At 38.7% G+C, this 144,179-nt stretch overlaps 2 protein-coding genes across 5 annotated transcripts in view; one reads left to right on the top strand and one right to left on the bottom strand.

Moving 5' to 3' along the window:
- Positions 1-41,309, top strand: part of LOC136885877 (uncharacterized) — a 56,228-nt gene extending 14,919 nt beyond the window's left edge. Inside the window, exons 1-3 of one of the 2 annotated variants that reach the window (XM_067158559.2) lie at positions 8,548-8,791; positions 26,189-26,289; positions 35,559-41,309. In XM_067158559.2, coding sequence (XP_067014660.1) covers positions 8,588-8,791; positions 26,189-26,289; positions 35,559-36,021 — 768 coding nt within the window. In that variant the 5' untranslated portion in view covers positions 8,548-8,587 and the 3' untranslated portion in view covers positions 36,022-41,309. Of the gene's footprint in view, positions 1-8,547; positions 8,792-26,188; positions 26,290-35,558 lie in introns of those variants that run through there. The other variant, XM_067158560.2, reaches the window with a different exon arrangement.
- A 24,847-nt stretch (positions 41,310-66,156) lies between these two features.
- Positions 66,157-143,910, bottom strand: LOC136886382 (CXXC-type zinc finger protein 1). 3 transcript variants are annotated; one of them, XM_067159147.2, is made up of 11 exons: positions 143,747-143,910; positions 120,109-120,230; positions 111,980-112,070; positions 108,104-108,227; positions 105,556-105,716; positions 100,766-100,993; positions 97,625-97,762; positions 92,261-92,422; positions 84,484-84,642; positions 84,250-84,387; positions 66,157-67,640 (listed from the first exon to the last, which is right to left on the bottom strand). In XM_067159147.2, exons 1-11 carry the CDS (start codon positions 143,774-143,776, stop codon positions 67,437-67,439), a joined length of 1,557 nt encoding a protein of 518 aa, XP_067015248.1. In that variant the 5' UTR covers positions 143,777-143,910; the 3' UTR covers positions 66,157-67,436. The 3 variants fall into 3 exon arrangements, with proteins under 3 accessions (XP_067015248.1, XP_067015247.1, XP_068086816.1); XM_067159146.2 differs by lacking the exon at positions 143,747-143,910 and adding an exon at positions 143,155-143,426; XM_068230715.1 differs by lacking the exon at positions 143,747-143,910 and adding an exon at positions 142,532-142,575.
- Positions 143,911-144,179: the final 269 nt, after the last annotated feature.

Raw genomic sequence — 144,179 nt, 5'->3', positions numbered from 1 at the left:
ATGATCATCCTCTGTATAGTCCTGACTTAGCGCCTAGTGACTATAACTTGTCCCTGCACTTAAGAAAGCATTTATGAGGTCAGCGTCACAATGATGATGACTAGCAGTGGCTGGCACATCAGGCAGCATATATCTATGTGGATGGCATTCAGAAGCTGGTTTCATGATATAACAAGTGCCTTTACAATGCTTGGAACTTATGTTGAGAAGTAGTTTAAGGTACAGGCTTACATGTAAACAATTTTTTTTAAAATTGCATTACTTTTTTCTATATCAAAATGGTACTGACTTAAAAAACATGCCTTGTATATGAACAGAATGGACCATAATTTACCTTATACCTCCTTTATTTAATAAATAAAACAAATGGCTTTTTATCATAACAGACATTGATCATTATAAGTAATGGAAAGGAGCAAACGCAAATCAAGCCGTATATAGAAAAGAACCTGTAAAGGAACATGTAATAGGATAAACACAATGATGGGAAGAGGGAGGAATAGAAAGAAAACAAAATGACAATGAACCGTTTCCATATCTTCATACACTGCTGTCTTCACTTGGATTTGGCTCTCTCCTCATTGATCCCACTTCTTCCCAGCTCCCAACAGCCTCATTTCTGCTTGCCAGTTTCATCAGAAGGGGAAGATTAACTTCACAAATAAAATGTTCTTATATTGTCCTTTTCAATACAAAAATCCATCTATATTAGATGGAATAACGTCTAAACATTCAGCTTATCTAAAGGCCATCTTCAGTAGAAGCTAAAATGTTTCATGTATATGCAAACAAATAAAAACATTGAAAAATGTGTGGAATTAAAAGATAATGATCATGATTAACATATTAAAAACACATGTGAATGTTGAGGTAGAAGAATCCTCTCATCTAAAAGCTCTTCTGGTTAACATAAAACTTGCTAGTCCTTTAACACGTTGACTGCCAGGACACATAGCAAGAAATGTCCCGGTGGCCAAAGCATTTTTTCTTCTAGTCATGTAGTAAATAAGCAGTAAAGCAAAATTCGAAGTGATATTTCACTTAAGTGTTCAATGTACGTACGAAATACAATAAAAACTCCCAGCACCCCGAGGTACCGCCGTGGCCCCACAGAAAAGTTCACTGCATGGTTTTGCCTATACGGCCAGAGCGGTACATTCTAGCGGTACTAGAAGCTTGCATTGCTTGATAGTACACATTGTAGAAAACAGAGCGTGCCACGATTTGTTTACTAGTGCTTAGGACTACAATCGCAAGGCACTCATTGCTTTACAGTAGGGTGTGTGTGAAATACCTGCAGGATATTTGTAAGTTATTTTACCAGTGAACGGAGAAGTTAGTTATAAAAATGAAACCGCTTTCCTCTCGAACTCGGAAGATAATGAAGCTAGCCCTTCAGTATGATAATTCTGGTAAGTAGTGTCCATGTCAAACTGATCTCTTACGTTTTGCAACACCAAAACAACTTTTTACCAAATTAAATTTGAAATATATTTATTTCCTTTTTACTCCTTGCCAAATGCTCAATGGTAATGTAAAATGTCGCTATGTCGTCAATGAATTTTGTCAATTTAGAAAATGCAAATACGCTCATGTTTACGCTATATTTATTGCGATATGCGTAGAAATCAGTTCACGTATGGGTGCAACAACTTGGAAGGAATCAGTGTGGCCTATTGAATAGGTAAGCATAAGCTTGGGGTGAAAATGGGAAATTACAGAAAACCATAACCAGGTTTCCCAGCAGTAGGATTCAAACCCACAATCTCCAAAATCTTGAACTTGCGAGTTAGCAAACCCGGCACACCTAAGCGCATGGCTAAACTGATTGGGCAAATACATATTGCTAATAAAAGGAGGCTGGATTAATAAAAAATACAGACTATATTTTGGAAACCAAGCACGCCAGGATTTGCTCCGAGGCCATAGCGGTACGCTATCACAGCATTTTTAACAGCTCAGCGGTCCGCCGGCCCGGCAGGGAATGTCATATAGCAATACCTGTCAGCGGTACTTTGTACCGCCGTGGCCTCATGAGACACTCACTGAGCGGTACAATGTACCGCTCTGGCAGCCAACGTGTTAAAAGTGGAAATCTGTGTTGCTCAACATAATGAGACCATGAAATGGAATGGCATATGGCTTTTAGTGCCGGGAGATCTCAGGACAGGTTCGGCTTGCCAGGTGCAGGTCTTAAGACAATACATACACCCAGCCCCCCGTCCCAGGGAAATTAACCAAAGATGGTTAAAATTCCCGACCCTGCTGGGAATCGAACCCGGGACCCCTGTGACCAAAGGCCAGCGCGCTAACCATTTAGCCATGGAGCCGCACAATGAGACCATCAATAGGGAAATGCAAGTGCACATCACTTGTCTTCTTCCTTGAGAGATTGGCCCAGCTGACCCAATTGTGTGTTCCTCTACGAATATTTCATCCTTAACACCTGCAAAAGGCTCAAATGTGTTCACCTGTATTTGTCCTGGCTCTGCCAACTCTAATTTGGTTCCTTCTTTCAAATATGTCTCCACTGATATAAGTTCATAATTGTTGAAGGATGTTCTTGCTGTTCCTTCAACCCAGTTTGGTTCCAACTTGATCTCTACCCGGAAGAAACCAAATCAGAGTTGGTAGAGCCAGGACAAATACAGGTGAACACATTTGAGACTTTTGCAGATGGTAAGGATGAAATACTCGTAGAAGAACACACAGTTGGGTCAGCTGGGCCAAACTTTCAAGGAAGGAGACAAATGAACCGCACTCTCATTCCCCTTATTGATGGTCTCACTACATTGAGCAACACAGATTTTCACTTCAAAAAAAAAAGGACTAGCAAGTTTTATGTTAACTTGCTAAGATAATAATCTTTTAATTCAACACATTTTTCAGTGTTTTTATTTGTTTGCATATACGTGTAACATTTTATCTTCTAGATGGCCTTTAGATAGGCTGAAACATGTTTAGACATTATCCCATCTAAAGATGGATTTTTGTACTGGAAAGGACAGTATAAGACATTTTTATTTATAAAGTGATAGGCCTTACAACAGAAGACACCAAAAATAAGATAAAATTGAATACAAAACTCAAGAATACAAACCTCCGCTTTACCCTTACACAAAACAAACCAACAACACGCACATTTTCAACTGAGGAAAGGGCACGAAGATCGGAGCGTCTGAAGAAGTACTGGGAGGACCGCAAAGCCCGAACAATCCCTTCAAAGAGACCTGAACGACGGACTGACTAAAGTGATCCTATGAGGTCATAAAAGAAGAAGAAGAAGAAGATAGCTGTCAATACCGAATGTGATTTATAAATTGCAAAGGGAGGATTCATCGCTCCTAGAGGGAGTCATTGTGACATATCTTCAGTCCTGTTGCGAAAGGTGTATGTAAGAAGAAAGTTGAACTTTCTATACATGACTAGGTATTTACTACTGTATATAAATCAGTCGCTACTGATCTGAATTTAGGGCAGTCACGCAAATAGCAGATTCCCTATTTGTTGTTTTCCTAGCCTTTTCTTAAATGATTGCAAAGAAATTTGAAATTTATTGAACATCTGCCTTGGTAAGTTATTGCAATCCCTAACTCCCCTTCCTGTAAATGAATATTTTCCCCAATTTGTCCTCTTGAATTCCAATTTTATATTCATATTATGATTTTTCCTGCTTTTGGAAAGATCACTCAAACTTATTCGTCTACTGATGTCATACCACGCCATATTTTCGCTAACAGCTCGGAACATACCACCTAATACCTTTTAGCTTGACCATGATTTGCCGACTGAGCTCATAGTGCCCACACACCCACTAGACCTCTGCATCTAAACAAATGAAAAGTCCAATTTAACCTGGCAGACATGATCTATAAATAATAGAATTACAGTACTTTCTGTTAAGATATTGTAATGGATAAGCAGACGGTCTCAACACTATGCTGTGGGACTAATGAAAGACCATAAATAACACCACATACAAATATATTGGATCAACAGTCAACGAGCTGAAAACAGACGTTTTATAGAATTCAGATATAACATGAAAGATTTTCATGTTTGAATTTTTAATGCTGTTGTATTTTCATTTTATTCGCATTCTGTTGGGACATAAAATGTTTTCAATAAGATCTTCAAATGCATGTGATTTTATCCATAAGCTGAAGAAGAGAATTTAACATTTCTCGAAACATGTACTTGTATGTGTAGATGTATTTGATGGTTCAGGTATATAATACATTTTGAACTGTATTGACGAGGCAAAACTTGGACACAATTAATTTTACATACCACTTAGTCGAGCAGCTCATCTCCTTTCTCCCAAGTCTTCCCAGCCAAAACTTTGCAAAAATTTTGTAACGCTACTCTTTTGTCGGAAACCACCCAGAACAAATCGAGCTGCTTTCCTTTCCAGTTTTCGAATTGAGTAATCCTGGTGAGGGCCCCATACACTGGATTCATACTCGAGTTGGGTTCTTACCACAGACTTATATGCCCTCTCCTTTACATCCTTACTACAACCCCTAAATACCCTCATAACCATGTACAGAGATCTGTACCCTTTATTTACAATCCCATTCATGCGATTACCGCATTGAAGATCTTTCCTTATTTTAACACCTAGGTACTTACAATGATCCCCAAAAAGAACTTTCACCCCAGCAATGCAGTAATTAAAACAGGTCATTTTGCAGTTGCTCACAATCTTGTAACTTATTTATTACTCTATACAGAATAACATCATCCGCAGAAAGCCTTATCTCTGATTCCACTTCTTTACTCATATTATTTATATCTATATAGGGCCTATAGGAAAACATAAAAGGTCCAGTAATACTGCCTTGAGGAATTCCCCTCTTAATTATCACAGGGTCAGATAAAGCTTTGCCTACTCTAATTCTCTGAGTTCTCTTTTCGAGAAATATAGCCACCCATTCAGTCTTTTGTCTACTCCAGTTGCACTCCTTTTTGCCAGTAATCTCCCATAATCTACCCTACCATACAGCTTTCTCAGACAACTTGACGTAGTTCATGGGGGTGAGACAGAAAGGCGAGCGAGAGAATCTGTGCGCATGGTCAATTGCCTACTACATGTGATGGAGATATTTGTTTGGAATATAGATCAGTCTCTCGTGAGTGAATGAGCGTACATGACGATGTGCAGGAATGTATACCTTAGTGCAGGAAAAGCAATGTCATGATTTGTGGTGGGGGAAGGAATATTATCACAAAGGTTGTGTCCGGCTCCATGGCTAAATGGATAGCTTCTGGCCTTTGGTCACAGGAGTCCCGGGTTCGATTCCCGGCAGGGTCGGGAATTTTAACCTTAATTGGTTAATTTCGCTGGCATGCGGGCTGGGTGTATGTGTCGTCTTCATCATCATTTCATCCTCATCACGACGCGCAGGTCGCCTACGGGTGTCAACTCAAAAGACCTGCATCTGGCGAGCCGAACATGTCCTCGGACACTCCCGGCACTAAAAGCCATACGCCATTTCATTTCATTTCACAAAGGTTGTGAAACATTGGGAAGAAGGAAAGACCAGAAAATAACTTAATCTTTAATAAGCTGTACAACAGAGTAATGAAGCACTTGTGCAAGAGCCTAAGTTCAGTTAAAATTATTAATTTTGTATTCATCACGATTTTTAATAAAATATCAGGCACAATTAAATTGTTCCTGCAACTCAGATACAAGAAGTGTCTACATCGCTTACCTTGCCACTCGACAATGTATGATGTTCTCTTTTTGTTTCTTTTAAGCAGAGAGCAAGAACAATGTACTGTTTCAAGTTTAGTGGAGTGGTATTTCAGTAGTCATGATCATTAACTTTTGCATGTGGGGTATTTTTATAGTGCCTCCGTGGCTGAGGCGGCAGCGCGTCGGCCTCTCATCGCTGGGTTCCGTGGTTCAAATTCCGGTCACTCCATGTGGGATTTGTGCTGGACAAAGTGGAGGTGGGACATGTTTTTGTCCAGGTACTCCGGTTTTCCCTGTCATCTTTTATTCCAGCAACACACTCTATCATTTCATCTGTCAGTCATTAATCATTGCCCCAGAGGAGTGTGACAGGCTTCAGCAGCCGGCACAATTCCTATCCTTGCCACAAGATGGGGGCTTCATTTTTCCATCCCTGACCCATTCACTGACTGGAAAAAAAAAAACGTTGTAGGTTTTGTTTTCATGTGTGGTATTTTTATGTACCGTACATTTTGGCTGTCATATTGAAATGATTGTTGTACAGTAGTTATTGGTGGTGTTTGTCTTGAGTAATTAGCATTGCATAATATAAACTTCATGTTATCTCCATATTGCCACTTAATAGGCTTGTAAGAGAGTTGCAAAGTTCCCACCTATACAAGTTTCTTCAATTTATTTACATTGATGAGTACATGTTTCGTCCTAGAATATTGGACATCATCAGCTAAAACTTGAATAAGATTTAGAACTAAAACCAAAAGGTATCATGGAGCAAAACGTTAAGCTAAAACTATGTTGAGGCTAAAATAACAAATTCAAGTTTGTTGAAAATGTCTTCTGAAGGTCATGTGATGCGGCATTGACGTAAGTTCTTGAAGTGAACCGGCGTTGTTGTTGACATTAAAATGCACCCTTTGGTATGGCTTATGTTATGTGGGACGTTTTTGTGAACTCGTAATGAAGTCCGACTAGTAAAAGTTAAGGTGTAGAAAAGAATATATCTGTAACAAACAAAAAGTGTTTTGAGTGTTGGTTTTTACTTTCTTTTGTCCTCAACTGTTTCGTCTTGTTAAGTGTACTATTTATCAACTGACAAGCCCAAATTAGCACACTGGGGTGAAACACTGGCAACAGGAATGAGTTAGCCTGAAAATTTATGTCTAATAGCGGACCCATTATATTGGTATTAGCTATAGGTTTGTTGTAAAATGTATGTGGACGATGATTATCGTTACCCAGGGATAGGAAATGAAATTTTACTATAGGCTGTAAATATCTGTATCTGTTGGAGCTTTAATGTGACTGTTAAGTTTTTTGCCCAGAATTTAAAAAATCAAAGTTTTGGTATTTTAATCTCACAAAAGGTGTCTCGTAAAAACTTAATGCAACATTTTTATGTCAATAAGATACTTTTAAAATATTTAATGGATATATCAGTGATGTTTTAAGTTGTACCAAGTATGTCACTAAAATGACATATTCTTTATAGAGCTGAATTCAAGACATGATTGAAATATATAATCCTCACAAATGATAAAGGTAACCTACAGAGCAACAAGAAAATAGATATTCATTATACTATTCCTCCTTAAGTTAAAAAGGTATCAGAATGGGTTGCATTACAGTAGTATTTCAGCACATAAATAATTTGCTGTGCATTCACAAATTAGACAGATCAATACTACTAATTTACTCAGGTACTTCATGAATTTTAAAAGTTCTATTTCACTGAATTCACAGATTAGTGAATAGCATTTATATTAATACTGTGGACAGCTATACCAATGCATTGGAAGTTCTACCTGCAGCATTTATCTTTATCCGATGTTGGTGGTTTGTAAGGCTCTATTTTAGGCAGTGTGGTACTATACGGCATATATGCATATTTGGTACCAGTTAGATTCTCTGTATGGTCTGCCATCCACGGATGCTTCACTCGACAGGGGTCTTCAGTTGGTGGAAGATCAGTCTTGTAATGCAACCATCCATACCATTCTGCAGGCACCTGGCTGCCATCGTAATCTATTCCAACTTTGTTTGTATATGCAATCCATCGATTGCGAGCATAGAAATACATGTTATTCTCATAATACTTGTTGCCGTATTTATCTTCTCCTACAAATTTGCCGAGTTTCGCTTCGTCCATTTTGTACAACACGAAAAGCGTTTGTCTTATACCACCATTAAATCGTATAATATCAAATATTCTTTTAACCTTATCAAAACAGAGCAGTTCACTCAGTTTAGCAGTCATGTTATAATGTTTGCACTTTATTCCATCAACACAACCCAACCCACAGAACCCAGCCTTATTAAAACACCACTATTCAGGCAATCGCGTAAGAAACAACTTAAGATCGCAGAGCGTGAGCTGCTTTTGGTCTCGGAAGGAGTTTGATTTTGTATTTATTTTATTTTTTGGACCCATTAAAGAGTTCATTGGACCGGGAAAGAATTTCCAATTACTTTTAAAATGGAACGGGAAGCAGGCATAATTAAGGTTGGCCGGTTGAGTGCAAAGAGAAATGAGTGCCGAGTGGGCACCGCGGTGCGTCCGGTGTGAGTAACTTTATATTGAAAACCCGTATTAAAATACGGTTAAAAAAAATGATTGCCTTGCTGGCACCGTAATTTTATGGTCTGTGAAGAAGGTACTGGCTTTGTGGATCAGTTCCTGGAACACTACTTCACCATTTTTGACAACAAGTATCGTCTGTATCTACTGGGCGTAAACCCGTATTGTGTGTTGGTGCGACTGCTTCGTGCTCCGACCCCGATATTCATCTAGGTGGCCGACCCGACACTTGTTTATAGCATAGTGCCTCCAACTTGCATCCTGAATAACTTGGGTGTATGTTCTTAGAGGTTTGTGTGTTTCATTAGAAAATGACTGAAGAGATTTTAGAAGAAAAATTGGAAGAGACTATAACGTCGGTTGGAAACCTGCCGTGGCCCTTTCTACATAAATATTTCAAAGTTGTGGGAGTCCGCGGCAACAGTTTAAGAGTACAGTGTTTGGTATGTGTCCCCGCCATCAAACTATTGTACTCTTCCATGAGAACATGGGCTAACCTCTCCAGACATCTGAAGGTGAGTTTAATTTATGTTTGTGGTTAAGAAACAGCAGAGCTAATTTAATAATGTGAAACAATACTGCATTTTCAGTCGTATTGCAAGAGAGGCATTTGATTATACTGACCGTAATCGGTCGGTTTTTAAAAAGATGAATGAGGTAGAATGTTATCATTACTTGGCGGTCGACCAGTTTCTGGGCTAATGCAAAGAACTGGCTTAATAATAGCCCAATTTATGAAAATTAATTCAGTGCCATGAATTCTGCTTGATCTCCGCTGTGAGGCGGTTCTCTCTTGCCTAGGGATTAGTTATTTTATCGCTATTCTCTTGTTCATGTAAACAAGCACTGCGTAATGGCGGCGATTGTTCCTTTCTATCCTGCCTTTCTGCTGTTTTTGTTTGGCATTGACGCTGTGGTATAGTTTGTTTACACGTACATAATCTCCATTGTTGATGGACGATGGTTGAAGCAAAGGTTGAAGTGGAAGAGAAAGATGTGCAGCTCTTGCCGTTCCCGCATTTGCAACAGTATTACGAGGTGTTACCCCCTTCGATTGCAGGCTTAAAACCAAAAGTTCAGTGCTTACTTTGTCTGCCTCGAACCAATTATTTAAATCTACGTAAAACATGGTGGAATTTAATGAGTCACATTAAGGTATTATTAATTTCCTTTCGATCCCAAAGATTGTCTTTTCATGCAGTTCTGTTTTGTGTACTTATTTGCCATTAATTCATGCTCATTTAAAAATGATATACCTTCCTGTTGTACAAAATAAGCAATTTGAGCTTGTAAAATAACAGTGAAATAAGTATACCTTTGGAAAAGTATTTGAAAAGGGGTTTGGTAGTCTACTGTTCAACTTGCTAAGTATATGCAGAAACTGGGTTGAAATAGTCTCTTAGTACCTAGTTTCTGTATATACTTGATATTGTAGTTTTCCGAAACACTTTTAACAACAGTGTGTATAGTATTACCAACATTTCTTTTTTGGTGAATTGTATAATTAGGAAAAATGTCATTATTTGCTCAGTAGTCTTTATTTTGACTCGCCGTTCCATTTTGGACTCCGCTGATCTTTTGTGGTGGTATTGAAGTAGGCTATCTTGATATTAGTTAAGCCCATGAGCCAACATATTTCTGATGTTACAAGAAAGTGGAAATTACTGCAGTCTTACTTGGAGAGCGTCTCAGAGAAGAGATGTGCCCAGAAACCCCCCATCCCAACCCAAGAAGTATGTTTACTTTTATAACCTTATTAAGATTATTATACACTATTTTCATTTCTGAAGTAGCTACTTGTATTCCTATTGGCCAATGTAAAGTGGCACGTGATCTCCTTCCCACGAAGAAAGTTAATCATAATCCGTTACCAACTGCAGCACGATAAAAGCGCAAGTAAATGTAACATGCCTAGGGCCACTTCGCGGCTTCTAACCGCCCAGACCCAATGGTCTCGTCCAGATCGTATCCTAGCCATCCGCACGGCAAGAATCTTGTCCGGATCCTATCCTAACCGTCCAGACCAATCGTGTTTCCTCATGAAACTAGAGGCCTAGGGCCGCTTCGCTGTTTTTAACCGGCCAGGCCAATGGTCTTGTCCAGATCCTATCCTAACCGTCCGCACGGTAGGAATCTTGTTCAGATCCTATCCTGATCGTCCAGACCAATCTTGTTTCTAACGAAACTAGAGGCCTAGGGTCGCTTCACGGCTTCTAACCGTCCAGACCAATGGTCTTGTCCAGATCCTATCCTAACCATCCGCACAGCAGGAATCTTGTTCAGATCTCATCCTGATCGTCCAGACCAATCGGATTTCTAACGAAACTAGAGGCCTAGGGTTGCTTCACGGCTTCTAACAGTCCAGACCAATGGTCTTGTCCAGATCCTATCCTAACCGTCCGTACGGCAAGAATCTTGTCTGTGTAGCAATAGTGCAACAATAATCACCACCACCAGCTATCGAAGCATAGTTCCTAAATACAGAGGTTGGCAGCACTGAGCACTGCTGGAGAACATCCTTTCCGAGAAGGCCGCGAGCGAGTAAACAAACGACAGTTGTTAACATGTCTGTGTAAATGTTGGCTCACGGGCTGAACTAATGATGATAACTTGAACAAATTTACAAAGATAGCCGGTATTACTTCAGCCCAGCTGTCATCTTATTTGTAATGTTATATTAAGTGGAAATTAATGATATCTTACTTGGAGAGCATTTCAGAGGAGAGATGTGTTTATTGCGACGTCCAGGAACCCACCATCCCGCCCAAAGAATTACATTTACTTATATAACCTAATGAAGACTTACATGCCATTTTCATTTCTGAAGTAGCTACTTGCATTCCTATTGGCCAGTGTGAAGTGGCACGAGATCTCGTCCCCGTCAATACTGTTAATCATAATCCGTTACCAACTCCGACCAGTGGTCTTGTCCAGGTCCTGTCCTAACCATTCGCACGGCAAGAACTAGTCCAGACCAATCGTGTTTCCGCATGAAAGTAGAGGCCTAGGGCCGCTTCGCGGCTTCTAAAGTGGGGGGCTTACGCCCCCAGACCCTCTTTGATTATCCCTACTGTATATCACTGGTCTTGTCCAGATCCTATCCTAACCGTCCGCACGGCAAGATCCACTCCAGACCATTGGTTTTGTCCAGGTCCTATCCTAACCGTCCGCATGGCAAGAACCAATCCAGACCAATCGTGTTTCCACTCGAAACTAACGGTCTAGGTTCGCTTCGCGGCTTCTAACCTGGGGGCTTACGACCACAGACCCCCTTTACTTGTCCTTCCAGCTATCGAAGCACCACTCACTCATTAGTTCCCAAGTACAGAGGTTGTCAGTACTGAGCCCTGTTTGACAACATCCTTCCCGAGAAAGCTGTGAGCATGTAAACAAGCGAAAGTCAAACAGCAGTCGTTGCGTGGGTGTGAAAATCTTGACAGCCGGGCGAATTAATAATGAAGACAAATTGTACAAACGTTTGTAGCCTTACAATTTATAGGTGGGCCGGCGTAAGGTTGCACATGACAGCTGCGCACAATATTGGTCACACTGCAATGGTGCACGAAGCGATGTTGCCGCTGTAACAACAGCTGATTGCACGACACATGTGTTTTTAAAAACATGGGAGAAATGTTTTTAATGTCATCGCGATGATACACAATACAAATGAAATCTGCCGACAAAAATTGAACTTTCAACTCACCGGTTATTCATCGCACAAAATTATACGAGATAATTATACTACGAAGTTCTTATTATCGCGATGTTAGAAAACGTGGAAGAAATCGGCCGACAAGGATCTCACTTCATGTACACCTTCACCAATAAATGTTAGAATGATATACACCGGTGCTAACACAAAATGTTTCAAATAAATTCTATAAAATTTACGAAAATTCAGAAACCTTATTTTCATACCTGATTCACAAAGGCAGAGGGTCGATACCCTCCAGTTCACTGCCATCACTACCGTCGCCTTCGTTGTCACTGTCATCATCGTCTAGGCAGATCAACTCCTGAGAGTCACTGATGATGCCATGTATTGCCATTGCCGAATTAATGAATGCTGCGACATGGCTAAATTTCTTCCTACACAAAGCCGCATCCATTGGAGCAATACTCTGCCGGAACAGTCCTTCCACTTCAGTAACTGTGAAGGACGTTTTATAAGTGCGTCGTAATGTTTTACTTCACCCTATACCGTACCAACTCAGTGAGGTTGAAGTGACAGTGGTACGGCGGCAACCTAATAACCTCGTGCCCTTGTTCCTTCGCTACCTCGTCGACTTTTTTTTTTTTTTTTTTTTTTTTTTTTTTTTTTTTTTGCTATTTGCTTTACATCGCACCGACACAGATAGGTTTTATAGCGACGATGGGACAGGAAAGGCCTAGGAATGGGAAGGAAGTGACCGTTGTCTTAATTAAGGTACACCCCCAGCATTTGGCTGGAGTGAAAATGGGAAACCACGGAAAACCATCTTCAGGGCTGCCGACAGTGGAATTCGAACCCTCTATCTCCCGGATGCGAGCTCACAGCTGCGCGCCCCTAACCGCAGGCCAGCTCGCCCGGTGTCGACTAATTTAGTCGTACACATATGCGCTGGGATATTTCTTTACTGCAGCCATTCCACTTAGTTCTTTACGAGCGCTCGAAGAAGGGGTCTTGTCCATTATTACGGAGTGGTAACGTGCATTGTCCATAACAATGACAGAAGGGACTTTGAGCTGTAAAAATCGTACTCGTGTCTTCGTATTGCATCAGCCTGGAAATAATTAATTCCTATTATAGGAGATAGCTTAATTCGTTTCTTTCCCGGAGTGCTGTGAAACAAGTCCCTACTATCAGCCCCGTTTTCGCTATTGCTATGTACCCCAGTCACATTTTCCTTCTGTTTTTTTTTTTTGCTTTACGTCGCATCGACACAGATAGGTCTTATGGCGACGATGGGACAGGGAAGGGCTAGGAGTGGGAAGGAAGCGGCCGTGGCCTTAATTAAGGTACAGCCCCAGCATTTGCCTGGTGTGAAAATGGGAAACCACGGAAAACCATCTTCAGGGCTGCCGATAGTGGGGTTCGAACCTACTATCTCCCGAATACTGGATACTGGCCGCACTTAAGCGACTGCAGCTATCGAGCTCGGTTTTTCCTTCTGTTCTTGGAGGCGAACACCTGTTTGAATGACAGTACGCTTTGAAAGCCCTAATGTTTGAGATATGCGATCCACATGATCTACAGGAACGGAGAGATGGCTATACAAGCGTACGAATTTAGTCTCCCTCTCGTAAAACTCACGATTTCTCCGCACTAATTCTAATGCCTGACTATTAAGGGACACTCCGCGGCTCAAAGGATTATCACTTCGCGCTTCATGACTATGTTGTCATTTCCGAGACATCGCACTGCATTCGTTAAAATAAAATTTCACAATTATATCAAAATGAAAATAAAACTTTCATAAACGTGCGAATCACACCTGACCACGTGCTAGCGGCGACAGACAAAACGGCAACACTTCAATATAGTAGTCAAGCTACTTATAGATGGCACCACTATACTACCTATATTGCCAACAACAATAAACTGAAAATAGTTCGTATTTATTTTGTAGCTCGCTTAAACCTTATAATATATTTTAAATGCTCATATTTTTGTAGGCAAATAAAAGATTATGAACACTATACGGAGTTAAATACAGATTAACATGAATAAAATGCGTAACTGTATCTGACATAAAAAGTAGTGGATTAGTGATTCTGACTGACGGGTACGTTCTTCATTTTATTTTTGTAGTGGTGCCAACATGACTTTACAACTGTCAAGTGCAACCTTGTGCCGGCCCACCTATAGATAGTGTCAGATGTATTTGAGGGTGGAGAATGCGGACAGTGTAGTCGGACATTGAAATGAAGAAGAATGTATCCCTTACTGCATGTACAGAGAATTTTGTATACTCCAGGATGTAAACGTGGGAACAATTTGTCCTTGGTTGGACTGTGAGCAATTTTAGTGACTGTACCAAACGTAACGTCTAAATTCAAACTTTCATCCTTGGAGAAGTCTTAATCGTGAACAGTCAATATATCCTTCTGAAGATGCAGAGAAAAATTCTCTGCGAAATGTAAAGAATTTCACCTTATTTTCTTGACACGGCATAAGCCCAAAAAAAGCCTATGTCATGTTTACAGTTAAGGCCTCTTAAAATAACTTTCAAGGTTTTTAATAAGGGTGCAGGCTTTCATGGCAGATGTCATGTATACCTTTTTAGGTAGCGCTTGGAGGGGGGGTATGTAAAATATTACTTGGCGAGATGTGTTCAAATGTTACTGAAAATGCATATAGATGAGAGATGTGTTCGTCATTGTTAGAATCTCACCCTCCCACTTTTTTTGGGCAAGTGAGTCGGAAAAATCACTGCTTCTGTTCTGGTGAGGAGAAAATCAATCTGGCTGGGAGGCGGTACTTCCCTTTCATCAGGGAAGAAACCCCTTCTTTGCTGAGCATCGAGTTAAAAGTTTTGAGTCGGAGAGCTATTGGGGGGTGTGAGGGGAAAATGCTGCCCTCCTTAAGAAATGGCCTCTTTCAGGGGTTTAATTTTGAGATTTATTTAGTGAGAGATTTGTTTGAATTTGGAAAATTTCCTATTCGACCATTCAGCATATTATCACAGTGTGCAAAAAGGAAGTACAGTGGTGACATGAATGATTTTGTTCATGGGTGTCCAGAGACAACCTGGACATAAAGATTTCCAAAATCATGTACAGATGTATTGTATCTGTAAATCGATACACTAAATAAATATGAACATGGTGCTGCTCCCATAATTCAATGCAATTACACATAATGAGTACTTCGCGCTGCTAATGGGTTCTAAGAAAATGGTCCTCTGCACCAACAATGTGGGCCAGTGACTGACCCAAAAACCCCTGTGGGTGGGGGTGGTAGAATAACACCCACGGTATCCCCTGCCTGTCGTAAGAGGCGACTATAAGGGGCCCCAGGGGCTCTGAACTTTGGAGCGTGGGTTGTGACCACGGGGCCCTTAGCTGAGTCCTGGCATTGCTTCCACTTGCTTGTGCCAAGCTCCTCACATTCATCTATCCTATCTGACCTCTCTTGGTCAACTCTTGTTCATTTCCGACCCCGACGCAATTAGGCTTGCGAGGGCTAGGGAGTCTTTCATTTTCATGCCCTTCGTGGCCCTTGTCTTCCTTTGGCCGATATCTTTATTTTTCGAAGTGTCGGACCCCTTCCATTTTTTCTCTCTGATTAGTGTTATATAGAGGATGGTTGCCCAGTTGTACTTCCTCTGAAAACAATGATCACCACCACCATCACCACCTGACTGACATAAAACGCCCTCGCATAGTTGGGGCTCATTCCCTTCAAGGGGCTTTCTGCTAAACACCCCTGATGTTACCATTTATGCTTTCACGACCCGTACTTGTAGACATGATATAGGCTTATGCCGTGTCAAGAAAATTCTTTAAGTTACGCAGAGAACTTTGCTCTGTGTCTTCAGAGGAAAATCTTCACTGTTCACGAGGAAGGTTAGACCTATGGTTTTTTGACACTATCCAGAATGTGCTCAAACCACGTGAACAAAATCAGTACTGAGAAATGAAACAAATATAGCCTATACACACGTAAACAGACTTAACAAATATTTCAAACCTACTACAATGCAGAGGAGGAGCACAGTCTCCTTAAAGAGAAATGCACTTTTGAACATGTCTCAGCCCAACTTATGTCGCGCGCGGCCACCCTGCTTTAACCCATTAGTGCATAAAGTTAATTTGTTGTGATTATTTCAGTCTATTTACACATTTCTACTCTTAATAATAGCAGAAACATGTTACAACAATCAGAAAGTTCATACAAGTGACAGTTTTATTTACACAGGCCGTCTGATATATTGGACACTATGCACTCAGTTCAGTACAACACTAGTTACTCAGCATTGTATTGTACAATAATGTTGCAAGCTAGGTATTGTTAGGCCGGCCCCGCGGTGTAGGGGTGGCGTGCCTGCATCTTACCTGTAGGCCCCAAGTTTGATTCCCAGCCAGGTCAGGGAGTTTTACCTGCATCTGAGGGCAGGTTCGAGGTCTACTCAGCCTACGTGATTACAATTGAGGAGCTATCTGATGGTGAAATAGCGGCCCCAGTCTAGAAAGTCAAGAATAACGGCCAAAAGGATTGGTCTTGCTGACCACACGACACCTCATGATCTGCAGGCCTTTGGGCTGGGCAACGGTCGCCTGGTAGGCCATGGCCCTTAGGGGCTGTTGCGCGATGGGGTTTGGTTTTTAGGTAGTGTTAGGGAGTTGGATTACCTTATCCAATTTGCACTGGCAAGTAGATCTTCAGTTTCCACTAAAGACTTATCCCAGTAGTGTAAACTCTATTTACAGTTATATATTTACTGATTATGATATCCACAGAAGCATTTCAGATGAAGTCCAAACTGGTCAGGCAGATCCACTCTACGGTTGCCACTATAGAGCTTGAACAGCTTTCATTGCGGTACAGTCATTTTGCATATTTTTTTACGCTGGACCACCTTGATGCACCGTGTATCTCCATCTGTTTGTAGTTCTTACCAGCAGTGACAATACTGTTGTCATTCCAGTGCACCAGCAACGCACCACCAAAACTCCTGCACTCGTATGATATCCTTCTTCTTTTTCCTGTCTGCCTTTCTTTGAAGGGGGGTACTTTTCTGTCTGGTTTTCTTGAAATGTCCCTGTTGCACTTATTCCCTTCGAAGCCAGATGTCTTACCAATTTCAGGAATATAAATTCTTTCAGCCTTTCATTTTACATTGCTGTATACACTTGGAAAGGAGGAAAGGTATCCTATAACCACTGGCAGAGAAAGAAGTCCAGCAGAATTTCACAATTTTGGCATCATATTGGAGGGGGGGGGGGGGGGGTGGAGACAGGAAAACAGTCGGTTACTAATTGAGACGTAGATTGTGATCTTATCCACTATGGGGTTGCTTCTTTTGTGTTACAATTTGACCTACCATTGCTTTTGAATTTTCTATCAGGGATATATCGGAAACATGGGTACTGGCCCAATGTTACGTATGACTCTTTATTTTTGCATGACAGCTTCCTTTTGCATAGTTTTCTGGATTTTCAGTTCTCTATGTAAACTTTCAGTAACATTTTGACTACCACTGGACGTAGCCTTCACTTTTTCATATTTTGTTGAAGCAATTTTCCCTTCATATTTACTCAGAAGTAGGTTTCTACCAAGGTAATTTAGATTACCCTCGTACTCATCTGTCTTTATCATCAACCGTTTCACACCCGTCATCAGGAGGTTTGATGTGCTGCTCCTCTCCAAACGTCTATTCTTCCTCCAAAATTTCCGGCATTACACTCACCATCAAACTAGTAAGGGAATACAAATGTCTGAGACAGTAGGACCCCCTGTGCATAGCGTCCAATTTTCAGGACAGCTATATTTACAAACCTCTGTCACGTCAATAATAAAACATTATTGACATCTTTGTGTGTCGGTAGATTCATAGGAGTGTCAACAATATGGTCCATACCAAAGTTTACAATTATTGGAAATATTTGTTAATTCATAAATAAAAATCTCGACTGTTGCACAGAACTTTGTACTATCTTGCTGCCATGCTCGTAATAAGTGAGATTCAACAATGAATGATAAGGATAAAGAATTATTTCTTCTTGGTTCTTGTTAGCTACAGCCTTTCTGAAGCACTAGAATGTATTGCAGGCTTAAAACCATGCATAAATATCACACAATTTTTTTTTTTTTACGACGTCCAATTTTTCCGACGCTATGCACTAATGGGTTAAGCTTATATACAATCTTATATGAAATCTTACCTTAAAAAAGATGCTGGAAGTGTCATCTTTCATAATGAGGGACTTCATAAACACCATTAGAATTTTCTGCACGCCAGTAGCGAGAGTTATGACTTTTCACACGACTATTAAGATGAAAACAGGCCTTATCTGAAAAGAATACAAACTGAGAGTCTATTAAACGATCATTCAGTGTTGGGTTCGTGTAAACGTGAACGGTTTGATGCGTAACAGCTTTATAGCAGTGTATGCAAGAGAAACTGAAACCCCTATTTATTGTGCTAATTGGTGACCATGCAAGATTTGCACCAATATCATTTAACTTTTCCTCTGTCAAAACTGTTTGTGTGCGTGCATGTATTTTATTGAACACTGAGCCAGTAGTTTTCATATTTATTTACAATTACATGAATCTGTTCTTATGAAGGTGTCACTTCTCCAGGAAATTGCTGAACAAATGGATCGCGTACCTTTCGAGCTGACTCGTACTTAAAATAACTTTTACATACGAAAATACGATGTTGGTACCGAACTCGATAGCAGCAGTCGCGTAAGTACGGCCAGTATTCGGGAGACAGTTGTTTCGAACCTTACTTTCGGCAGCCCTGAAGATGTTTGCCCATGGTTTCCCCATTTTCAAACCAAGCAAATGCTGGGGCTGTACCTTAAGGTCACGGCCACTTCCTTCCCACTCCTAGTCCTTTCCTATCCCATCGTCGCCATAAGACCTGTCTGTGTCGGTGTGATGTAAAGCGGCTTGTAAAAAAAATTACCAAATGTGAAAAGTTATTATCAACTTCACAATAGAGCTTAAGAGAAAAATAAGGAGATATGAGTTGTGTTTAGGTGTGATATATGGCTACTGTGCTTGAAAATGGGGATAAATTAGTTTTTTTACTAAAATGGGATTGTGTCTACATAGCTTCTTCTGTATGTGAGAATAAGGGGTTAAGTCAGTGCTGGACAAATCGGAAACAATTCTAGGAGCTAGTAAGATTTCTTGCCTCTATAATATTAACTGGTTCAATCACTCGCTTCATCTTAATCACTCTTAAATTACATTTCCTACTTTGGCATTCTTTTAATGGGCTCAGAAACCTAAGCACTGCTTATTACATAGTAGTGCAGTACACATAGAGCGTAACGGAGAAAATTTGGTGTCAAGTGTGGCGAAAAGCAAAAGTTTAACTTGTCGATGTAATTGTTACGAGCTATTTGCGAGATATATCGTAGCTCATATCGATTCAGGCTGATGTTCAGGTGTAGCTGATGCTCATAACTGATTCTAAACCTTATAATCTCAATATTGACATACGCTAGATAGACAACATGAGCAACAACAAAAGAAACAAAACACTTTGGGAAAAAAAATTACTGCCAAGCTTTTTAAAATACCATCAGTAATTGTTTATACGTTATATTCAGAGTGGAAATAAATTCCAAAAATATTGTTTTTCCTCAGTGTGGAATTTAGCAGTTACAATTTGAAAATATTAGGCATCTGCATATTTCTTTTCGTCACTGTGGAGACAAGGCACCTGGGATTTGTCCAGCGGTGGGTTAAATGAATAGTTGTGTTTCCACAAAACAATGACAAACTCTCGTGCAGTCTATGGAAATTAAAACTTGTGATTGAAAAACTAATCAATTTATCTCCTTATACACCTTCCTGTCTCAGTATTTTATGAGTGAATACAGAGACAACTCAGGTCTGTTTTCAGTGTCTGGTTCACTTCTATCCCCATAATCAATTCAAAACATATTTCCCAGAAAAGGAACTGACGAGGACACTTGAACGAATGCCTGTGTTTAATTTTATGAACATCATTGGAAGAAATATGTCTTTGGAAGTACTGGAGATGTTAGAAAGAACCGCATCCAGAATTAATGGAGCTACTGATTCTGCTGTAGTAGAGCTGAAAATGTTTTCTTCAGACATGCCAACTCCCCTAATCTAAGCAGGAGATTCCCGATTTTTTGTCCTTCCTTCCTCTCTCCTTATCGCAGAGACTTATCTCCCGATTTTGAGAACAGATTTAGTATTCCTTTATTTTTTGAAAATCCCAGGTTTTTCCTCATTCTTTAAGTAGCTGGATTTCCAAATAGCAGTGCAGACTGTGAAACTATTTCTTAGCATATTTATAAGGGCAGAAGCTCAATTCAGATTCAAAGCTTCCCGAAAAAGAATTCTGGAAAGATTTAAACCTTAAAACCCCTTCAACAAGGCCAGTGCTTTGAGCATAAACCTAGTTCAGAAAGTTATGAAGAGGCCAAAGGCTGTTACGATGAAGAGTCATGTGGTCTAAAGCTCAGATACATTGTGTTAAATATTCTTCAAAGTTAAGTCATCAATGATGTGTCATATATCTCGGGATATACCACAAAATTATTATTATTATTTTTTTCTTTTGAAAATTGGCACGTCTATATCTTCATTTGTAGAGCGAAAGTGCTAATTGATCCGAGTGCCAAAATGTAGTTTAAAAATAAAGGTTTTTCATCTTCAAGCGATCTATGTTTGTTTTAAACTAATTTCCCCATTAGGAGGCTGCCACAAGGACAAAGTATGGTATATCGACAACAAAATATTATATCTTCCAAGTCGTTGGTGAATTTGTTAGAATGTGCCAGATAGAACTAGCAAAAATCTATTTGGAAATATAGCATGATGTGCACCTCATCAAATGCTATGTAGGTGATTGCAGAGTATGGTTATTGAACCTCGTATTGCGCCAATACCAATCTCGTGTGAAGTCTCGTCCGGTTGAGACCAAAGAATTGTCACCAACCAACAATAGTCCTGCCTGAGTTTTCGCGTACAAAACTGCAGAATGAATAAAGAGTGATAATTAAATCAGCATGTCCAACATGAGAAGTCAAACTTTACCTGCCCCAAAAGAAGATAAATGTAGTCTTAGCCAAGTAAACGAACCTTGTCTCATTTTGCATCCTCACTTCTAAGAATATATAAGCTAATCCAGGAACTTGTCCCTATTTGCAGTCTAGGTGATTGGTGTGTGCACTTGTCCCCTTCTGCTTCAGAATTGGCATTGGACTTGTCCCATTCTGCAAATTTTTGTAAATTTCTAAGTGAATTTAAAGCTAGACTTATAATGTTTTGTAGCATTTCGATATATCCTTCAGTATGTCTTGGAAAGACAAACAAAATGGCACAAAGGGCTACAAAAGTGGAATTTTTGGACTTGTCCCCTTCTGCAAATGGACGACAGATATGGTCCAACAAGGGGGCATTACCTACTCATCACTACCGATTTCGCTCAAATTTATAGAACATGCAGGGCTTGGCTAGAAATGAAAGTACCCAAAGTGGGAACTCCAGATGGCCAAGCGTATAGAAAATAAAAATGAAAAAGTTGACGCGGCTCTCGCACCGTATAAGCCACTTCCGTTAGTGCGCACACCGAGCAGTAGTTGACGAAGCGGTAAGAGCTTGGACTAGTAATTCGATGGTCGTGAGTTCGACTCCCCGTGTGGAGGATATTTTTCTCAACTTTTATATTATTCATTTATTTTAATTGCTTTTATTTATTTATATGAAAAAGGCATATATGACGTCATTTTTTTAATGAGCGCACAATTGTAGCAAATTTGGAGTTGCTAACTTTCCTGATGTGTTCAAACAGAAATTCTTCTTTCTTTCTCCTTTATTGGCTATCTCCCCTCCTTGGGGAATGTGCCATAAACGTGAAGTCGTTTTGCTGTAGGATTCGTTTCCACGTGACAAGTAAAGGTTGCTCCTGCCAACTGTACACAAACAATAGATTCTTCGTGCAGGTAGAAAAAAGTCTGACAATGATATCCCAATTTTTTACCTTTTCAGTGCCTTTTGCGTATAAATAAATAAAATGAATTATTCACATTTTTGCTTAATTGGAAAATGAATAATATAAAAGTTGACAGAAAAAAAAACATTCTCCGCACAGGGAGTCGAACCCACGACCATCGAATTACCAGTCCGAGCTCTTACCGCTACGCCAACAACTGCTCGGCACTAACATAAGTGGCTTATACGGTGCGAGAGCCACGTTAACATTTTTATTTTTATTTCCTATACACTTGGCCATCTGGAGTTCCGACTTCGGATACTTTCATTTCTAGCCAAGCCCTGCATGTTCTATAAATTTGAGCGAAATCAGAAATGCCCCCTTGTAAGTTCCAATTCTTTTCTTGGCAGTTGTAATAAGAGTCTATAAATAGCTGAACCTGTATGTGCAGAGCTCTGCTGTGCTACTTGATCTGTCATTAGTGTCATGTCTGTTGCAAGCCATAAATATGGAACTGCTTACAACTTACTCTCCTGGTGCTGAAGTGGATAGTGATCACACACTTGTGATGGCATAGTGCAATTTCAGACTTAAAAAGATTATCAGAAGGAAGAAAGTCAGATGGGATTTAAACAGATTGCAAAATGAACAAATTAAACAAATATGCAGAGGATACAAATGCACTCATGGAGTATAATAATTGTGAGATGGACTGGGAAATAATGAAACAAGGACTCTTTTGAGATAGTACATAGAACTTTAGGTAATAGAAGACTAGAGCCAAGAAAACCATGGATTACTGAAGAGATATTAACCTCATTCAGAAACGAAACCAGTATAAGAATATACGTACAGCATTAAGCCAAGATCAGTACAGAAAAACAAAGAATCTCATTGTGACAAAATGTAGGGAGACAAAAGAAGTATGGATGAAGGAAATTACACAAGACTATAAAGAATGGTATAATAGGAGGAAGAACAGATAGAGCATATGGCATGATCAAATCACTCCAATATAAACCCAAAACAAGTAGTTCACTTATAAAGGATAAGAATGGGCAACTACTTATTGATAGTGAAGATATCGCAGAACGCTGGAAGGAATATCTTGAAGACCTGTACTGGGATGAAGAAGTAATGGCAATTCCAAACTATCTTGAACCTGAACAGATGGTGATAGAAGACAATATAGGCCCAATAATCACATAGGAAGATTTTGACCTAGCACTAAAAAAATTAAAGGACAAGACAGCAACCGAACCGGACAACATACCAGCAGATCTTCTCAAGGGAATTGGAGAAAGAATGAAACAACTGTATAATATCATTGCAAGTTGCTATTACAGTGGCAAAATTCCTGGAGACTTCACTGAAAGTAGGACAGTTACCTTACCAAAGATAGGAAATGCTACCGACTGTTCCAACTATAGAACACTACCACTGCTATCGCACACATCCAAAATACTGCTTAATGTAATTAAGAACAGGATTAAAAAGAAAATTGAACAATATACATCACAGGATCAGTTTGGTTTTACAACAGGGAAGGGAACAAGAGAAGCTCTTCTAGCATTAAGAACTATTCTAGAAAGAAGACTTGAGTGTTAACAGGAAAACATACATTGCATTTGTGGATATAGAGAAAGCCTTTGACAAAGTAAACTGGAAACAAACTCTTTAGGGACATGAAGAATATAGGACTGAACAGGAGGGACAGAACTCATTTTACTCCTGTACAAAAATCAAAGCAAAACAACAGAAATCAATGGTAATGTTAAGACAGCATCCATTAGAAGGGGAGTGAGACAAGGTTGTGCACTATCTCCATATTTGTTCAACATGTTCATTGAGGAGGCCATATCAAAACTTTAGCAAAAAACCAAAGGAATTAAAATTAAGACAACAAATCCACTGTATAAGGTTTGCTGATGACATTGCATTAATTGCAGATTCAGAGAGGGAAATAAGTAAAATGCTATGAGTTTTAACATCAACACTACAAGAATCAAAATTAAAACTGAACACCTTGAAAACAAAAGTATTAGTTGTCAAGAAATCAACTCAGGAAATACCAATAAACATTAAGGCACGTGATGAAAATGTATAACAAGTAAGTCAATTTTGCTACTTAGGAAGCATTATCACTCAGGACAACAGGTGCACCTCAGAAATCAGGAGGATTGCTCTAGCTAAACAAGCCTTCAGTAACAAGAAACAGCTTCTGACAAGCAGGAACATTAATATTAAAGTTAGGAAAGAATTTGCCAAAATGTTTGTGTGGAATGTTTTGTTGTATGGTTGCAAAACATGGGTATTGGCAAAACAGGATATAAAACGCCTGGAAGCAATGGAAATATGGTTACGGAGGAGGATGCCGAAAATTAGTTGGACAGAGAAAAAGTCAAACAATAGGGTCCTTAAGGAAATAGACAAAACAAGGGAATTGATCAACACTAAAGAAAAGAGGAAAATCAAAATCCTTGGCCACACACTTCGACATAACATGTTCCTCACGACTATGCTGGAAGGAAAAGGTCTTGGTAAGAAGGGAAGAGGAAGGCCGAGGAAGAAGTATCTGGATTCCGTGATGGACGGGCTGAATTTGAAAAAATATGTTGACCTGAAACACTCAGCAGAGTAGAGACAATGTGGTTGCAGTGACGTATGGCTTTTAGTGCTGGGAGTGTCCGCGGACATGTTCGGCTCGCCAGATTCAGGTCTTTTGATTTGAATCGGCGACCTGCGCGTCGTGATGAGGATGAAATGATGTTGAAGACGGCACATACACTCAGCCCCCGTGTCAGCTGAATTAACGAATGATGGTTAAAATTCCAGGCCCTGCCGGGAATCGAACCCGGGATCCCTGTGACCAAAGGCCAGCACGCTAACCAGTCACATAGTGGAATGAGAGGAATTACTGTAAATGATGTGTTGGCTCAACTTGACAGCTTACCTGAAGTGTAACCATTGTCTGAAAACAAATATACATTTCCACTATGCTTGAGATAATCAATGATGAAAATAGGGTTTTTTACAAAGATATTTTGAGTGTTTAATGCTCAGCACCCCCTGCACTTAAATTAGTTAGCAGATCATTTCAATTTTTTGTTTTGTTTTTATAATTTATTTTTCTTTTGTTTATCGAATTGAAACTGTGGTGCTTTGGATAATATTGATGCAGATGTTTTGCAATGCTATCACTAGTGAATAAATTTTAAAATGTATTTTTCTATAGTATACCATTTTTACCTTTTTATTCAAAAAGTACTTTTTGGCACTTAGATCAATTGGCACTTCCACTCTACATTTCTGCTTCCATGCGATGTATATCAGTTACTAGAATGTAACGGTTACAATTTTATTTCAAGAATTAGATTAAAAGTAAAAAATTACATTTTGTAAACAATAATAATCAACAAATTAATTTTAAAAACCACCTAATCGATGCTTTTTAAAATTAATTTGATTGTACTCATCGATACGGTCATGAAGTGAACGGCTTGCAAGACATTAATGATTTCAAGCAAAAATTTCATTGTTATAAGTACTGTAATTAGATTACTTTTACTCATTTACCTGCCAACTCTGAAATGCTGAAGAGATGTTATATAGAACAAAAATGACCAACTACATATCATTGGGTTCCGGCAGTAGTGCCATACCTGTAACTCGCATCCCTTCTAACAGGGCAAATATGGCCACAATAGCTCAATCAGTGGAACATCAATCACAAAATCGGAAGGTTATGAGTTCAGATACCATAGGTGTGTGGTTTGTTGTTCTGTACTTGACATCTCTTCGGTATTGTCATCTGTACACTTCGTCTTCTGTACACAAACTGTGCCATGCACCAGTCAGACCTCGCTTTCACTTTAAGTTCTAAACTGTATGCCATACGAGTTTGAAACTGTGTTACATTTCATTTCATTTTCAAAGACGTTTTATACCTCTTTATACCTACTCTTTAGTGGACTTAGTGGACATCCTGTTACATGTAACAATCGTTTTTTTTCTTGGATCAATGTTCAAGAGGGCTTAATTGATTTTCTTAGTAATTTTTAGCAACCTCATTGGTTTGAGAAACAGTAAATACTTTTTAAAATGCTTGGGTCAGAAGATTCCCAGTAAAGGGTACCGACAGTCATGTCCGGCCAGTAATTATTTGTGTTGGATAGGTTATAATGATCATAGCTTTCGACATGTAGATTTTTTTCTAGTTATTTATGTTTTTTATTCAAGCCTTGGATGATTGTAAATCTGTTTTTCTTTTTGTTGTTGCAGCACAGGCATCCCAAAAAAGCTCTTGCTATTGGGAATATTGCTAAAAGACGTACATGGAAGAAGAAAACTGTAAAACCTGCTGTACCAAGGAATATAACTAGGTAAATTGATTGAATAATTGCTTTACAGTTAATGGAGTCCATGTTTATAAAAGCCTCTAATAGGATAACCCTTTCGGACCCCATCCACAGATGTGTATGTCAGGAACATACTTTCCTGCTAGGCAGTTCAAACCAGTTCCATGTGGGGTTTTTTTTTTTTTTTTTTTTTTTTTTTTTACTTTGCTCTGTGGTTCCAATGGTTAATCTTTTAAGTACAGAGTTAACAATATACTGTTTACTACCTCAGTGCTGAGTTTTCTCATTTGCATATAAAAAATAAAATTAGAAGCTTTAATTTTTGTTGCTGAGAAGAAGTACTGTAAAATAACTAGTTCTACCCCTACAGCAAATTCCTGCAGCAGTTAGACCACGCGCTGTCTCCTGTTCTTCAGTTGGACTAGGTAAGCGGCTGCCAGCTAGTGGTCACTGTAGCATCCCTCGGGCGCCCCCACGATTTCTTTGTACACATTGCCCAACCCCCTCCTCTGGGGTCCACCCATTATGGTTGGCCATGCAGGCCAATGTTTCTAGGGCTGTCATCCTATGCTGGGGGTCAGATTCAATCTTGTCGTCGTACTAAATATGCTTCATATTTAACCTTTTGATCAGTGAGTTTTTTGTGACACTCACGGGCCACCAGGAGTGAGTTTTTTCTTGAAAATTTTGTACTCTTAATTTTAAGTTATTTTAATTCTAACTTTTCTCTACTAATAAATTTACATAATTTACACGTACGGTACATAACTAATACCTTCAGTTTAATTGAAATCAGTGGAGTAGAAAATATTTTTCTCAAAATATTGAAAGGAATAGTAAAATCGACAAAAATATAATTACCGGGCGAGTTGGCCGTGCGCGTAGAGGCGCGCGGCTGTGAGCTTGCATCCGGGAGATAGTAGGTTCGAATCCCACTATCGATAGCCCTGAAAATGGTTTTCCGTGGTTTCCCATTTTCACACCAGGCAAATGCTGGGGCTGTACCTTAATTAAGGCCACGGCCGCTTCCTTCCAACTCCTAGACCTTTCCTATCCCATCGTCGCCATAAGACCTATCTGTGTCGGTGCGACGTAAAGCCCCTAGCAAAAAAAAATAAAAATATAATTACTCTCTATATGTAATCAAGTTTGTACCATTAACAACACATTGACTTTATTTTACAACAGTTTCACCAATCAAAATATCTTTTAGGGTATGGTAGTGACCCATGCAGTAGTTTTTCATCTTGGTAAACTTCCATAACCTTTCCAGTACACACAATAAACAAAACAGTTGCCAGGAAAGCATAAAGAGTCTCTAGGTTATGCCTTGCCACTAATGCAACTTCGACTTTTCCTTCACGTCTGTATTTTCCGTAACGAATAAGTAGTACTTGTTTATTTCTGACATTCTGAAGTTCATAATATTACGATCAACAACTTCTTTGAAAATCAACACTTCAAGTCTTGAATTATTGTAGTCTTTCAAATGAAGATTATCGCTTAACCCCTGGATTTGATGTATCAAAATGACCAAAAAGCGTAGGAAGAAATCTGCCTACAGAACTCCACTTTCTTCCATCGGTTTGACAGCTTAGCCTTCGTTGCGACAGTGGAGCGCTGAACTTCGTCCTCAATTTCTGTGTTGTCTTCCGAGGAATAACCTCTTTCACTCTCATCGGACACACAATACAATCGCTATCACTATCATAAATATCAATTTCATCGTCAGACCCCTTGTTAGTCAAAATATTACACATATCTTGCGGAGCAAGCTCACATCTTCGATTCGATCCCGTCATTACGACGTGTATTTGTTTACGATCAGAGAGTGGTTGTTTCTACTGAAACCAGAGATGGGGGGAAAAGAAAAATAATGTGTATTGTCAAGGAATAGTCATACAGTGCACTCAACAGAAACAACATAGAAAACATTTTGTGGGTGTTGTCGTTATTTTCAGCACAATCGCATACAAATTTAGGTTACGTAACTACAGATGCTTCGACAGAACTTCATCACAGAACATATGCGATATGATAAAACATGGAATAATGTTCACTGAACATGTCAAATATCCCCCCAACTTTTTTCTAAAAACCTGCCAGAACGATGTCACGAAAGAATTTCAAAGGTTCAACATGTAACGTGAATAGACGGCAGTACTTCTGTGGGCCACGAACAGCACTGCCGTAAATAGACGACAGTACTGCTCATTGGGTTAATATTGCTACAGACACTAGTTATACCGTGTTATCAGGGTCCTTTAAACTAAAATTACTGATATATTCTACTATCCACTAATTTTACACTTAACCACATCTTCACTTGCATTTTAAGTTTTCCACTCGACACAGCTTTTTCTTACAATTATTATACACACCAACACATACTCGAACACTGGTGCTTTGAACTTAAGTTCTCCACTCACCTTCTCACAACGTAGTGCTGTTCTGGAACAGTTCGCAGCCAGCAACAGACTCGCTCCCAATGAATGACTCATTATGGAGGTGTAGGATGGAGAAAAGTCCCGTATAAGAAACACCACAGAGCGAACCGGAATCACTGTGGCTGTCAGCAGGTTAGTGTCCTCGCGCTAGTCATCTGGGGGACCTGACATGGGACAGGAAGGAGGAAATTCCACATAAGAGGGTGAAACAATTATTAAGAGATTGTTATAAATTTAATACCATAGTAGCCAAAACTCGTCAAAACATGGCCAGTGGAGTAAATATTTAGTGAAGGATTTCCACATATTCTTTGCACAATTACTTTTTGGCACTATTGTAACACATGCCATGGCTGAAAACTGGCTGAGGTAAATTGAAACCTGCAGGTTGCAGTGTTTCCCCTTGAGTTTTATTGATTATGATACAAAATGCCAAACGAATTGTCATTCGGTTCAGCTGTCTCAAACTCGTAACAAAAGCAGCGGAGTGTTTTAAATATATAGAAGATGATATAGGGAGAGTTACAAAGATGCAGTAACATTGTGCTGAATAGCTTTTTCTCGACTAAGCAACTCTGCAACACAGCACAGGCTGGAACAGCTGACCAGGAAGATGTCCGACTGCACATGCGGCTTGCCGTCTTCCACCTCCCCTCTTGCATTGGATGCTTCAGCGCTTCCACAATTCAGGTGGCCTTGAAGTACTGGCAAGTGCTTTGGCCAATCAGAATGCTACATTTTTCTTTAATAATAAGACACTCCACAAATCTACAGGCTAGGCGCTTTCATCAGAATTCTTTACAGTGCCGATCGGTTCAGCCATTCTCTCAAACTCACTGTAACAAATCATCCTAGGGCCGAATTCATAGACAGCACTTATACATAAGTGCCCCTTATAAGCCAGGTTTCATTTCATATTACCTACTTAAGTGTCCCACTTATTGCTATAAGTGGACCTTCCACACACACTTAAGTGACTCACTTACTGTATGTTGCAGCAAGATGGAGGATAATGATTTTGCTGAATATGTTGCATTTCATTCACAAAATGTTTTCATGCACACAGTAGAGAGGGAAAATCCTGTCGAAATATAATGTAACCAACAGTTTAAAAAAGGTTTCGTTTTAGTAAAGTGAGAGTTATGAATATTCTTGTTCCTTTGTGTGAGAGAGTGAACATAACCTCTAGAGGACTCACAATCTCACCATTGATGGTGATATTGTTTTGAGATTTTATGTTACCTCTTAATTCCAGATTATTATTATTATTATTATTATCACAATCGTCATTACCGGTATTTCGCTTAGTTAATTGGAAACGTGTTACAAGTTGATAAGTTATCAAGACTGTAGGCCTGTGAAATAGTAAAGAACTATACGGTATTGAGTTATAAGAAAATTTAACGTGTTGCACTACCACCATTTATGTTAAGGTTGATTTGTACTACTTGTATATCAGGTTAGTCAACCAATCGTTTGCTGGATTATATCGGAAGTTTCTGAAATTATGGCATTGCACATCAAAACATACTATTTGCAGACATGATACTGTATAGGCTTTTGGGCTTATGCCGTGTCAAGAAAATAAGGTGAAATTCTTAACGTTTCGCAGAAAATTGTGCTCTGCGTCCTCAGAAGAACTCTCGACAGACCACGAGAAAGGCTTCTTAAACAATGACACTTTGAAATTTGGACGTTATAACAGAAGTGGAAATGGTACTTTCATTCGCCACCAGATGGCCCCCAGAACGTGGCACAACGCTGATGTTCGAAGCGGAAGCTGACCGAACCGTCACAATCCGACTAAGCAGTTCACATAACATGTTTGCATAACATATGACATAGACAAGTGTATGATACAGACACAAGCCTGGAATGAAACATCTGGCGACGAGGAACTTACGAATTTGGAAAACACAGGGTCGAAATAACAATAGTGAAGGAGGCAGGGAAGGGAACTACCTATGTAAATTCTTAATGGCTGGCAATCAGGTATTACTTAATTGATAGCTGGTGTCCCTGGTGAAATTCTTAGGATTTCTACGTATTTCCACAGCTTCCCGTATAATCCTGGACCTGTAGTGTCTAGTGTGGGTAAGAGATCGAGCATCTTGGAACATGACATCATGACCCGACGATAGAGCGTGCTCAGCTATTGCCGATTTGTCTGGTTGAGACGAATATTACGTTCATGTTCTTTGATACGGGTACCAATGGACCGGCAGTTAAAATTGAAATAATTGATAAAGAGATTCAACCTGTTCAATACAAAAGAATAAGAAATGTAGTGAATTACATTCCCATTTAATAATTGGTAGAAATGGTACCGGTTTCGACCCTAGTCCAGGTCATCATCAGCCGATTAAGACGAAAAACAATGCATAGGATCAGTAGAAAAGGCGATATAAAAATGAAATGGGGGTAGACACTGTAAAACTTAGAAGAAGTAAAATGCAAATCACTCAAAAGAAAACGGTGCGCAATCTGCTACCCCATTTCATTTTTATATCGCCTCTTCTACTGATCCTATGCATTGTTTTTAGTCTTAATCGGCTGATGATGACCTGGACTAGGGTGGAAACTGGTACCATTTCTACCAATTATTAAATGGGAATATAATTCACTACATTTCTTATTCTTTTGTATTGAATAGGTTGAATCTCTTTATCAATTATTTCAATTTTAACTGTAATATTCTTTAATACGGAACAATGAAATTTTTAACTTAATGGACCGGCATGTTTGGCCGATGTATACCTTACCGCACGTACAGGGAATTTCGTATACCCCAGGATGTAAAAGGGGAGACAATTTGTCCTTGGTTTTACTCAGACTAAGCAATTTTAGTGGCGGTGCCATATTGTATTTGCGGAGGACCTTGGCAATTCGATCTGTGGTGTTGTGAATGTAAGGCAAGTAGGCAGTTCCCTTCACTTCTTCCTTCAGTGAGCTTTGCTTGGTCGTTTCTCTGGGATGTAGGGCTCTGTGAATCTGCAAATCGCTGTAACCATTACTCCTGAACGCGACTTTGAGCGTGTCCATCTCTACCTGGATATGTGATGGCTCACAAATTCGTCTCGCCCTCTTGGCGAGTGTCGTGAGAATGCCTTGTTTTTGTGCTGGATGGTGGTGAGGATCTGCATGAAGATAGAGATTTGTGTGGGTAAGCTTACGATAGACGATATGTCCTAAGGAGCCGTCCGATTTCTTGCTTACTAGAACATCCAAGAAAGGAAAGGCCAAGAGGGCTTACCCACACGACACTAAGGTCCAGGATTATACGGAAAGCTGTGGAAATACGTAGAAATCCTAACAATTTCAACAGGGACACTGGCTATCAATTAAGTAATACCTTGTTGCCAGCCATTAAGAATTTATGTAGGTAGTTCCCTTCCCTGCCCCCTTCACTATTGTTATTTCATCTCGGTGTTTTCCAAATTCGTAAGTTCCTCGTCGCCATATGTTTCATTCCAGGCTTGTGTCTATATCATACACCTGTCTGTCATATGTTACGCAAACACGTTATTTGAACTGCTTAGTCTGATTGTGATGGTTCGGTCAGCTTTCACTTCGAACATCAGCGTTGTGCCACGTTCTGGGGGCCATCTGGTGATGAATGAACGTACCATTTCCACTTCTGTTATAACGTCCAAATTTCAAAGTGTCATTGTTTAAGAAGCCTTTCTCGTGGTCAGTCGAGATTTCTTCTGGGGACGCAGAACACAGTTTTCTGCGAAACGTTAAGAATTTCACCTTATTTTCTTGACACGGCATAAGCCCAAAAGCCTATACAGTATCATATCTATAAGTACGGGCCGTGAAAGCATTAATGGCAACCTACTATTTGCATTTTATTGGGGAAGTAATTAGGCCTATTACAACGTAAGGGCTACGGATATATTTGTCAAATCATTAAATGCGTTGTAAGGCTAGATATTCTACATATGGATTCATATTTGCATAGGTTCAGTACCTGGATAACTATAAACATATTATATTAAGAATAAAATTAGATTCGGGGCATTTTCGTAGTATGCATTGTCCACAAGTTTTACCCGCGTCCTTCATATTCTGATGAGAAACTATGTCGGTCTGCTTGTTCTATATTATGCGCATGTTCTTGCAGGTGCCGTCTCAGCTCGCTGTTTTGTCAACCATTCTGATAACCAAATACAGTATAGACTATCTTTTAACCTAAAAAATGTTGTGCGCGCTCGCGCGATGTTCTTCGATAAACAAAACACACTAGATCATCCCACTTCGGTAGCAAGAACTACACGATCCAGGAAGCATGGGCAAAACATACAGCATTGCCACATCGCCAGTGAATACTTGCTGTGCAATGAGTGTGCTCTGTCAGTGATGTCCATGAAATGTAAACTCATATAAGTGAATACTTATTATAAGTGATCCCTTATTACTTAAGGGTTCCACTTACGTATAAGTGCTCACTATGAATTCGGCCCTTAGTGTTTGAAATATATAGATTATGGGTCTACATCTCCAACAGATTGTGTGTTTAAACTGTTTTGTTAAAATATACAAATTTGAAAGCTTGCTCTGTTCTGAACTGACATCTTAAGTTGTGAATTCACTGCACCAGAAGTAGAAAAATCTATCGCACCTGCTGATGATGCAATGGCTGTCATAAATAGCGAGATTACATCGCTTTTAAAATTGTCCTGTTTTATTATGCTATTAAATTATCAGACCGACATTTAGAAAAGGGATTTGCTTTTTTAAATAATATCATTTTATTTAAATCATGGCTAACCCTTCTGCTCAGCTCCTTTTATTCTCTTGTAAGACTGTAGTACTTATGAAGTCATCTGTTTGTGGAGGATTTCACTTTTATTGAATCAGTTATTTTGATAGGTGTTTGACCCATTCATCTCATATTTAAAAGGCCACTGAGATTACTAGAAACCGGTTTTAAATCTTGTAGACCATGTGTTTAAAGCTCTGCACTGCACTATGGCACAGTTAACACTCCTGGGGTATGAAGAGGCACTTGTTACAGTATAATTGATGATGATGATGATGCTTGTTGTTTAAAGGGGCCTGGCATCTAAGGTTATTGGTCCACAGTATAATTGATCACTGGGCTTTCGAACTTGTGGTATTAGGATGCAGGTACTGAAATAAGCCTATATCGCATGTTCATTAGTGTCAAACCACCCAGCCATTTTATTTTTTTAATTATTGGTGCCTGACGAATGTTCCCTAGAGTAATCGTTTTTCGGGCAAGATAGCTGAAAAGAGAAAGTGTATATGATCTCTGACAGAGGTTCATTCAGATAACATATTCTGAAGCATTTGGAACAGTTAATGTTTTCGTTTTCCTTTCTGCTCATATTCAAATACCTTCATACTTTTTCACATTTTCGTTGTGACTGTGTTAGAGCAACCACAATCTTTCACTGTCAGCCTAACTTAAATTATCACATGCACTTTCTTCATTATCACTTAAGTCTGATACACTAAAGCACTTTCAAGAGACTCGTAATGTCACCATATTCCCCCCCCTGCCAGTCATAATGAACCGAAAAGCATGAGTCTAAGGAAATATTGCTACTAACTTTTAAGATTAATATTAACAAAACATAACGGCATAGGCAGTAACAAACACAAGCGCAGGACAGCCACATTGACAAACAGTGGAATATTGGTGATTGTGTTGCATAAGATTTTATATGTTCTTCTAACTGGTAATTAAGGTCAGTTTACAGGGTCGAAACTAGAACCTTATATCTAATAAAGATATTTGGTATTTAATCAAATGATATTGAATAGGTGGACATCCCTTCCTCCCACTGTTCATTGTCTGTACTGAACAAAATGAAGTTTTTTACATAGGACACCCACATTCCTGAGCTATTCATAAAGCCTTAAATATTGGAGGTACTTGCAGCGGTTCTCTAACTATAGTCTGTGCCATGTAAGCGCATACATTAAGGGTACAACCTCACTCTTTCTCCCCTGTTAATACTGAAGGTAGTGATTTATAGTTATTTTCTAACTGTCGGGTTTGATTCAGTGTCACTAACCATACAGTTTAGGGATCCTACTTGCTGATACAATGTCGTATACTTACTGTTAATCTTGCAGGTTGGCACTATGTAGTCATGATTTTTTTTTCGTGACTTGCAAGGTTGTATGTACCGATACGTACTGTTACTCCTGTAATGTGAAAATCACTAGTGTTTCATTTGCTGGAATAAGTAAGGCATATTTTCTTTTTCTGTAGGATTGTAAATCTGGGTAATACCTGGTAAGTAGAATTATTGTGGCATGTTGAAAACTAACTTAGTTGGTTATAACATTAAATTGAGTTAGGGTGAGTGTGTTAATTTCCTTAATTCCTCACTGAGTGATACTTATATTGAGTTTAGTTTGTTGATGGTTATGTATCATGATTTCAATATGTATCTAGTGGACAGCAGTGATGAGCCCAAAAAAGGAAAAAGAGAATAGGGTGGCGATATTTGCTGCTGCTGCTGCTTCTTTTTAAGTGTATAGCCGTACATGCCGAGTACTATACATGCTGAAATGCAACAGCCTGTGCACAGCGAATGAGACTCGCTATCCGTGTTGATGACCCTGGGCGTCTTCATCCTAGGTGAATGGGTTAAATATTGTAAGACCTTCAGGAAAAGTGAAAAAAATCTGTCGTAGGGCTAAGGAGATTGTATTTGAACAAAGGGCAAACCGCGATGAGGATCAACCCTTATTAATTAATTTTGCATTGATGTAGGGGGGTTTGGTCATATTTGACATTAGTACTGAATAGTCTGTCCAATGTGGGGCAGTTGCTTAAGAAGTAATTGTTATAATCTCCTGTTGCAGGAGAGCTCCTCGCAAAGTGCGTCCGAAACAACCTGTGGCTGCAGTACCTGACCCAAAGGCGTTGGTTGAGACAAATCTTCAAATGTCTTCAGGTCCTGTCATTTTCCGAGAAATGAAAGAAGAAATCATTTCCAATGCATCTCCTTCGCACGTTGCCAGTGACTCGATTGACTCTGGTCTACCCGACGTGGACGAGACCAACACAAACTTTGAGTACATGAATCCTGCTGCTGCGCGATATAGTGCGTGTTCAATCGATGTCAGCAGTACCCAGCCTCAACCTCAAATGTGTTCTGTGGCCCATGTGGAGTCTAGCAGGAGCACCGTTGATGAACCATACAACATCGCTGATGTCAACTTCCTGAAGAGCTTACTTCCAGACATGATAAAAATGTCCCCTCGGCAAAAGCACAAGTTTAAACTGGCCATATTGAATGCTGTGGACGGGTTACTTTACGATTGAAACTCCTGTTTGGACATTCATGGATTTTTTTTTCTTTCTTCATGTGAAACCAGTCTTCTGTGCAGGTTCAGGTTTTTAAGAGTTTTAAGCCTACATGTCTTGTTATTTTTGAGGGCAGTACAAGTCTTAAGCTGCTAGGTAGTTTTTATTTTATCCAGTATTCTGTTCGGACAGAAATGTTACTTTATATGTTTGAAACAGATTTTAAATTAAACTTATTTGATAGTGTTATTAGAGAAAAGCCACTTAGAGCCATATGTACAGACTTTGTGATCTTTTGAGTATTTCTCATAACTGCTGATAGCCAAGAATGTCCTGGCAGCAGTTGGATAGTGTATCCGTCACTTGTCGCCATTCAAGAATTTTTGGATAACTGTAATATTAATATATAAATTCGCTTGACTAGTGAGAATTCTGAACTAAATCAAATCGCATCCTCCTCTACATACCCTGTCAAATAAGATTTTGTAATGTTCTAACCAAGCAAACCTAGTGTTTCTAAAGGTGATGAACAATTTAAGAAATAGCGATTGAAATCAAATCTTTTTCCTTGAAGACAAGCAATAATAAGTGTAGTGACTGGGTAAGGAAGACAGTGCATGAGTAACCCAACAAATAAGAACAGGAATATCAGAATATTATTGGTTATGATCAAAGCAATTAAACAACACTTCTCTGTAATTTGAGTTACTCTTGATTGAACATTAACATTCTGAAAAGATCTTGCTACATTGTTAGTTTCTCAGTGTACTGGCTGTATACTGTCATTGATCTTCACCCAGTTCGTTTGTGTAAGTACAGTTGAACCTCGCTTATCTAAGGTAATGGAGGGTTAAAGGTACCTCGGATTTTGGTAACTTGGACTATACAAGCACTATAAGTAAAATTATAAAAAACTGACAAACCAATAACAAGTTATTGCAAGTTTTTACAGTATTCTATCTCAGCTGTATTAACATGAAAGAAGCAATTGGAGTTAATTTTGGAAGAAGTCCTTTTTTTTTTAAATCATCTTCTGGTTCAGGATATTTTACAGTTCTTGTGTGGCAGTGTCACTCCATCACTTAAGTACTGTGGTGGTGCCTCGGGCTGTTGTTCTACACAGCACAATACCGTCTCCTGTGCAAAACTTTCACTGCGAGACATTTTTGGCGCTCTGTCTTCCTCCTGACTTTCTTCAATCAGTTTGTTCAACATTTCCATGATTGCTGCTTCTATTATTCATTTTTTTGGTTTGAACAGTATTATTGGTTTTTTTGTACCTTAGTCCAGGTTGCAGATGTTTCAAATACATTTCAGTAATATTTATCCAGGTGAATGATGTACTCCGACTTGATCCAAGCTAACCTCTTATCAGTCTTCCCATGCAGCTAAAATCCACTACAAAGGTGGTCATTATGCTTCGCCTTATGTGGTCTTCTTTCCTGGCTGGGCACATCTTAAAACGTCTGGAACATAAGTGTCAGAACAGAGAGTTAAGCCAGGTTGTTACTTGTCATTGAACTGCCTAGTAGGTGATACTTCTGTAAGTTCAATCTGTTCATCTTCTCTGTAACTTCAGTTTAACTTCATCCTCGAAGTTGACTAGGCTACAGTGTCGTTATTATTAAAACAGATTAACAGTATTATGGGCAGCCACCATGAAAGTTACAGAAACCCTTGCAAGATACCTCTGTCCTGTACCAGATTAAAGGAGGGGAGGCTCAGTATTAGCAGGGGTGTCAAGCATGGTCTAGTGGTGAAGCAGAGTGGATTCTGGCAATAAGGAAGCAAAATTCTGCGACTAGAATTCGCTCATTTAGGCTCCTCAGGTTTAAGAGACTCCTGAATTTGCACAGGTTGGATTAGCAAGGTTCTTCATATATACTGCCATCTTCAGTGAAATTAGGATTTCAGTTTGAAACTTGATATCATTATTTGTTCTTTGAAGGAATCCAAATATCACTTCATCTACAAAAATTTGTATGGCTCTAGGTGACAACAGTTTTGTTCCGTTGCATGTCATCAATAGTGTGAAGGAATTCCAGCCAATCTTACAACGTGAATGTGATACATGCATATGAACGAATATCTGACAGTTGCACATGATAACTTTTTGTACTTTTCCTGCTGTCTTGTTCTGGAGATTAGTAATATGGAAATGTGCATGAAGTTTTAATCGTTGTGACGGAATACCTTAAGTACTCTTGACACGTTCTATTAAAAAGTAGGATTATTTTGAGAGCCGTCTCTGTTCTACAGTTGTTCTAATGTCTTATGGTAACAAACTGTTTGGAATATCTTGACTAACAGCTGAAATATTTTCTCTGATTGAAATCTGCAAATATAAGTTTGCAGAATGTTACTTTTAAGGTTCCATGTCTGATAAAATAAAATGTGTTCAAGAATTAGTGACTGTAACGGGATGTTTTAGTGTAGGAAAAACAATACCTGTTCATTGTAGTAGAGAAATTTGGAGAAAGTTTAGGGACTGCATCCTTCTCCTAGCAGAGATGCCAGCTACTATGAATTTCCCATAGCTGCTTCAGTATTCTCATGTGTACTATAGCAGTACAGCAGCAGTACCGATTATTACAAATTTGACAAAATCAGAAGTTTCTTTAAAAATTCTCCACTTCTCCCACGAACATGTAAAGAAAAAAAGTTTTGTACATTGGAGGCTTGCTGCAACAAAGTATATAATGAAAAAATTACATGACTGTAACATTTGCCATAAACATTTAAGAGCAAGCATAACATTTTTTGATACATGCACATTCCCAGCTTATGTGCCCAGTTTCTCTTCTGTTACCAGTGATTTATGCTCCGCATTGCTGTACTTCTAAATTGACAGTTCGCAAATCATGGTTGCCAGTGTTCTACTGTTGTGAGAACAGTTGATTCATACGGCCGTTGGCACACAGCTCTCGTAAAATGTAATGCTGCACTCAAAAAAGCTAATGAATCTCAAGTGAAAAAAATTCATAAAAACTTCAGAGATACTGTGTGCACTTACTGACAGTATCAAATACTTATTTGATCCTCAGCCTAGCGAAGAACGAAAGTTAAATGTTCTTATAACTTTGCTTTAAGAATAAAAACTTTTGTAAATATTGTAAAGGTGGAACTTCGAATGTTAATATCTTTAAACTGTTCCGAATACCATACACGCTGAGCAAGGTATCTAAACAATGTTGTGAATATACACAGTAAAATTGGCAACTAGGTTTTGAAATTGTGCTGATGAAGGGAATGTACTATGTTCCTGAAACATTTATGAATAAATAATTTTCAGTTGTAAAAATTGTGTTGACAAGGTGGAGCAAACGCATGCTATTTTAAATAGTGTTTAAAAGAACTGATGTAAATCTATGTGAATGGCAACTTGGGTTTGGCTGGGACATCCATGTTTCCGTGCACAACCACTGGATACAGCCAAAATTGGCCAAAACGTCTTGATTTAGAAGGTATAATATTCAGTTTAGTTATGAATTGCCTGCATTAATTATTATTATTGCTTCTGTTGGCTGATTCTGTTGTCAAGTGATGTCTTGTATTGCAAAACTGAATGTCTGGCTCCATGGTTAAATAGTTAGCGTGCTCAGCTTTGGTTCAAAAGGGTCCCGGGTTCGATTCCCGTTCAGGGATTCTAACTATCATTGGTAGGGCTCTATTCTCACAGACGCTCAGATTACCTGTAAGGCGACAACTCATAAGACTTGCACCAGGGCACCAGGCCTCTCCGGAGGCCATGTGCCATTGTTATTATTTAAGTGAATTGAAGAACTACATTAAAAATCAACAAGATGTCCGTAAAAGTAAAACTATGAAGAGCTTGAGTGACCATGCACAAGAAATAATCTGCAGCAAATCAATGTTATCTAAAGCAGTTGAACATTGAGGGTGCAGCGACTGTCCACGCCATGTGAAATTTAAAAAAACATAGTGTGTGGATTGAAGGGCAATGCAAGACATACTAGTCTTGTTTTATAACAAAAAGTTACAATAATATTGTTGTACAGGCTGAATGTTACGAAGAGTGATCAAAAAGTAAGGTTACAAAGCCTGCAATGAAACTTGCACATTTCATTTCATACAGCCAATTGATAGTGCATACATAGCTTATTTTTCGATATAGTCTCCACATCGGTTTAAGTACTTATTGGTTCGTGGAAGGAGTTTGAATATTCCCTTCTGTGTTTAACCACGTTGCAAAGTGTTTCCTCTCCTTTTTTGAAGCGAATCTCAGCCTCCTAGGTGCTCCTTCAAGTGAGGAAAGAGGTGAAAGTCGCTTGGAGTGAGGTCTGGGCTGTAGAGAGGGTGATCGATGATGTCCCAGCGAAACTGCTTCGACAGCGTGGTGGTCTCTTGGGCTGTATGAGGTCACGGAGTTGTCATGAAGGAAGATGACGTCTCGGTAAGAAATCCTGCCTGTTTGCTTCTGATTGCTGTGCGCAATCGTGTCAACGTCTCGCATTATTGGTCAGCGATCACAGTGTGCCCTCTTTCCAAAAACTCTATGACTGACACCCACGCTGTTCCAGAACACTGTGGCCGCCACCTTTCCGGTAGATGGAGTCACCGTAAAATTCGTCTTTGTAGAGGAGGTGTGTTTTCACTCCATTGACGACCACTTACTGCTGGGGGTGTAGTAGTGGATCTATGTTTCGTCACCCATGACAGTGTGGTAAAGAAAACTGTTCCCTTCCATGGAGAACCGTTGCAGACTTGCTCCCATGCACTTTGACAGATTTTGTGGAACCCATCAGGAACAAAATTTCCAGTACTGCGGAATATCGCGAACAATGTGACAAACTCTTCCGAACGACATTCCCAATTTTACAGTCGTATACAAAAAATTGACCCTCCTGTTGTCCTGAATGAGCTGTGTTCAAATATGTTGATGCCATGCTGGGTCGGCCACTGCGATCCTCATCGGTGACCTTTTCTCTTGATATAGATGTTGATTCCCATAGGGCATCTGAAATATTTATTCCGAATGAGTAAATTTATAATACCAATATAAACTATATGAACAATATCATCTGATGGCCAAGCAGGCATCAATTCTTGATAATGAGACAAAGTCCCTCATAGTGCATTGGCACTGCCGGTGGCTACAATTAACCTATGCAGTGGCCTCTACGGTATGCACTAGCCAGCGTCTTGGTAGGTGTGTTAGGTACCAACTGATGAGCCCAGCCTAGCACACGGGCGAAACGCTGACAACCAGGAATGAGTTAGCTGGAAAATTTATAATGTCCAATAACGGACCATTTATATTGACCTTTTCTCTACTGGCCACAAACTTTCGGCACCATTCTGCAACATACTGACGAGACATTACCGTCTCTCCATAAATCTCTGCCGGCTGCAGTGAATTTCAGCCGTGGTTGCATGTTTCTTCGCGAGACCAGTTTTCGAGACGAGTTGTCATTTGTGTTTACCTTCAACTAGCACTGTAGTTGGCAGGTGGCTGAAAATTTCCAGTATTAGAATAACCGCATACTACTAATTTCTCTATAACAGACGAAACTCCAGCTGTATCGGCCTTTTAAGCTTAGTTTTTGATCATCCCTCGTATTTCACTGGGTTTGTTGAACATACCTTCCCTGCAGTCCATACCATTACAACCACTTTCGAAGGTTGGCATCTCTGTAAGAGTAGCACAGGTCTAGAAATAATAAAAACAATTCCCATTATCTTGTGTATAAACCCAAGAGGGGTAGTATATTTTTTGAACACAGTTTTGCTGTGGCTGAGATTGGAGGCAAATAAATGGTAGTTCAGTATTTGTATTTTAATCTAAATTTATAACGTTCTGCTTCAGAGTTACTGTGTTTCATTAGAACATACTGTGTGACATACCTTGATTGTTGGTAACATCTGCCAAGTATAAGAAGGGAGATAGTGTTTATTTAATGGAGAATAAGAACACCTTAGCAGCTTAAGCGAGAAACATTAGACCTACGTATTAATTGTAGCCAGTATTGTAAATCATCGATTCTTGTAGTATTTCTAGCTCATTTTCTAGCAAGACATCACCAAATTTTGTTAATTTTTTAATTACTTTGTTTAATAGAAGACTTGGTTTCTAAAAGACTCCAGGTAATTGAATGCTTGATATACAGATTTTAAAATTATCTTATTGTGTGTGATTGTTCCTGTCTTGTCCTGCCATAAGCTGGTAGGCCACTTTCATGAACAGTTTACTTTTTATGCAAGTGAGGCTGTGGGGATAAGAGGTTTTATTGTTGTTGATGCATGGCTAATGTTTAAGAGAGTAATATATCAAGTGTGTTTCATTTATTTACAAATAGTATGTCCTGTATAGATTTTGTGAAATGCGTTAGGTAAGTTAACGGAGGAAACTTAATAGGAGAGAACTATGAACATTCGTCACACAACATGGTTATAGGTGACAAGTCCTTGATCTTTAAGATAAATACAGTTATGTTATCAAAAGCAATACTTTGAGTATTGTGTTAAACTACAGGTAATTGGTGTTGTACTAACGTTGACAATCGTGCTCCGCCCCCACTCCTCTGCCCAAGCACCCTACAGCACGCAGCACTGCCAGCAAGTAGCATTACTATCTTGAGCTGTTGGTTACGTGTGCGAGGAATGGGGACAGCGACTTTTCCACTGTCGCAGGCATCTCGCTCCTTAATCTCTTCTGCTGCCTGCTTCCTTGCTAGCCAAAACAAATTGCATGCCTCATTAGCATTTGGAGAGTAGTTACAGGATCACATTCCCACCTCCTGATACCTCGAATACACCCATACAGCGTCGCAAAGGAAAAATTGGTATAATTTCACTGGGCGTTAGAATAGTGTTTTACTGTCTTTGTAGGCCTGCACGTATGCCAATGTCCCCTTCCCGTCCTTCTGTTAATTGGTTTTTAATGTTTTACATAACCCTTATATGTTCTGGGTATGGATTTCAGGTCGCACAAACCCATCACCTCATACTTTCATATCAGGAGTCAAAAAGACTATTTAAATAAATTATCGAAAGAGGAAAAAGCTGAAGCAGAGACAGTACAGCACAATGAAACTTCTACATAAACGGCAAAAATTATACCAAAAATTTCCACGCTCCACCACTCAGGCGACAAGGTTAAAGACCAGTTGTCAAAATTAACCCATTGGCATGCAATTATTTTTCTAGGAAATGTACCTAGGAATGCAGTTTTATTTTCCCCCCATTTAATTGTTTGAAATAAATGTTTACACAGCGCATTATAACCAACAATCAATATTTTGGAGTTTTACTTTAATATTGTACCTTTATCTGTTAGTGTATAATAGCCTCATTAAGGGCAGATATACATTCGTTGCTCTCAAAGTAAATTTCCTTCCTAAATACATTGTGCATCTCCTTGATGTGGCCGATTTACTAGCCGTAGTTGCAATTTTTTGAGGGAAATGTCCCCAGCGTTTTCCCTGGAACGTCAGTGGTGTGGTTCTATGAGATGGGTATCTTTTTGTGGCATATTCAGGGAGGGTGACCTCTTCCGGTACTTGCTCAGCTGCGTTCATTCCGAATGATGGAAAATCCCTTCTCTATTCTTAAGGAACTAACGTGACTTCATATTTGGTAGGATTATCACCAATATGTCTGCTAATTATTGCATATAATTCCCTAACAGCTGTATATACACATTACCTGTTGGAATATTTCTCGCACATTCCTAGTTCATTTTGTTTGGATACTCTGTGGGGATACATTTATGAGCAGAGGTATGTCTATCTTTGCTCTCGCTTTCAGACGTGGAATTCATATATTCTGATTCACTATCCGAACTGAGAGTATTATGTGACACGTGAGTCATTATTGCTATCACTATTAAGAAAAAACTGACAAATTCTTTTCCTTCTCATCTACAAGTTATATTTCTCATAACGTCGCTTATGTGCAAACAAGATTAAGAAATTTAGAAACAGAACGAATAATGAGTAACTGGCCTTCAGCTAATCAGATGATCATAGTATCTGTAAAACACACAAGTGCATTCTGTGAACCTAATAATCTAGAATATTATCAGAATAAACGGTTAGTCAGAAACATACATTTTACGACTCCTATATACCTCGGTTGTACCGTCGTATGTTAATGAACACACCGACCATGGCGGGTTTCCTCTTTGTTAACTGCCAAAGTCACAAAATTAAGTCAATTAGGACACAGGAAGAGAAATATCAATAATTAGCAAATACATCTATATTATCCAAACCCCCCACCAGTAAGCTTATTAGCAGGAAATTTGTTGGTGACAAAGAAAAAAGATTGATATTGCAATGGTGGACTTGACTGATTTGTTTCATAATTTTTGTTGTGTACAGAACTTTAAGGCGAACATGACTTAACCAGTCTGTATCTAATATTGACACGGACAGTAATAAGCATTAAGGATGCTGCATAACCTAAACAAACTCTTATCCATGTTAACCATCAGAGGGTTCATTTGAGTTGGGAGATTTGGTCCCCCATGGAGATGTTATGACTAACAGGTGATTAGTGCGCTATGTATTCGTTATATTGGCAGCCATTAAAACCAATGTCCGGCAGGGGAGAGAGTTGGAGTAAGATGGTGATTAAGTCAGTGTTCTTACAACAGCAATTACCAAACTATATTATTGTTTTATTATTGGTTCACAACTTCATAAAATGTGAGAAGAAAGTCTTGTTAATGATTCTGTCTTTATTAAGAGACTGCATTCTAGTCAGTGTTGTAGATGGAGGTTGATAAATTACATAATTTTGTCTATTATTTTGTTCCTTCATAAATACATTTTTTCCAATATTCAGATTACGAAGCTGGCACATTTGCTTAGGTATCTTTCTTTTGGGCCCAAGTTGTGGGATCGGATCCTGGTGCATTCAGTTGGTATTCAAGCATGTTTATAATAGACCTGTAGCTTGCCCATCGAGAAACCTCTTTCTGGGTGGAATTCCAGAACTTGTGTCAGTCACAACCATCCGATATTAAAAGAACGCTTTAATAGTAACACTAATAATAATATATTATTACAGCTGATATTCTTCAACTTCACATCTATTTTATAGTGGAATATGAATCATTAGAAATACATAACGGACTCTGTGCTGCCTGTGTCACGTGTCTTGAACTACATGCTGTACTTTCATTAGGTGTGTATCCTGGCCCGTTTTCATGTGGTCAGAAAATTTGGATGTATCAGGCTGAGTACCTCAGAAGATAGGGGCACTGGCTCTCTGATATTTGAAGGTGTTGAAATACATCAGCCTCTCACCGGTACTTTTAAAAAAAAACTATTTGCTTTAAGTCTCACCGACACAGATAGGTCTTATGGCGACGACAGGACAGGAAAGGGCTAGGAGTGGGATGGAAGCGGCCATGGCCTTAATTAAGGTACAGCCCCAGCATTTGCCTGGAGTGAAAATGGGAAACCACGGAAAACCCATTTTCAGGGCCGCCGACAGTGGGGTTCGAACCTATTATCTCCCGAATACTTCATAGGTAATGACCGCACTCAAGCGCCTGCAGCTATCAAGCTCGGTTCCTGGTACTTTTACTGGCACGTAAAAGAACTCCTGCAGGACAAACTTCTGCCACTTCAGAGTAGTTTATGGGATAAAAAAAACCCAGTAACATCAGTTAGTCTGATATGATGAAGCTAGCAATATTTTCAAGCTTTTGCTTTCTCTCTGAACATTTCTTGAGCTCTGATTTTTTTTTTTTTTTTTTCCATACTTACTGTGTACGAGGTTTCAAGTTAATTTGTTAGAAGTTTTGTATTGAAAACACAAACATCTTATTTTTTCGAAAGAGGAGAAAATGTATTTTTAGTTCAATTCTTTGTTTAAAATTTTTCCATCTCTATCGGTTGTCACATAATGCCATTGCGAATATTGTTATAATGCCCCATGTGCCAATTATGAAGTGCTAAATTATTACTCTTAAATCCAGCAAGGGTTCATTGGTCAAGAAAAGCTGAAGAAATTCACTATGAATATTTAGTGTCTTACAATGATTGTGAAATCTTTTCATACTGTAGGTCTTTACGGTACATTTTGGTATTGCTCTATTAACAAAGCATTTCCATCTGTTATTGTGTGTTCTGACATTACAGTCTATTTGAAGTAGCCATTTTTCAATGCACTTTTTTTTTTTTTCACTTTCACAACCTTGTCATAAATTTATTTTATTTCAAAATTGGACTTATATTATCATGCCAGGCTGAGTAGCTTGGAAGGTTGTGCACTGTCCTTCTGAGCCCAACTTGACTGGCTCGAGCCTGGCTCAGTCTGGTGGTATCTGAAGGTGTTCAAATATGCCAGCCTCATGGTAGATGCAGCCGTAATAATTTAATGTTTATTAACATCATTGACCCATCATTAGACAATTATGATCCATCCAGAACAGTGGAAAATTGGTATCGCAGGCTACACGTGCTGGCCCGTGAAAACTCCTGCGGGACAAAATTCCAACACTTGGCATTTCTGAAAATCATAAACATGTTTGTGGTATGTATGACCAAAATAATAATAATAATAATAATAATAATAATAATAATAATAATAATAATTATAATAATATATAATATAATATAATATATAATAATAATATAATAATAATTATTATTATTATTATTATTATTATTATTATTATTATTATTATTATTATTATTATTATTATTATTATTATTATATCAGGGCAGGGATGTATATGTAAATATGTATTTGTTTTGTTCATTAGCTACAGTTGAAATGTTCAGGAATTAGGATATTTGGAATGATTGAGAACATATTTCTGGGTGTACTACACATTTGAGGAAAACTTGTTTATATTTACATGCAGTGAATTTACATTTTCTTTTATAAATGTTCTGTATTTTAGGTGTCATAGTTATTCTTGTCAGAAAATCATTTACCATTTATTTTACTAACCGTATTTCAAAGCTAGATTCTGGTATTTGTATGAAGTGTAGAAAGCATGTTTTTGCTCTATCCTAATTCTTTTCTTGGCCTCGTCATTCGATCCACTATGACCCATATCGGAAAGGTTTTAATTTAAATTATTTTGTGGCTTTTAAGTTAATGTAACAAATGTTTTAACTCCGCTTTTCGTAAGTAAGATCATTTGATATAATACAGATACACCTATTCTTTACATAATTTTTTACCACTTTTATATATTTTATATATTTAATATTTAGCCATTTTTATTACCAATAAATCATAGCTCTGAATCACATAATATTCTTTATTTCATCAGCTTGAGGTCTTGCATGCTTCGAGGAGGGTGTTTCTGTTTCTATTTTATAGATCGAGTGTTGGGAGTATATTGCATTTGTCATAACTATTCCGCTCTGTTTGTTATGGCTAGGAGAATTGTTGCTTCTCCTTATTGCATTTGACCTTGATTGGTTAAGATGAAGTCCACTGTGATGGTAGAATTGTGGGGAAGTTGGATCAGAAATTGAAGCTTGGAGTGCCATTAAGTATAAGTGATGATCTAACTATTGGGAGAAATGGTTATGCAGAGGTCTACAGAAAAATAGTAGATTAGAACCTTGCGAGAATGTAATTGAGCCCTCTTCAATTAAATATTTGCTCATTGCTGATTCATCTTTCACACAAGCTCTTTAAAGAAAACAATGTTGATTGTCATAGTCGGTATTCCTAGAAGAAATTATCTATTGTAAGTGTGAGTTTTGTTGTGCGCTCAGCTTCATCGTCATCGTTCTTGTAGATTTCAGTCTGCATTGTTGGCAGAGCTAGCAACATTGAAATATGCTTAGACTGCCTCAACAACTTGTAATTTTACGGTTAGACTTTGTTCTGTTATGCTTCCCATGCTAGTGTGTTGTGTTCTGGTGGTGATAGCTTATTTTTATTAGTTCTTCCAAGTGACTAGGTGAATTAGATAATTAGTATGGCTGATACACCAACTGAATCGTGTAACGTAGGAGCTCCGAATTCCCACTACTACATGCACAAATATCTGCAGCACTGCACTTCTTTAAATTTGCCTCGATTTATTTTCTCATGTTTACGGTAAGAATGCATGTATGAAGTAAATATTGTTCAGACTTGGCTCGATTAACTACTTTTCTTACTTGTTTCAGTCTGTGGTTGACAATTCTGTAAAAATGAACGCCAAAGCAGTACTCTTCACCCTTCCCTGTCCACACTTACCCATAAATCCGGTACCCAACAAACCTTAAACACACAATATCCGCACCTACAGTGTGATGTGATGCAGAAATTGAGTCATTCCATTCTTCTTCCTAAAGTTGACAGATGTTTGCACTTTGTGTAAATGTGCAACTTCCAATTCATGTTCATGTGAAACATCATGTTGCTGAATATCCATGATGTATGTGAAATATTTAAAAATTATGTATCCTCTGCATTTATGGGAAAATGTGTTTAAACAGTCAATGAATGTAAAGACGTTTGTACTTGTATGTTTTCTCCTATATGATGTGCTGTTGGTTTCTCTTTAGTATTTCAAGACTGACAAAATGTTCATTTATATTTTTGCTGCATTTTAAATGCATTGTGTATGTTTACTGTTAATAAATATATATATTGTAGGGATTTAGTTGGCAGCTTTTCAGTGCAGTTCTAGATTGATGCGTGTAGTTCACACACACCATTTTTTTAATTTTGGAAATGTAAAAACTATGACTGATTGCTGCTACTAAGAATCAACTGGAAAGAAAACCAGGTACAAGTTTGTTTTACAGGTGAAGAATCATAGTATCTTGTAGTCCAAAGGCCTGCCTCATACAACAAAATCTCATTTAGTGTACTTCTAATTTAAGATTCCCCCCATTTAGGGTCTTCCTCAATTTAAGGTACGAAGTGTTTGGTCTTTTAGCAATCACTAAACGAGGGTTTTGCTGAGTTATTCACCTGAACCTATTTGAATACCGGTATTGGTTAAAATTTTTATAAGATAGAGTGAGGAGCATTCTTTCAAAGCGTATTAAATGCATCAGAGTTCAAAATACAGTTTGATGTGATTTCTCGTGATTATGATGTGGTCTTTAATGCTGTTCACCATAATGTTTTCCAATGAGCATTTATCCCATGATTTTTATCTTGCAACTTTCAGTGTATGTATTGATTGCATGACCATGCACTTCCGATCATCAGTGGTAGGTTACTTACCCATGGGAGAGCGATCGAAAGGAAGTAGAAAGAAAATTATGATTGAAAAAACTACAAAAGAATATGAACAGGAAGCTCGGTTAGTAAGCACTTCTGGTGTAAGTTACAAATGATCCTTTTTTGTGAAAGTTATGTCGGTGTATTAGATGTTCAGCGAATTGGTTCCAAATGTATTAAGTGAAATCTTCAGATTTGAATACTGCCTCCATTTATTGGGAAATGAGTCATGACTAATTCTGGTACATAAACTCAATATGTAGAATTTTTACAAATCGTTAGGAAGTGAAACTTTTTCCAGCTTCCTAACATGATATGTGTACTTGATGCAATTTGACATGATGCATCTTATTTGGTCTCTTGGTTGATTAGCGTTGGTCATTTTACATTTTGGTTTAAAAGAATGAATTTTAGGATTTTTCTGCTTAACCAGTGAATAGTGTGTGTTTTTTTTAATCTTGGTATGTAGAAGATATATTATTTTTACTTTTGTCTTCTACCTGGTGAGGAGATTATGATTTTCTCAGCTGCTTGGCAGGGCCTGTATCATGATTGGATCGCAACACAAGTTTGCGCTTTACTGAACTACAACTGCAATACTAATCCCTGTATAATACTGCAAAAAATATTTGCAAAAGGGATGTCACACAAGGAGATGTTGGAACTTCTTTCCTTTTCCCTTACATTTTTGGTATTTAATGAAATTATCCATCACTCTTCATAGTTCTGCCAGGGAAATTTTATGAGCAGTGAGCAGGCATAGTCTTCACATTTTATCTTGAACACTGCCAGTTTGCAGACATTTGTTAACTAATTTATGAACTTCAGTATATCTTAGAACTCAATTTTCCATGAAAGAATCTCTTAACAGCTCATGCTGATTTTGTATGCACACATGAATCCTAAAACACTTGTTCTTGTGTGGAATACTTTGGCTGTAGCTTTCTTAGCACAGTATTGTCCATGTTCCGTTTCAGGAGCTGTTTAGCTCAGACATACTCGGTTCTCATGGAGATCAGGATCCCCACTATTTTGGCTGCAGCCTTGGCGAGTTGTCGCAGCTGGACTAGGCGCAGTGCACACCCGGACAACTCGTATTCTGCTCACCAGGTATCTAGGTGGTACTTGCTTATTGGTTAAGTCTGTTCGGGAACATAAAAGTAAGAATTATGTTTTCCCAAATCCACACTACGGTTATCACCCTCTCGCATTTGGATTTTAAAAATTTACTGTAATGACGGTTCAAAAAGTGTGTTGTCATATATGTAAAATTATATGCTAGTCTTGGGCCATTGGTATTGTGATTCTTCATAAAATAGTTTTCTAATTTGATTATGTATAATTTTATTAAATTTCAATCAGGAATCGGTTGTTTTCGATGTATAGAGTGGTTTTAATTCTTATTTTAATCAATTCGTAATTGCTAGTTATATATTTTTTTAAAGTATGTCTTAAGCTTGGCGTGGGTTGATTAGTGTGTTGTGTCATAATCAAACTGGTATGAAAGTGGTAGTTTATAACAAAACTTTCTTTAGTTTTATATTTATCAGAGTTCAAAAAGACAAGGTATTGAGTTGCAATTGAAGCCTACTTCTAGGCTGGTAATCCACCCTGATTGGAAGAGGTGAGAGCATGGTAGCCTCACTCAACTTCCACACTGGCTGTGAGGATGGGTGCTTTAAACCAAAGTTCATACGAAATGCACCTTGCAGAGGAAATGATCAATCAGAGTTTTCTTTTTTTAAAGATAATTATGTATATGTTCTAAGTGAAAATGTTTCAAATTTTGTGTAGTGATATATATATCTATATACAAAACAAAATAAAGATCAAAACATTTTAGTATGTGAAGAATACACCTTAGACCCATTTTAGATAACTCCTAATTTATCCATTTCCAAGTGCTGTTCCTGTCATTTTTAGAACTTCTGAGCTGCTCTTAATGTAGGTAAGTTTATGGTATTTCCTCTTGGATTTGTCAGTGTCTACCTGCTGATATCTTGAGAATTGAGTTCTGACAAGATTTTCACTTTCTCAATGGTGCCATAGAGTAAAACTTATTTTAGTATGTTATTTTGTTGGATGCACATTTACATCTCTAAACAAAAATCAGTAGATACAACACTACATTTTTCACAAGAGATGTGAAGTAGAAACTTCAAAGTTAGTTTAATAGAGTTAAGGTATTCATGCCTATTTCAAGTAATGTTTTTCCCAGAACATTTCTGATTCAGCTCGGAGGACCAAGAACCAAAAAGAGCAAACAGGTTTCAGAGAACACTGGTCCTGTGCAGACCAAATTAATAGCATAAGAATCATAGTGGAACAATTGCCGCCCTTGATAGCGCACGTCACACAATCTGGAGAGCAATGAACATGGGAATGTTGAACTTGTCAAGTGAAACCTGATGGAAACCTCTCGGAGCCCTTCTAGTAGGGAGTGAGACAAGGACGTCTACTTTCATTAGTATATTTCCTGCCGACACTAGGTTGTATCAGAAAAAGGAAAGAAGAGAAATATGGTGGAGGGGAGGATGAATTATTCTTGATCGAGAGTCTCTAGGCCAGCAGCCAAAATCAACATCACAAGAGCTGCGGGCGCCTTCTGAAAATTTTTATCTCACAAAATGCAGGATACTGTGCTGTTTTAATCAAAATGTAATTTGCAAGTCTAGTGATGAACACTAAAGTAATTTTTCACTTCAGAAACAGTTTCCACTTGACTTCCATATACCTGTAATACAGATACAATATAAATTCTCAAAGGACGATGTAGTACTGTGCGAAGAAGGATCCCCTTTTTGTTTACAGTAATTGTCTTAACTTCCAGAGAACTGTGAATCGATGTCCTTTGCCAGTATTAACTGCTTATTTGCAAAAAAGAAATGGAATGCATCAGTGTCTCGGCAATCTGAAAGTCCGGCTGATCTGAAGTGAATTTTGAAAACTTTTTTTTTTTTAAGAATATCTTTCAGAAGAAGATTGGTTATTATTCATACATCAGCTTATCATGAACACTCGTGCATCACAATGTCAATCCCTGATTGAGCCTTCTTTAGAAAGCCTGTTTAGTGCCTTGCTGCATTGATTGGAACTTGCCGGATGATGCAGTACTAACCCAGCATCTTGCAAACAACATTAGGCATACCAGTCAACTATTGCCTAACATAGTGTACAACAAGTTGGAAGGTGGCCGCAGCGCTTGAATGTGAAACAAGTTACTTAGTGTGGTCATCTGCTTTGTCATCACTTTCTTCCTCGCGAACTGCACTATAGCCACAATTTCTTTATCGGTACGCACTGGATGGTTGTCTTCAGTAATCCGTATCCATGCTTCATCTGGACTTTCGAAGAATATGAGACATGGCCGCGTCTTCCATGATGTTCTTATAAACTGCTACTGACATCATCTCGTGCATTAGTTGTCTAGTAAACCACATCCTTAATATCCACTTTCTACAGTTTAAGACAACTCAGCTCAATGCTGCATTCTGAGAACAATTTCCCTGTTAACCCAAAAATTTCCTCAACAGTACCAACAAGTTCAGATTAACTGGTCTCTGCTGTAGAACAAAACTCAGTTTAGGAATTCTTCAGAAACGCAAAATACTATTTGAAATTAAACAAATACCGAGATGATGTTTCCTTTGGGGGTGGCGACCCCATCGTAATAATAGCTTATATATGGTATGGTATTCGGGAAAGGCTAGGGCGTCCCCTGCTTAAAGCAACGTGCAATTCTCAGGGAACTTTGTAAAATGGGCGACAAGTAACCAACATTAAGACAGCAATAGTAAATCCTTGACAGGAAAGGCGGAGGAAGTAGTAGCTTTCAAGAAGGTGGAAATGATGGCACGGCCAACTCCGGCCTGCTACACATGACAGTTCCATAGTGATGACGTCAGTCTTTTAGTGCAGTGATATGGAGGCACGTGTATTGTTTACATTGTGGTTTCGTAGCACGTTATTAGAGGTGTTCGTTCATGTTTAAACATGATAGCTGTATGAAAACGCATCAGTAAAGGAGGTATTTTCAGCAATGGTATGTGTTAAATATTATAGCATTCTAATTTGAGCAGCCTGATGTTCGGAAGTATTGCTAGGTTAGGTGAACCCACTGAGCTATTAATTGTCCAAAGTACTCTCAAGTATATCATTTAATTATTATTATGTGTTAGTGTAGTGCATGCTCCTCTTTGCAAAATGGGGCGAACGTGTGGTGTGCCTGGATGTACATTCAATTACCGTTCAAATAAGGTGGCTATCTCAACATTTGCGTTTCCCAGTGATGAGGAGAATCAAGCTAAGTGGATTCATGCTATACACCGATGTAATTTTGAACCCAGTAAATATACCTGTGTGTGTACTAAACGTTTTTCCAAAAATCATTATTCGAGTTGATACTGCAAAACGACCAGATGGTTCCGTATTAAGTGTGCCTAGGGTAAAGCCAAAATTAACTGACACCGAGCTCGATAGCTGCAGTCTCTTGACAGTATTCGGGAGATAGTGGGTTCGAACCCCACTGCCGGCAGTCCTGAAGATGGTTTTCCGTTTTCACACCAGGCAAATGATGGGACTGTATTTTAACTAAGGCCACGGCTGCTTCCTTCCCACTTCTAGCCCTTTCCAAATACAGTAGAGACAATACGCGGCACTTACAGATTTAGCCTTGTTAAAATGGGAGACAATTCGACGGTGGCGCTCCTAGTGACTTGACCTGAAAAGTCGTGCTAAATTCGAATATCAATGGAAATGCATATACGAAAATGGATAAATAAGTTACATCTAGAAAGAAAGTATTATTGAGATATTAACTTCGAAGTTGCTAAAGCAATTCTGGATAAATGAATGGAGAATTGTTTAAAAGGTTATTATTTAAAGACTAAAATTAGACATATAAACAATATGTGAAATGGACTGCTGTGAAATGGGTTTATCTTTCATTTATGCATTACTTGTTTTGCTTTAGCATTCCTGCCTGAACTTTTACGGTTAGAGTTGTCTTTTTTCTCATTTAAAAAAAACATTGTATCATCACATTAAGACACTTGTCAATAAAAATATCGTCACATTCCTTACACACATGATGCAGTGAATTAACATTTAAAAGCTGGACAATTTTGCTCTAAACATGAAGCCTACTAACAGAAAGAAAATTATAAAATTCCGGCTTTAATCTGAGAAGAGTGATAAAACAAAGAAAAGTATGAAAATGTTGTCGATAGTGACGTTTTGAGGAATATTTACGTACAATTAGAGTAAAAATGTAACATACCCTTGGCTGTATAGTCGAGGATTTTTAAAGTTGCTGGCCTGGAAATGTCCGAACAGATCTTATAATTCTTGTATAAGCGTAATGTCCCTTCTTTCTTGTACATCTTATCCAAATTTTGTGACATTTCAAAACCCACAGATCACACCTACAACACCACATCGGTATTGAAGGTTAACTGCTGCACTATACAATAAAATATGCGTATAATATTTTAAGCCAGTTAAAATATGGGTCGAGCAGGTCAGAAGATTGTGAAGTACTATAAAAATATCTTTGTCACTGGAAGAATATATATGCAAACACAATATTACTTACATTTTCTTGTCACGAGGGTAGCGAAAGAAAGACCGTGCATTCTTCTCTACTTCATAGTTACTGCAGCCAAACACAGCACATACCTTTCCCCTCATGTTGTGAGGAGATATCAAGCAATGACACGCTACTATTTAATTATGTCGACTCACTGAAAACGCATAAATAACACCAAAAACTTCACACTCAAATACACGTGATCTTATGGCAGAATCAGTAGTTCTCAGGTCTACACGCTAGAGAGAGCTTTAATAGCTGTCCCTCGATATCTCGCCGAGTGTCGCGTATTGCCTCTACTGTATTTGCCCTTTCCTATCCCACATCGTCGCCATTAAGACCTTTCTGTGTCGGTGCGATGTAAAGCCAATTGTAAAACAAACAACAACAAATTAACAGACGATGCTGTGCCAACTGTATTTCCTGGGCAGCCGTCGTATATGTCTCAACCAACACCTGCCAAATGAAAATCACCAGGAGAAGGGAGAGAGGGTATTTTGAAGAATGACTAACTAAACTTCAAGACATGGTGTGAAGGAGACAAGATATCAAATTATGAGGACTTGTTGGGTAAGTTAACAATCCTGTACTTGAATATTCTACCAAAATGGATGTTGATAAAGTTTTGTTTTACAAGCTTCAAACCAGAGACATTCCGACTCGAGATATCTATTACAATTTTCAAAGACTTAAGTCTGCAAGTTTGCTTAAATGGTTACAAGATACCTTCTACAAAAATGTAGCTGGATTTTAGGAGATAGTCTGCTGTGTACCACATGTTCAGCACTTGAGTGTTTACCGAGTCTAATCAGGAGATGCAGTTAACAAGTTAAAAAATATGTGCTTAACTCTAGATAACTGTATTAATGAGTTATTGAATTGAATTTGGCTATCACTAAGTCAAGGGACTCGGAAATTGATTTCAATACTGCATCGGTATTGTTTTACACAGCAGGGTACATTTCACACTGTTTATTAAGAAATATGTCAAAGGATGTGCTGATAGTAAAACACATCAATCAATACTGATGTGTATTTAGGGCAATCGCCCAGGTGGCATATTCCCTATCTGTTGTTTTCCTAAATGATTTCAAGGAAATTTATTGAATATCTCCCTTGGTAAGTTATTCCAATCCCTAACTCCCCTTCCTATAAATGAATATTTGCCCCAGTTTGTCCTCTTGAATTCCAACTTTATCTCCATATTGTGATCTTTCCTACTTTTATAAATGCCATTCAAACTTATTTGTCTACTAATGTCATTCCACGCCATCTCTCCGGTGACAGTTTGGAACATACCACTTAAATGGAATAATATCAGTAAGTTAATTTATTGAATTTACCAAATTGATTAAGTGGTAAATTCAATAAATTAACTTATTGATATTATTCCATTCAAGCATCATCAATACGGATCGAGAATGATATTTATCACATGTAACATACCATTTAGTCGAGCAGCTCTTCTTCTTTCTCTCAATTCTTCCCAGCCCAAACTTTGCAACATTTTTGTAACGCTACTCTTTTGTCGGAAATCACCCAGAACAAATCGAGCTGCTTTTCTTTGGATTTTTTCCAGCATTATCCCTCTCATAGCTCTCTCCTTCATTTTAGTTGTGATCACTATCTCGCTCTTTTTGGCATTAAATTTCATTCCATATTGTTCCACCTCATCTTCCCATCTTGATATTTCTGTAAAATTTCCATGTTAGTGTCTACAGTATATGTTACAAACACATTAATAAATCACAGTTGTTGGATTGCAGTGACACTGACAATGGTTATGTTAGTAAAACAAAACTCATGCTAAATATTTGACAAGCCTTAAGGGTCAAATATCTATGAAACTTTGTGCTGCAGGCTCATTACAAATAATAATAATAATAAATAAAAAATAGGTTTGATAAATGTAGTCAAAACTTCATACCATTCTAACCTTATTTTACAATCCTGTTAATGTGATTACCTCAATTAAGATCTTTCCCTATATCACTGCCTAAGTACTTACCACAATCCCCATTAGTTACTGTCACTCCATCAACAGAATAATTAAAACAGAGGATGTTTCCTCTTGGCGAAACTTACAACTGGACTTTTTGCTACATATACCATCATACCACTGTTTGCTGTACATATCACAAATTTGTCCATGTCTTTTTGCAGTTGCTCACAATCCTGTACCTCATTTACTATTGCAAAAAGCCCTCTCTGTCATTACAGTTTTTTACTCAACATCTATATACAAAAGTTGCTGCTTTCTCAGCTACACAGAGAAACATTGACTTGTGGATAAGTGTTGAGGTTTTACAGGTCTAATATGTCCAACATTAACATCCTTGAAAACCATGTTTTTCTGCCTACCAAAATGGCATTGTTTTTCTATCCACATGATGTTGGTTGCCTGGTTACGGTGTTGTTTCTTTGTCCACGCGAATTTCAGACAGAGGTCCAGTAATAATGCCTCGCAAGACTCCCCTCGCTCTTAATCATTACTGGATCAGATAATTTTTCACCTACTTCAATTCTCCAAGTTCTATTTTGTAGAAATGTAGCCACCCACTTGGTCACTCTTTTCTATAGTCCAATAGCCCTCATCTTCATCAATCTTCCATGATCTACCGTATCAAAGGCCTTGGATAGGTCAATAGCGTTACAGTTCATTTGACCTCTTGAATCTAAAATATCTGCTATATCTTGCTGGAATTCTGCAAGTTTAGCATCACAGGAATAACCTTTCCTAACCCAAACTGCCTTCTGTCAAACCAGTTAGTAACATCACAAACACGTTTAATATAATCAGAGAGAAGGCATTGCCAAGCCCACCTAGTAGCCATAATTGTTAACGCATCAAATCTATGGGGCCTGACACCGTGGTTAGTCGGTTCGAGTCCCGATGGTTGAAAAAAATTTCCCCATCAGAATGTTGGCCAGTAGGATAGGAGAGGTGGTGGTATACAATTTCTAATCACCAGATCGAGTGCCAAAAGCCTGGATTAAATTCCACACCTCTCCACAGTGGAGTGAGGGCATATGACGCTGTTGATGGTGACCGATCCGTCGGATGGGGACGTAGCCTTGAGCACACCTCCTGGTACTATTCAAAAGGAACAGGCTATGTGGCACCTTCTCCCTTCCTACTATAATATGTATCACTTTCCCTCATTAACTCCTCTGATGAGGAGGACGTCAGGAAAGGTATCTGATGTAAAAACTCGCTACTATGATTCATTTAACTTCATTCCCGACCCCGTAGAGAAACGGGCAAGGTTGGATATATATACTGAAAATGAAAACTTACAACTTGTTTTCCTGTCTTTGACCAGGTCAGGAATGTAATGAATGAAACATATATAGGCTGTTATTACAGTGGGGTCGCCACTGCCAAGGTGATTTATTAATGACTGATAAATGCTAAGAAATGATAATGGAGAGTGTTGCTGGAATGAAAGATGACTGAAAACTGGAGTACCCGGAGAAAAACCTGTCCCGCCTCCGCTTTTTCCAGCACAAATCTCACATGGAGTGACTGGGATTTGAACCACGGTATCCAGCGGTGAGAGGCAGACGCGCTGCCATCTGAGCCACGGAGGCACCTCGGGTATACATACTATGCTTTGCCAAAGCTTACATGCAATACGTCAAGCTGACTGGCCTGTATAATTAATGTTTATCACCCTTGCCTTTGTACACTGGGTCCACTATAGCAACTCCCCATTCATTTGGCATAGCTCCTACATGCAAACAATAATCAGATATGTTCTTCAGATTTGGCTCTATATCCTAACCCATAGCCTTTACAGAAACCTTAACAATTCCAGCTGCTTTTCTGTTTTTCAGCCTTTGTATCTTTTTGTACATATATCATGGGTAAATTTCAGTACTTTGCTAGTAATAATCACCTCCTTAACCTGGACATTATTCTTATATCAAACTATCTTTACACACTGCTGACAAAATACTTCCACCTTCTGGAAATCGTCATATTTATACTCCCTGTGTTCATTTATAATTCACATAATATCCTTCCCGGAACCCGTTTCTGCCTTTAAGTACCTACACATCCCCTTCCATTTTTCATTAAAACTCTTAGGAGTGCCAATTATGTTTGCATCATGTTGTCCTTAGCTGACTTCTTTGCTAAATTGAATTCTCTTGTAAGTTTCTTCAATTTCTCTTTATTTCCACAACCATTCCTATTTCTGTTTCTTTCCAAACTTAACTTCCTCCTTAATCTCTTTATTTCTGTTACAATATTGTGGATATTTGCCATTCTACCTCTAAAGGTACATATTGTTACATCCTTGAGAATTGCCTTAAACCCATCCGTTAGACTGTATATATTTTTAACTTACCATTTTCAACTCAATATGTAAATTTTGCACATTGTGCGCAATAACATTTATTATTCAACTCCTCATAACTACTTTTTTTTTTTACACTCCCTCTTGTCAGCCTTATCAAACATGGTACTGCCTAATATTCCCACTTTTACAACATTAATTTATTTTTAAATCACAACGAAAACAGCTTCGTGGTCACTTACACCATCTATCATTTAAGTTTTGCTCTAGAACTCGTGTGGTTTTATCAAGATAACATCCAGAATATTCTTCCCTCTAATTGGTTCCATCACTTTCTGATTCAACTGTCCATCCCAGATTAACTTCTTTACCATTTGTTGGTTATCCTTTGTCATTCGCATTATGTCTCAGTTAACGTTTCGTAAATTTAGACCTGTACATAACATTCCTTTCTGTGTTTTTTCCCCACATAGCTGATTATCTTATCGAATAATTCAGCATCTCCCTTTCTAAGTCTACACACTCGAAAAACATCAAGTTGTCTTTTTTTCCAATCTGCTTTGAGTCTCACCGACACAGATAGGTCTTATGGCGACAATGGGATAGGAAAGGGCTAGAAGTGGAAAGGAAGTGGTCATGGCCTTAATTAAGTTACAGCCCAAGCATATGCCCGATTTTGTTTTTTTGCTATTTGCTTTACGTCGCACCGTCTTATGGCGACAATGGGATAGGAAAGGGCTAAGAAATGGAAGGAAGCGGCCGTGGCCTTAATTAAGGTACAGCCCTGGCATTTGTCTGATGTGAAAATGGGAAACCATAGAAAAGCCTATTATTTTAAAAGATAAGCCTCACACCTAGTATTTTTTGGTTCTCTAATTCTGTATCTCCCTTTCCAGGTCTGTTCACCCCAAAAACATAAAGTTGCCTATTATTTTAAGAGATAAAGAACACTCCAAATACCTAAGAGAGGATAATGAAAGTCTGATCACTGAAGATGATAAGATCGAAGAGGACTTGGAGGACAAAAAAAAAAAAAAAAACTACTACTATCACATACAAGTCTGCCTCTGACAATGGGTTAGACTTAATGTAGAGTGATATAGAAAATGCCTGGAAATACATCAAAACTGGAAAATCAGCTGATGTTGATGAAATTAATGGAGAAATAATTAAGGCTATGGGCATTTCTGGAAAACGTTGGATCTACAGACTCTTTTGTAAGATCTGGAAAGAAGGGGACATACCAGTTGATTGGAAAACATGCATCATAATTCCAATTTTCAAGAAAGGAGATAGAAAGAAATGTTTGAACTATAGAGGCATCACTTTAACATCTCAAGTTGGTAAACTTTATGAAAGAATTATAGAGCATAAAATCAGACCCCTTATTGAGGAGAACCTCTTCTAAGAACAGTATGGATTCAGGAAGGGGAGATCAACAACTGCTTTGACCTTTACCGTCCGTCAGTTAAGGGAAAAATACTACGAACACAACAGAGATTTGTGGTTAGCCTTTCTGGATATCAAGAAAGCATTTGATGCTGTAAACAGAGAGAAAGGTATGGGGAACACTGAAGAAAATTGGAATACAGGATCAAGAATCTATATATTAAAAAAATTTATGAAAACTAAAGTCAGTCAGTCCGGCCATTCTATCCGGTCGATTTCCTTCATTTTTTTTAACTGAAAGGTATTCATGCGCAGATTTGTCATCAGGTACTATAAATCACTTAATTTCCGCCTTCCTCAAATTATTTGATTTTTTAATTTTTTGTCTCTTTGAAGCAATCGCACACCTTTGGTCCTAACTGAGGTACGGAGATCATTTTGGCCTAAGAACACTCGGTGGATCCAGCTCTTCATTTCAGCTCTAAACTATTCAAGTGGGTTGATTCTGTGGAAAATTATGAGTGCACATTCAATTTGATGTTTCATTTCTTCAACATTTTTTACTCATTGAAGCAATCATATATATCGCTCTAATTGAGGTAATGACTACTTAAATTGGTAGATTCTGAGAAAAGTTATGAGTACTTTTGTCTCCATGATGAAGATCTTTGAAGGACTTTCTAACAGTTTGGCGCGTAGTGTTGTTCCAAGGAACGTTTAATTCAATTTCTTTGTGTGATGTATTTTCAAGTGTTTTGTTGAGATAATATTACATTCTATTACCACAGCAGATCATGTGCTTTATTTCATTAACGCAGAACTTTGCAAATACATCCATGAGGATAGTAACGAACAACACCATACTTTGTACATTGCAGGCAGAGCCAGTGGGAAACTGCTAGTTTGTATGAAAATACCTGCAGTAAAGTCAAATCACCTGTAGGAATGACAAACATTTGCTATAAAATCTGGGTTAAGACAGGGTGGTATTTTGTCTCCACTTCTTTTCATCACTGTGATGAACGAGATTCAGAGAAAAGTTCACCAAACCATTGGAGGTAAGAAAATGAAAGATATCTTGTTCGCTGACAATATATGCTTCTGGGGAAACCCTAAAGAAGACCTTCAGGAACAAATAAACTCCTGGACAGTTGCTGCTAAAGAATACAGACTCATCTTCAGCCAAGAGAAAAGTGAGGTTATGGTCATGAAAAGATACGGACAACCAGTGGGACACATTGAAATGGAGGAGAAACAGCTACAGATGAACCATCAGTTCAAATATCTTGGAAGTGTTATCTCTGATACTGGTTCTATAGACAAGGAAATTTCCCACAGAATTCAGACAGGTAGCAACTTCTACAAAATAGTTCGACATAAAATGGAACAAGAAAATACCAACAAAATGTAAGTCATATATGAAACCTATTACGTACCAACCCTGACCTATGGTTGTGACACATGGACCATGAGAAATAGGAAAGATGTTAGTAGAATCCAGACAGCTGAAATTAGATTTGTCCGCAGCATGATCGGTAAAAGACGGAGGCACAGAGTCAGTAATGAGGAAATCCGCAAGCAGGCTCAAGTTGTAAGACTGCAGGACAGAATAACAGCGCAGCGGATGAGATGGTATGGAAATATGCGACGCATGGTAGATAACGGACTACCGAAACAAATGTATGATCTAAAACTTGAAGACAAAAGACCAAGAGGGTAACCAAGACTCGGGTACAAGGACGTGGTGAAGATTAACATTGAACAGCGAGGACATACTTTGAACTTGTCTCCTTCTTCGATGCTTTCCAGAGACCGGAACTGGTGGAGAAGCCTCGTTCGCCGACCCATCGCTTAAGACGGAACCACATGGGATATGTACGTACGTAAGCCTCACACCTAGAATTTTATGGTTCTCTAATTCTGCATCTCCCTCTCCAGGTCTGTGCACCCTGAAAACATCAAGTTGCCTATTATTTTAGGAGATAAGCCTCACACCTAGAATTTTATGTTTCTCATCCATAACTTTTTCATAGCTTACAAAATCTTCCTTCACCTGTATGAATACTCTCCTTTCAGATCTATCCTGTCTGTACAATAAACATTCCAGTTCCAGGAGAAAAATTTCTTCATCCATATTATCACTTCTTAGCCATAATTCATATTACCATATTACAGTGTCTAGTAAATATATAGAGTAAAACCTCGATGCATCGTTTTTCAAGGGGAGAGGGAAAATAACTGGCTGTGGGAAAACGATACATACGGGTAACATAAAAAATAGGGGGAAAGCAAAATAATAAAATATGGGTACTTTATTTGGATATTTTTCATCATGAAAATCTCATAATAATAATAATAATTATTATTATTATAACAACAACAACAGCATGTGGCTTGCGGAGGGGCCTGGTGCAGGTCTTTCGATTTGTCGCATGATAGGCGATCTACACGTCTATGAAAATACGGTCCTATTTATTAAATTCTACTGCTGAAGTCGGCACACACAAAGCCCCTAAACCGTCAGAACTAACTAAGGGAAGTTAAAATCTCCAACTTGATCGGGACCCCTTGGGCCAAAGGCCAACATCCACTAACCATTTACCCATGGAACCGGGCATGCTCATACTATACAAAAGGGCACAGAAATATTGCAACCATGATATACGTGATGAAAATAAAAAGCGTGAATTTTACGCCATTTAGTTTCACTTTTCTTAACATCTCATAATAATTGAAAACCTTTAAGGTTAGTTCTCTTATTGCAAATTAATGATATACGTGGATATTACATAAAATCAACTTCATGGTCCGTATCGCACTTCAATAGATTCACAACTAAGTATTTATTTTCCACTTAGTCTATACAGTGATTGCTTAAGGCAATTTAATGATTAAAATTGGTACATGTTTCGTAAATTATCAACATCTTCAGCCACAAAACATTGTTTAGATGAAAAATACATAAATTGACAAAGTAATGCTTTAGAGGAAGTGTCTTCAAAATTAACATAAGAAATCTTGTGTTAAGGAAGGAAGTGTCCTTAAAAGAAATCTTATGTTAATTTTAAGGACACTTCCTCTAAAGCATTACTTTGTCAATTTATGTATTTTTCATCTAAACAGTGTTTTTTTTTTTTTGCTAGGGGCTTTACGTCGCACCGACACAGATAGGTCTTATGGCGACGATGGGATAGGAAGGGCCTAGGAGTTGGAAGGAAGCGGCCGTGGCCTTAATTAAGGTACAGCCCCAGCATTTGCCTGGTGTGAAAATGGGAAACCACGGAAAACCATTTTCAGGGCTGCCGATAGTGGGATTCGAACCTACTATCTCCCGGATGCAAGCTCACAGCCGCGCGCCTCTACACGCATGGCCAACTCGCTCGGTCTAAACAGTGTTATACTCCGCACGGCCTTACTTCTAAATTGAAGTTTCGCAAAACAAATGAGCATCGCCTTCCCTCTGTTGCCAGTGCGTTACGCCTGCGAGAACAGCTGATGCAATACGACCGCGGTAAACAACCCTTTTAAATTGTAATACTGTACTCAGAAAAACGAATGAATATGGATTGAAAACAATTTCACAAGAACTACACTTTCTAACAATATATGGCACTAAAAGAGAATATATTATTAACAGTAAAAGAGAATGAGGATATAACACATCACTAACGGCTAATGGCTGGCGCAGAAAGGAGGTTATGGCCTACAAAGGGAACACTCTACTGATCTCAGAGTCACTGGAAACCTCCAACAATACGAAAAACACACTAAATATTGAAGGAAAATGCAAAAGATCGCGAACCGTACCGAATATCATACACGCTGAGCGAGATAGATTAACCACGTGGTGAATGTAAATATTAGAGTTGGCAACTAGGTTTCGAGATCGTGCTCTGCCGATATAAATCGATATGAATGGCAGCTTGGGATTGGTTGGATGTCTATGCTTCAGCGCATAACCACCAGACAGAGCTAAAATCTGCTAAAACGTCAATTTAGAAGTAGAGCCGTACGGAGTATATGTGGCTGAAGATGTTGATAATATACGAAACATGTACCACTTTCAACCATTAAATTGCCTTAAGCAATCATTGTATCGACTAGGTGGAAAATAAATAAATACTTATACGTGGATATTACGGCGATAACCTGTATTTTGCTAAAAATTCCGTAGACCCTTCGTGGACAATAGGTTAGAGATCCAACATGGCACATCTCGATGTTACAGTGGCGCTGCCAAATTAACTAGTTACAAGATCAGGCTAGCGCAAAGATTATTGGTCTGGCTGGCTTGTAACAGGACAATAGGGCAGGGGGCAACAAAACGGTCAACAAGCATCCAGCATCCCACACACTCCACAAGATACAACACGATTAATTACCCTGAGACTAATTAAGAAGTACCCAGCGCACGCCACGATTATTTTAAGCTGCGCGATTTAGTTAATTTTATAATTTATTAGTCATTTTCAACGAAGGTGGCAGCCCTAGTTGGCCAATAACAACACAGAAAATGGTGGCAAATCTGAGTTTTTACAGTTCCTCTGTTTTAATTCCTGTAAATAAGAATACTTCTACGGATCCGTTAGTGGGTCGCAGCGAAGCATTGGTGCCACGAGACTCGTAGCGAGGTTGCACGTGAATAATCTGCACACAGCACTCCAGCTTACAAGATCCCTGTTCAAGGCTAGCAACTCTAAATCGCTTGTACATTCTCGCGTACCAGGTTGCTGCTGTTCTATGCTAGAGTAGTGCGCTGTCACTTTTAATTCAACAACCTTTTGTGTATATTTTTTTTTACATACGATCGATCAATGGGGGAAAATTGTGGCAGAAGACGAATACTTTTTTTGATGATAGATGCGGGGAACTTTTAACATAGGTTTATATTACAAGATATATATGGCATATTTTTGGGACCGAATAAACTGAATGATGAATATGGGAAAACAACAGTTCCGAGAACGGTGCATCGAGGTACTACTGTACAGTAAATTGCTTAATTCTATTCCTTTCCGTTCATGAACAGTTTACCACTATCAACTTTCGTCACCTTTACTCGACTTCTGGTTTCCTGTACTCTCATCACCGCTCCATAGCCCACCCTGTTTCCCTGAACATACCTCCTTATAACCATTCTAAACAAACCTCCTAACTTATAAGTATTATTGCAATTCATGTGAAGGTCATCTGAGTGGAAATCTATATCCTACCCAACCATTAGGATCTACAAATCTCACTCCCAGTTTCCTACATACCCACTCTATAGTCTCATTTAAATCCCCGGTCACTTTGCAGTCACTATCCCTCATACACAGTATCCCACTGATAATTTCTGCTTGCTTAAACTTATCCTGTGCTACATTAACTAGATCCCACACATTCCCAGCTATATTGGTACCCATTCTTGCTTGCCTTACATTGTTAGTAACTAGTCAATTAATAATAATCTGATGTAAAAATATAAGATTGGCCCTCAATGTGCTCTTAGGAAAAAAAATCTGGCCCAAACCTAGAAAACAGTTTTACCACACTGAGTTAGACTGCACCATGCAACTCTTGTGCATTGGTAGTGCTGTTTGGACTATTTTTCTTAACAATATATAGAACATGTGAACTGTAACAGATTGGAAGTACGGTAATCTAAGATTGTCTGGTAGTATCAAAGAGGATCTGCAGCACAGGCAGGTGTGGAGAAAGAAAAATCCACAAATAACATAGGGCTAGAATTATTTTATTTACAACTTCAACTGGCAAAATGAAACAAAGAGTACGTTACAGCAGTTAACATAATGAGAGGAAAACAGATGGAATGCCACAGTCACAGCAAGTGCATTATTGATGATTCAGAACTTATGAAGCATTTTTCAATGAATCTGGAGGTGCTTCAGGAGAGCAGACTTTTTCCGTTGGTACAATGCTATATTGGTAACATTTAGGAAGCTTCATTCTTTAGGGGGTGATCATGAGCAAAAGAGCAGCTTGTGTGCCATAGCTATGAGTAGGGATAAACTTTATGAAAATGGGCAGACTGGCAAACTTCCTAGCTTTTTTTTTTTTTTTCCCACTTTGTTTATAACTAATATTTTCCTTATCAGATCTTCCATGACTATATTAGGAACACCTTTTGGAAGTATGGGGAGGCAAGCTGTGATTTCACATTTTAAGGGACCAAAACATTTGAACATTTGTCGAGTAAATGTTCGCAACCAAGTATTTTATTTTATTTTATTTTTTAATGAAGGGAAAATCTAAGCTGTGCTTTGAGATGCCATCATCGTCTTCCACCTAGCATGTACATAGAAGATCATCCTATGCCTTTATCTTCCATTCCATCTTATGTTCTGCAGCAGAAAGATGTGGAAGACTCAGATGAAAAAACATTACCAGCCAAAATTTTAAGCTGAAATATTTCCCATAGCAGTTTTTTCAGGTGCAAGGACAATCCATCATCAATCATCCTAATGAGTGCTTCCAACCCATCCCAACAAAGGCTTCCAAAGGTACCATACAATGAATAAATATTGCTAGGAGTATTGTTGACTGATTGACAATGATATAAAATTGTGTACAGGCTTACCTTCAAAGTGTTAATACTGTAAAATAAATATTTGTGTTCCCCACATATTCACCTTAGTTTAAATTAGACCTGCAGGGAATACACGTGGAAATATAACTGGAATGCAAAGACTTAAGACAGTGAAGCAGGTTTTTCAAAAATCTTCTATATGTAATTAATCCAATTTCAGTACTGTACAAGAAGTGAAACACTCCAAATCTCCAATGCTTCAACAGCCATGACATTCATTTACCTTTCCATCCAACTGTAATCATATCTTACATCTGCATAATCCCCATTTAAAGGATACACTTAAAACTGCTATCAGTTATCACTGCATCTTTCTTTAGCTTAGCAAACTACTGCTGTGCTAAGCTGAGACAATTAGTTTAGTGAGATCATTCAAGATTCAACAAAAACTTGCTGAAGTCATTTCATTTCACTTCACTTCAGTCTGTTGATACTGTCGCTGCATCTCTTCCTCCATTGCTGCCATCTGTTGCTGATCTTGTGCTGAGGTCATTTGTTCCATGAGGTCGTGGTTGTAAGTGGAGTGCAACATCAGGGCCAACACACCCGCTCGGTTGGTCATGAGGCTGCGGATCTGCCGTTCCTGCTCGATCAGCTCGTCAATCTTCAGCCACTAGTTACAAGAAAGCCCACATATATTATTAGCAAAATAAAGAACCAAAACTAAAAAGTATTGTACAATTCTTAACCCTCTTAGTGCCAGGCCCGGTTTCTCATAGAATGCCAAGAGTGCCAGACAGATTTAGAGCATTTTGCAGGTTCTCATTCTCTGGACTATATAGTTCACAAATATTATAACTATGACTTGAAATTTTTATAAAATGTTAACCAGAAGACATTCTTAGTACTGAACTAAATTACAGCACTAAAATGCTCTTGGGTATTTTGAAAAAAAATATTTTCCAAACAATTTCAAAGCACCAAAAATTAAAAATCACAAGAAAAACCCCCCAGAAAATTCAACTCAACGGTAAATACTGGTGACTTCTTTGAAATGTCCTATTTTAGATGAATAAACATGTAAAGTTTTACATTTATATCTTCAATAGTTTAAGAGTTATGTACAATGGTATCATGATATACAATTGGCATGTTCAACAATATGATTAAACCTGACACATGTGTTGTAGTCACAGTGACCAGATGATGATACATTATCATTGTTCACAAGATGAAAGAATCCCAACATCAATTGGAATCTGTTTCATGAGAACATATTTCCAAACCATGGAATATAACGGGAGTTTTTGACCCAATAAGAAAATATGCTCGGCCTTGTAGTTATACCCATTTCCAACAAAACAGCAATGAGAGCCTTCATTTCAGGCAATGTAACCGAGCGCCGCTGCTGTGCTCTGGCATATGGTGACAAGACATGATTTCTCATATCTGCTTGTCTCTGTAGTTATGAGAATCAATAATTGAGCCGCGAAAAATAAAATTAAAATACGCTATAAGTTTGCGTCTGATGAAGGGGCGTGTCTCGGGCTAGGAATATCATAATAATCAGGCTAGAGTTGGTATTTTGCATCCTGACCTAATTGAATTTCACGAAAAACAGAAAATTGTTGCTGTTGGATATTGTTACAGCTGTCATCATCATCAGTACTCTCACTCAGACGGTCATTTCCACTTTCAATGTTTACATTCGGACAATGAGCACGTGGTTGAGTGTTTACAGAAAACTCGCCGTTATCAGTCCCAATAACACTTTCACTTTACCCTTCCTCACTTGTTGGAGGAATGAATTCCTCATCAGAGTCTTCATCATCCTCTTCTTCACTAAAAAGTATTAAGATATACAGCCAGTTTGTCATCGTTAACAAAATAACTTCTCCCGCTAGTCACCATTTTACCCACGCGGCATGGCGATCATACGTCATAGATGAACACGGACTTTAGAAATTCAATGCATGATAGCGACTGAATTTACGCACTATCTAGCGGCGTAGTTAAAATCTAATGACAATTATCTGTGGACTCGACACATAAGATGTTGCAATCTGACGGCCCTTGTACTACCTCGTATAGAACTGCGTGCTATCCAAACAACGATATATCGTGGTTGGCACTTTACGTGTATATACGAAATGACGATATATCGTTGTCTGGCTCTCTACAGGTTAAATGTAGATGAACAAATATGCTGTGATAAAGAGTCCCTCAATTGCCACTTATGAAAATATGCTTGAGGGAAACTGCAAAAATTAATGGGAGCACCATAATGAAGAGAACAGGGCATGACGAGTAAGGAAGTTTGCCGTTACTTTCCTCACTGGCTCAGAAAGTGCTACTGCAACAGGACTGGCCATATAAGTTGCAGGTTTAATAACTCTCACATGTACAATTCATTCTCTGAATTACGAAAAGATAAAGATGTAAAAGACTAGAGACATGGTATAAAAACGGAAGGAAAAAAAGAAACCCAACATGTTGACAGAAGTACAGGAGGCATTGATTGAGTCCCTTGTATTCAATTTTTTTTTTTTGGGTGAATTTATGCCTTCATTGATCTTGACCACCATGTTGCACCATTGTGCTGCTGGCTGTACCCACTGTTTTCTTTAGTCAGCTGCTGTTCGCCTTTCATGCAGTTATACAGTGCTATAGGACCCTTGTGCCAGCATTTTTAGTTCACTGTTTATTGAGACACCTTTGTGTATTGACTAAGGTGGATCAATTATATATTTTTCTTATATTTAAAAATAAACACCAAATCAAATGAAACTTACAACTCTGAAGAACTCATAAATCTGTGCATAATCCCGTAACTACTTTCTCAATAAGAGATCTGAATCATGGAAGCTATTTGATAACCAAAACTTTTAAAAAAAGGAAGACTTCCATGTATTCTTTCTTGCCATACAGCAACTAATTATAACTTGTTTTAAATACCAATAAGTAAAGTAAACTCGTGTCCTCATCCTGAGGTGGTGCAGCACCTAGCAGGCACACTCCCAATGAAGGTCAGCTGTATGTACAATTTTAACACATACCAGCCCTACTGCCATTCAGTTGCTAGAATGACCAAATCAAAACATCTAGAAGGCATATAAGTAACACGTAAGACCCCAGTGTATGGGAACCTCACCAGGATTACCTGATTAAAGAACTGGAAAAGTTCCAAAAGAAAGCAGCACAATTTGTTTTGGGTGACTTCTGAGAAACAAGTAGTGTTAAAATGTTGCAAATTTTGTGCTGGAAAGACTTGGGAGTAAGGAGACGAGCTGCTCGACTAAGCATGATAAGTTAAGAACTAGGGTTAGGTTTAAAAGTCCACCCAATCAATACACTTCACTTTACAAGTGAAATCTATAAACTTAACTGCGATCAACATGGGGCAAACAGGTAGGAGTTTTCAAACTAGATATCTCAAACACTTCAATGCCAATAAACACAAGAAGTATTCTGCTATGAGTGTCCATATGGGAGATACTGGTCACCAGTATACTTGACCATTTTAAAAAAAGCGAGCAAAGGGAACCTGATGAACAATTACAAAAATATTTATGTACGCTTGGACCAGAGTATCAACGCAAACAAAAATTTGAATCACATACTAGAGAACAAAGTTCCGTTATACGAACAGATACATTGCTTTTATCATCACGAAAAATTAAAATTATGAAGTTACCTCCTCTAAAACAAACATCATACCCACCCGTTCTACATATAGGCCGAGCTATTTCCCCTTCCCCTACTAACAGCACTGTTCCCCCCAGCCAAGTTCTGCTGGACGAGAGGAAACATAATTATAACACATGCATTAGCGTGGTGAGAAGCAAATCAGAGCGAGGCTCAGATGTGAACCAGCTATAGAGAGTTTCACCAACTCTGATGGTAAGCTTTTAGGTCATGTGTTTGTGACAGAAAATTATTTCTTAAATTTCCAAGGGTTTCAAACACATTAATTTTATATATCTCTTTCTTTCCTGACTTTTTTTTTTTTTTTTTAAGGAATATTCTTAAGAATTAAACTACCAATATGGTGGTCGTACCGTGCAGATCTTTGCCATTCGACAGGCTATCTCAGAAGCATTAGATTCCTTCTATCAGAAATAGCTTAATTTTTGAAAGGAATTTCCGTATGAATTAAAGCTTTCAAATATTCTGATGTGGATTTGGTTCCATTTTCCTATTCCGAGGCCAGAATTCAAATTTCCCTCAGTCAGTACACTGAAGTTACTAACACTGCATGTCATATTTTCAAGCAATGTCATTCAAATTTTAACACTGAAGAAATTTCTTTTTTGCAAGAAGTGATGAACAATTTTATGTAAATAGTGTGTGTATTTTGTCTTTAGTATATTCTCAAACAGTTCATAAAGGACATGGGTTCTTTCATTTTTTAATTATTAGACAGCAACAATGAGCATTGTAATATGTTACGAGACGTTATGACTGGCATGTCATATTTTCAAGAAATGTCATTCAAATTTTAACACTGAAGATAAATTTTATTTTGCAAGAATTGATGGACATTTTTATGTAAATAATGTGTATATTTTATGTTTAGTGTATTCTCAAAAGAGTTCTTAAAAGAGATGGGTTCTTCCATTTTTAAATTATTAGACAGCAACAATGAGCTTTGTAATCTGCTACGAGACGTTATGGCTGAAGAAGTCTCAAATGAGACGAAACATGTTCCAAAGTATAGAAATAACAGAGTAACCAAAGGCTCCAACTTTTACAGTATCGTTAGACACCTACTATGGGATGAGGTCCCACAAAGAACAAAAATGACCCTGTACAAGTCATATTTCATCCCCATCCTCACATATTCTCTGGAAACCTGCACACTAACATCAAAGGATTGTAGTAGGATTCAAACCTGTGAAATGAAATTTCTTAGAACTGTCCTCCAAAAGACCCGACTTGATCACCTAGGTCTAAATGAATCGATGGAGGAAAGACTTAGGTCCTCTAGACTTAAATGGTTTGGGCATGTTAAACGAATGAATAGCAGCACAAGGTTACCATGTGCTTCTTTGGAAAAGAGAATAACAGGTAGAAGACCGGCTGGAAGACCAAGAAGAAGATGGATGGACCAACTGAGAGAAGACGTGGAGAGAAGAGGATGGAATTGGGAATTTGTCTTGCACAATGAAATGTTTTTGAATTGGCAACTTTGGAAGACACTAGTTTTCAAACACCTTACCCGACTCGCTGGAAGGGCAAACCGATGATGATGACGACGACTTGTAAAGTGAAGTGTATTGATTGGATGGACCATTAAAACCTAACCCTAGTTCTTAATTTAAACTGTATCAATAAGTATCTATATGATGTTCGTAAATTGTAATAAGCAGGATGTTCCGAGCTGTCAGTGGAAAAATGGTGTGGAATGAGATTGATAGATGAATATACTTGAGTGGTGTTTTTAAATGTATGAAAGATAATAATATGAAGATGAAGCTGGAATTCAAGAGGATAAAATTGGGGTGAATAATCATTTACAGGACAAGGAATTAGTGACTGGAATAATTTATCAAGGGAGATGTTTGATAAATTTTCAATTTCTTCAGCAGCTGATAAAATGATAATGGTGCAAGATATCAAATTATTTACCAGCATGACCAACCCATTAACACTCATATACCTGGTTCACGTTGTTTCTGACCACCCTGTTTAACATATTTTCTTCTTTTATGTGTGAGGAATGTGTTCTGGTCATACCTTGTTGTTACACCCTGACTTGACACTTGTTTGTTTTTTTCCATACTCATACTAATACAATAAAATCAGAGAGCTAAAAACATACAAAATGCTGTAATGGAGCTGTCACATCTTTATGGATGTTCTTTTCCTTCTCCACCAACATCAGTATCATCATGTTATAGACATGATCTGTTACAGTTTGCAACCAACCTTTCCCAAGATTTCTTCCATCTCTTGCAGCATATACCTACAGAGTGTACCTACATTATAGCCAGCCCCACGGCGTAGCTCCCTCTTACCCACAGGTCCAGGGTTCAATATCTACATTATAGCCAGCCCGACGGCGTAGCTGCCTCTTACCCGGAAGTCCCGGGTTCAATATCTACATTATAGCCAGCCCAACGGCGTAGCTGCCTCTTACCCAGAGGTGCCGGATTCAATATCTACATTATAGCCAGCCCAACGGCGTAGCTGCCTCTTACCCAGAGGTGCCGGATTCAATATCTACATTATAGCCAGCCCAACGGCGTAGCTGCCTCTTACCCGGAGATCCCGGGTTCAATATCTACATTATAGCCAGCCCGATGGCATAGCTGACTCTTATTCGGAGGTCCCAGGTTCGTTTCCTGGCCAGGGCACAGATTTTTACCTGGATTTGGTATAAGGTCCACTCAGCGAATGTGATTACAGATGAGGAGCTATCTCACGGTGAGATACGTCCTCGGTCTAAAAAGCCAAGATAACTGCCAAGAGGATTTGTCGTCATAAGTAATTCTGGATCCGTATTGACAATTGATCACAATCAAAAAGTATGAAATGTCAACCTATTCTATACACTTTATATGTTGTATCTATACTTTATTCATTGTGGGTCTAGTTTCGACCCCTTTAACATATGAGGTCATCCTCGGCCATAGATGCCATAATAGAAATAATATCAAATATAACAAAAGCAATCATCAAATATAAAATTGAAAATACATGGTATGTCCTAAGATTTATCACAGAAACTGAAAACATGTCCATAAGCACACTGAGTCTCCCACAAGGTTGATGTTGATCAACTGATAATTGCAAAACCTAAACTGGGGCTTGTACAGTGAAAGTCAGTTGTAGTTAACAGCTCGTAATAAATGGATGTGTGTGAAGAAGCTGGTGTTTCAGTGGTATAATTTGATTACCAACACCAATGTAACGAGCAGAAATTAAGATATATCAACATGTTGGAAGTGTGGTTTTCTCATAAAAATAAAATGTCATGTGTATATAGTTTTAAGGAATACAACATTGAGGTTATGTGTCGGTAACTCACATAATTCAGTGGAGTGGTTTATCTTCGTTTGCTTTTGTTCTTTGAACATCTGAATTTGCTTCCTGTGTGTGAAAGTCAGTTGTAGTGAACAGCTCGTAATAAATTAATGTGTGGAGAAACTGGTGTTTCAATGGTATAATTTGATTACCTAAACCGGTGTAACGAGCAGAAATGAAGATATATCAACAGGTTATGGCCCCAGAGCTCCAGAGCACCAAAACGCTGCAGTAAATTTCGGACAATATAAGTGGAAATGGAGTAACGAGAATTAACGTCGGACGAAGCAAGGTGTGACATTAAAGACGGGGAAAATGGCGACCTCGTGGACCGGTGAAGAAATACTGAATAGAAATGTGGCTAAGCTTACATTGGAGAACTATTTTTCGTGGGCATTGAAGGTGAAACAAGAGCTGTTGTTGAAAGATGTATGGGAATCAGTAATAGGGTATGAGGATATGCTACGTTGTTAACTGCCTCAGACAGAAACGAGACGAGCGTGAAACAATGAGATCGCGTTAGCGGTTATTTTCAAATATGTGGGAGAAGATTTTGAAAGTGACATTGCATATATTGAATCAGCGAAAAAGGCATGGGAAAAACTGGACGAGTTATGTAATGACGGAGGGCTAGTGAATGGTGCTATGACCCTGAAATATTTAACTCATTTTGTGAAGCCCAGGGACATGAGTGTTCAAGAATACTTTGCAAAAATAAATCAACTGTGGAGGAGAACGAGTAAAGCCGGATACGAGTTCACAGATCAACAAGTTGCAGGAATGATCATCGGAAATCTTACAGAGGAATATGCAGTTTGTATACTTTCCTTGGAAGCTGATTTGGCAAAACTGACCACCTTGAAGGTGAAGGCGAGATTACTCCCGGAGGAAAGCAGAATGAAACTTCAGCAAAATGGAGGAAAGGCTTACGACACTGGAAAACGCGAGTAGGATGAAGCTCAAGCCATGGTTGTTCAACAGAAGCGAGATATCAAGAAAGAAGACGTGGGACGAGGAAAATATAGTTGCAACAATTGCGGTAAACAGGGACATGTATCTAAATATTGTCGCAGTACCCAAAAGTGCTTCAATTGTGGTAAGTCAAGACATTATTCAAAAGTATGTCCAACAATGAAGAGTGACGAATCATCACAGGAGAGTAAATCAGTGAATGTGAGTGGAAAACTGGTAAGCTCAGAAATTATACATGTAATAGATAAAGCAATGAGCATGGTAGTTTCTGTAGGAACTGAGAAAATTAGAGATTGGCTGTTCGATTCAGGTGCGTCCCATCATATGTGTCAACAAAGGAGATGTTTACAGACATGTTAACAAATGTAACCGGGAATGTAGAAATAGGAGATAACAGGAAGCTGGATATCAAAGGTATAGGTAAGGTGAAAGTAAAAATGTCAACAGGCTGGACAATTACATTTACAGACGAGTTGTATGTACCAAACTTTGGTGCAAATTTTATATCCGTTGGTAAGTTAACCAGCAAAGGTTTCAAAGCAGGATTTGCAGGTGAGAAAGCAGTGGGTATTCAGCAAATGAAAATGATGAGCAGGAATTTGATTGTACCATTTATCGCACTGCATTAGGAAGTTTGCTATATTGTCAAATAATACTAGACCTGACATTGCATTTGCGGTAAGTAAAGTTAGTCAAAATTGTCAAAAACCTAAGATTAAAGATTGGAAAGAAGTGAAGCATATCATGAGATATCTATGTGGTACTAGAGATTTAAAGTTGTGTTTCAAAAATTGTGAGGAGTCAGTACAAGTGTTCTGTGATGCAGATTGGGGAGGAGATACTTGGGTATGTAACCACAGTGGCAGGGGGAGCAGTATCATGGTATAGTAAGAAACAGAGTTGTATTGCTATATCTACCATGGACGCTGAATACATGGCAATGGCAGAGGTATCTCGAGAAGTAACTTGGATGAAAGATTTGCTATCAGAGCCAGGGCTGAAAAGCTTTATGGATATACCTTGTAAAGTTTTTGCTGACAACGCAGCAGCAATTAAATTGAGTAAAAACGATATTGTGAGTGAAAGGTCAAAACATATTGACATCATGTACCATGTATGTAGAGAGCGAGTAGAAAAGGGGGTCATTGAGTTTGTATATGTAGCATCAGAGAGAAACGCTGCAAACTTGTTCACAAAGAATTTATCTGGCAACAAGCTTAAGAGTTTGTATAAGCTTATAGGTTTGCAATGAGAGGACAGTTGATTGAAATGTAGTTTTTTTTTATTTTTTTGAGGAAAGGGGGGTGTTGGAAGTGTGGTTTTCTCATAAAAGTAAAATGTCATGTGTATATAGTTTTAAGGAATACAACATTGAGGTTATGTGTCGGTAACTCACATAATTGAGTGGAGTAGTTTATCTTTGTTTGCTTTTGTTCTTTGAACATCTGAATTTGCTTCCTGTGTGTGAAAGTCAGTTGTAGTGAACAGCTCATAATAAATGGATGTGTGTGGAGAAGCTGGTGTTTCAATGGTATAATTTGATTACCTAAACCGGTGTAACGAGCAGAAATGAAGATATATCAACAGTATCTATACTTTATTCATTGTGGGTCTAGTTTCGACCCCTTTAACATATGAGGTCATAGAAATAATATCAAATATAACAAAAGCAATCATCAAATATAAAATTGAAAATACATGGTATGTCCTAAGATTTATCACAGAAACTGAAAACATGTCCATAAGCACACTGAGTCTCGCACAAGGTTGATGTTGATCAACTGATAATTGCAAAACCTAAACTGGGGCTTGTACAACAACTATCCAGTTCTTGAATCAGGTAATCCTGGTGAGGGTCCCATACACTGGAACCATACTCTAGTTGGGGTCTTACCAGAGACTTATATGCCCTCTCCTTTACATCCTTACTACAACCCCTCAACACCCTCATAACCATGTGCAGAGATCGGTACCCTTTATTTACAATCCCATTTATGTGATTACCCCAATGAAGATCTTTCCTTATATTAACACCTAGATACTTACAATGATCCCCAAAAGGAACTTTCACCCCATCAACGCAGTAATTAAAACTGAGAGGACTTTTCCTATTTGTGAAACTCACAACCTGACTTTTAACCCCGTTTATCAACATACCATTGCCTTTACAATGGCGAAAAATGAAAGTATCCTCCTATTCAATACATCATATATTCCGTCATTAGACGGAGTAAACAAGTTCAGACATGTTTCGGCTCGTTTGAGCCATCTTCAGTGAAAAAATTAGGGGGGTTGGAATAATTTACATAATATGAGTTGAAAAAATTGTAAAAAACATAATGAAAGCGCAAATGAAAAAACAAACAAAAGAGAGCCTAGACGGAAACAAAATAGCACAAATATACAATATTTACATCAATATGCAGAGCAAAAAACAACTTATTGCAACAAAATTCAGTGAAACAGGAGTTAATTTGAAATAATAATTGATACTAAAAAACTGCGTTAACCTAAGAAACAAGGGAATGAGAAAACAAATGATGCAGATGGAAATGAATAATGGTAGCACATGGTGAGGTTGTGGACCTCATAGTTTACAAATTATTAGTTTATAAAAACGACAAAATAGTTTGAAATCGCTGTCAAAATCCTAGTGGAAACCCATCACATCAAAATGGTCAGGAGGAGAGCAGGAGCAAACATTTTGAGAGAAACCAAGCCTGAATTAACCTGCAGGCGAAACCGTCAATACGGAATGATTCTAATATCTTGTAATACCATTGCCTGCTGTCCATCTCACAACATTTTCGAGGTCACGTTGCAGCTGCTCACAATCTTGTAACTTACTTATCACTCTATAGAGAATAACATCATCCGCAAAAAGCCTTGCCTCCGATTCCACTCCTTTACTCATATCATTTATATATATAAGAAAACATAAAGGTCCGATAACACTGCCCTGAGGAACTCCCCTTTCAACTATTACAGGGTCAGACAAAGCTTCACCTACTCTAACTCTCTGAGATCTATTTTCTAGAAATATAGCAACCCATTCAGTCACTCTTTTGTCTAGTCCAATTGCACTCATTTTTGCCAGTAGTCTCCCATGATCCACCCTATCAAATGCTTTAGACATGTCAATCGTGATACAGTCCATTTGACCTCCAGAATCCAAGATATCTGCTATATCTTGCTGGAATCCTACAAGTTGAGCTTCAGTGGAATAATCTTTCCTAAAACCAAATTGCCTTCTATCGAACCAGTTATTAATTTCACAAACATGTCTAATATAATCAGAAAGAATGCCTTCCCAAAGCTTACATACAATGCATGTCAAACTTACTGGCCTGTAATTTTCAGCTTTATGTCTATCACCCTTTCCTTTATACACAGGGCCTACTATAGCAACTCTCCATTCATCTGGTATAGCTCCTCCGACCAAACAATAATCAAATAAGTACTTCAGATATGGTACTATATCCCAACCCATTGTCTTTAGTATATCCCCAGAAATCTGATCAATTCCAGCTGCTTTTCTAGTTTTCAACTTTTGTATCTTATTGTAAATGTCATTGTTATCATATGTAAATTTTATTACTTCTTTGGCCTTAGTCTCCTCCTCTATTTCGACATTATCCTTGAAACCAACAATCTTTACATACTGCTAACTGAATACTTCTGCCTTTTGAAGATCTTCACATACACACTCCCCTTGTTCATTAATTATTTCTGGAATGTCCTTCTTTTTGATTGAACTAGGGTCCCTATATTGGGGAAACTATATAACAAAATATAGGATACAACATATGAAGTGAATTGAATACGTGGACCTTTCATACTTTTGATTATTAGGATTCGTCGTGCCAACCACATGACACCTTGTAATCTGCAGGCCTTCGAGTTGAGCAGTGGTCGCTTGGTAGTCCATGACCGTTCGGGGGCTGTTAAGCCATGGGGAGTGTGTGTGTGTATATCTTAATTATACTGACAAAAAAATCAGGGATGTTCTTCGTGTTATGTAAAGAATGATGGTGGAATTGGATTGGCGGAGAACATTTTTCTTCTCGTGAAAATGAGTTTACTTTGTTACCTCCAGGCGAGCAATTTGAATTGATGAACTCATTGCGTTTGCTGTGTTAGAGTGCAAGTCACTGCCTGCTGCTGTGCTTAAAGTAAGGGAAGTAGGGTGTATGGTAGATGGAGACAGAGATACTTCTCTGTGCGAACGCACAAGTTTATTTCTCGCAGTCACTTCCCAACCTCAGTAAATAGGGTCTAGTTTGTTCTGCACACATTGGCTACTAAGTTTGTGGCAGAAATTGGTGAGAATGGCTCCATTTCGGTACACCAGCGAAGAAATGGCTGATATGCACCTAGCCTACAGTGCAGGAAATGGCAGCCGAAGAGAAGTCACATGGCACCCTAATCTCTGCAACCTTATCGTTCAACCTTTGTGACCAATGAAAGACAACTGCATGAAGGAGGGAGCTTCGAGCCTCAGATGCGTGACGCTGGCAGAGCACTGGCTGTATGGAACCCAAAGTTTGAAGAGCCTGCTTTAGAAGAAATAAATGATAATCCATCAACCAATACGAGATCTGTCACGAGGAATGTTATCGCTTCTCATAGGATGGTGTAGAGGGTATGGAAGGACTAACGATTGCATCTCTTATTGATATCAATTGGTGCAAGAACCAACATTGCTGGATCACTCACAATGCCTAATATGTGTAAGGTGGGTTTCAAACAGTTATGGGAATATTCCACACTTCATGCCATTGCTCCTTTTCATGAATGAAGCTACATTTTTGAGAGAAGGCATGGCTAACTCCAGAAATCAGCATTTTTGGGCAGACGAAAACAGTTTGACAGTAGTGTGCACATTTCATCATCGGTTTAGTCTCAATATTTGGGAAAGCACTGTTGGTGACTACAGTAGAACCTCGATAATTCGAAATCTGTTAATTCAAAATCCCGCCTAATTCGAAGAAGCTCTCGTTCCCGGAAACATGAGATACAGTTTTGCATGTTATTTCAATTGTTTAATTCGAAATACGGATAATTCGTAATTCGAAGTACAATGTCGGCCCCATTACCGAAATTCAGACTTTTAATTCGAAACTGCCTTTACATTTTAAAACAATAGTATGTTACAGAGTAATTTCAACTCAAAATTTATCCGCTCCGCGTCATAATAGAACACGCGTTCTGGAACGTGGAGGGGTAGCTTTCCGCACTTACACTCACTTTGGTGGGTCTACAGTGTGCTTCATGATTGCTAAGTTGAATGAAATTGGAATTCTTTTGTGTTCAACCTTTTAAGGAACGCCGTAATATCACGCAACATGCAGTGTACGGAAAAACAGAATCCGCGAACACTGGCGATGCCGACAGTTGACGAAAAACCGTGGCAAATATAATAAACTTGTAGGCACCGAACAATATTGACGTTGCCGGTGAAACTGCTTTGCTTTATTTTAATGCGAGCCCAAATGGTCTTATGGTTTTAAAGGAGAAATTGCCAGCCGGGAAATCGTACACTGTGAGGGATGGGGGTCATAGTAGTGCATTGCAATGCACATGGAAGCGAGATACTTCATCCCCTCGTCATAGGAAACTTCGATAAGCCACAATGTTTTAACTCATTGGGCCCAAGCCACGGAACCGTTCCGTGCTTCGTCTCGGTGGACCAAATGCCGGACCACGGAACTGTTCCGTTGTCTCATTTTACAACGTAATTCAACTTTTCCTCAAGAGACGGCAGAGTGGGTTGCATTTGTGATTTGTGTAGGGATTCTTTCTTTGCAATGTTATATGCTCTTTGCTAAAATGTATCGATAGTGTGCTTGGTAATATTAGTTTGAAGTGGGCTATCTCTCGACTTTGAGATTCGCTTGTAAACAAGATGGCTGCCAGTATAGAACTGATATTTACCGATATATAACCCCCTTTTAGGAAGTAATGATGATTAGGAATGTATTTTTTCAGTGAAATTAGTAGTAATATTAGTACTAGTGTGAGCAATGCTCCTGAAGAATAAATAGATGTGAAAATCGAAGAGGAAATGCAAAAAGAAGGCCGTGTTACAGCTCAGCAGGCGGACTGAGTACGGACCCGTGATGCTAATAAAATAAAATGTTTTACTGTATTCCTTGTTCCGCAGTTTGTGGTATGAAAACCTTTTGTTTTCATGTATATTTAAATCTTTAATGGTCTTGTAAGTAAGAAATTTCTCACGACATGAATCGACACTATATTTCCTCCAAAATAATCCCAGCGCCAATGCAGTTTCAATCCAACAAATATGCAGGGTTCAATGGGTTAAGAGCGTCGGGCACTTTCCATGCCAGTACAAAGCATCTATAATAAAAATGCAAACAGTAAAGAAATCCAAAAAATAATGCATTTGCACAGGGGAACCGGCATAATTTATCCTCATCTTTGAATTGTGCAATTTTTTTTTCTTTTGTTGCGTGAGGTTATGTTTGTCAGTGATTTATCCAAGTGCATTATTTGAACATTGTAAATGCACCTTCTTGGATACATTTTGGAAATAGTTCTTTTTTCATGGCATTTGAAAGGTATAAACTGTGAATCAAGGTTAAATGCATGCAGTAACGGGCCTTAGAATATATTGTAACGCAGCACGGGTTGGTACTTCTGAATTGCGAATTGGCGGTTAATTCAAAATCACGTAATTCGAAGTCCGATTTTTTAGTCCCAACGACTTCGAATTAACGAGGTTTTACTGTATTTACATGGGCCATAGGTTCTTCCTCCTCACATGAATGGTGATGAATACTATAGTTTCTTGGTAGAATGACCGCTTGAATTATTTGGAAGATATTCCTCTGGGTATTTGGCAGTGCATGTGGCTGTCATAATGGTTCTCCATCACATTTCACTCACTGTGTCATGCAGCACTTTGACATTGGTGCGCCATGGTAGGCCAGTTAAATGGGCTTCGTGCTTGGACATTTTAACTCCCATGGACTTCTTCTTGTGGGGTTAAGTGAAGACTTTAGCGTATGCGAACCCCACAGAGAGAGCAGATGATATTGTACCACAGATCGAGGCAGTTTTCCAGATTATTCGTGATGCACCACACATCCTCAACAGAGTCCAAAGGTCATTACTATACACCATTGAGAACTGTGCATGGAAGTAGGCGAAGGAGGGAATATTGAACCTTCACTGTAAACAAAACATTGGGCATATTGTTCCTTTCATTTATTATTGCATTCCATCTAAAATGTTGTGAGTAAAGGAATGCATGGTTGTCAGGTGGCAGCATTGCATTTTTGCACATACTAAATACAGTATAACCCCGATTTTGCATGACCTCGATTTAACGTAAACCTGCATTTAACGGAAGAAATTTTCAGTCCTGAAAATTATTCCATAAGAGCAATGCTATTTTATATTCGATTTAACGTAATTCACAATAGAGCAAAACATGCACTTAGTGTTAAGGAAATGTAAAAATTCTCACATATTTATTTCTATTTATTTTGGTTATGGGACATTAAGAACCTATGAAAATGACGTCATAAGCTTGCTAAGTGTGATTCAAGGCAGAAGAGGAAATTAGAGCAGGTAGAGCTAAAGTGAGATGTTGGACTCAGACGCACATCCAACCGCGACCGCTGTAGTAAAAGAGAACCCCCGTTTTAATGACAATGTTATTATAATCTTCGAAAATTCCTATATTAATCTGTGCAATACCCTTTGGTTACAATGAAAATCCTTTTACTGATTCATCCGTTATTACAGGCAAATTCAGGCGCATTAATTTGTATCCATTATCAATATTCAAACACACCAAATACAGCATACGACTCAACTCCACCGTTTATATATTGAATGCGATCGATCATCTTCCGTATCGATTCCTCGCTACGAGTGAGCGAGTCGATCTTGAGCGAGCCTGAGGTCTCCTCACAATTCTGAACTCCGAGTCTCTGAATTGTGTAAACAAACATCGGGATAATATGTCTTCGCAATAAGTGCAGTGCCAGCAGTTGTTAACTCTTTAGAAATTAAAGCTGAACTAAACGATTGCTTAATTTTAATACTATGTACTGAAATAAAATAAGAATGTGATACTTCTCCTTCTCAAGATACAGTGGTGTGCATAACTAATTTCAGAAGTTAGGTTATGTACTTTCGAATCTTGTTAAATTTCAGGAAGGCTGTTCTCGTGTAAATTTATATTTAAAATGTTATCATTATTCTATAGGGTGCTTGAAATATGTTTTCATAATTCGTGCACCGTAAACCTAAGTTAGGTGACACCGTCTGAAATAAGAAAATGGAAATGTTTGCCACAATCCTCCAGATTGATACTATTACAATTCTTAACAAGGAAACGGAATGTGCGTATTCAGACTATTGGAATTAGAAAATACATGCTAATGAGTAAGTTACTGCTTGGAAAACTTCCGCAAAAAATGTTTAAATAAACCGATTGCTGTTTTGTACCGATTTTAATGTGTTTTTGTGCAAATTTGGTAGCTTTCCTGACTTTTATGGAAAATCATACATAACATTATAAGAAGAACCTTAAACTGTTGCAGTTTTGCATTCACCAACAAAAATTTGTCAAAATGAAGCACAAACCGTAACTATAGTACAGTGTGTTGGGTAGATATCTCCTAGTTTTATTGCTGTGACTGTTAAATAATATATGCTGGTACAATTTATGTTAATACAGGCAAAGATCTCTGGAAAAGGTGCTTCCCTGTAAAAACGTTAAATAGGGGTTGTACTTTAATAAGAACATTTTTGAAACCAACAGACAAGAGGGGAAACGATCGGGTGCATTCCTTGACTGACAAGTTTACCGTATGTTCCTGTACTGTGTGTGCAATTACAGCAGTTTAACAAGCAAACTGCAGATATTGCTGTAAGAGATAAGGGCAATCCTGTGCGAGTAGAAAGAGGAAACTTGTGAGCATTATTTCTGTCTCCATCTGGTGAGTTTCTTGATTTCAATCATGCACCTGGAAGTAACCTCGTTTTCTCAAAATAAAACATTTTCTCTGCCAATCCAACTGAGCCATCATTCTTGATGTGAAAGAGCTGAGAAGACGAAAGTACGGGAAGTTTGTACTTATCCTTTAGGGATTTTTAGAGTCAAGTAGTGTAACAAAAACAATCACACACTTAGAACGTAAAAAAAAAAAGTTGGAGTGCAAAAAGCATGTGCGGAAATATTATGGTAGCTTTTGAAATCCTTTTCCAATGTAAAAAAATCATGTGAATGTAATGCAAGACCAACCTACCTGTCTAACACGTTCCATATCAATTTCCGCTCTCCTCAGTTTCTCCCAGCGATAATGTTTGAGGCAGCTCTTCTTAGGCGATCGGCAGAACTCTCCCGTCAAGTCAAAAACGTTAGTGACCAGCGGACAGCCACAAACCTGAGGGTAGAGTATAAATCACATCAGTAATAAAGAACTTGTATCATTATTTAACTAGAAATAGGCAAGTTCTTCACCAAAATATGGAGCACTTACCTCAGTATCACTTATTTTGGGCTCTTTACAATGTTCTGGACAGAGAACTCTCAGTCTTTTGCAGTAAGTTCGATTGATAGGGTTATAGTAGTCGCAGAACATGTTGTTCCCCTCGATGCGAGTCTTGTAAATTGAGCCGAAGGATGACTGACTTTCATACTAATGAGAAGAAGAAAAACAAAGAGTAGTTTAGAAAATGGTTGAAGTTCTACAAATACGCAACAGAAATACAATCAGTGTATGAATATAAACTAAAGAATGGAAGATGGATAGAGGACAGGAACATAAGGAACATGGCAGGTCAGTGGGAGTAAGAGAATAAAAGGGAGAGACCAGGGCAAAAATCTTCAGGTGGTGAAAATGGTGACATTGACGATGGAACAAAGTCTCTGAAACATGAACTGGAATAAATAATCCAATTAGAACTTGTGACTGGAAACAGCTGTTATTATTTCATAAAGAATCACTAAGGTGTAAAGTCTAAAGGATCACACGCCGTGGTTAGCCGCTTCGAGTCCCGCTGTTCGAAAAAACTTTCACCACCAGAATGTTGGCCGGCAGGTTAGGAGAGGTTGTATACAATTTCTAATCACTAGATTGCATGTCAAAAGCCTGGATTCATTTTGAAACCGCTCCACAGTGCTCATATGGAGTGAGGGCGTATGACGCTGTTGATAGTGATTCGTCCGTCAGATGGAGACATAAAGCCTTGAACAGACCCCTTGGTGCTATTTGACACAAATAGGTCGTGTGCCAACATAGAGTTTCCTCTCCCATCTTACTATCATATATCACGTCATTCATTTTGTCTCATTAACTCCTCTGATGTAGTTTGGTGCTGGTTGCCAATTTTTCACAGTTCTCCCAGCACCTGAAGAGCTGCGCGTCGCTTTTAGCAGGGGACGCCCTAACCTTTTCCGAGGCACCATATCTGCTTTGTCCATATAGGCTATTGTTACGATGGGCTCGCCACACCCAAAGGCATTTTATACCTACTGTCAGGTTCAAAATTAGGCCGCCCCTAACATGGAGACAGACGCCTTTCGTAGCCGCTCCTCTGGAGTACAAACGCTACGGGTATGCCCCTTCCGCCATCTCCGCCGTATCGAAGTCGAAGTCCACCTTCTCCGCCGTAGATGCCGTTGAGGTCTTCACTCGTAACCCTGAGCTGGGACCCATACCAGATGTTACACACCGGGTCAGTGTGCTCTGGGACTCACATAGGCAGGGGCGCCACTCCCTGGGTAAGGCTGCCTCCGAAGAGGGTCCCTACCTGCTACAGATACAGGAAAATCAGTTTGGTTTCAGAAGTGGAAGGTCAACAATAGAACCCATTTTCATTATGAGACAACTAATGGAAAAGCATTGGGAGTACGGGAATGATATGGTGATGACATTCATTGATATTGAAAAGGCATATGACAGTGTCCCTAGGACGAAAGTTTGGGACAGTCTGGTGCAAAAAGGAATTGGACAGGGATTAATAAAAATGATCATGGCATTGTATAAGGAATGTTGTAGTTGCGTGCAAACACAAGTTGGCAGGACAAGTTGGTTCAAAATAACTAGTGGGCTGAGACAGGGAAGTGTTCTATCACCAATCCTGTTTACAATAGTAATGGATGACATCATGAGAACAGCAAAAGCAGCATATGGAGGAAGAGAAATGAACATGATGTTATTTGCAGATGATATTGTGATTTGGGGAGAAGACGACAGGAAGGTTCAAGAACAGTTGAATGTGGTGAATGGGAAGATTGAAGAATGTGGATTGAAAATAAGTGTAGAAAAGAGTAAAACTCTTGTTATGACTAGAGGGGAGAAAGAAGGAAAAGGTCAGATTAGACTTGCAGACAAGCCCCTGGAAGTAGTGGAAACGTTTAAATACCTGGGGAGTGAATTAATGGAGAATGCTCGACTGGATGCTGAGATTAGTAAAAGAATTCAAGCTGGAAGTTGTTTCTATCATAGTGTAAGAAATATGTTATGGGACAAAGAAGTGCCAATGGAAGCAAAGGATACTATGTACAAGATGTATTACGTACCCATAACAACTTACGGAGCAGAAACTTGGACAATGACAAAGAAGGATGAGAGTCGAATACAGGCAGCCGAAATGAAATTCTTGAGGAGTATGATACAGAAGAGTAGAAGAGACAAAATAAGGAATGAGAAAATCCGGGAAGAAATTGGAGTGGAAAAAATGAATGATAGAATAGAGAAGAGCCGACTAAGATGGTTTGGGCACATAAAGTGAATGAGCGACGAAAGAATTCCAAAAAAGGTGATGGAAATGCAAATCCAAGGAAGGAGAGGCCGTGGACGACCACGATTGAGATGGAAGGATACCATCCAACGCAGCATTATAGAAAGAAACCTGGACTGGGACACAGTGTTGGCGGAGGAGTGGTGGAAAGACCGAAGAAAGTGGAGAGGAACCATATTTGCCCCTACCCGGCTACAGCTGAATAAAGGGAAATGATGATGACTATGATGATGATGAACTCCTCTGATGAGGTTGACATCAGGAAGGGCATCTGGTTGTGAAAACTCGCTATAAAGATTCATCTCACTTCATACCTGACCCCGTACAGCAATGGGACAAGGATTGAACATACATAAAGTCTTATCAACATCATCATCATCATCATCATCATCATCATCATCATCATTTCTCCTTCCAAGTTTGTCCTGAATGCCATGTCTTCTACTCTCTCTCTCTTTCTTCATCCATTCAGACGATTGGGGTTCTCAATCATTAAATGGAACATGATCATATCATGCTAGCATCTTCTCTGACACCATCTAACCAACATGATCTTGGCCTCCCAGTCCCTCTTTTGCCACCCACCATTCCGGGCACGACATCCTTTTCCAGGGAGATACTTCTTATCATGTGGCCAAAGTAGGATAGATTTTGTCGCACAATTCTCCCTTGTAAGGAGATTTTTGGCTTAACCTGGTTCAACATTTTCTTATTATTAATCCTAGCTGCTCACGGTATTCTCAGAAGACATCACCAACACCAAATCTCAAATGCATCGATCCTTCTTCAGGGCCAAGTTTCACAGCCATGTTAAACAGCGGTGACAGGAAAAGCGATGGTACTGTCCAACCCTGCATTTGATCGTCTCACTTCTGTCTTTGCTTTTCCAGACTTTTTTTCGATCCTACCACAACTTGATTTCCAGCTGCCGCTTGACTTCAGGGGTGCAGTCACCTTCGTGATTAATTTCAGAACCAAGGAAGATGAAATCATTCTTCTTAGTCCCTGTCCATTCTGGATGTCAGCAACCATCTTGACAGTGTTTTCTCTGCTATGTACAGCTCACTGGTCAGAACTACCTTATTCCTTTTCATCCTCCTAAGGATCTCAACACTTGTGACATGATCTGTCCATGGCACCCTCAGCATCCTTCAGTAGGCCACATCTCCCTGACCGGGCGAGCTGGCCGTGCAGTTAAGAGCGTGCGGCTGTGAGCTTGCATCTGGGAAATAGTGGGTTCAAATTCCACTGTTGGCAGCCCTGAAGATGGTTTTCCGTGGTTCAACATTTTCACACCAGGCAAATGCTGGGGCTGTACCTTAATTAAGACCACGGACATTTCCTTCTAACTCCTAGACATTTCCTATCCCATCGTCGCCATAAGACCTATCTATGTTGGTGCGACATAAAGCAAATTTAAAAGAAAAACTTGATGTCTATGTATGTTTACTGCTATCACCATGACTTTAGTCTTGTTGATATTTCAGTACAGCCCAACCTCACTTTAATACTTTACCTTCCTGATGTAATATTCAGGGTCCTTCGTGCTTTCTGCCAACAACATGGTATCTACCTGAGGTTGTTAATATTTCTACCACCAATATTCACACTCATCCTAGACTCTGACAAGTCCCTTCCTGGATGTTGAATCAATCTGCAGCTCAGTATGGGTTTGAATGGTTGTTTCTTGACTAGGAAACAACACAACTGGCTGACCAGGTGTCCTGGTGTTCCTCTTTCTTTCGCACAACCACTGCTTTTCATGTTCGGTAACATCAAGTAATCAATGAAGCACATTTTGACATTCTCTAGCTTTCACCATCATCCATCAACCCTCTTCTCTATGTCGATCCAGCTTTCTTCATACAAAACACTTTCCATACTAAGATCTCTCTCAAGAATCAACCATACAATGAGTGTTATTTTCACATCCTGAGACCTGAAAGGAGTTTACAGAGGAATTGATGAGGATACAGCCTATTTATGACGACAAAAGTAAGTGAAAATGTGGAATTTGTCCTTGTTCTTTTTCTGTGTATAAAAGTAGGATAAAATACCTTTAAGGGTGGCAAGCCCTATAAAGAAAGGAACAAACCATGACACCCAAATAATATTTTAAAATTAGCTCTAGTTCAGCTATAATAATAATGATGATGATGATGATGATGATGATAATAATAATAATAATAATAATAATAATAATAATAATAATAATAATAATAATAATAATAATAATAGAGCCTCCGTGGCTCATATACCAGTCACTTCATGTGAGATTTGTGCTGGACAAAGTGGAGGAGAGACAGGTTTTTCTCTGGGAACTCCAGTTTTCCCTGTCATCTTTCATTCCAGCTACACTCTCCAATATGATTTCATTTCATCTGTCAGTCATTAATCAATGCCCCAGAGGAATGCGAAAGGATTTGGCAGCCAGCACAATTCCTATCCTCGCCGCTAGATGGGGGCTTCATTCGTTACATTCCTGACCCGGTTCAATGACTGGAAACAGGCTGTGGATTTTCATTTTCAATAATAATAATAATAATAATAATAATAATAATAATAATAATAATAATAATAATAATAATAATAATAATAATAATAATAATAATAATAATAATAATAATAATAATTTATCTGATTTTGCACCACAAATTCTGCTCACTCCTACTTCCGGCAAAACTAGATATATCAGTAAAATTTTGCATATCAACACATCAGAATTAGGTTTATTTCTTTCTAGATGTAATCACTTTTTGGAATTTCCAGATTTATGGTTAATTTACATACATGCATATCCATCACAGGAGGTCGTTATGTAGTCTGCAAATCTATGCACTTCCAAAATCCTCTATTTGCAGCTAGCACTGTGGCCTCCTATGGTTCCATATCTCTTAAATTTAAATCAATAAAATCTGAGTCTATCGGTAGTCTTGGTCTGCCTCTACTTCTCCTGCCCTCGATGTCCATTATTCTCATAGGAAACTTATCCTCCACCATTCACCCAACAAGACCCCCAACACTGAAGCCAATTCATACAAAGGACTTCAGCCATCAAGTTCGTTCTTAATTTAGCCTTTATCTCCTTATTCAGAGAACCCACCTGTTTGTATCGGCAATCATTCAAGCTACTTTCATATCTGTTACTTCCAACTTATGAACATGATATCGAGAGTTTCATGTAAGAGCTAACTTCATTCTAATTTTCATATAACACACTTTGTTTTTTTACAATCGGCTTTACGTCACAAGGACACAAACAGGTCTTATGGTGACGATGGGATAGGAAACAGCTAGGGATGGAAAGGAAGTGGCCATGGCCTTAAGGTACCGCCTTGGCATTTGCCTGGTGTGAAAATGGGAAACAACAACAACAAATCCTCAGGGTTGCCGGCCGACAGTGGGGTTTGAACCCACTACTTCCCGAATGCAAGCTCACAGCTGCATGCCCCTAACCGCACGGCTAACTCACTAGGTACACAGTTTTTTTAGCCCCAAGATATTAGGCTGCAGGCTTTCAGCACAGTCTGTCATGAAGACCAAGTTGTTGGCGTAGGCCAAACTGCTTATTACATTTTCAACCAACTGAATCCCTCCCTGCCACTTTATACCTTCCAGTAAATAATCAATGCAAACTATGAACAATAACAATAATATAACAGCCTTGTCTAACCCCTGTTACTATTTTGAACCAAGAACTCTCTCTACCGTAAATCTTCACAGCAACTCGAGTGTCAAAATAAACTTCTTTGATTGTTTGAACTACCCAACCACTAATCCCATACTCCCTCAGTACAGGGTTGTCCAAAAAGATGTTACCACTTATATGGTACTACTGTACATGATCTTACATTGTTTTCTTTCATTGTAGGCGAGATATGGCCACCCGACTTACTCTGGAAGAGAGAAGGAAGGTAGCAGCTAGTATGTAAGTGTTTGGGTCGTCCTCAATAATACAAAAAACATTTAAGAAATGGTTTGAGAAGGATACTCCAAGCCGTCTAACCACCCGCCGACTGCACGAGAAATTTGTAGGCACCGGGTCTGTCACCAATGACTATAAAGGTAAGAGTGGATGTCCAAGAAGTATTCGAACAGAAGATAGCATCATAAATGTTCAAAGCACGCTGATCAGGAGCCCAGGAATGTCAAATACAAGATTAGTATTGAAAACCGGCATTGTGCAGACGAGTGTCTTAAGAATTCTCCATCTCAATCTAGGAATGAAGCCAGGCCCTTTTTGACTCTAATAAAAATGCTCTTATAGGAGCCACATTTCCTGTCAGTGGCAACATGAATACGCACAATTGCATCATTTGGAATATAGACAATCTCCATGCAATAAGACAGCACACTCGATCCTCTCCGAATGTTAAAAGTATGGTGCGGTATTTCAAAGTCTGGAGTACTTGGTCCATACCTTTTTAATGATCAGACTGTAACGGGAGATGCTTACCTAGATTGTTGCACCAGTATGTTGTTGATAATCTTCCTCTCTGGATCTTAACATCAGGTTACTTCCAGCAAAAAGGTGCACCACCATATTTTCCCTTAACGGTTCAAAATTTCCTGGATGAAACATTTGGTGAACACTGGATTGGAAGAGGTAGACCTGTGGCTTGGCCAGCACAGTCACCAGGTTTAATGCCATGTGATTTCTGGCCATGGGGAATGGTGAAAGCACGCGTGTATGCTGCAAGACCTACTGACATTAATGACCTTAAAGAACGCATGACAACAGTTATCCGCTCTATACCTACGGCAATGTATGAATGAGCTTTTGACTGTATGACGCAAAGACTTTACACATGCATTGAGAACAAAGGAGTAGAGGTTGAAGGAGTCTACTAGCTTCATTTGGAAATGAGTACATAAGTGTGTTATTATGTAATTCACATAAAAGTCAATCCCCTATAAGTGGTAACATCTTTTTGGACAACCCTGTATATGCCTTTTCTATTATCCGCGCACTTTTTAGTGATAGATTTTTGTACTCGTTGGAGAAGTAAGAAGGGTTCCGTCAATACTGCCAACTGAATGGAAATGAAATCTGAATTGAATCGATAATATGATCGATCGATATGAATTTTATAAACCTTTATTATTTTAAGCAAACAACTGTGTCACACACACAATATTTAATACTATATAACATTTCCCGTTGCGAAACTTGTTCCTAGCATGAATTCTATGGTTTGGCTTTGCTGTGTAAACAACAACAGTACGAGTACTTAAAGTGTACGCCAGATGGCGCACAGCGATGATAAGCGATTCTTAGTTTGTGTTTCAAAGGTTGCCAATACGAATCTCGAAGATAACCAAAGTCGACCGCTTCAGCACTAGGGTGTAAATCTACCACCAAAAAGTGCGCGGATAATAGATCTATTAAACATAAATATAGCATTTTTCAATCACTTGATGTATTCTGAAGATCTAGTCCTAAGAGCCCCTCTGGGATCTGAAACTGCAATGAAGAAAAATTATAGAGAAACAACAGACAAAAAGGTTTACCTTGTTAAAACATTTATCCATGTGTTTGATGGCCATCCGTGAGTGTATCTCATGCCCACATGTGATACAATACATGCTCATTTCACCTTCATCCTCGGTGTCATCCTCACTTCGAACATCTACTGATGCATTCTTAGCACGTTCCACAATCAAGTCCAGTTCCTACGGAAAGAAAGAGATACAAATCATGTATTTACTGTACTACAAGTGATAGAATAAGTTATAATAACTTCCTCCCCTGCCCCACAAAAGTCAGTCTACAACTAAAGAGTGGAATAACACAAGTTATGGAATCGAGTGGAAAGCAGCGTCATATCAGGTCAGAATACAATCAATAGCACACACACACAGAGAAGAAGATTAGAACCATGATATTGGTTCCATTTTTTCCCTTCTTAATAGTACTGGTGATTATGTTTTCTGATTCCTAGCAACAAGTTTGGAACAAGACTGTGGCGCTACTGTGGGAGGTGCGATTAGCATAGTGGCTCGGATGCAGGATTTCCACCGGGATTAGCCAAGGTTTGATTCCCAGTCGATCCTGGGTTAGAATTTTTACCTGAAACATCATGTGGCATCTGGCCTTAAACCCCCAACCAATAACCAGTGGTCCCAGCAATAACTGGGATAAGCTGAAGAAAATTTACTGAGCTGTTGCTGTGTAAGTACAGATGTGAACAAACCTTCACAGCAGTAGTAGGTGTGTTGTTCTCATAAAGCCTAAGAAAACTGTGCCATTTTGGGAAGGCTACTTCACTGCTCTTTCTGATGCAAAGAATAATTACTCTGCTATTACTGAAATGTGCAAGAAGTGAAATTTTGTAGTGTGGATGAAAGGATCACATTGTATTAATTCTGACAGGAGAAAAAAAACAGGTAAATCCACAACCTGTATGGAAGGTCAAAGCCCTTGCCTCTGGCAGTAACCCATCCGCATAAAGAGTCACTGCAAGTAAATTAAGAACATCCCTAAAAGCTGTCCATATCATTATAAACACAGAGTTGAACGCAGAAACACGTCACAAGAGTGGAAATCATAAATTACTACCTCGCCATATTACAGAACACTGCACAAACTGCAGGAAAATACATGAAAATCACCTGACAAGAGAAAGATCGAAACTTGAGTTCATATAATTTGACTTTTACATTTACCTAAGTGACTGCAACAAACCCCAGCAATTTCCTACTATTCACGGGATGAAAACAAATAATTATAAATGGTATACAGAATTCAAGACAAGTTTCTCAAACAAATTTATCATCATTGTGGGTTACTATTACAATGGGAAACTGTTTGCCATATTGCTAAATGTGCCAAAATCAACTCTCTGTATTAAGAAGTTCTGAACCCAATTTATTATACAGAGGCTATAGTTCTCTACGGGAGAGACAAAGTCTGGATGCATCAAGATACCTTCAGTCACACTTCTGAATTGACCCTGGAGTTCGAGGAAAGAATGAAGCAGGAAACAAGAATATGTGCTATTCTTTTCACTGACATACTCTGATGCCTCTCCCTCTCCCGCTGGATTCCTGAAAAGGACACTGGGAAATGTGCCTTTATACTGTACATGGCCTTTATTTATGTATTACCTAAGAGCCTTCTGAAGCAGAAAACTGCAGTGCAGAGAGATAGTTCATATGAAAGGACATCAAACATGATGAATGGTGGAGACATGGCTTTTTGTAAGGTCAAATTCGTTACCAGAAATCAGAAACAACTGTCCATATTGTGTACAGGGGAATTACAACTAAATACCCACCCCTTCTTAACTTTACAAGTGAAAAAGGAGGAAGTCTGACACTTCTGAAGAATGGGTACTGGCAAAAGAAGAAGCAGGAAAGAGCCCACTGGAGACTGGGAAGGTACGGAACTAATTAACTTATACTGATTGATGGTGCCAGAATTTGCTTGTGGAGACAGTAGTATGTTTCTTATTTGTTGCACACTCTATCTGCACTAGACTTTCATTCTATTTCTCCTTTGTGAATGTTTCTGTCTTCAAACTATGTTCATAGTTGTAACTCTTTGTTAACGACATGATGATCAAAGCCTACTTCTGGATGTATTAGATACTCTTAATGTGCTTAGTCTGGTACTCGATACAAACCCATCTGCTCCCTGGCACTGCTATGTTTCAGGAAGCTGATGCATGCTTTGAAAGTTGTCTAAGATACATATGATCAAGAATATTTTTCTGAGAAGTTCCAAACATCTGACGTTAACCGTACATCTGCCAGAACCTTTGAATAAGGAAAATATCAAATATTTTGTATATTGTTAAATGCTTTCAATGACTTTACATAACAAGTGTAATACATTCCAGCTAATTAGCTCGAAAGTGCTGTAAATTAAACTTGTGTGGATGACAAAAGTAGTGAATATTATACTGTAACTGTATGGCCTCAGCTACCAACTACGCTACCTGCATGTCAATTTCAATATTCCATCTTACTCTATTAAATGATAAAGTAAACAGGAAAACTGCTGAGTGATCTGTGGCTGAGTTTTAATGAATTCTGTCAGGTAACACCAAATGTGCCACCAGAGATCCTTACATACTAACATCATACAACATGGATTATTAAATGGACCTTTTTACATCTTTTAAAAATCTTGCGACCTCCGCTGGGACGGAACTCGCAAGCTACTCAAGATGTAGAATGGCTCCTTCTATGGGATTTCATCGAGTTGTTCTTCTACCTTGTTGTATAAACTCTTTAACTTCTTCATCTGGTGCATTTTTAATGGGCATGTATACCGACGGCACGTTGAAATTCTCTGGTTTGGCTTTCATGGTCAGCCTTATCAACCTGTCATTTATGGGCTCATGTGATAAAGCCTACTTCACAACTCTCTTGTTGCCACATGTCAGCCTTCTCTTCCGTTAGCTCTCGTTCCAGAATGTGGATTGGTCAGCCTGGAGGAGTCCTGTCACGTTTCAAGTTCCGGTATGGAAACTTCTTCGAGCTTTAAACTTTTCTCTCTTTCCAGTAGCAGATTTCACACTGTGTTATCCTGACTCAGAACAGAGCCAGTTCCTAGCTGAAGAGTCTGCAACTTCAATCCATTTATTTGTAATGTTATGGAATGAGATAATCAGGTAATTACCCCTGGCCTGCCCAATCCTATGCTGCTGACCAGATGATTCCAGTTCATCTGCCTTTCGAGGCACCTCCACTGAAGAACCATCACCCTCGTCAGCACGAAGCTGTTGGCTCTGTTGGGTTTTCAAGTTAGTTCCTGCAGCACTGAGTCACTGGCTGTACAGTCTACATTTTTACCATGGCATAGAAATACTCTCGCCAGATAACAGTATTTATGCCAGGAAGAATGGCCCATTAGACCTCTTTACCTCATAGAAAGGCAAGAAAGGTTTTTATGGCACTTGGAACAGAAACTGAAATTCCTTCGTTTTGCAGATAATCAAGCACGACCGGCAGAAAAACTACTGATTAGGTATGAAAATATGTTTAATGCAGTAAGTATTTATTAATAATTTAAAATTTTGTTTTCAAATACCAATTCATATTGGAGTTATTTAAAGGACAGTATATGTATGCCATTTGAGGATTTAAGTTTAAATGGGCCTGCCAGGATGCAGACGGCATTTAAATACTGTATTTACGCGAATAATCCCTGCATACTTTTTTTATTTTGAGGCATGAAATTTGGGTACGGGTTTTATTTGCATCAAGGTTGGCAACACGCTCCTGGCACACCTTGTTTTCGATGTTGAGTGTACATTTATGCTTCGTGTACCCACAGATGGAAGAAAACTGTCCCCAAATGTAATATTTAAATGGAAAACAATTCAGACTTTTAATTCTAAACTGCCTTTACATTTTTTAAAAGTAGTATTTTACAGAGTAATTTAAATTGAAAATTTCTCTGCGTCACGATACAACGCGCCTTCCGGAACGTGCAGGGGTAGTTTTCAGCACTTTCACTCGCTTCTCGGTGTGTCTATATTGTGTTTCATAGTTGAAGTTTGAGTGAAATCATACTTCTTTTGTATTCAGCGCTTTAAGGAACGCCACAATATCGCGTAGCAGGCAGTGTGCGGAGAAGCAGAATTTGCCAAAACTGACGATGCCGACAGTTGGCGAAAAAAGCAAGGCTCATAATTATAATCATTCAAACAATACTGTCAATGCCGATGAAACTGCATTTTTTTCTTTTTCTTTTTATGCCGCGCCCAAACGGACTTGTGGTACTGTACTGTGTTGCAATGCAGACACAAGCAAAAGACTTCCTCCCCTCATCATGGGAAAGTTTAATAAACCATGATGTTTTAAGGGCATTGGATACTTTACGTGCAAGTACAAAGCATCTAAAATGCATACAGTAATCCAATAAATAAAGCACTTGCACAAGGGAGCCAGTATAGATTTCTCCTCACCTTTGCATCAGGTTATGTTTGCCAGAGAATTATCCAAGTGCATTATTTAAATACTGTAAATGCACCTTGTTGGTTACATTTTGGAAATAGTTTTTTTCATGGCATTTGAAAGTTTTAAACTGTGAATCAATGTTAATTGGTTGCAGTAATGGGTATTAAAATATTTTGTGACGCGGCGAAGGTTGACATTTCTTAATTAAAAGTTGGCAGTTAATTCAAAATCATGTAATTCGAAGTCTGATTTCTGCGTTCCAAAGACTTTGACTTAACGAGGTTTCACTATATCGCAAAACTAAGATCCGAATTCGCCAGCGTGACTGTTTCAAGTGTTTACACTGCACAAAAAGAGCTATCCACCACCAGTCGTGTTATTATCCGAGTAAAAAGAGACCGCGTGTGAGAAGTGTTTTAGATGTAGTGTGTGATGAATTTGTAAGTAATTTAGAAGAGGATTCTAGTGATGCAAGAGACAACTGATCTTCCGATCTACAGGGAATCAAGCCTACTGTAAGTTCAGATTAATTAAATATCTGTCACGAAAGTAGACCTACTTGCTAATTTTCATGGCAAATATATTTCATAGCAGTGATAATATATTTTTATAATCTCAGGCAAAGCAGCTATATCCGTAAATTTACATGTTCATATTTGCGTAAAGGCCTCGTGGACCTCACGGAGTGACATGAAATGTTTGTTTATGCCTACTTTACTCTTTTGAAGGAAGGTATGTTAGTTCATTTCATTTCTTTTTCAAAATAATCCTTCCTAAAATTAGGGTGCAGGGATTATTAGCGTAAATATGGCACGTTTTGCGCCATGCACCCAGTTAATATTGTCTACAGTTAATCTACTAATACAAGTACATCCCATTTAAATATTCATAAATGCCAGCTGACTGTGCATAACCAACTGCGCTGTACATCTGGCCATATTTTCACAAGTTATGGACAATACAAACCTTGTGCCGTTTGTCGAGCTCCTGCAGAATGCGTCGCACCTCTAGCTGATTCTTACGAACAGTCTCCAGAGCTCTCTTGTTGCTCTCCTCAGCAGCACATGGAGACAGCGACCACTCGTGGATACGCTGAGGTAACACCTGGAGACAATAATGAGTTTACTGATGATACTTAAAGTACTAAACAAGATAAATTATAGCCATTAAGAATTAGAAATATGACTTCCCTTATTACTTCTGACTAAATCCCCAGGAATGCTACCCACAAAAAGGAGACACACTCAGCTCTTTGATATTAGGTTGATACATAAATTCATAGCATATTTTCACCGAGTGGCAAAAATCTTTATTTTTCAACATACTCTCCTGCATTATCAATGACTTTCTAGCAATGCTGAGGCAATTTCTCTGCTGGTTTGTATTTTTAAAAAGTTGTCAAGTTTAAAGAGCATTTTCATTACCAAAGATAGTGATGGTGATTATTGTTTTAAAATAAAATACAATTGGTCAGTGATTCTGTATTAACACTATGTCTATCTGTCTATTAGGTCATCAGCCCAGAGGCTGGTTGGATCCTCAAATAGCACCACCAAAGGTAATGCGGTTATAAGGAAACCGCAAAAACCAATAGCAGCTCCAAAATAAGGCGTACTAGGCAAGACGAGGAGTGAGGTAGTTTGCCATTGCTTTCCTCACTGAGTCAGAAAGTGCTATTGCAGCATGACTGACCCTATGAGCAACACCTTTCATAACACTCAGATGCACTAGTCGTGCTCTGAATGTCATTACTCAGCACCACTCATACCCCAGCAGCTTCCATATTGTCACAGCCATGGATGAGACTGGGACTTCGGTGGAAACTACACTTTACTCTGGCCTGGGCCAAGAGATGGATACAAAAGTACTGTATCCATCAAGAAATGGCAGCAGGCAAGTATTAACACTAATCAGAAGGAAAATGGAAGAGTCTGACACTTTAAGGAATGAAGGTATCAGCAAAAGAAAGACAAGGACCACGAAGGGCGTGAAAATAAAAGATATACTACGCCTCGCAAACCTAATTGTGTCAAGGTCTGAAGAGAGTAAGAGTTGACCAAGGGAGGTTGGACAGGAAAGACAAAGGTGAGGAACCTGACACAAGTGCAAACAATGGCAGACTCAGTTATGAGACCCATGGTCGCCCACCCACGCTTCCAAGATGATAACCCCAGGGAATACTGTGGATGTATTCTGCTATCCTCACCCACAGGGGTCATTATTAGAGGAGTTTCCATGAATATCACTAGAAAGAGATTAGAAAAGGTGGAAATCTAAGAGCACAAGTTCAGCAAAATTAGAGGGATGGGAAAAACCTCCCAACTAACCAACTAAGCTCTTCGACTTTTGTCAAGTAAATGGAGTGCAAGCGTGCGTTTTTGTGTTTCAGGAACACTTGGTATTTTCTTTGCGGTTGGTTTGTCTTGTACTGCAGCCGCTGTTGGCAATGAGCATCAGTAGAGATGTTTAAATTATTTCTGGAAAGCAAGCGTTGATAACGGCTGACTGGTTACAGTTCATTGTTTGTTTGTTGTTTGTCCAACCCTTGTCCTGTTGCTCTATGGAGTCCGGTATGAGGTGAGATGAATCTGTCGTGGCAGGTTTTTATGACCGGATGCCTTTCCTGACGTCAACCTCATTGGAGAAATTCACGAGATGAAATGAATGACGTGATATATGATACCAGGAAGGGAGAGGGTGAAACCCAGTGCCGGCACATAGCCTACTCCTGTAGAATAGCACCAAGGGGTCTGCTCAAGGCTTAACGTCCCCGTTCGATAGACGAATCATCATCAACAGTGTCATATGCCCTCACTCCATATGAGCACTGCACAGAGGTTTGGAATTTAATCCAGGCTTTTGGCATGCAATCTAGGGATTAGAAATTGTATACCACCACCTCTCCTACCCTGCGCCGGACAACATCCTGATGATGAAAGTTTCTTCGACCAACGGGACTCGAACCGGCTAACCTCGGTGTCGGACCGTTTAGACTTCAACGCCTTAACGATCATGGCCACCCGGCGGATACTGGTTAGAGTTCATTACATTTGTTAATTGTCCGCCTTGGAGGTCCAGGCTTGATTCCCGGTATTGCCAGAGATTTAAGAATGGCAGGAAGGCTGGTATGTGGTTAAAGTGGTACATGCAGCCCATCTCCATTGAGGACGAGAATACGTTGTCTGGCTCCATGGCTAAATTGTTAGTGCGCTAGCCTTTGGACCAGGTTCCGGGTTCGATTCCTGGCTGGATCAGGGATTTTAACCTTCATGGGTTAATTCTAATGCCTTGGGACTGGGTGTTATGTGCCGTCTTCAGCATTACAATTCATTATAGGTAGAGTATGCCTTTGCTGGCAGGACCTAGTGTTTACAGTGCACTATGTCTTCTGGTATAGGCTAGAGCAATTTTGTTACTTTCATAGATCTGTCTCTGTCTTATCCTTGGCTTTGACAAAAGGAAAGTGACTGAGGTATGAGCGATGCTAGTAATGCCATTCCTTATGCAGCCAGTTCCTGCTATGAATGATGTGAAAATGTTGCTCATAGGGTCGGTTGGTGTATGCATTTCAGTGGGCTTGGTAGACTGATATGTAATAGCAACTTTGGCTCGGTGAGGAAAGCAACGGGAAACTACCTCACTCCTCATTACCCTAGTACGCCTCTTCAGTGATGCCTAGGCCATCTATGACAGCTGATGGCAGAGCTGTTGAGGATCCCACCAGCGGAATCACTGACGGACTGAACATACATACATACATACATACATACATACATACATACATACATACATACATAGGTAGGGTCCTATTCTCACAGACGTGCAGGTTGACTATAAGATCTACGCCAGGACTCTTCAGGAGTCCACACTCCATTATCATCATCTGTTAATTCTCTGGTTGACTTACGTAAATCACCAAGTTGAGACAGTTTTTCTGAATGTAGACGAGCACTTGGATCAAAGCGATCCCGTTTATTCAATTAAACCAGTTTCTTGCTGTACTTTCCCTGACAGCAAGTCTCCTCGCGCAAGTTGCTAATGTTTCGAGATATGTAACAAACTTCATGTAAGTTTACCTCACATAAAAACTGGAGAACACACACATACCTGGTAGATGCGGTTGGTAGCCAACTTCAGACCGCACTCATCACTGCAGTATTTACTACCATTCCTCGCTGCTTGGATGCAACCAGGCCCATAACACTGCCGAGGTTTCTCAGGCTGCTTCCACCGCCCACCTTCACCATCGGTACTGGAATCTCTGCGTTTGCGCCGGTAGCTAGAAGCACGCGAGTCCCTGGATAGTCTCGACTCTCGGGATGTCTTTGAGTCACGCTGCAAGTCGAAACATAATTAATGACCAGTACTTTTAATGCAATACTTCACAACATTGCGTTTTAATAGCAATAATGAAAATCTCTCAAGAATGGTTCTCCACGAGTGTGGATCCTGCCCTACTGATGAAACTAAAAAACAGGCATGGGCTAAGCAAATAAACAAGTTTATAGTTTTAATCCTCTGGAGTCCATTTATATTTCCATTCACACCTTCCTGCAGATCCAGTTTAAAATAGAGAGAATATGGGGGGGGAATAGAAACATTTATATTGTACAATTAACATTTTGAAACTATTGTACAAAATTTTATATTGCCAATCAGTCAGCAACACTTGTTGGGATAGAATTCTGAGTTTCTTGGACAGGTTCTACAGGAAAGAGATGTCTATCACCCTTGACTTTCCTATCCAAATACAAGGCACAATCCTTTGCTTACTTGTCTTCTTCGGCATCAATAATGTGTAGCTTTCCAATGAGATGAAAAATCAACATCGGAATCACTACTGTCAGACAAATGCTCATAAATATCATCGGTAGGAACGCCATGGCTAGTAGACACCATGATGCTATAGAACATAAATATTAGAATTCCATATGTGATGTATTTCCAGAGACAGTATTTCTAAATCAAAACAAATTAATCGTAGATGTCAGCATGATACGGATGAATGTGCTATATAACGCAGGCCTGCAGTTTACAAAAAATTTAACCCAAAAAAGATCTGAACTATGTACAATCAATACTGGACTGACAAAGGATTAAGAGACTGCTACAGTGATGATAGCCATTGGACCTTCTGTTTGATATAGAATATCAACTACATGGGCATGAATTTTCCTTTTAAAATTCCTGCATGCACTGGCTGGGATTCAAACTGTGCCTGCCTTAGTGAGAAGCCAGCAACGATGTCATTCAGTTGGAATAACTGAGACTGTCTCTGAAGACAACAGTGTGAGAAGATGTGAGTTTGTCCATGTCCTTTCATATTTTTATTTAGTGGGGGTGGTGATTATTGTTTTAAGAGGAAGTACAACTGGGCAACCATCCTCTATTAATACTAATCAGAAGGAGAAAAAAGAATAGGTCCGACACTTCAAAAAAAGGAAGAGAAGGGCCATGAAGGGAATGAAAATGAAGACTCTCTCGGCCTCAAAAACCTAAAAACGCCAGGTCAGAAAAGAACAAAAATTAACCTAGGGAGGTCGGATATGAAAGATGAAGGTGAGGAGCCTAACACAAGTAAACAATAATGGAACTGGCATTAAAGGGTTGCAATTATGATGAGATTTAAAGAAAAGAGAAACAAAAAAAAGGGAAGGGGGGGGGGGGGCAAAATAAAGAACTTTTACTTTTATTACGTTTTTTCATGTTACAATATTTTCATGCCTCTCATTATAAATCATTTGTAATGCTGAAAAAAATATGTTCGGTTAACTAACAAATGATATTGTGAAAGACAATGATTGAACACTGACCAACCAGCTGAATTTCTGCCACGTGCTCTGCATGGGCTTTTGTTTATAGCAACATTGATGTTAAGTAAACAGACCATTGTAAATATAAGAACAACATTAGTCTCTCTCATTTAGGCACTCCAAAATCTGTTGAAAATACTCTAATGAGGTAAGTTATTTACCATTAAAATACAGCAGTGAAGTCAACAGCATTTTTACAAGGAAACCCTAAGTCTCCAATCTGATCAGGAGCGTAATGAATGTGATACGGACCTGCCTACCAAAATAAGAATTCGGACCCTCCTTAAAACAAACGTAAAACTTATGAATAACTAATATAAATTTAATCACAACAGTTAAGATACTGTAATGTAATATATTGTCAAATTACATAAACAAAGGGATTATTCATTATTGTAAGAATATAAAAAGTATCATTTAATAGGTTTTATTTGACTGCCTCCTTGGTTTAAGCCGCTGAACTGGGAACCATATAGCGGGTGGGCCAACAGCCCCATGTGATCCAGTTTTATGCGTTCCTTCACATTTACTATAATTCTGAAAGACATCGGTCCCTCTTCCTAAACCGGGATAATATAATGAGATGTGTGTTTACGAGGTAGACAGCAGGAATCGTGCGTGCACTTTCTGTTTTAAAGTACACGTTCTGCGTATCTGTACTCGTTCTACGGGTTCATTCGAGGTATGCATAAAGAATTAATAGTGGCGCTCACGATTCCTGCTCCAGAGGTTCTGAACTTTGGAGCGAAGGCTGGCGATCACGGGGCCGTCAACTGAGTCCTGGCATGGCTACCACTTACTTGTGCCAAGCTCCTCACTTTCATCCATCCTATCCGACCTCTCTTGGTCAACTTTTGTTCTTTTCCGACCCCGACGCTATTAAGTTTGCGAGGGCTAGGGAGTCTTTCATCTTCACGCCCTTCATGGCCCGTGTCATCTTTTGGCCGATATCGTTGTTTTTCGAAGTGTCGAATCCCTTCCATTTTTTCCCTCTGATTAGTGTTATATAGAGGATGGTTGCCTAGTTGTACTTCCTGTTAAAACAATAATCACCACCAATCACCACCTGTCAAAGTTTGCTCATTTAAGCATCGCGCAGACACGAGTGAGCGGCGGAAAGCTGTAGAGGTGGGGAAGTAATGGGTGTGCGCGAGAGAGAAAGGGCGAGAGTGTGACAAATGAACTAGCTGGCCACCCCACTTCTACCTGCTTCCCGCCGCTCACTCCTGTCTGCACGGTGCTTAAATGAGCAAACTTTGACACCCCAAAACAGATAGGGGAGAATGGGGCACTATTTAATTTTTTATGCAATAGTTCTACAATGTTCAAAGTACTTGTTTTAATAGTTTTTTTTTAAAGGGTAGTAAAGTTTAATTTTATGTAAAATTGTCATCTTGCCCCGTGCCGCAGATAAGCTGACTAACCCATTGAGGTAAGATGACGAGCATTCTTCTCAACCATTTCAAAAAAGAACTTCACTGAAATTTGTTACAGGAACACACCATCAAAAGTTGAAGCAACTTCATTTTGATTATGTACTACACAAGAACATATACCGTATTTCTTCTTCTTCTTCCTGATAAGTTTCTGCTTATGCAGGTCGTTCACCGTATTTCTAAAGAACATAAATTGTAAAATGATTTTAAAATGCTTAAAAATAAATTTAAAATCATTTTTAGATTTCGTGCTAAAATTAATAACTACTGTACGCTACACTGAATACAAGAATTGTAAAGAAAATGGTTTTAAACTGGAATATACTCAGTACATATAGTCTTCATGGCACCACACTTAAGAGTTACCACTGAATTCAGTCTTCATTTGGAGGATGAACACACTTTTACCCACACACAGAGCCTGCAGAATTTTCTTGCTGTTGATTGTGCCAGATTCAGATATGAAGCCCAACTGCCTAGCTACTTTTCTTCTCTAGGTATGACAGTCCTGCTCTTTCTTCAGCATTTCCTTTTGATGAAGCATGTCCTTCATGGGTGTGCTGGTTATGATGGATGCTGATCTCCTAGCTCTTTTCCTCACTGTGACAAGTCTGAGTGGTCGAAGGTCATATAGGCCTATCATTGCCGTTAATGTTCCCGGCTGTGGTGATTTTGACATTTCATGTTGTAGTCTTCATTCAGAGTGATTACTGATGGCCGTATCTTGTTCCGAAACTGAAGCATCAGGGACCGAAGGCATATCTACATGCCCATCATGTGCTCCTGAGGTAGACGGTTGGTGCTGTTCTTTATAATCTCTTTCTGTTATCACTGCTTAATAAAATATTTGTGGGTTTAATGGTTCAATTCCACAGGCTTCAAATCCTTTAAGGGCATTGTTCATAGTTGTATTAAAAGACATCTGAGATTCTTCGACAGCATGCGTTGTGGCTATCATGGTTACTTCATCCCATTTCCATCTGTCTTCCGCTGATAATTTCAAGGCATTTCTGTAGTTAGCGTCAGAGTATGGGTGACGAAGTGTAGCCTATATCTGGCTTCAGGTAAGATGATGAATTCGTCAACTTACCCCAGGCTGTTAGGAAGCGGTTTGCCCTTATAATCAACAGACATCTTGCAATCAAGATTCAGCTAACACTGAAGTAAGTTGGAAATATACTGATATTTAAAGAAAATAAAACGGTTAATTCATATTGTGAGCACACTAGTAATAGAAGCTTCCTGCACACACCTCACATATTTTAGTGCGACAGCATCAGACATACAACCCCCTACCACTGTTTGTCTCAGACTGAAAGGAATTTCCTTCTACGTGCAAGATATCGAGCCTAAGGTCACACGGGAGCCAACTTAGTGAACAGAATACTGCAAAAGTTATGGTCAATTCGTCATCTTACCCTGCTTTTCCCTACTAAATACACAACTGGGCATCTAATTTTGATATGGCTGAATATAGTATTCATACTGAAGTCACTGTACCAAATCTTAATCAGATCAGAGACTTACAAATGAGTTTCCTTGCTAGTCAAATTCATAGCACATCACCCATGTCTATAACTGTGTAATTTAAAGAGTGATAAATCACAGAAAACTATGGTCAATCCACAGACGTTGAAACAGAACTCACAGGTGTAGCATTGATACATTGTCTAAGAACACATTTTGATCTCTGACGGTAGCCACCGTATTTCTTGTCTCTGCAACCCTCACACTGGTCACAGTCCTCAGTGCGGTAGCAGCCAGCACAGCGACCACATCGTCTGGATGAGGATTTGGTCTTCTCCTCAACTGCAAACAAAATGGTCCGAGAATTAAATTAACTGAAAAATGAAATACAAAGCTCATACATAACTTATCTCCAAAAATCTTTCATTTTTTCCCTAGTCTTAGAAAAGCAGTATCAAATTAAACAAGGAGACAGATACCACAAACAAAATCTAATACTAATAAACAACAATATTAAACAAGACAACAAGGCTGCGGTGGTTCCAGGAATGTGAAAAGGATCCGAGACAGATCAATATTCTAGTTTCTGTACACAGAAGAAATGGAGTTCATCATTGAATTGTTTCCTTTAAATTACTGACAGTTTGTACCCAAGAGAATGAATTACATCATGTGATATATAATAAAGACGAATGTATAAACCAAAAATTAATGTCTTTGTTTACAGGAAAATGTGTCAGCACAGATAGGTCAAGGAGTGGGAAGAAAGCACCCCAACACTTGCCTGGTGTGAAAATAGGAAACCACGGAAAAATATCTTCAGGGCTGCCGACAGTGGGGTTCGAACATCCCATCCCTCCGAATGCAAGTTCACAGCTACGTGAACCAAATCATGTGGCCAACTTGCTCGTTGGAAAAAGAAAAAAAATTATGACAACAGCATTGACTAGAGGAGAAAGAGAAGGGAAACGAATTTAAAAAATAAGGGGACAAAACCTTCATATTATGGAGAGCTTCAAGTACTTGGGAAACAAACTAATGCAGAATGCACAGCTGGACATGGAGATCAGTAAAAGGATTCAACAGTAAAATGCATTCTATCACAGTGTGATAAACCTGGTGTGGAGGAAGGAAGTGTAAAGAGGTGATGTATAAGATGTACTACTGCAGCAGAGATCTGGACACTGAGAAAAAAGACAGGAGAATAAAACCCAGGCCAATGAAATTAAATTTTTTTAAAATAATAATAGGAAAGACAAGAAAAGACAGAGTAAGAAATAAGGACTTCTGGAAGGAGATCCGAGTGGAAAAGCTTTAAGGCAGAATGGAGAGGGATAAAAGACGGTTTGAACATGTTAAGAGGATGGAAGAGGGAAGGATGCTGAAGCAAACGATGGAGATCCAGATAAGAGGGTGGAGGGCAAGAGGGAGACACACACTAAGGTGGTTGAAAACGATCAAGTATAGTTCAATTAGAAGAAAATAGATTGGAACACAGTTAAAGAGGAACAATGGTAGTTGGCTAGAGGAAGATGGAAAGGTGCTATAAACATCCCAGCCCGGCAGGAGCTGGATGAGGAAAATGGATGATGATGACGATGGTGGGCAAGTAAACCAGGAGTTACAACACACATTTAAGTTAACAGTGATAGCGTTCCAAGAAAATAATAGTTGTCATGCTGCAGTGCTGAGTTTTGTGAAGAGCCGCCACATGTACGCTACTGGTATAAACAAAAAGAACATTTGCAGTGTGCCAAGAAGACAACCTTATCATTACGGGGATCAAAAACAGGCCAGTCAGAAAATGGAAAAGGAACAGTTAAATATGTAACCAGACTTAGAAACGACAGCTATTCAATTGCCAACGAAATGTTACAGTTAAAGGTGCTGGAGACCACAAAGAAAAGCAATATTGGAATCTCGCAGTTTAAAGCAAGCAGAGGTTGACTGTGTAGATTCATGAAGGAGAACAACCTTTCTCTCCTAGAAGGATGTCTCTACGTCAACAACTGCCAGAAGACCATTCTGAAAATGTGGTGAAATTCCATCAGTATTTTACATTAAAAAGTGAATTCACATCATTTTCCCTCCTTGCATTTTTTTGTGAGGTTAAAGAAGGCTAAAGCATGAAAATATGGTCACTCAGGACCCCACTCCTTCATAGCAGGAAAAATTTGATGTACCACAGTTCCTTCGATCTTTCAGGGATAAGAACTCTTCTTTCTAATTTAAGAGCTGACAACCATAAACCTAAATGTCAGTCCTTGAATATAAAAGTACAATTACAGCTAGCAATGCTATCAATTAAAATGAAAATCCACAGCCTGTTTCCAGTCATTCGACCAGGTCAGGAATGGAATGAATGAAGCCCCATCTAGTAGCGAGGATGGGAATTGTGCCAGCTGCCGAAGCCTGTCGCACTCCTCTGGGGCAATGATTAATGAATGCCAGATGAAATGAAATAATATTGGAGAGTGTTGCTGGAATGAAATATGGCAGAGAAAACCGGAGTACCCGGAGAAAAATCTGTCCTGCCTCCGCTTTGTCCAGCACAAATCTCACATGGAGTGACCAGGGTTTGAACCACAGAACCCAGCGATGAGAGGCTGGCGCGCTGCCACCTGAGCCACGGAGGCTCCTAATGCTATCAATATTGAGGGCTATTTATACATGACATATTGAATATCCCAAGATTCTAAGACAAACTGAAAGAAATTATAAAAACTTACAGGAATCTAATTTCTCTTTCCGCTTCTTAGTTTTACGATCATCATTTCCTGCTGTGATCCGGTCACCCTCTCTTTTCCGAGGCTTATATCGTGTCTGCAGCGTTGGATCCTCTTCACGACAGCGCTGCATTAGAAGACATACACGTTATTACAAATACATCACACATCATACAAATACATCAACAAAGAATTTTTAGCTCACATTCATGTTTAGTTATACTAATATATCCAGTAAAACTACAATTACACCGGCCTGCAAAGATTTTACAGCAAAAGTAATTGAATGTGATATACGTTACATTTAGTGTCCTTATGTAAAAAATAATACCAGTTGCTTCGTATTACGTACAGATTTGTCACAAATACATCCCATGTTTATGCTAATGGAGCTTCGTTGCTGTAAATGTGGTTTGGATTGGTTGTATGAAGTCGATTGAGTCAATAAACGAGTTCATTTGTGTTAAAATGGCAAGTGGCAGTGATGTTCGGAGGCAAACATGTGTGAACAATCCAAGCTCTTTCTGTTATATCTGTGGCCAGTATACAATTAAAGGCCAGAAGTGAAATATTATGCCATTTATAAAAAGCTTGTACTTGGCATATTTTAACATGAAGTTAGGTGATCAGAACAAAAATTTTGCACCCCATATTGAGTGTAAAACAGGTGTAGAAAACCTGCGACAATGGTACAATGGGTTGTTGCTGTCAATGCAATTCGGAATCCTAATGGCTTGGCGGGAACAAAGAAATCATTTTGACGAATGTTATTTTTGTGTCTGTAAAGTGTCTGGGTTCAATACGAAAAACAAAAAGCACTTTGTGTATCCCTGCCTTCCATCTGCCATACCCCCGTACCACATGGACCCGATATTCCTGTCCCAAAACCACCAATACAGTTACCAGAGAGTGTGTTTTCATCATCTTCGAGTGCGGAGGACGGTGATGATGATACCTTTGTACCAGACGTCTTTATAAAAGTGTGATTTAAATGATTGGGTGCGTGACCTAGGCCTCACTAAAAAGAGTAAACTTTTAACATCAAGATTAAAAGAGAGACATTTTTTACTTCCTGGGACAAATTCATAGTTACAGAAATCGGGAGGAAGAATTCCGGCAGTTTTTTGTTCAAGAAGACGAACTTTGCTGATATATCCCTGGCTTGATTCGTCGTCTTGGAACTATTTACCAAGCAAAGGACTGGTGTCTATTTATTGATACCAGTAAAAGAAGTTTCAAAGGTGTTCTTCTGCACAATGGAAATGAACTTGCTTCAGTGCCAGTCGCCCATTCAACATCTCTTTGTGAAAACTATCACGATTTATCTATGGTGTTGCAGAAACTGAAGTACAATGAACACAGATGGTTACTGTGCTGTGATTTAAAAGTGTGCGGTATCATATTAGGGCAGCAACGAGGATATACAAAGTTCCTCTGTTTTCTGTGTGAGTGGGACTATCGGGACAGGGATCATCACTGGTTAATGTCTGAGTGGCCCAAGAGGAAACAGTTCGTGTCTGGAGAAAAAAACATTGTAAATCGTCCATTAATTGATCCTCAAAGTGTGTTATTGCCCCCTTTATATATTAAATTGGGAATTATGAAGCAGTACATAAGAGTCTGGTTCGAGGCAGTCCCGGCTTTCGGTACCTCCGTCAGAAATTTCCAGGACTGTCGGATGCAAAAATTAAGGAAGGTGTTTTCGACGGCCCCCAAATTCGGAAACTTATGAAGGATGTATGTCTCAAGTATTATTACAATATTATAAGTCCACCTGTTCAATACAATACAATATGATCCACTATTTCATATGGTCAAATATTTTTATACATAACACATAAAAGTCAAAGGTACATGTTTCACCCTCCTTACGGGCATCATCAGCCTATATCAATCTTAAAATAATACATATACTTATAAATTATAGGTTAAAATGTTGAAAAATGGTTTCGTAAAACATTATACAATAACATCTAAAACAACGATAATGCACCAAAGTATGTTAAAAGAGAGTGAAATTAACAGTTTTGAAGATTAAAACGTGATTAAACATGAAACTTTGAGAGTCTAAAACTAAAATGGATCCATATTTTTATAATATCATTAAGACTTATGAAGGATCCGACATTCAGTACGATGATGAACAAAACACAGCTTCAGGGATGGGAATCATTCAAGGATGTTTGTAGCAAATTCCTGGGTAATATTAAAGATGTCAACAGCCAACAGATTGTGGAAACCATGCTGTACAACTTCCAGAAATTGGGTTGCCGCATGAACTTAAAATTACATTTCCTGCACAGTCATCTGGATTATTTTCCTGTAAATTTAGGAGCAGCAAACAGTGTTTTTGTAGTGAGATTCATATATTCTAGCAATGATCATGTTACTTTTTTGCATATTAGTTGCAAGTTGATCATGTCTCATTAAAATTACATATATTCTCTATTATGGCGTTTTCTATCGAAATTACATGTCAAATTTGGATTTCAAATAGCAAAAAAAACTATACGCGATAAGCAAAAACGGTTTACATATTTGAAATCAGCACACCTAAAATAGGGTAAATCACCTCTTCAACCTTTCGTCGGAGAGGGGTTTTTTTTCCCCCCCGAAGGCCAGTGTTATCCAAACTCCAGTTATATGGATTGCCCATTATCCAGATCACTTTGAAGGAAGAAATAAAACCTGCCATTTTAAAAGACACAATTTTCCTGAAAACAATGAACATTCAGTATTTGGTCCTCCTACTGTGAAACAAGTGTAGGGATAGTGTATACACAGACGATGATTCACCAGTCTCTATCATTGTCAGTGCGGCCTTGGTGTTCCGTTATGTCAAATCCAATTTGTTGCTGCGTTTTGCCTTTATGTACTCTGCTCTTATTGCACAAGTGTGAAGAGCTTTGTTTGACTGTGCAGTATGGCTTCCAAAAGGCAAGGTGTAGTTTTAGCATTGGCAGACAAAATTAACTGAACAACTAGACATAAGAGTGGCTGGCAATCAATTGGCTGAGATGTATAGCAGTGGAACATCAACAATTTTGGACACTAAAAACAGATTTTCAATCTTAAAATTTGTGTCAGTCCTTGAGAGTGAAGATGGAAGCTCGTTGAGAAGATGAAGAATGAATTGTGCCTTGTCACAAAACAATTAATTTAAAAGACTGCTCTTAGATGGTGGCGGAAGCATGGAGTTTGGTGAAATCAACCAGATGATGAAGAGTTTGGAACAAATTTAAAGGCATTTCAATCGAGGAGGAGAGAAAAAACAAAAAAGAAGAGAGGGGAACAAGAAAGAAAGGGCTCTGAAAAGTAGGAAGAACAGCCAGAAGAAAAGGACAATGTGTCAGTTGAGGACATTCGAAACACCATCGTGAAACTTCCTGGATGTTCTGAGTGCAAAGCAGAGGACATAGGAGAGTAACTTGTGTGTGATTCTTTGGACCCTAGATTCCAAATTCTCAGTGACTATGAACTCATTCAAAGGGTGATGTAAGAAAATGATGACCCAGAAGATGACGACACTGCTACCGAACCAGACGCGCAATTGTGAGCTAATGAGGCATTTGCATGCCTTGACACAGCACTATAATGGACGGAGCGGCAGCCTGACTGTAACATTTACAGCTCCGCACTGTCAAGCGGATTCGAGACTTGGCTGCATAGAAACAGGTTCAGACAGTGAAACAATTGAATTTGACCTATATGTACAAACTGTGATACAGAAAATTAATACAACATGTAAGTAGAGCGCAAAACGTGAACAACATTGTTCTTATAAAATTTTATTATCTGGACTGCGTCTAATCCCAATTGATTCAGATAATTGGATTTCTACTGCATTTACATTAATTTTCTTAAGGTTAGTTTACTTACCACACACACAAAATGTTTGATGTACTTTGCTTCTTTCTCAGTTATACGAATACAATCACCATGGTACCACTCCTCACAACTGTCACAGCCTCTGCAGATATAAAATTATTTAGATCATCTATTAACCACATTTCAAGGAGAGACAAACATAAAAACATGTTTAACTTAGAAAACAAAAGTGAGCTGTAAAATCTTTGAAGATTTTAAATGAAGAGGATAAATTTTCTGTTTAAAAATAAAACATAATGTTCTGACTTTCAGTGTTCAGAGTGCAAGTTTTGGTAAATGAACTAAGCATCTCCACACTTGTGGACAATATTTAGGACCTTCTCATCAGGTAAATAAATTATATATGTTTTCCCCACTTGACACTCGAGAGCATGCTGTGTAAAGCTAGTCGTAACCGAAGCAATCCTACTACCTTCAGTGTCTAATCTTGTGACTTGTTTATTGATATTGCAGAGGCCAATCAGACAGGGAACTGCAATCTCCTGAAGCTTAACGGCAAGTCTGATGGTATTAGTAGGTTGCGTGGGATGGAAACACGCTGGCCTTTGGCACAGCCTGTTAAAATAATGCCCGTGATAATACTGAGACTGATGGGTTTGACAACCAGTCTAGGTGCCCTGTCGCGCAATGAAGAGATGATCTATAGTTGACCTGTTACTTCTGAAGCCATACTGCTCTCTTCCACCTGTGCAGCCTTCAGTCTACAACCTTCTTGAGAATTTTCAGCCCAAGTGACAAGAGAGTTATCCATTTGTAGTTGGTGGCTTTTTGCCTATTCCCTTTCTTGAGCAAAGGAATGATAACATACTTGTTCCAGTCTGCACCAGTGATAATAAGCATCAGTGAGGTATGTTTGTACTTTGGTATCGCATGCTGTACATGACTGAAAGAACAGGCTGTTTTCTAATATAAAATTTGTTTTAAAATATTGTCATCACTGAGAAATTATTGGACTGGCTTGTAGAGAAAGTGCAGCTGTTTTCCCGGTACAACATGGTGACTCCATAGTCATGTTTCTGTTCCCCACTGTGCAGAAAAATCTGGATCTGTACCCTAAACAATTACTTCTATCGTTATGATTCTACAATACTTAATGTACAATTGGGAACATGCATCATTTTCAAAAATATTTTTTTTGAAAAGTACACCAATGAAATAGTACGTAAACGTATTACATTGTGGTAAGTTGCCTTGTTTTCTACTATTAAAAAAATATTTAATAGTGCCTTTCCGCAAGGCGAGTGAAACGGCCTCTGACGTAAGCGGCGCGCTGTGACGTCACGATCCAGTACCGCATGGAGCTCTACCAGCCGTTGTGCATCAGCCGTTGATAAAAGCCGATTGTTTATTATTCATGATCGCGAATAACTTCGAAATGACAGAAGAAAGGTTCAAAACAGCACAATCAGACAATTTATCATGTCTAAATGTCATCATTCTTGAAAAATAGTTACTTTTGTGGCCGCAGAAATTCGTGGATAACAAGCAAGTTTGTAAGTGGCGTCTTTTATATACGTGCAATGTACTGTAACCCATAGTATTAGGATAACAACGAACCTGGATAGATATTACATCACTTTCAACATTTCCTTCTAGACTGATTCCCCTATTAAAGAATAACATTACATTTTCGGGCTTTCAGCATTAGTAAAGTAAGAAATCGGATTTCAGCACTAACATAAACATATAGGTAGCATTATAGTACTAGTCCGCTTCTGTGGTGTAGTGGTTAATGTGTGCCACTCCCGGAGGCCCGGTTTCGATTCCCGGCTCTGCCATGAAAGTTGAAAACAAATAGTACGAGGGCTGGAACGGGGTCTACTCAGCCTCGGGAGGTCAACTGAGTAGAGGGGTTTCGAATCCCACCTCAGCCATCCTCGAAGTGGTTTTTCGTATTTTCCTACTTCTCCTCCAGGCACCTAAGGCCACGGCCGTTTCCTTCCCTCTTCCTTGTCTATCCCTTCCGATCCTCCCATCCTCCAACAAGGCCCCTGTTGAGCATAACAGGTGAGGCCGCCTGGGCGAGGTAATGGCCCTCCTCACCAGTTTCATCACCATACTCAAAGTCTCACGTTCCAGGACACTGCCCTTGAAGTGGTAGAGGTGAAATCCCTCGCTGAGTCCGAGAGAAAACCAACCCTGAAGGATAAACTGATTAGGAAAGAAAGAATGAAAGAAAGAAAGATCATAGTACTATAGGGCTATAATCTATCATTTCCAAAAAAATATATATTTATGGTTGGGACAACTGGCCTACCCACTTCCGGGGCCCATGATAGAGAATTAAATATCTTTGTGGAGGGAAAAAGTTAAACATGATAAAGATAAATACGACTTCATCTAGTTTTCACAAGTCGGGCTGAGTGGTTCAGACTGTTGAGGTGCTGGCCTTCTGACCCCAACTTGGCAGGTTCGATCCTGGTTCAGTCCGGTGGTAGTTGAAGGTGCTCAAATACGTCAGCCTCATATCGGTATTTTTACTGGCACGTAAAATAACTCTTGCAGGACTATATTCCTGCACATCAGCGTCTACGAAAATCGTAGTAGTAGTTAGCGGGGCGTGAAGCCAATAACATTAATTACATTTGGCTTTTAATAAGCTGAGCATATCAGGAAAGGAAAGTGTCCTGGTGACATTTTAGTCGCTCAATACAGGAATGTCTTTGGGTGCTGTGACTTTTTTTTTTTTTTACGTCACACCGTCACATATAGGTCTTATGGCGACGATGGGACAGGAAAGGCCTAGGAATGGGAACAAAGCGGCCGTGGCCTTAGGTACAGCCTCAGCATTTGCCTGGTGTGAAAATGGGAAAACACGGAAAACCATCTTCAGGGCTGCCGGAAGTGGGGTTCAAAACCCACTATCTCCCGGATGCGAGTTCACAGCTGCGCGCTCCTAACCGCACGGCCAACTCGCGCGGTATTTTTACCCTTCGGTTTATTGACTTGGCTTGTATAACCTAAAACTTAGGCTAAGTTGGATAATATTTTAAACACCTACATCACTATTTTCACCTGTGTGCAATTATGTTATTTATTTCGTTAATATTATGATAATTATTATAATTGAGCATTGTTAACTTATAAGACCCCAACAGACAAGCATTGGTTTTGTGTAGAGTTATACATTTGTTAAATTCACGTTGTTTCCTTTCATGATGTACACGCCTATTCTTTGTTACATTATAGAGTATTTAAATATAGCCTAAATTTCTTTACCAATTAAGCTCTTCAATAAAGGCATACATAACTGTCCCATGCCAAGATATATTGGTAGAATTAGAGCTGTCAAAATGGTTCATAACCCCTTTGATTTATTATCTTGACATGGATCACCCAAAACATAGGTTAGGTTTGGAGAATACTTTAATAATCAGCATTATTTAATGCACTGTTTATTACTTTCATATTCCAAGATGTAATTGAAGCATTTAAATAAAGCATCATACATTAAATTTTAAAGTTTTATCACTAGAACAGCTGACATGGAAAAGTGATTTGAAAATTCAAACAAATTCATCTTACGTTAAAATCATCAAAACAATAAACTGTAGACTTTTCCGATATATCACCAGCATTTCTCCAGCTCGCCAAAATCCATTTCTCCCTAGTTTTAGCGTCTTTGGAACGTTTATAAACAATTTGTTTGGTATGGTATGCGATGTGCTATTGCACATCGGAACTCTACACCATTTATAAGTTTTCTGCCTCACTGTCTGCGCAGGATTCATTTTAAGTCTAAAATATACCACTCAGATAATTATCCAATGTATAGACCTCGAATTTAACCATACTAGACACTAACGTAAAGTAGAAATACGTGAAGTGTATCCTGCTTCTCAGAGCACACTATGTGTTATTTCGTCTGCTAATTCAGTCAACCTGTACGATGACGTCAGGCCAATCAGATCGCGTACTTGCGTGACGTGACATTTTCGTAGATTTTTATCATGTTTGGAGTTATTATTTGTACATTCTGATCACATTTTTGAATTCTGCATGCAATTTTGAATCAGATTAGCATATTTTTAATTAAAACTCCGGATCATGCATGTTCCCTATTACACAACCTAGCATGATTTTTTCAACAAAACATATGATAAATTATTTTACATAAATAAGGCCTCTTGATATCAGAAATGTCATTGCTTCTTTTGTAACACATCTAGTTTTCATGTTAATTGCCCTTTACTGCCTGAAAATGTGTCATTGAGGCTCAGTGCTACTTTGTGATAACAGCGAATCGGCTACTGTTAGTGTTTGAAAAGAGAAGACAAACATGATGCAGTCAGACGCTAGGCAGCCAAGTGTTCATTCCAAGAGGACATCAAGGACGGTTAATTTTTTTGTTCACATTGATGAATTCATAAAGATCCTGAATAAAAGTCATATTTTTTGCTCGTAAATCACAATGAACTGTCAAAATAAATTGCTGAAATGTCATTGCCTCAGAGTTGTTTGTTTGTGTGTTTCTGTATAAATCAGTATTATATTACAATAAATGCTAAATATTTCATTGAAATTATATACTCGATAAGAACTATTCATTGTAAATAATAATTCAAGACAATATTCAACTATTTCAAAATATAAATTATTATAAATATTTCCAAAATTATCAACATTTTTCAGTACTTTTTATATCTAATATTCAGATCTATCTCTTATTTTGATATACCTATTGCGAGAAAACATGACACGATACATAGAAACAAACAACGGATTTGCGTTCATCGACCCAAAATTAGTTGTTAAGATCACCTATCACACCTCTTGACGCAAAGAAAACATTTTTAACATGTTGAGTGCCAAGCGACCCCATATGGGTACGTGAGAGTAGTCAAGTTTTCGAACTTCATGTCCCCATATGGGGTCGTACGTCCGTTCTAAATCGAGAACGGTGCGAACCCATTTGGGTGCGCAGTAAGTATGTGTTTTGAAGCTGTATAAAGTATTTTCCCGCCATCTGCTGGTCGTCTATTTATGTACGCGCATAGTTCACCTTCCATTCCTCAATTCCTGCTTTGGTGCGACCCCATATGGGTACGTCAAGTGTGCTTTGTAAGGTGACAAAGTCATTGCCTATCTCGCGCACGGATTGTTTATGTAAGTGTGCATGCTGTGAGTGTCCGTTTCTTTTCTTAAGTCGTTACGGTTAAATCGAGCAGTAAAATAGTGCACGTAGTCTGGACGATATATCGAACGAGCCGGACAATGATAATGTAGACAAAGTATATAGTTACAGTGATTTTGAACCCAGTGCAGAGCAAATAGCGATCTTGCACGTTCATCCACATTGATGAATTACAGTCTTCAGCATGCACTTTTCCACTGTACTCCGCGTTTCCCAGCCAGCTGTTGCAACAGTTATGACCGTCTTCAGCGATATAGACACTGGTTTCCCACGTTGCACAATCATCACTGCTGGGTTATCTTACTCAAATTAAAAGTTATACAAACCAAATTGCATACAAATTCAATATTCCGTAACTACTAATTATTTTTATAATATTATTCTGTTACATCCTAATTTACCAAATTAACATGATTTTCACTACTTTATATAACTAAATTTTATACGAAAATTTCCTAACCTAAAGTCGGAAGATCGTCATTAACAAACATTTCCCGACCTAAGATTGAGGATCGTATTTTTTACGGCTCCAGTATGAACAAGCTAACAGATCTCTCATAATCAACAGCATATAACGCGTCCCTGCAAAGGAAAATGTAAGTATGACCGAGCGCTGAGACAGTAACTACTGTATAACTACGATCCCATATGGGGACGCATGTACGTGTACAGTTCGTAATGACCAATACGACCCCATATGGGGTAGCAATATTTTACCTAATATACATAATAAGTTAACCTAATATATCATAAATACATCCTCATTTCAGTGATAATTTGCTTGGTTAAGCCTGTAAACGTTTTGGCACCAGGGAGTAACTCGATGTTATTAGCTCACGGCACTAGACGGCAATTCTATGAAATTCGGTCTGGCACTCAACGTGTTAAATGCTGGGTTGTGTTATGTACTTGCATTGCAGTGTAAGGTATTTGACATTATTAATAGATTACATTATTATCTACTCATGCAGGTCTCAACAGGTACACCTCATATGAATATATGAAAACCTACAACCTGTTTTCCAGTCTTAGACCGGGTCAGGAATGTAATGAATGAAACATATATAGGCTAGTATTACAATGGGGTCGCCACTCCCAAGGTGATTATTAATGACTGATAGATGCAATGAAATGATACAGTAGAACCTCGATAATTCGAAATCGGTTAATTCAAAATCCCACGTAATTCGAAGAAGCTCTCGTTCCCGGAAACATGATATACAGTTTTGCATGTTATTTAAATTGTTTAATTCGAAATACGGATAACTCGTAATTCGAAGTACATTGTCGGCCCCATTACCGAAATTCAGACTTCTAATTCGAAACTGCCTTTACATTTTAAAACAATAGTATGTTACAGAGTAATTTCAACTCGAAATTTATCCGCGTCATAATAGAATGCGTGTTCCGGAACGTGGAGGGGTAGCTTTCCGCACTTACACTAACTTCGGTGGGTGTACAGTGCGCTACACGATTGCCAAGTTGAATGAAATCAGAATTCTTTTGTATTCAACCTTTTAAGGAACGCCGTAATATCACGCAATAGGCAGTGTGCAGGAAAACAGAACGCGCGAACACTGGCGATGCCGACAGTTGACGAAAAAGCGTGGCTCATACAATAAATTCGTAGGCACCGAACAATATTCTCATTGCCAATGAAACGGTATTGCTTTATTTTAATGCGAGCCCAAACGGTCTTATGGTTTTAAAGGAGAAAGTGCCAGCCGGAGAATCGTACAAGGGTCGGGGATGGGGGTCATTGTAGTGCGTTGCAAAATTGCAATGCACATGGAAGCGAGAAACTTTATCCCCTCGTCATAGAAAAGTTTGATAAGCTACAATGTTTTAAGGGCGTCGGGCACTTTCCATCCCAGTACAAAGCATCTAAAAATGCAAACAGTACAGATATCAAAAAAATAATGCATTTGCACAGGGGAACCAGCATAATTTATCGTCTTTGAATTGTGTGATTTTTTTCCTTTCGTTGCGTGAGGTTATGTTCGTCAGTGATTTATCCAAGTGCATTATTTGAACATTGTAAATGCACCTTGTTGGATAAATTTCGGAAATAGTTTTTCCATGGCATTGGAAAGGTTTAAACTGTGAATCGAGGTGATTGCATGTATTAATGGGTCTTAGAATACTTTGTGACGCGGCAAGTGTTTACATTTCTGAAGTACGAGAGAAGTGCCATGGAGGGAAATCGTACAAGGCTAGAGTCATAGGAAAGTTTGATTTTAAGGGCATCGGGTACTTTCTGTGTAAATACTAGGCATCTAAAATGCATACAGTATAGTACTCCAATGAATAAAGCACTTGCACATGGGAGCCAGCATAGATTTCTCCTCGTCTTTGAATCGTACTTTTTTTTTTTCCTTTCTTTCCTTCTTTCTTTCTTTCCTTCTTTGCGTGAGGTTACATTTGCCAGTGAGATATGCAAGTACATTATTTGAATACTGTAAATGCACATTTTTGGATAAATTTTGGAAATATTTCTTTTTTCATGGCATTTGAAAGGTATAAACTGTGAATCAAGGTTAACTGCATGCAGTAACGGGCCTCAGAATATTTCGTAACGCGGCAAGGGTTGGTACTTCTGAATTGCGAATTGGCGGTTAATTCGAAATCACGTAATTCGAAGTCCGATTTTTGAGTCCCAACGACTTTGAATTAACGAGGTTTTACTGTAATGGAGAGTGTTGCTGGAATGAAAGATGGCAGGGAAAACCAGAGTACCCGGAGAAAAACCTGTCCTGCCTCTGCTTTGTCCAGCACAAATCTCACATAGAGTGACCGGGATTTGAACCACGGTATCCAGCGGTGAGAGGCCGACGCGCTGCCGTCTGAGCCATGGAGGCTCGTTCAAATGAATATGTGTTTTATAAAACTACATCTGATGATTATTCAAATATAACAATTGGTTTTCAATCAGTTTTCAATATGTATGACTAAATACTTTTATCATACATTAAAAAATGGTACTTACATCATAAAACGTGAAGAATCAGAAGATCGACAGATACAGTATGCTTGACCATCTTGTTTCAGAAGCGTTGCAATCTTTGATTTTCGCTCTGGGAGCATAAACTGACGAGCAATCTCCTCTTTCTGTAATGGAAACAGATTTAGTTATTAGCAGATGGTAAAATACTATGTATCCTTGAAACATGTCCCACCTAATGGAAAGGCAAGCAACAGGTGTATGAATAACAGCTGAGACTTCACAATTATAACAGAAGTTTTCAGTGGTTGTCGGCAATGGTCCATTTAGCAGTTGGGAAGTAACAGAGTAAAAGTAATAAAATTACTTGTAATTTACTTCTTTAAATAAAATTGTAATTGTTACATTCTAGTAATTGATATACATCGCACGGAAACAGAAATGTCAAACAAAGAAATTATGATCTTTTTTTTTTTTCTACTACAACAGAACCAGTAGCTTTACCAGTTCTGGATGAAGTACTTTCTTACCTCCCCAGTACTTCTAAAGACATTCCAATGATGTTCTTATAACTAAACTCAGATATTTCTTCAAGTGCCTCTGTACAGTGTCTTTTCAGTAAATGCAAAGATCTACTTTCCCCTTAAGACATTGAGGATTATTGATGAGAAGTTTACGAACCACTTAATTTATTTGCACCGTAAATGGAAAATCATTTCAAATGCTAAATAAAAATGATGGGAGAAAGATAATTTTGAAAATTCCAAGGTATCATGTTTAGTCTCACCTAGAGACTATAGCCACTTAATGTCTCTATGCTAAAAAAGAAAACCACATGTAATGAAGTAATATTCCTTTTCCTTGCAAACTTTTGTATTATTCCAGCCCCAAGCAAAAAAAAAAATCAGTGATTTCCTTAAGATCAATATTCTGTAAAGTAATAGTAATTTTATTGATTATTTATTGAAAAATTAATTTGTAATCATAACTGAGCAAAATATTTCTCAAGTAACTGTAATCGAGTCCAATTAATTTCTTCTTGTACTCACTGCCAATTAGATATGAAGCTTCTGATGTTTCATCTAGATTGTTGAAAAGTTCCCTCTTTCCAAAGATCATTATAGACCAAGTACTTTGTGCGTGCCTTTCTGAGTGACTGGTGGGGCGTGGTCTGTTTAGCGCGTGCTCTCTCTCTTCCCGGTTTGCTATCTCTTAACTATATTGTTGACAGGTGGTGTTCAGCCATTGCATACACATCTCATAAGTAGACCTGGGATTTTAAGGCAAATCGTGACCTTGGAATGACAAGGTTCTATCTGCCATTTCTATTATTTGGAGAAACTTGCATTTGAAAATTCAAACCATCATAATTTTGTTCAGTTTTAACAAAAACACTTCAAATTTTCTGAATTACCTGATACACACAATAGACACAACTGCATAGTGTCAGAAAATCAATATCGTTTCAATTTTACCATAAATTGAAAGCGTAAAAATGCAGTTAGAATCTTGTCTGCTCAAGATAACGTTAAATCGTAAGTTGACAGGGTTCTATGTGCTCTTAGAACCTTGTCTTGTTACATTTCAAAGGATTAATACTTTATAATGCCTTGTTTGCTATCGTGTGCAATGGAATATTTCAGATAAAATTTGCATCTTCACCTGTTATTACATTTTATACGTTAAATATTTCATTTTTTAATTGGGATGAAGTAATTAAAACGAGAAAACCGATTAATTAAAGTCAGAAATTTCAACTTATTATATTTATTACAAAAAGAATACAATATACCCACGTTGTTGTTTGAGTCATCAGTCCACAGACTGGTTTGATGCAGCACTCCATGCCACCCTATCCTCTGCTACCCTTTTCATTTCGGCATAACAATTGCATCCTACATCTGCTCTAATCTGCTTGTCATATTCATACCTTGGTCTACCCCTACCGTTCTTACCGCCTACACTTCCTTCAAAAACCAACTGAACAAGTCCTGGGTGTCTTAAGATGTGTCCTATTATTTTATCTCTTCTTCTCGTCAAATTTAGCCAAATCGATCTCCTCTCACCGATTCAATTCAGTATCTCTTCATTCGTGATTCGATCTATCCATCTCACCTTCAGCATTCTTCTGTAACATCACATTTCAAAAGCTTCTGTTCTCTTTCTTTCCGAGCTAGTTATCGTCCATGTTTCATTTCCATACAATGCCACACTCCAGAAGGAAGTCTTCAGAAATATCTTTCTCATTCCTATATCAATGTTTGAAATAAGCAAATTTCTTTTCTTAAGAAAGCTCTTCCTTGCTTGTGCTAGTCTGCATTTTATGTCCTCCTTACTTCTGCCATCGTTAGTTATTTTACTACCCAAGTAACAATATTCATTTACTTCCTTTAAGACTTCATTTCCTAATCTAATATTTCCTGCATCGTTCGACTGCACTCCATTACTTTTTTTTGACTTATTTATTTTTATCTTGTACTCGTTACCCAAGACTTCGTCCATACCATTCAGCAGCTTCTCGAGATCTTCTGCAGTCTCAGATAAAATAACAATATCATCGGCAAATCTCAAGGTTTTGATTTCCTCTCCTTGGATTGGGATTCCCTTTCCAAATTCCTCTTTGATTTCCTTTACTGCCTGTTGTATGTAAACACTGAAAAGGAGGGGGGACAAACTGCAGCCTTGCCTCACTCCTTTCTGGATTGCTGCTTCTTTTTCAAAGCCCTCGATTCTTAAGACTGCAGTTTGAGTTTTATAAAGATTGTTGATAATTCTTCGTTCTCGGTATCTGATCACAATCACCTTCAGAATCTTAAATAGTTTGGTCCAATCAACATTATACAATGCCTTTTCTAGATCTATGAACGCCATTTATGTGGGTTGTCCTCCTTAATTCGATCCTCTAGGATCAGATGTAAGGTCAGGATTGTTTCATGTGTTCCTACATTTCTTCTAAAGCCAAATTGATCTTCTCCCAACTCAGCTTCAACTTGTCTTTCCATTCTTCTGTAAATAATACGTGTTAATATTTTGCAGGCATGAGATACTAAACTAATGGTGCGGTAGTTTTCACACTTGTCAGCACCGGCTTTCTTGGGAATACCCATATCATGTTCAATGACAACAAGTTACCTTGAACTATCATGATTGGAACTTCAACTTTTACGATTATAAATACAGGACTGTGTTGTAGTATGCTCTGTCTTGTAAAAGCATGAATCGAAACATGGCCTTTATATCTTTCTTCTTCTTCTTCTTCTTCTTCTGTAACCTGAGATATTTGCTTGGCGACTTCTGGTTTTAGTTCCAAGATTTCTGTGTTGTTCAGCGCACTGGCTTCTCCAGTATCTTCAGGTAGACAACCCGTGGCTGAGAATCAGGAGAGTGGCTGAGCACAAACTGAACTTCATGCAGTACCTGACTAAACATTATAGAACTCACTTTCGTGAAGGGAATCAATTTATAGTTCAGAAGCTTCGCAGGAGCACCGAAGTCTTTAAAATTAGTGTCCTTCATTTGCACAACCTTGTAAGGTCTTGTTGTATTGATGTCTTTCAAAATTCTGATTAGTCCTAAGGGAGAGAAAAATTCATTAACCCGCATGGCCTTTTCAATGCAACTATGTACGTTGTCCACACCCTGAATACACGAGTGACCTGGAGTGGAATATTTCATTGTGATGCGCTTCACATCATTGTTATCTCTCAAAAAATCTAACACAGCAAACGAAATATGCATTCCTATTCTGCGGAACACACGAGTCGCTCCATGTTATCAGTTCATCAATATTGTTCTCTGCAATTGCTCGATCCAGTAGTACCCTGAATGCACTGGTGATATAATTTCCTGTTCTTCCTCATTGTACTTCAGTCCAGAGTGTGCAGTAAACTTGTCTTGTTGTTGACAAAATAACGGTCAAATTATACGTGTTCAATTTTCTTCTATAAAAGAAAGAAAAATTGTTTCTGTCCTAGGACAAGCAATCACATTCTGCAGACCAAAACTTAATGCAGGTATGTCCTTATTTTTTCTGTCTCTATCCTTTCAGCTCGACACAGAGTTCTATTCAGGAAATGCTCTTCGTATTATGTTTTCTGCTCTTCGGTTGTTATATGCTGATCCTCCAAAACCTTATAAGCTTCATACACATCGCTGCGATCACTCGTCAGCTTGTGAAAGTCTAGATTGTACTCCGTAACAAAAATACGCCTATACAAGCTCTGCTTCATGGATTGCGGGGATGGTGATTGTGCAGATGTGATTGGATGAAAATATTATAAACTGTTTTTCTATTGGATCACTGGCTAACGAACAGCCAATCACTTCTTTCCGCTCATATGCAACAAGGGAAGTAAAAATGACAAGGGTGTATCTGCTAGCCGGGAATAAGGTGGAACAAAACAAGGTTCTATCTGCTCCACACTTGCAGATAGAACCATGTCTTGTTTAAGTGTGATTATACGGTCTGCAGATAGAACTTTGTCACACTCTTAGTTTCCACATTTTCTCACAGATGGCATCATAGTGCTTGTTTTCGAATAGAACACGTCAAATAGAACCCTGTAGTGTAAAAATATGACTTTCACAAATTTTGTCAGATAGAACCTTGTCATTCTAAGGTCGCGAAATCCCTATTTCGTTCCTTACGAAATAACATGATTTTTGTTAAATATGTTGACGTTTCATGATAAATCACTTACATTAACAGAGTTTTATAGTGCCCTAAAATGCCTATTTGGACCTTTAGAGCCTATTTTACCATTTTAGTGCCTAAAATACCTATTTTCTACATTTAAAATAAAATTCAACTTCTGTAATTTTTACAATCACACAATGGACATCCCTGGAACGAGCAGAAGAGCAGAGGGTGGGTTTTTCACAGAAATGTGTTCTTCCCAGACAACTGTCACCAAAGGAATGCTGAGTGAAGTGTGGAGGTGGAGGATTAGCTCAGAAGAACAACGAGCAGGCAGTAAAGGACGTACTGTGTCGAGTGACGGGCTGAGGGGGAGGATTATCTAGGAAGAACAAGGAGCAGGTAGTAAGAAGGGACATACTGTGTCAAGTCGCCAGTGAAAGAACATCTGTTTAAGTGAATATAGTTCATCATGCCTAAAACGAAATCATCTAAGACTGCTCTTTTACAACAATGGCTTGTACAATTTCCAGGGATGACTTTTGATGGCAAGATTATTTTCTGCCAGTACTGCAATAAACAGGTATGTACATATATCTTAAATTTCATATTAATCTAGAACTAAGGTTTTGATATTGGCTCCTCTAATTAATTGTAGAGACCTAGTCCAGGCGACCTGGGTTCGATTTCCAGTATCGGCAGTAATTGAGAAATCTATGAGGTCTGGAACGGTGTTGACCCAGCATCGTGAGGACAACTGAGAAGCTACAGTGAGCAGGGTCACGGAGGCAAGGCAATACGGCTGAGGGATGTATCGTGCTGACCACACGCCACCCAACATCTGCAGGCCATGAGCTGGGGAGCAATCATTATTGAAAACCAAGGCCCTTCGGGGACTGTAGTGTTCTTGTTCTTAATGAACTTTAGAGTAATAATGGCTTAATTTAAACAGTTCAAAATTACACATTTTATTCAATAGCTCACCTTTTCTATTCATCATATTAGTTTCTAATTGACATCACTTTATTGTGTTTTAGATTTCACATGAGAAAAAATGCCACCTTCAGCAGCATGCAGATACTGCCAGTCACAAAGCGAAAGCAGCCATGAAAAGTAACATTAGACAGACTCTGCTCACACAAACTATATCTCCTACAATCCATAATGGTTTCTATGCTGATATGTGTAGAGCCCTAATTGCAGCAAATATCCCCTGGAATGCTGTTCATAATCCTGTTTTCAGAGATTTTTTTACAGAAATACACCAAGCAGCACATCCCATCAGCATCTACTTAGATATTTGTTACAATGGGGCCATTTTGTCAATCAGGGAGGATATTGGGGAGTCATGCATATGGTTATGTGTGGACGAAACCACCGACTCTGTAGGCAGGTACATTGCTAACCTTATAGTAGGAAAACTGGAACCCAATCAGGCATCTACCACTCACCTTCTTTGCTCTAAACAGTTTGAGAAAGTTAATAGTCAAAGCATTGCATACTTCATCAACAAGGGGTTGCAATTGTATCCTGGGAGTGTTGATGACTCTAAAGTTCTTCTTCTTGTCTCCGGTGCTGCTTCCTACATGATTGCCACTGCACCTCTCCTGAAAACTTTCTATCCTTCTTTAATTCATGTTACTTGCATGGCCCATGCCTTGCATAGACTCGCAGAAACAGTTAGGGTCGAGTTTCCTGCAGTAAATACTCTTATTTCAACAATGAAGAAAGTTTTCTGTAAGGCTCCATCAAGAATAGCCATCTTTCGAGAGAAACTCCCCTCTATTCCCCCTTCCACCACAGCCAATCATCACCCGTTGGGGTTCCTGGATGGAAGCTGCCCTGTATTATGCAGAACATCTTGAGGAAATCATGACTGTGAAAGGCAATTTGCCTTTAACGGACAACTCTGTATGTGTGTCGTCTGTCAAAGAGCTGTTAAATGATTGTTCCAGTGTTCAGAGAGACATTGTGTATATTGAGGCAAATTTTTCATTTCTTCCAGTCACCATTACAAAAATGGAGGGAAAAGGAAACAGTCTCAAACAGCAATTTTCTGTAATTGAGGAAGCTGAGAATAACATACGAAGTGCTAGGGGCAAGGTAGGGGATAAAATAAGACCAAGTGGTCTAGTGTACTGCAGAAGAACCCAGGTTATTCAGTGCTGAAATGGATACATCAGGTGATGGATGGGGAAAAGGTAGACTTACCAAGTGAAATTGAATTGAAGAATATAGGTAAATTTCCCTATGCCCCTCTAACATCTGTGAGTGTGGAGCAGTCTTTTTCTGATTTCAAAATGATTTTAACAGACAAAAGACAATTTGAAGAAGATTATTGTTGTATGTGTATGTTGGGTAATCAGCCCGAAGGCTGGTTTGATCCTCTGCAGCTTCGCCAACAGCTGTCATAAATAGCCTAGGCGTCACTGAAGAGGCGTACTAGGGAAACGAGGAGTGAGGTAGTTTCCCGTTGCTTTCCTCACCGAGCCAGCAGTTGCTCTTACATATCAGTCTGCCAAGCCCACTGAAATGTATGCACCAACTGACCCTATGAGCGATATTTTCACACCATTCATAACAGGGACTGGCTGCATAAGGAATGGTATTACTAGCATCACTCATACCTCAGTCACTTTCATATTGTCAAAGCCAAGGATGAGACTGTGACAGGTCAATGAAAGTAACAAATTTGATATAGCCCATACCAGAAGACATAGTGCACTGTAAACACTACATCTCGCCAGCAAAGGCATAGATTATTGTTATGTACTGTAAAGCAAACTACGAATTAAAGTACTGTAGGAATGTTCCTCACAAATAATAAACACATACTCCATTCGCATTTACATCGTTATTGGATGCCTACAGTGCTGCAATTGTGTACAGAGATTTTAGTATTAAGATTTTAGATCAGTAGTGATAATGATATATCATATAATCCATAACTTAAGTTGTTTTTGATAAATGTCTTTTTTATTCTGTCCTAATTTTGCAGTTATTTTGGTTCAGAATAGGGATACCACATTTGTTAAAGTAAAAGAGTATCACGTTACAGTTTAAGTGTATATTGTAATATTTTAAAGTCTATTTCCTGCCTATCCATACATTTTAAAAACATATTTTAAGTGCCTATTTTCTCTTTTAAAAGCCTATTTACTTGTCTTAAAAGTCTATTTTAGGTGCCTAAAACTACTTTTTTTAGAGCCTAAAATCCCAGGTCTACTCATAAGGAACAATTCAGCTCACGTTGGCTATGGTTCTGTTACACCTATAACTACAATATTTTAACCAATTAGTACGCGTGCTCGGTTTTGTAAGGTGTGAGTGCGCACGGGGTAAATTTCACCCGACCCTTTTATCAATGTAAAACACTGTGTATAATTAGGTCTACTTCTACTTCCTCTTAAATGGGATAAGAAAAATGTCATGTCTATTCGTACCTATAACAATCTAACATTTTTAACATTTGCAATTGAAATTAAATTATGGTTTCCTTCCGGGAACTTAATTTTTGATGATGTTTGAGTCATCAGTCCAAAGACTGGTTTGATGCAGCATTCCATGCCACTCTATCTTGTGCCAACCTTTTCATTTCTATGTAACTGCTACATCCTACATCTGCTCTAATCTGCTTGTCATACTCACACCTTGGTCTACCCATACCGTTCTTACCGCCTACACTTCCCTCAAAAACCAGCTGCAAGTCCTGGGTGTCTTAAGATGTGTCCTATCATTCAATCTCTTCTTCTGGTCAAATTTAGCCAAATCGATCTCCTCTCACCAATTCGATTCAATATCTCTTCATGTGTGATTAGATTAGATCTATCCATCTCACCTTCAGCATTCTTCTGTAACACCACATTTCAAAAGCTTCTATCCTCTTTCTTTCTGAACTAGTTATCATCCATGTTTCACTTCCATACAATACCACACTCCAGAGGAAAGTCTTCAAAAACATCTTTCTAATTCCTATAACAATGTTCGAAGCGAGCAAATTTCTTTTCTTAAGAAAGGCCTTCCTTGCTTGTGCTAGCCTGCATTTTATATTCTCCTTACTTCTGCCATCGTTAGTTATTTTACTAACAATATTCATCTACTTCCTTTAAGACATCATTTTCTAATCTAACATTTCCTGCATCACCTGACTTTGTATGACTGCTCTCCATTACTTTTGTTTTGGACTTGTTTATTTTCATTTTGTATTCCTTATCCAAGACTTCATCCATACCCTTCAGCAATTTCTTCAGATCTTCTGCAGTCTCAGATAAAATAACAATATCATCAGCAAATCTCAGGGTCATGATTTCCTCTCCTTGGATTGTGATTCCCTTCCCAAATTCCTCTTTGATTTCCTTTACCGCCTGTTCTATAAATTTTTTTATATAAAAGCAAAATGCAGGAATGTATACAAGTGCACCAGCACTGCATTGTCCTACATAGGAGACTTGCAGTGGTGTCTGGCCGCCAGCATCTTGCAATCCAACTGATGAGCCCACTGCGGCAAAACAATGGTAATTTCACGATTGAAAAGGCCTAAAGAGTTTGAATGTTTTTGTCAATTAAATTATTGTTTCTTTGTGGGAACTTAATTTTTTACAATAACACAGTGTTAACAGAAAGTCCATTGCTTCACATTAGAGTCGAACAAGTCTAACAGCTGAACAATGCACAATTTAAAGTCTGACATCATTACCAAACAAAACTACAGAACTAAAAACGTGTATTGAAACTGTGCGAGGAGAACTTGGCTTAGACGTGAGCAAGGAGCCTGTGAATCATCCATTGCGTCACACACTAATGTCAGCTTAGACGAAGACTGGGCAGTGGGAGGAGTGGAAGACGAGCCAGCACCCTTCGTGTGCTCCTGAACACATGCGCAGCTGATTCCCATACAAGATGCTTGCTAAGTATTTGGACTATAGGAAACTATATACTTCATATTTCAGAAAGGACACACCCCCTTCAAAATGCCAGTAAAAAATTGTAATTTCATGTTATTCCATATCCGTCATTCACATGGATCACATGTATAGTCACTCAAAAAAAAAAAAAAAAAAAAAAATGAGAGCATGGTATTGTATGTTCTTCGCATTGAATATTTTATCAGACTTGAGGGTATTGTCACTTGTTGAGGGTCAATAAGATCTTCAGCCTTGATGTACAAGAATAGGACAAGAACAAAGCCAGATAAACACAGGAAAAGGGAAGAAACAAAAAGATGAAAATGAATACTGGTGGTAAAAAACTAGGAACACAAGAAGAAATGGAATGGATGAGTAGAGACCCTACCAAGGATGGCAGTTTATAAAGAGTTTATTAAGAAAGAAGCCATACTTTTCAGTGTCGACTTAGTTAAAGTAACTTTAAAACTTTTCAGTCTAAATTACTCGTATAACACTGACATAGCTGTAAAAAAAAAACCACTGTATTAAACATTTTTTACAGGTATGTAATAGTGTTAATTGTATTATAATTAGTGTTTTCAACAGACTGAACAGCTTTAAAGTTACGTAGTGTATAAAGATATGCAGATTATCCTTTTCCTCTTGTGTTTTTACAGTACTGTATGTCTGATCTTGTCTCGTTTTATGCTGTTCTCTCTTCCCATAAACGACTTTATTTGCCACGTGTTTCTTCCTTTCCATTTCCAGTATTATCAGTCAATCACTACTGATCTACATTTAGGGCAGTCGCCATGTGGCAGATTCCCTATCTGTTGTTTTGCTGAACAGGAAGCTGGGGAGGAGTGTGGGAGTACATGCACAAAGAAAAGAACAATCTGGGAAGATACAAGTCTATTCTTTCCTTATACATTTTCATGCTTGTCCTGAATATTCCATAACACAGGAGGTAAAGGAGGATGCTGTAAAGAGTTTACCAGTCCATTGTCATCAATCAACGAGTTACAGCATATAACACAATATAATCATCATGTTAGCTCCCTCTGTGGATCAGTGGTCGAGTGTCGGCCTCCAGGTCCAAAGACAGCGGGTTCAAACCCAGCAGAGGTAGTCTGATTTTTGTAGGGCATAAGAAAGTCCATTCGACACTCCATGTCATACGATGTCGGCACGTAAAAGATCTCTGGTAACTCATTTGATGTTTACCCGACGAAATTAAATCTCAGCCACAGACGCCCAAGAGAGTTTTGGTTTACTCCGTCTGCCAACTAGTAGGCCTAGAGTAAAACAGAACGTCGAAATTGACAACCAAGACAGCCAGATGGCGTCAAATTAAAATATGTCTGCACACGGTAGCTGGGGCCATACGATTATGATTATTATTATTTTTTAATTATTATTATTAGTAGTAGTATTCCAAAAATAAGGCTCCTAGAAGGAAACCATAATTGAATTTCATCAATTGCAAATGTTAAAAAAATATATTATTATTATTATTATCATCACATGTTATCACAGGCATACAATCACTGGTGTCTGGCTCCATGGCTAAATGGTTAGCGTGCTGGCCTTTGGTTACAGCGGTCCCAGGTTCGATTCTCGGCAGTGTCGGGAATTTTCACCATCATTGGTTAATTTTGCTGGCAAGGGGGCTAGGTGTATGTGTTATCTTCATCATTTCATCCTCATCACGACACACAAGTCGCCTACGGGAGTCAAATCAAATGACCATTTAATTTCAATCACCGGTAAAAAAAATCCACAGCCTCTTTCCGGTCATTACTGGGTCAGGAATGGAATGAATGAAGCTCCCATCTAGAGGGGAGGACAGGAATTGTGCCGGCTGTTGAAGCGTGACGCACTCCTCTGGGACAATGATTAATCACCGACAGATGAAATGAAATGATATTGGAGAGTGTTTCTGGAATGAAAGATGACAGGGAATACCACAGTACTGCGAGAAAAATCTGTCCTGCCTCTGCTTCATCCTGCATGAATCTCACATGGAATGATCAATCGCTGGTAAGTATAACTATTTGTATCTGAGAACATCAATGTTCCTGACTATGGATTCTTAAGAGAACAACTCTAGAACTATAAGCTTTACCACAATACTGGCACATTAAAACTACCAAAGGTTCTTGTTGTGGTAGTACCTTGGGGAAGGGCCAATGACCTAGTTCTTAGGCCCCTTTAAACAACAATCATCATCATCAGAACCCTCGGGAAAGGAGGCAGGTTTTCTTGTCCACCTCTACGAGCTCTTTTATCAAACTTGTACCTTTATTGTTATTTTTCACAATGTTTTGAGCCCCAAAAGCAATGTCACCACTTGTTAGAACCTTCCAGTTGCTGATGTCAATTTGCCACATGTTCACATTAGATTTATCGTGTTTGCTCTCCTCCCTGTTTACAGTATTCAACTGGCAATACATCCCTTGCTTTGGAAGGTGTACGACACGGCTGGCCCATCCAAGTTGATGTTTGTCTGATAATGACAACTTCAACGTTGGTTTCTTCCAAAACACTGCTCAGCCATACTGCTGGTGGTTCTTTTATCTGGACATTTTAAGTGTGTTCTACAAGTAGTCCAGGTCTCGCATCTGTAAGTAAGTGTTGGCACCTTAAGCCAGGGCATGAAATTTGAATTCAGAACAATGCTGGAGGTTATCTGGTTTACATCCAACTTATGTTTCAAGGGTACTCACCTTACGAGATGCCTTGTCGCCGCCACCAATCGTGTTCTACAGCACTGTGGCCTATTGCCTGACATCAAAGTCTCCAGTGGAGCACAGGCATGGAAATTCTGTCACATTCCTGCCTGCAAGCTTTCCATAGGCCATCCAGTATGCATACAGTGATATTGGAGGTGTCTTTTCAACAGTTCAAATGCACAGAAATCCATTGGACTGGCATCAGGGATTTTCACAGGACTGTCTTGAAACAGAACAACATGAATGCCTAATTCCCATCCATGATTTTTTTAAAAAGAGATGTTCGGGAAGTATGACTTGAGGCCTTGTTCATTTTGATCCACTACCTTGCATATCAACTCACCACATTGGGTTGGTGGATTTTCTGACAAGCCAATTAGCGAATCCCCTGAAACACTATGGGTGATGCTTTCTTTGGAGCCCTCTTCCTGGTGCTTACGTGGGCAAACATTTTACCAAGGACTGCTGTTGTGCATAACGGGCCACAATAACTTTTGCAATAGTCACTCCAAGTGTTAATCCATCCTCCTGCCATGAGCATGGAAAAGGACCATAATGTACCCTTCCCAATAATGAATGAATTTTTGTGCCATTTCACAACACACACACACCTACAAGGGCAGACACAACACTGCTCACGACAACAGACCCGTGCTTCCAACAGTCACTCACCAGGTGGCGATAGCATTGCACAATCAGTTGGACGTACACCAAACAACCTTTTGTACTTTGGTCACCACGAAGTTTACTACTCATAAATTTTTCTTGATCAATCTTTTCACCACATTTCACCATTGGCGTAAAAATGGGGCCAAAGTGGGATTACAACTTAAATTCTAAGTTAATTAGTGTTGACAGAGAGGCCAAATGCAAGTGGAGAACTGACTGTCCCAAATATACAAATAGATGATGTCATGAAAACACGAAAACACGATCAGAAAAATGATAGTAACCATGGATATGCTACATTTTGATGATGAGGCTGAAAATCCAATGATCAACGTTCTTGACAGACACAAAAAAATACAGGATTCTGTATGTTTGGGTGCTAATGCTGAATTAACCAAGTTTCTTCTTTCATTCTCTCTCTCTTTTTTTTTTTTTTTGGCTATTTCAGCTTCTATTTGATGCTGATGGAAAAGTTAGGAGAAAGGCAAGAACCTGGTCATTGTATTCCTGGATATAGAAAAGGCTTATGATAGTGTTATAAGAAATAAGATCTAGGAGTGTCTGAAGAAAAGAAATGTGCCTGAAGGACTGTTAAGGAAAATTTAGATGTTGTACAAGGACTGTAGGCCCTACTAGCTGTGTACAGATTGGGGAAGGTCTATCATCATGGTTTGAGACCAAGAGTCGAGTTCAGCAAGGAAGTGCACTGTCCCCACTACTGTTCATCACTGTTATGGACAATATAATGAAGAACGTCAAGGAAAAGTTAGGTGAACTGAATGCAGTGGCTTTTGCTGATGATATCATTATTTGGGGTGAAACAGAAGAGGAAGTACAGACCAGACTCAACGTTTGGAAATCCCAGTTCCAGGAATATAACTTCAACATCAGCGAGACTAAGACAGTGGTCATGGCAGTCAACAGAGAAGGGCATCCAGTAAGTGTAAAACTAGAAGACCACCAGCCAGAGTGTGTGGATAGTTTTCCTTACCTTGGAAGTGTAATCGCCAGTGATAATTTGGTCATAAAGGAAATTACAAACAGAGTGCAAAAGGGATCAGAATTCTACCAACAAATACGAACACTTTTATGGGATAACATGATTCCAAAACAGGCCAAACTGATGATGTTCAACAGCTATTTCATACCAATATTGACCTATAGTATTGAAGCGTGCACCCTCACAAAAAGAGATTCATCACGACTGCAAGCATCAGAGATGAAATTTCTTAGATCCACCATCCAGACGAAATGTGAAATGTCGTATGGCTTTTAGTGCCGGGATATCCCAGGACGGGTTCGGCTCGCCAGGTGCAGGTCTTTCTGTTTGACTCCCGTAGGCGACCTGCGCGTCGTGATGAGGATGAAATGATGATGAAGACAACACATACACCCAGCCCCCGTGCCATTGGAATTAGCCAATTAAGGTTAAAATCCCCGACCCGGCCGGGAATCGAACCCGGGACCCTCAGAACCGAAGGCCAGTACGCTGACCGTTCAGTCAAGGAGTCGGACACCATCCAGATGACCAAGATGGACAAGTTAAGAAATGAAGAGGTGAGGAAAGAAGTCAGAATAAAGACATCCCTATTAGACCGAATTGACACATCCAGACTACGGTGATACGGGCATGCGATGAGGATGGAGCCTACAAGAACAGCCAGAATAAATTTGGAAAAACAGGTGGAGGGAAAAAGACCTGCAGGAAGACCTAAAACCCGATGGATGGACATGATCAAGGTTGATCTAGTTAAAAGAAATAAATGTGATTATAATAGAGTTAAAATAAGATATTATTAAGGTCTACCTTTCCAATACAAACTGTACAGAGTTTAAATTACATATATGTTTAGGGACTAGTTTCGACCTAACAGTAGGTCATCATCAGCCTAAAGCAAATTAAATACATACGTATCGAAGAAATTAATGTGTGCGACACAGTTCACACCTGTCACAAGGTGTCGGAAAAAGCGGTAGTAGTAGACACCAGTGGGATCCAAACCCACAGGTGTCTGGTTGGCCATTTTTGTTCTGTACTTAACATCTCTTCAACACGTACTAAATGTACATTACACGACCTAATACGTTGAAAGTCTGTTTCGATTACAATGCGGTCGTAAAAATTCAATATTCATTAATCCATACTTTATCAAAATATGAAATTTGTAGAGTTCAAAGATAATATTAAACAAGCAGCCTACTAATAATATTGATATTTTACCTTCAGTGAATGCAGGCCGATAATATTATGAATAGGTGGCCTTGAGACAACCATCACAGAACAGCACTCAAGAAGCACATAACTGCAAAATCAAACCAATTTGATTCTTGAGGGAGGAGCAGAGAGAAGAGAGATGAGTGAAGTGCTGGCAAAAATGCCACTATTGAAATGTATGGGCTTGTTTTGCATCTCTCAGCTTCCTGTGTGAAGAGAAAGGAGTGATGAGCGCTGAATGAGGAGTAATCCACCCGGCATGTTCATACCCTTACTCCGACCAACCAATGTATAAATGAGCATGTGTGGGGATCCTTCTATATCACCACTATCGATGAGAAACTGGAGAGACAAGCTACGCTGGTAAGAGCATCGCAAGCAGTTTGATGAAGATCATCCTGTACAGAAATCTCTTGACATCACAGAACCACAGAGAGAGCAAGGACGTCCATAAGCATTGTGGTGACGAACAGCCTCCTTGAGGAGGAAAGACATATCTGCTGCCCAGATTCTGAAGCAGATCAGAAAAGTTGACCTGGGGTGATACTTGGGACTGCTCACATATACAGCCACGGAAAAGCAGCAACAGCAGCCTCCAATACCAGTGGACTGAACCAGGATCAAACTTGCCAACTTCCTGCTTGAGCCACTCGGCTCGGCTAACCTTTAATCTCTTGATTTTTTAATGAAACTGCAAAAGAATCTTCATCCTCTCAATTATGGCGGTAATCTTCATACGAGGCACTACTACTTTCATCTACTAGGTCTTCTACGTCTGGAGTATTTTCTACATCCAATATGTCCTCAAGAATTTCATTCAAAATCTTCAGCAATTTTTGGTACATGAGAGACGACAGCCTTGCATGTCCGTAATTTACAGAGACATGATTACTATTTAGCTTTCGGTATTCAGATTTTCTCGAGCCGGTACTTAAATGGTATGACTACTAAACAGCAGGCAGTAACTAAATTGCCTAACTAAACAACATTTTGTGCATCGTCATAACACATAACACATATTTCTAAAACTAATTCTCTAACCAAACTAATTCTCTAACCAAAAATTTCTTTGAAATGGTCAGGGCGACTTACAAGAGATGGATTTTGTCCCTTCATAGTGATTGATGGCCACAGGTTGCACTTTCAATTTCACAACTTCACAATCGACATTACAAGTTGGTTACTTTCCCTAACAAATGCAATATTCATCTTGAGTCTCAATATCTCTCACACAAAGTATAAACTTCCTACAGAATTTGTAGGTTTTAAATTATTCTCAAAAGATGGCACGAACCAAAAGTTCACACCTACTTCGGCAAAGCATGATAATCAATAGCCTGATGTCCATTTGATATAGACAGTGATTCCCACAGGGAGCCTGAAATATTTTCTTGAATGAGTAAATTTATAATGCCAATATAATTGGTCCGTTATTGGACATTATAAATTTTCCAGCTAACTCACTAATTAGCACACTGGGGCGAAACACTGGCACCAGGATTATAAAACCAGGAATGAGTTAGCTGGAAAATTTATAATGTCCAATAACAGACCAATTATACTGGTATGATGTCCATTGGTCAGGAATCGATATAGTTTGTAAAATCATAATTTATAGAACACACCGAGGTAAGAAGCTTCTGTTATTTCTCAGTAGCTGACGCATACGAGCAATATTGCGACTTGTGTACCCTTGTATCGCCTGCTGGCATAAGGAAAGGCAGATCCTTATGTACCCGTGTACAGTTTACCACACACAGGGGTTAACTGCCCAACTGAGCCATCACAACCAACATGCAAAGCCATTAAGTACAGAGGTGGACAACTATTCTCAGAGTTTGAATCTGAACTGCCAATGCAACAGCTATTACCTTCTTTTTTTCCGTACCCTCTACACTCTCCACTGCTTCCTTTACTTCGGTACCCCCCATTGGTCTTGTTCCAGCCGCCTTCCATTCTATCATTGCTTTAAGGGGTTCTTATTATTTTCGCCCTGCCAATGTGATTAACCCATGTTAGTCTAATGGTCCCAATTCCGTTTTGTAATTTCTCTACTCCCACCCTTTCTCATATCTGTGTGTTCCTTATATGGTCCTTCTTTTGTCTTTCCAAGTAGGTTTCTAAGGAACGTTTCCTCTCTGGATGTTGTAGTCCATGTTTCTGCTCCATATGTCAGAACAAGGACAAAATAGGTCTTGTATAACAAATCTCTGCATCATCGAGGAACCTTTTCATTCCATACTATATCAAATACACTCCAGTAAAAATCTTCCTGCCATTTGCACCGTGATACTGATCTTTTAAGCAGGGCTACAGAGACCAGAAAGAAGAAACTAGGAGCCAGCAAAGTTTCTTAGGAACCAGGCAAGAAAAGAAAATTCACATGCTTACCTCTTAGCAAGCAGTCATCACTGCTTCCTTCTTATTCACTCCTGCTGATTTTGTTGGTTCAAAATCTTCTAAACCTGGACCATTCATACTGATGGTCATTAGGTGATTCATTCAGTCTGTTTGCAGTGAAGATCTGAACTTATTTTCTAATAGATTCCTTTCACATGAAGCTGTTGACATTAACCAAACAGTGCTCACGAGTTCCTGAGATAACAAAATCTTTCATACACTCATAAATTTTAGGTGCCTACCCTTCCTTCTTTCTTTCATTGCCATGGTGACTGGGCACCTGGAATTTGTCTAGCCCAGCTCTTGTGTTATAATTCCATCTTGTGATAATACACATCCCAAGTGCTTCAAGGTGTCTACTACTTCCAGAGGCTCATTGTTTAATTTTATTATGCTTCTTCCAACCCTCTTTCTCCTTGCCACTACCATTGTTTTACTCTTGTCTTTACTTATTTCCATGCCCTAATTTTCTATTACTTCACTCCAAGCAACTGAATGTGTAATGCAAGGCTGGACAAATCAGATAGAAATCTACGAGCCAGCAAAATTTCTTAGGAGCAAGGCATCGAAATTAAATTTACTTGCTTACCACTGTAGTATTAACCAGTTCAATTTCATCACTGCTTTGTTCTTATTCACTCCTCCCAACAGATCTATAACCCTCTGCTGATTCTGTCAGTTTAAAATCTCCTATACCTGGGCCATTCATATTGATCGTCATTAGGTGATCCATCCAGGTTGTTTGCAGCGAAGATCTCAACTTATTTTTGAGTAGATTCACAGTATTCAATTCCTTTTCACATGAAGCTGTTGATGTTAACTGAACTGCAGCAATGTTCGTGAGTTTCTTGAGGAAACAAAATCTTTCTTTCATTCATTAATAAATATCAGGCACCTACCAGTTTGTTTTTCATTGCTGTGGTGCCTGGGATTTGTCAGGCCCTGGTGTAACGTATGTTCATTCTCACCCCATATCACAATATCATCTCAGAAAATTACCCAACTTCTAGTATACTTTGGCTCCATCCTCCTTTTGACTTCCTTCTGTCCATTAGTGGCAAACAAGACAGGGAACAACACACATCCTTGTCTTCACTTCAAACAAATCTGTCTTTCCAATCCTAATCTTCATGCATTTCCTGAACAATGCCTCGAGCATGTGTACCATCTCCTCTGCAACTCTTATTTCTCAATACTCTTTCTCAGGGTATAGTAACATATGCCTTCTGGATGTTATTAAAAGTCATCACTACATCCTAATTGTGCCCCAACTTTTTCTCACCAATTGTCTCATAGTGAATATCAAATCTACTGTTGAATTGCCCCTTCAGAAACCATGTTGCTCTTCTTCCAGTTGTTCTTTTACGACTTTCTCAGCCTATCTTCCACAACCCGCTCACATATCGAGGCAATATGGGGAATTAGTGTAACTCCTGTTTAACTTCTCACAGGGACGTCTCTCCGTTATCGTTATAAAGTTTGCTATAATAACAGTTTTGTTAATCAGAATGACTGCCGGTGATTCTAAGTGCAGATAAGTAAATCTGTACAGGAAACTGAATATTATGATACTGAGAGGATTTATAAAACAATTTAATTCAAGTCACAAGCTTCTAGTAAATTAAGACAAACTTTTAACCCTCGGCTGGACATGGGGTCATTTGAAGACCTATGTCACTTTCATGCCTCATATATGTACTAGGATCTTGACCTCCTATAACATCTCGTTTCTACTTATCCTATGTATAATTAGTAAATTGACAAGTACCTTGTCAATTATTTTCTCTTCAGAATAGGACTGATTTTGCTCTTTGAAAATAGACTATTATAAATTAATTTAATTTCGGATCTTGGCTTCCTATGTATCTCCTTTCTACTTAGCCTATGCTAATGATTAAAATGACAGCGAAGTTGTAAATTATTTTCTGCTGTTCAGGATAGGATCAATTTTGCTCTTTGTAAAGGGCCTTAATTAATGTATTAATTTCACTGAAAATGTTTAAAAATAAATGTTCATTGTGAAATATGTTATGGCAGTTAAAATTATACTGCTTTTCCAAAAGCACAATAGTGTGATCTTGAAAGTCCCCAAGTTCCCATTCATGAATATTTTCTGACATGTCCAGCCAAGGGTTAATAATAATGCTTTGAAAATACGAGTGCTTGTTTGATAATGCCCAGGCACTTCGATATGAGTCCACTGGGCGTGATGATGGGTGGTCTGCAATCTTTATTGATTTGTGTGCGCCACCTTTGGTCAAGCAGTTCAGTTACTTATTTCTTGCCTCAGAGGCAAAGATCATTATGCAAGTGTATGCATATCAAATAGCACCAAGTGGTCTGTCAAGGCTTTAACACCCTCATCTGACGGACGAATCATCATAAATTTTTTCCACCAATGGAAATCGAATCAGCCAACCACAGCAGCAGATGATGATAACTTGATATTTAAATGATCATGATCCAGAAGACATGTTGCTTTGAAAACATAAAATCAGTCAAAAAAGACACTTGGCAGTTCTAGTGTTGATTTTGAATACAATTACAAGATCATGCAACTAAGCTACTCTGTTTAGATTTCAACAGTTGGCAAGCAATTAACAATGTTTTTTTTATATCTCCAACAGTCCAGAAGCTGTACACTGTTGTACCTTTCTCAGTCATGCAGCTCATTTTATCAGCCACTAAAATGACTACTGTGCTAACGCTCTGCAACACAGCCACAATGTGCTGTATAGTGACCAGGTAATGTATATATTTAATTGTGCCTTATTTTTGATGGTGGTTTTGACTTTTACATTTTAAAAATATTAAACTATGTTACTCTAAATTTTGTTTTGTGTATAATGGTCTCTGAAAGAGAACAAGAACAGTTGCAAAGGCTACTAATTTTGTTTGTTTTTGAGTTTATGTTATTTTACTGACCTGATTGTAGTTTAAGGTCCATTTTTTACCTGTGAGTTAAAGGTATACCATCTGAGCCATTCTGAATTAATAAAGGAAAACTAAATACCTGGTCTCAAAGACCAGCTACAGTAAGTTTCATTATTTCACCACACTTAGTAGGGTTAATTATAGCCTAGTGAGTTTCATTTTCTTGGCCATGCAAGGAAAAGCCGGTGTAGGATCTATTGTCTATGCTGAAAACTCAGTTCTTATTCTTTTTTTGAACAAGTCATATGTAAAAGAATTTCATAATTCATCTGAATAAACTGGCATGTCCTGAAGGAACACGTATCATCATTCTCCTTCTGTGCTCTTATTTTAATATTTAATTCACATGCCTCACTTCAACCATTGTTAGCTCTTTTTTTTATTTATCGCATTTAGAAATATTTCTCCGCATTCACTAAACCAAACTTCCTATGGACACATCATCGACACAACTCACAAAAGCCACCCAGAGAAAGTTGATGTTGCCAAAGCATTTAAGAGTCAATTGTCAGTTTCTTTAAAGGAAAGTACCATCTTGAATCAATGACTGTGATGATAGGAGCTGTCCTAAATTTTTTGGCGACTTCCGTAAATGGTTTGGAATTGTCCAAGTCTTCATAAACACGCTTGCCGTAATAATGCTTCAAAGTTCCATTAGTATATTTTGGAACAATGGTTGCGGACCTCAACATAGGTCACGGATTTTACCCAGATCATTTTAAAACACGACTTCTAAACACCAATAATTAACAGAATGTTTAGATTGATGCTTTCAAGGCTCGTAATTGTCAAGAAAACAAGGTGCAATTCTTTACATCATGCAAAGAACTTTGCTCCAAGTCCTCTGAAGGAAATCTAAGTGGGAGCAGACGACACCATCTAATGATAGCTGGTGACGAAAGAGCATACCACTTACCAACAGTAAAGCATTTTTAAATTCAAACATTCATTATTGGAGAAGTCTTCCTTGTGAATAGCTGATATTTTCTGCTGAAGATGTGAAGCAAAGTTCTCTACAAAACGTACAGAATTTTCCCTGTCTTTCTTTACACGGCAGAAGCCAAAAGCTTATATCACGTCTACAATAATTAACATAGTAACTCCATGTTTTAACTACTCTTTGTCATTAGGCACTCAGCAAATGTTGCAGGAGGAATTTCAACCCAAATGTACAGTTCTGAAAGGCCAACTGGTACTGTTTATCTTATCCCAAACTTAATTTTCATTGTTTTCTTTCTTATGGTCACCCTATTATTCAAAATGTCTTCAAAATCCTTTGTTAATAGAGTAGATATGGTATGATAAAATCCCTTTACTTATTTTGAAATCCATGAACAGTTCATTAAAATTCAAATTTTTTCACCTTTTCCTACAGCTTCCTGACTTTCCAGTAGATTCTTAAATTTTCCTATTCTTAGGAAAGACAAACCATTTCCATCTCACTAAAAATACTACAAACCCTAGTTTTGTTGAACTTTATCTGATATTTTGTTGGTATATTATAGAAACAGTATCAGAATTTCATGTGTTAGTCGAAGTCTCTAACGTGATTGTTTTCCCACACTATCAAGTTGTTCTTGGTAGTTGAGTTTGCTTCTATTAAGCATCATGTTTGAGGTATAATTTTTTTCTTTTTCATTCTCCATAAATTTCTTTCTAACTTATAAAATATGGGTGGAAAACAGATCCTTTTCATCTTTACAGTCTAAAGTAGGCCTACAATCACATTTGCTCCATTAGCATATGAGAACTAGAAATTATAGGATGTAAGCTATTCAGACATGTCTCTCAAAGTTTCAGGATATAGCCTAATCTCAAACTAGCCACTCAATTTTAAAATTCCTTCAAATTACTTGCATCAATACTGAATCTACCTGGAAACTTAAATTATAAATCCCTGTTATATCATTCACAGTATACCCCTCCATGTGTCAGAGTATTTTGCTTCAAAGAAAGAAAAAAAAACCAAACTAGACTGAAATCATAACATGAATACCTGCATCTTCCTCAAACCAGGCAGAGCCAATGGCTTACATGACCTTCAGATGTCCTGACAAATAGGCAATTAAATTCCTCATTCATAGCAGTCAGCTGGCATTGATTTATGGAAAAAGAAAGATGTAATAACACCTCACAAACATTATTTTTCCTTTGAGAATGGACTTTGTGAAGTACTATCAGTTATATTACTTCATTTAAGACCATTATAACACAAAGGAGAAAATCACAAAATATAATCTCCTGTACTGTCATATTATTTCGGGTAAATTAGTAGGACAAAGACATGTTACTCCAAAATTAATTACTAATAAATTACTGCACTAAACATGAATTTAATTTATTTTGGAAAATCGGTTGTCAACCAAAAAAACCTTCAATGAAGAAAAAATGGAGTTGCCTACAAATGAACATGCTGGCACAATTAGCATCTTCGTAGCTCTCCATCTAGAACATGGCAACACAACAATAGTACAATCATATCAGCAAAGATGATCATATTTGAAAAATATATATACTGGCACTTTGTTAAACTAATAATTACTTCCGTATATAACAATATATACCAACGTTGATACGATCCTATCGGTACAATATGTCAAGAATTACTTGATTAATCACCTCTTCATTCATCTTAAGACCTAGTTCACGTGCTAGTAACCGCTCGCCGTTCCGCAGAATTTCCATCGTTCAAATGAGCTTCGCTTAGTATCCAGTAGAGCGGAAGTTACAAGTGGGAAAATTTATGCAACAATCCAAATTGCATTGGATATTATGGATCGGAACATTTCAAAACAAAAACAAAAACCAGTCAGTTGCTATAGCAACCATAGCATGTTTACGTGAAAATAAGTTCACATAATTTTCAGACACAGGCTGGCCGCATCAATAGATTATCATCAGATAGGATACATATCAAACGAACTGTGTGTTACGCAGAAATGAACACAGTGCATCCTGAATTGGCATAAATTTCAGTGAACCTGTCGCCCATGGCCTATACAACAACGCCTGAACACCAATCACCTTAGCAGTATTTTAAAATACATTAAACGAGATAATGCTCCAACAAAATTATTCTATTGTATATTTCAACTGGTATAAGGGTCTGTAAAGTTATATTCTGAATCCTCTTATGTCAAATACTGTCCAAAAAAGCAAAACAAAATGTTACAAGCAGTGAGAAACAACAAACACTGTGTATCGTACATACCGACAATCGCCCATATTCCTTATCAGTCATATTAAACTTGATAATTTGATAAACAATGTCGTGAAAAGTTACAGCTTAAGATAAAAGCAACGATAAAGGAAACAAATAGCCAAATGTAATGAAGCGGTAAGAAGCAAAGTACACCAAGTAAACCTTTGTCTGGCCAACATTGAGAAATCACGAAACTGAACTCATTATCGTATCATTCAATAAAATAGAATCTGGAATGACTTAAAAATGTAGAATATACCATGCATCGTCCATTTTAGAATGTATGTATCATTCATGATTAATGAAGGCATGTCGTCACTCTGGAAAGTGCATGACATTTCATGTTGTGTTTTATGTTGTTGGTGACGCTGGCTGATTTCCAACGCCTTCTAAAAGCGTTCTTCGCTACGACATGTATATGTACAGGCAGGAAGTATAAGTG

Source organism: Anabrus simplex, chromosome X (assembly GCF_040414725.1).
Source record: "Anabrus simplex isolate iqAnaSimp1 chromosome X, ASM4041472v1, whole genome shotgun sequence".
In the NCBI taxonomy this organism is placed as follows: Eukaryota; Metazoa; Arthropoda; class Insecta; order Orthoptera; family Tettigoniidae; genus Anabrus; species Anabrus simplex.
The sequence above is the reverse complement of the archived record's forward strand: the minus strand, read 5'-3'. Positions and strand labels throughout refer to the sequence as shown.

Bases quoted from the DNA above. Each gene is read 5' to 3' on its own strand.
- LOC136886382 (XM_067159146.2), bottom strand. From the start codon at position 143,220: ATGGAAATTCTGCGGAACGGCGAGCGGTTACTAGCACGTGAACTAGGT. The intron at 108,228-111,979 runs GTAAGTAAACTA...CTTCTAATGCAG, and splicing joins TCAAACATTTTGTGTGTGTG to CGCTGTCGTGAAGAGGATCC. The intron at 105,717-108,103 runs GTAAGTTTTTAT...TTTTGTTTGCAG, and splicing joins GAAAGAGAAATTAGATTCCT to TTGAGGAGAAGACCAAATCC.